Source organism: Mytilus galloprovincialis, chromosome 11 (assembly GCF_965363235.1).
Source record: "Mytilus galloprovincialis chromosome 11, xbMytGall1.hap1.1, whole genome shotgun sequence".
NCBI classification, from domain to species: Eukaryota; Metazoa; Mollusca; class Bivalvia; order Mytilida; family Mytilidae; genus Mytilus; species Mytilus galloprovincialis.
Window position 1 is genome coordinate 42,517,240 of NC_134848.1, and position 144,179 is coordinate 42,661,418.

General features: G+C 32.1%; 1 protein-coding gene and 1 long non-coding RNA gene across 10 annotated transcripts; both read right to left on the minus strand.

Moving 5' to 3' along the window:
• Positions 1 to 5,618: 5,618 nt before the first annotated feature.
• On the minus strand, positions 5,619 to 92,247 carry LOC143052197 (neogenin-like). 9 transcript variants are annotated; one of them, XM_076225166.1, is made up of 27 exons: positions 92,022 to 92,246; positions 72,318 to 72,635; positions 69,611 to 69,803; positions 52,939 to 53,075; positions 51,216 to 51,500; positions 46,089 to 46,254; positions 45,121 to 45,263; positions 44,292 to 44,567; positions 40,690 to 40,876; positions 29,542 to 29,687; positions 28,241 to 28,398; positions 26,417 to 26,596; positions 25,887 to 26,142; positions 25,094 to 25,291; positions 23,853 to 23,948; positions 22,716 to 23,033; positions 22,104 to 22,409; positions 21,710 to 21,805; positions 17,262 to 17,451; positions 16,651 to 16,868; positions 15,756 to 15,872; positions 14,656 to 14,808; positions 12,184 to 12,210; positions 11,563 to 11,646; positions 9,995 to 10,216; positions 8,184 to 8,335; positions 5,619 to 7,514 (listed from the first exon to the last, which is right to left on the minus strand). In XM_076225166.1, exons 2-27 carry the CDS (start codon positions 72,391 to 72,393, stop codon positions 7,413 to 7,415), a joined length of 4,482 nt encoding a protein of 1,493 aa, XP_076081281.1. In that variant the 5' UTR covers positions 72,394 to 72,635; positions 92,022 to 92,246; the 3' UTR covers positions 5,619 to 7,412. The 9 variants fall into 9 exon arrangements, with proteins under 9 accessions (XP_076081281.1, XP_076081279.1, XP_076081278.1 ...); XM_076225164.1 differs by having other exon boundaries at positions 5,619 to 7,511; positions 40,690 to 40,930; XM_076225163.1 differs by having other exon boundaries at positions 40,690 to 40,930.
• Positions 92,248 to 105,169: 12,922 nt separating this feature from the next.
• LOC143052201 (uncharacterized) lies at positions 105,170 to 108,898 on the minus strand. The gene is made up of 3 exons (XR_012971030.1): positions 107,791 to 108,898; positions 106,915 to 107,054; positions 105,170 to 105,815 (listed from the first exon to the last, which is right to left on the minus strand). It is a non-coding gene; the product is annotated as an uncharacterized LOC143052201 (long non-coding RNA).
• Positions 108,899 to 144,179: the final 35,281 nt, after the last annotated feature.

A 144,179-nucleotide genomic window follows, 5' to 3' on the forward strand; every position in this document is an offset into this window, starting at 1 on the left:
CATGACCTGACATTGACCTCAAATTGAAGGTCTTGAATTACTGATCATCTTTGCAGTTTATAGTAGATTGATATCTGTTACCTTTAAAAAGATATACACAAAATACTATACTTTTAAGAATCATCTCGTTGTAACTTTTGAACAGACGGTCGGACATTTTTGGGCTTATTATATAAAATGTAGAGCTCGTCGAGAGGAACATTTTATATGCTGTATGTATGCAGCAAAGTCTTATCGTTTTCCTAATATGTAAGCTTGAAATTGCAGCGTAATTTTTTTTTGCACTCAGTGACCTTTGACCTTGACTGCATATTAAAGGTCACATGAATTAAAGATTATTGGTGAAGGTCCTAAGTCTCTATGACTTCTGGTTCTCGAAATACAATTTTTCTAAAATTATGTTTAATTTTTCAAGGGGAATAACTCCTTATAAGGCTTAATAACAAAATGATTGTACATGTTCATTAACATTGCCATCTGTTCCTGTACATGTTGCCGTTTTCAAATCGATTGTATCTCTTATACTTTTTGAGAAAAATGCAAAGGAAAGAAATTGTTTCAAGGGGATATAACTCTCATAGGGGACTATGGAATCCTATTCAGCCTCACATGGTAATACATCATGATGAGATCTACATTTTGTCCAATTAAGGTCATGATATCTTTAAAACCAACGAGGGGGGGCCATGTTGAAAAAAATCAATAAAAGGGAGATAACTCCTAAAGGGGATGATGAAATCCTTAACAGGGTCATTTGGTAATACATCTTGGTGAGGTCTAGCGATGGTCCATATTTGGTCTTAATAACTTCAACAGAAACAAGAGGCGAGCATGTCAAAAAAATGTTGGAAGAAAAAAAAGAAAAAAAAGAAAAAGAACTAGTATCTCAATTGTTTGTAAAACAATTGAAAGGTCTTTCCTGTAAAAGTGATGTTTTCGTATTGTACTTTGTACGACCTTTCGTTTGATATACCACAAGCATACCTTCTGAAACTTTTCGCTTTTTACACTTAATGACCTCATCCGCCTACATTTTTGAGATCGGAATTATGATATATGGAACAGAGTAGATGAAATTTCATTTGATATGCGACAACACCATGTTCTAGAAAGTTTGATTTTTGCACTTAATTACCCTATCCAACTATTTTTTGGAGGTCGGGAATTTGAAATTTCAAATGTACACATCATGACCTTTCATTTGATATACAACAACCCTACCTTAAAAGAAACATTTATTTTTTGCACTCAATGACCCCCTCCAACCCATTTTTGGGAGACGTCAATTTGAAATTTGAAATGTACGCTTTATGTTCTTTCATTTGATATGCGACAACCTTACCATCTGAGAAATTTGAATGTTTGCACTAAATGACCCCTCCCGTCCCCCTGGGATGAAAAGGGGGTTTAAAATTTTCATTTTTAAGTAGAGTTTATTAAGACCTTCAATTTGATATATCAGATGACCCCATTTGACAAAGTGCCAATAATGATGCAATATCAACTATATAAATAGAAATTATGAAACTTACAAAGTCAATGCAAAACTTGAAAATTTCAAATTGATTTTTTTGGTGTTTTTTTCCATGGAATGTTTTTGGTATTTGGTCAAACATATAACTTTGTCAACCTCTTCAATTTCTAAAACATTTTTAGTGGTAAGCTCTTGATGATTCAGAAATACATGCCTCCGCTCGCAAAACTTCAAACTGCATTATCTCTAAAACGACAATAGATATCTCAAATCTGTTAAATGATAAATGATCTACAGTTGAAGGACAACATTATAGAAAAAGAATTGGGACAATTTCAAAGTTCACCAAGATCACAATTAATCATCAAATATATGATGCAATACCAAACTTAAGAACCGGAAGTCGTAGAGACATGGGACTACCACCATTCAACTCAGGACCACTTGACCTTTCAAATATCACAAGGTCAAGGTCATAGTATAATGTGAAGGTCAAGGTGAAATTTCATCATGACCTGACAATGACCTCAAATTGAAGGTCTTGAATTACTGATCATCTTTGCAGTTTATAGTAGGTTGATATCTGTTACCTTTAAAACGATATACACACAATACTATACTTTTAAGAATCATGCGGTCGTAACTTTTGAACAGACAGTCGGACACTTTTGAGCTCAGTGTATAAAATGTAGAGCTTGTCGAGAGGAACATTTTATACACTGTAAGTATGCAGCAAACTCTTATCATTTTCTTAATATGCAAGCTTGAAATTGCAGCGTAATTTTTTTTTGCACTTGGTGACCTTTGACCTTGAGTGCAAATTAAGGTCACATGAACTTAAGATTATTGGTGTAGGTCCCAAGTCTTAACGACTTCGGGTTCTCGAGATACAATTTTTCTAAAATTATGTACAATTTTTCAAGGGGGATAACTCCTTATAAGGGTTAATAACAAAATAATTGTACATGTTCATTAACATTGCCATCTGTTCCTGTACATGTTGGCGTTTTCAAATCGATTCTATCTCTTATACTTTTTGAGAAAAATGCAAAGAAAAGAAATTGTTTCAAGGGGATATAACTCTCATAAGGGACGATGAAATCCTATTCAGCCTCACATGGTAATACATCATGATGAGATCTACATTATGTCCAATTAAGGTCATGATATCTTTAAAACTAACGAGGGGGGGCCATGTTGAAAAAAATCAATAAATGGGAGATAACTCCTAAAGGGGATGATGAAATCCTTAACAGGGTCATTTGGTAATACATCTTGGTGAGGTCTATCGATGGTCCATATTTGGTTATACTAACTTCAACAGAAACAAGAGGCGGGCATGTCAAACAAATGTTGGAAGAAAAAAAAGAAAAAGAAAAAACGGAAGAAAAACAATAAGGTCTTTCCTTTGTAGAGGAAAGACCTTAAAAAAAACATTAGAAAAACAATAAGGTCTTTCCCATGTAGGGGAAAGACCTTAATCACAGTAAATGACTATTACACAACATTCATGCAAGCTCCATCTTTCAGACTAAACATCTGAGAGTTCACATCCATTACCAAAATAGATATTGAAAATAATGATCAATTCAATAACTCATTATAAATGTTTATAAAAAAAGTACTTTGATAAAAATGGATAAAGAAAGAAAATAAAATTGCCATTACAGATATGTGCTTCTAAAATCTGTATGCCCCTAAAAATATAAGTTCACAACCTATCTATAAAGCAGCGATGTAAAATTAAGCTTATCACAAAACTATATACCTGTATTTTATAAGACACCTAATTGATATATTAAGGGGAGATAATTTTGATAGTTTAGCTGAAATATTCTACATATAATTTATTATTTTTCTACATAAAATTTAATGAAACTTACAATTTTTTTTAAAATGAATTTAATCTTATTTTTTTCAAGAAGAGTTACAATGTTGTAAAAGTTTAACAATCAGTCCTAAAGCCTAAATGACAATAAAATAATTCTACATTAATGACATTTCTTTTTCAAAATAAACATGTCCTATAAAATGTCTTTATAAGTAAACAAATAAAATTCACATTTGAAAAATAAATTTTATGTTTTTTTCTGATTTTGACATTATTAAATTTTTATTCAAACTGATAAGTTTGTTTGTCCCTTTCACAGTTTTAATTTTATTTTCCCTTAAAGTTGACTAAATCTTTTAGTCAGGCTGAATTTATTCAACATAATGATAAAAGCAAATGGCCATGACCTTATAACACAAAGATTGTAGTACATGACCAGGTAGATGTCTGATAAATGAATTATGGCACACTATTTAAAATTCTGTTATTAATGACAAAAAACTAATGGGTTTAGGTGATGCTGAACAAATGATTGATTGATTGATTGTTGGTTATTTAACACTATACATATTAAACCTGAAAAACAACATAGCACTGTTGTTCAACTTATCTTAACAAGGTTAGAATTTAACCTCAGGTTAAATGCTTTACATTAGTAATAATATTTTAAACCAGTTAAACTAGTTGAACAACTGATTTTTAATTGATAGATGAAACAAAATTTGAAGAAACAAATTTCAATGTTTGTAAATTATTGATACACCTATATCATAGTCGATAAAAATGAAGTTCATTTAACAATGCCAGCCATGAAAAAAACTTCAAATTACATGTTACAAATTTTGGTAAAGCTACTATTAGAATTTCACGTCAATATTTTATTCAGAATAGTGAAATGAATTTTGTGTTTGACGAATCTTTCAAAAAATATTTCCTTGAAATACATTGGTGATAATTTTGATGCAGTACAATATTACATATGCTTTTCACTGATGTTATAAAATGATATCAAAAACTTAAACAAGAAAGACAAATAAAACCGAAACACTATCCCCGACACAAATTTAATAAATCTACAAAAATAAAAAATAAAATAATCTCACTTTAAGTTCAGATCTATGTTTCATTAAACTTTAAGTGCAGATCTATGTATTAATAAACCAATATCTTTTTTTTCCAATGATGATCTCATAATATATCATTTGAAAAGGGAAGTAACGATTAATTGGGCAAACTGGTTGCTGATGCAATCCAATAAAGAAGCATTTTATATTCCACAATACTTTCAAAGATGTGGTGATGTTTTATGAACCAAACATATTTTTTCATCATTGTAAGCCATTTTAGCATTAATTCATGACATTAAAACTGTTGTTTTTTAACAGGTTACAAAAATTGAAAATATTACATAACACATGTTTTGGAAACCAGTTTGTTTACAGTAGTAAATCGCCTCCCTTTTAAAATATAATGAAAGAATCAACTTGGGTCATCTTAGAATTGCCTTTACTAAGTGTAGCCGAACGAGAGAGGGCTTAACAGCCAGTCAAGGCCATTAAAACCACCTAGATACTAAGTGTAAGCCTTATCTACACTGCATAGAAGATTTTGACATACAATACATTAAGACTAAGTATTCATATTATATCTCAATTTAAGGAGGTAGACCTAGGTTAAGGGAAATAACTCTTAAAATCATCAGTACGTTTGTGTCAACCATTTTTAAAAATATATTCTAAGCTTCTAAGTTACATAGATTATTTTCAATCTGTTTCAGGTAAATGCTTACAATACATTGATGAACTTGACTTTTACAAACGCTTAACTGATTTAAAGAGTTATCTCCCTGAACCAAGGTCTACCCCCTTAATAAGTACAATCTCCTTAAGTCAGCACACAACACAAAGAATGCTGCCTCTACTAATTAATAATTATAATAATAGCCACAACAAAATAATTCTAAGATTTATTCCTTTAAAATTGGGTAGATAATTTCTTTTCATAGACAATATTTTTTTTTTATTTTGAACTGTATTCATTAGATGTGACTGTTCAAGAAATATTTGTATTCAACATTTTTTTCTTTTCATATCAAATAATTTTAAAGATTTACCAAAAATTAACTTAATTGGTTTTTTAGCATTAACATTGCATGTAAGTGGAGATAGAGTACCATTCAAATTGTAAAAGCATGTGCTACTATCAAATTTTGATCCTTTTAATAGCTTTCGAATCTAGCTTCCCTTTAGAATGGCATATTATTCAATAATTTTTTTTTTATTCAACAATATATTGCTCCAATAATAAATTTAAAAAAAAAAGTCATAGAATTATTTTGGTGTAAAATTATTATCAATCAAAATAAAATTTACATCAAAGTAAAAAAAAATATTAATAAATATATCTATGACAAATTTTAACACTACTGACATCTTACAAAGCACAACATTCAAATATGAATTAAAATTATTCATTTTTAATAACACTACTCTAATTGTGAATGACATCTAAATATGACATTTCAATAACAGGGACCATCTCAATATGAAAATACTTATGCATTTTGAGACGGTCCCTATCTAATGCACACCCTTCACACACATATTGACCTATACATACATTTTCAATCATTCTTGTACATTACACTTTTTATGAAATCTTTCCACACTTACAATTTTTGATTGGATTTTACATATGAATTGAGAACTATATGTATTTCACTGTACAAAAATCGTAAAAATATTCAAAGTTTGTTCAAGGTATTGTTCTCGAATTTACCACAAACTATTTACTTCAAGGCAAGAGAAATAATTTGTTTGAATAATTGACAGGAATTTAAGTGAAAATGTTTAAAAAAAAAAAGGGTAAATAAACCTGTCATGAAAAATAAACTGTAATTAAACTGCTAAAAAATTCAACAACCATAAATTAAAACATGACTGCATTTTGAGGTACATGTAATATACATTTATCCATTTCAGAAAGACATCATTTATGAAAAAGTGAATATTTTAAGTACCATGTCCTTGTAATGCTTCTAGGAAATCTTTGAACGTTAAGTATGATAGGTAAGTATTCTAGTTTTTGTAGATTTTTAAATTATATATTGCAACTAAACATTAATCTAAAACTATTCAAAACTATAAAGTTCTAATTAGAATTGTAAATTCACTCATGTCTATAAAACTGTCAAATAACAAAAATAATTTTCATAAAATAATACAGTCAAAAAACATGATTTACATAGTAACGAAACTAGCAATGCACTTTCTGCTATGTTGAGTTATTCACTTTGCAGAATTTAGCTTGTTCGATCCATAGAATTTTGTTCGACTTCTTGTGTAGATGAAAAATGAAACATAGCAAGAAATTGCTCTTAAACTAGCAATTTCTGTGTATGTTTAAGATTTTCACTGTTCAGAATTTGCTTGTTCAGCTTCTTGCATTGATGGAGATTGATTTGATGATTTAAATAATTGATTTGTGGGTGTTTATGATGATAGTATGCTTACGTCTCTAGCACCTAAACAGCTTTGGCTTAATAATATGATCCTTGACAAGCGTCGCTCATTTATGTAAGAATTTACTCTAGTTCTCATCGCATCAATTTAGAATTCCATTTTAACAAGCCAATTGCCAGGCTAAAATGTAGAGTCCTTGACAATTGTTACTTTTGTACGAATATACTCTATTTCTTGTCATACCAATTTAGAATTCAACTTCAAGGAGCCATTTGCCTGGCTTCATTGTAGAGTCATTGGCAATTGTAACTCGTGCATGAATCTACTCTATGTCTTGTCATATCAAATTAGAGTTCAAATTCAACAAGCTGTTTTGCTTGATTTCATAGTAATGTCTCCTATGTACTAATTAACTTGATTTCCTGGTCACGGCAACCAAGAATTCAATAATCAACAAAACGCTTTTCCACATTTTTCAAATACCAGTAAATTGTTACTGTCATTACAAAACTGGAATTTTTCTTTCAAACAGCTATAGATGAAATTGTTCAAATTCTCACTGGCCGTCAGATAATTCAGATGGTTCATGAAAATGTATGCATAAACGATGTGTTATCACAAATCTCTATGACTAATTCTCTCTCTGTTAGCACTGGAAGTCTTGTTGTGTAATAGCATTTAAGTCTTTCATTAAACAATCTAAGTTCTCCATTTCTGCTGTTAATTCTTCAGTACTGGCTGACTTCTGCTGTGGAGAAAGCAGAAAATAAACGTTACAATATGCCTATGGTAAATGTACAAGCAGGTAATTTTCGAGGCCTTTAATAGCTGACTATATGTATGTCGTATGTGCTTTGAAAAAGCCATACAGTGACCTATAGCTGTTAATATTTGTGTCATTTGGTCTCTTGTTGAGAGTTGTCCCATTGGCTATCATACCACATCACCTTTTTATATTTAGTATTGTTCTTAATAACTTATTCCAAGTCTTGTTTAAAAGACTTTGTATCATCTGATAAATGTTGTTACACTAGCATACCATTTTCACTGAAATTTTGGTGAGTGTCTTTTTTTTTATGGTCCTTGGTGGCCTTGGGCTGTTTTCTGCACTTTGGTCAATTGTCTCTTTGACATATTCACCCTCTCCATTCTCAATTTTATGTTATATACAGTACTAAAGATTTTTTTCTAAGCTTAAATAACTGCTAATAGACCTCTTAAGTACTTTCTCATAAAAGATCAATAATGTGTCAATCAGCAAAAAATACAAAGAAAAGATACATTTATATATATGTGGCCTCTGGGATCACAATTATTGTCCAAAGTTTGGAAAAAACACTATCAAGACTCACTCCTTTAACAATGCTTTGCACTAAAATGTACCCCAACCCCCAATAAACAAGTTCCATGCACTCACCTGAAGTTCTCCCTCTGGTTCTTTCCCTGCTTTCAGTATTATATCAGGAGCTTTAGGTGGTGGTGGTGTGCTGATGACAGTCATTGTCCTAGGCTTGATTGGTACACTAGATATAGGTGTAGTCTTCTTATATGGAGACTGCTGAGGTTTCACTGTAAAAATACAAATACAAGAATTAAATTGACTTGAATTCAGAATTAACATTCTTTTCTGCAAATTAAACTCTTTCATTTCACATGTATTCACTGCAATATTCATGTTTTTCTTAATTCATATTTTAGAGTTGGTTGTGTTGGCTTGTCTTCCTTCATAGCAGGAAATTTTGTACATTATATTTTCTCAATTATCTGAAAATGGTCAACAACATAAATACTACTAAAAGATAACAGACTTGTAAAATCTACTGTATAAATGTATTAAGACAGGTGCTAAATAAGTATAGATGTTTATCAGCAAAATTCTGTACATCCTTTTAGAGTTTTTAAAAAATCACAATAATAAAACCACATTTTTTCCATTGTTCAACAGTTGCATTAATAAATCAGTCTTCACAGGCTTGTAAAATTGCTTTTGGGCCTCAACCACCTGTAAACATGACCTCTACAGTCTTTAGGCAAACAGAATCTAACTGAAAGTTTCCAAACGTTCAGCTTTGGGCCAGTAGATTTTAAAGTTGATCATGTAGACTGAAAAATGTATGCATTTTTTTTTTGGAATTTACAGTATGGAAATTTTTCTGTGAACCAACATTGTTCTTGATCTATTGCTTACAAATAAACAGGTGCTAATTTGAACATTCTCAGGTTTACATCCTTCTGCACCTGATATAAATCATTTAATGACTTTATAGTCCTTGTTCTTAGGTTTAAATCTACAATTTTATGATACCCCTACAAAGAGTTAAACTATAATCCTCCTACAAAAACTATATCCTACTGTGGATTCATTTATTTTTGTTGGAACCTACTTTCGTGGATTTGCCAAAGTGTGCATACAACCTGATAGAAATTTGTATTTCATTTTTAAGATTTAAATTCATGGTTCACTTGAACCCAAAAAATTAATGAAAATTGATATTCAACAAATTATAATGAATCCACAGTACGGTACATTGTTATTCTTTGTTAAAGTATCACTATTACATGTATCTACAAAGGAACATAAACTAAAACTAAAGGAAAAAGCCAGAAGCAAACTAAAAATGAAATAGAATGAAATATCTATGAGTCTATAAATAACTGGAGTTTAAGGTGTGTTTGTTTTGGTATAATAAAATGGTGTTTTGGGTGTGTTTGGTTTATAAGTTAAAAGAAAACAGACAAAAATTTGATAAAATAAATTTGATATAAATTAAAATTTGATTTATAAGAAACTTTTCATTTTAAAGTAGCAATTCTTCATTTAATCCTCTACTATATTAAGTTATATTAGGTTGATCTAAATGAAATAACTCCAATATGCTAATAAAGGGAAATAATTCTATCCTAAATATTATCATAAAAATTAATTAGCATATAGGACAATTCTAATGTTAGGAAATTACAAGAAACAACACATGTACTGCATGTTCATTTTGGGTTACTCAAAAAAGAAAAGCTGCAAGTTTGTTTTCAAACATTCTTCCAAATGCATATATTTCTGCCTGTTTTCATTACAGTTTAATTTATTCTTGCCTGTTTTCAACACAGTTGAATTTATTTTTGACTGTTTTCAACACAGTTGAATTTATTTTTGTCTGTTTTCAACACAGTTAATTAATTTCAAACATTCCATCACCACCTAAAGGTTATCATCTATAGGTAGATACATACCAATTTGATGTTTGGGGGTCAGGCCACCATGTTTATGTCCAAGAGGGGGTGGGGTTGGCACACTGAAACTTCTCATAGGATGCATGTTTCTGGGTAGACTTTTGTGATGGACCTCACAATGTCGAGGAAGACTTTTATGGCCATCGTTTATCCGTTTATCTGGAGTAACGATGGCCGTGGGTTGAGAACGTCCGGTAATGGACAGGGCTTCTGTGGAACGAGCTGAAAACATGGATTTCAGTTTTATAGACTTTTTTGAGGATGTTTTTTTTTCATTTTTCTTTGACAAATTCTTGTTGATCATATAAAGAATATTTTATTTAAATACTGGTACAGTACTCATTTCAATGCTTTTTAGCTTCCTGGATTCCTGAAGACATGTAACTCTACATGGACTGACTAGTCTTAGCTCATAATCCTATAAGATGCAAGCTTGCTTGAAAAGCTTCAAATGCTAGTTTTAAAAATTTTGGCATGGCCTGAAGGTGTTCAAACTACAAGGTCTGGAAGACAATCTAACATATTAATTTTTTACATTTAGTTACTGGTATATTAATTAACTGCATATCTGTTAAAAATTCAGAGATAGAAACTGTGAGCTAGTGCAAACTTATGATACCCCCTATAAGTTTAAAAACAAGAGGTTTATGAGCAAAAGTGAAAATATCCCGCAGCAGGACAGGGTATAGCATGCTCATTGAGAATGGGGTAAAAAAAGACAAAAATTCCTTAACATTATTTAAATTTTAATTGAATTAAGATTGGACAATTGTTACAAATCTGAAAATTGTACCACACTTTCTTACCCGCCATGTAAATTTTCTCAAAACCTTATAGGATCAACAAGAATTTGTGAAGTCTTTCAAATGATTGTGGATGAACAAATCAGTGTATGATTTAGATGCAATATGAATCTAAATGAAGAAAACCCAATAACTGTCATATTTGAAGGAACAAGTTTACAATTTTCTGTGTAAAGAAAACTTTGATATATATACCGGTTATACAATATGTTTAATTCTTAAAACATTTTCTAAAGTTTTGTTTTTACTCATAATAATGCAGCCCAATACAATAAGTACAAGTCATGCAAAATTGTCCAAATTAGCATAGATTGTTCATGAAATATTTTTTTTTGTGAATTTTTACATACTAAATGATACATTTTTTCCAAAATCTAAAGAATTGTTCAGCTTTAACTCTTTTCAAATATGACAGCAAACATGCATAACAACCATGCAATAAAAATGCAACATTTAAAATGAAATTAGGACCTCATTTGACTCAATTCAGTAAAAAATAAAAATATGATCTTAAATGATATAATGTGCTAAAAGCATTAACTAAACTTGGCAAAATGCAAAAAGAAATAATCAAGCTTTAATAATAAGCTTAAAATATGCATTGCAAAACAAAAACATTAAATATTTCATAGTCTTATGCGAGCATTTAGCAAACTTATTCACACAAATATTCAAACATTTTTATATTTTATAAAATTTTCAGCAAATACAAAGTTTTAAATATTTGAACTGGTAACTGTTGCATAATATTTTCAAAATACATGCCATAGCCAACTCTAGCAGGGTAGCAGTCTTCCATCATGTCGTTAGCACTGCTGAAATCATCTTCGTCCAAGGTACACAATTTATCTGTCAAAATACACAACATTGATACATGCAAAAACATGCTAGGAGGTAAAGGTCAAACAAAGGTCAAGAACGTGCAGGTATTGCAAAGCATACTTTAACTAGAATAATTCTAGCAAATTTATATTGTTATCGATTATATATTCACTGAATTTCTAAAGTATGCTTAACATATCTAATTAACGAACACTTAAATAACAATATTTACGAAAAAACTTTCACAAAAAATCTAAACATTTAAAGGAAAATTACAGAAATAAAGAAGTGCATTAAGGTCATACAAAATAATTATCTGGTTGTAAAATAAGTCTGATAGTGAGGGGGGACCTTTATTCTCAAGATTGGATTACTTATTTGAGACATTGTAAAACAACTTTTTTCAGAACTGGTAACACCATATTTTTTTTTAAAGGCTGTACATATAAAATGTTCTCAACATGCAGAAACAAGGAGCTGTTTGTATTTTCTGATACCCTATCATACCTCCACCATTGCCCTCCCCTTATATCTCATCCTACTATTTACTGAAATATAACTTACAATGATAATCTGTGGTCAGAAGGGGCACTGTTGAAAAATAAACAAAAAGACTTCGTTAAAACTAGTCTACAGATCAACAACATACACTAAACACAGTTGTGCTATAAATAACAGTTTTAATAATTATCAAAACTTGTAGAAAGTATACAGATTAAAAAGTTTGCTGTTTTGCTAAGTTAACTCTTAATGCAATGATTCAAGGATCTGAAAACACTCCACTCTACTTTCAGTTTAAAAATCTTTGGTGATCCTCTGTTTTTATGGTGACAAGACACACCATCATTAATTTGAAGGTGTAAATTTAATTAACTTAAGGATGTACTTTGCTAAGGTTTTAAAATTCGTGTCAAATGTTCGGACTCCTTGGTGTTTTTCCATACAATTCAAGGTAAAATATTTTGCCCCATAACACCCATTTATTTTTTCATATGAGACTGAATAGCTCATGAAATGTCATTTTCCAAAAATTTAGAAGATTCTTGATTTTCTTTCCATGTTTCAAGACCAAAATAATACCAATGCAAATATAAGGTAAAAGTCAGTCAGCCTTTTCCCGCATATTTAAATCTCAAATATCTCAAAAAGGAGGTCCATGACCTATCAATATGTTTAGCTTATCTTTATCCTTAATTGATGCTCTACCAGCTTATAGTATCGATTGTAATTTCTTAATTTTTAAAATTTTATCTAACCTCACCTTAGTACATCCTTAATTAAGTACAAAATGTAATATCTACAAGAACAGAGAGCAAGATGGAGTGTTTTCCGATCCTTGTAAGCAAAGCATGGAAACATGTTCACTATTTTAATCATGCTGAGTTCACACGTAATTCGAATTCATTTCACATTAACTAATTAGAATTAGTTTAATTCGCATTCGAAACATTTTACGTCCTAACGTCAATTCTAATTCGAATTACAATGCGCGTCAAATTCGCTTTACTGTCCAAACGACGTTAACTTTTACTTCGTATTGACAAAAGCATACTTCTAATGCGAATTAGATAATGCAATTAGCCAATTCCAATTCAATTCGAATTAAAAAAGAGGAGTGTGTGAACGCAAATAGCGAATTCGATTCGCATTTGATTTGAATTCAATTTGAATTAAACGTACGTGTGAACAAGGCATAAGACTGCTATGAATTTTGTTATTAGATTTGAAAAATAATTGAACCAGACAGTCTAATAGGTATCAGTGGCGGATCCAGCCATTTTAAAAAGGGGGGTTCCCAACCCAGAGTAAAGGGGGGGTTCCAACTATATGCACCCGTTCATTCAAATGCATTGATCGTCCAAAAAAAGGGAGGGGTTCCAACCCCCCCCCCCCCCGTAACCCCCCCTGGATCCGCCACTGGGTATAAATGACACTTATACTGAAAGAAATGAAAAACACAATGTGTATTGTTTTTATGGTTCATTTAACAAACAAGCAAACTTGAATTCACTGTACTTTATACACAATCAGTGTTAACCTGTAAAAACTACACACATTCAAACTTCAATAAATGCAAATTTTATGTATTTTTCAAACATTACAACAATAATGCATCAAGTCTTACAAACAGTGACTTCTATGGTGTTAACACTGCTACACAGCACATTGTAAAGTTGTGTAAAAACAAAACTGAAGCACATTCTGATTGGTTGCAATTTTTTCGTTCATGATAACATGCTCTAATAAATTCCACACGTGTAAGCATTATATTCATTCATCTGCAAATTACATGCAAATGAGATGAAATGAGTAGGACATCAACACTTAAGGTTTAAATGTATGTAATATGATGCTAAAATGATAAAATAAATTAAAATGATATCATTAATTATATTTGTATCTTCACAACCTTTTCATTTAAAAGATGGTGTGTTACACTTACCTGATTACCTCCCTTCGTTCGGTTTCCAAAGCCACAATTATATTTATACTTAGGTTATATTTAATAAAGGGAATTATTGCATAGTAATATAATATTTCCTACAGAAGGTAACCAAAATTTAGCGTGCAATAAATTCTAATATTGCACTAGTGCAATAATTCTTCAAAATTCATGATGTCATCAACAACAAAATCTTAGTTTAAACCAATATTATATTGCTATACAATACAAGGGTTATTGCATGAATATTGGGGAATATTGTCCCTTGTAGAACATATATCGCAAGCTCGTGCAATATAAAATTCTACTCGGGACAATATTTCCCAATATACATGCAATAACCCTATATTATCACTTCAGTTCCCACCTGTACTGCATGTTTGCATGCATTACATCTTATAAAGAAGATCATGGCTTTATGGCACATGCATTATTATTACAAATTGCTCATAAGTGCACCAAGTCTTACATCAGAACTAGGCAATTGTTTAGTCATACCAGATCAGGTTAAATCAATTGAGCATTACTTACATTTAAGCAGAAGCATGGTTTAGTTGTTTTTTACAACCATATTACCGACTTTTTGTACTTACTTGAAGAGGGCTGTGGCATATCCCCAGCATTCACTCTTGGTGTACTACTGTACTGCATATTGTATTGAGTCCTAGGGAACCCTGGTCTGGGATGACCTTGAGACTGGTTGTCCTGAGACATACCATTTGGGAGGGCTGTTACCATAGCAACTGCTGAAAACATTATTTAAATTGTTTTTGAAATCTATGATCTATAAATAATCTAAATACAGTGAACCCTGTCTTTACTGAACCTATTTTAGGGACTGAAGATTTTGTTAAGTTTTGGCAGATGTTAGGTTTATCAGCTTCACAACACATACAATTTAATATGACTGGGCTTAAGAACATGTTTGGTTTACCAAGGTCTTTGGTTTACGCAGATTTCATTCAGCAAGGTTTCACTAATAAAGCATCCAATATATGTGATAATTTATTTATTGTTCAAAAGTCACTAAGTGTCATATTACAGAACTTGAAATTCCTACATTTTAAAAATTTATTGTCAAACTTATATTCAATTTCTAGACCTTTCTTTAACTTAGATACTTAAACCATAGATAACTAATAAAACAAGGTCTGTGTTGGGGAATATAAAAGATACCTTTTATAATATAGACATACTCTAATCCTGCAATATGCATGTTATATTTTAACTGGACGGTAGGCAGTCTTTACTGATATTCTATAGTGTTTCTTTCTTTATTGTAATGTTACAACTCTACTTCAGAGTATGATGAAGGTTGGCACCTGTTTAAATGTTGTTTGAACCTGTCCTTATTCAGGAACCTGTCGTTCAGTGGTCATTGTTTGTTGATGTGGTTCATAAGTTTTTCTTGTTTCTCTTTTTTCATATAGATTAGACCCTTGGTTTTCCTGTTTTAAATGGTTTTAAACAGTTATTTTTTTGAAGCCCTTTATAACTTGCTGATGGTGTGAGCCAAAGCTCCATGCTAGAGAGCCTCCTTAAACCTACAGTGGTTCTCTTTTTTACTAATTGTGACTTGGATGGAGAGTTGTCTCATTGACACTCATACTACATCTTCTTACATTTATTTAATCAAATAACAGCAGTGTCACATTTCATGCCCACTTTCCTTTTATGAATATTGAATACTAACGTTCCCTCTGTGGACCTTGGGTGTCCACTGATATAGAAAGTTTGGATGGTTTGGATCTCATCATTCCTTGTGAACGACGAGGGAAACTGTCTTCACCACAGTAATATACATCGGAATCTGAAAAAATAATAAAAATTGGTGATCTCCCTTTTCGTTGTAAACATAGCAGATTTGATGAGACTGTCATACAAGTGAGAGGTTTAGCGTTATAAATCAAGGTTCAATCCTCGATTTTCTACATTTTAAAATGCCTGTACCTAGTCAAGATTATATGACAGTTGTTTTCTATTCGTTTAATGTGTTTTGTCATTTGATTTTGCTATTTTATAAGGGACTTTACGATTGAATTTTCCTCAGAGTTCAGTATTTTTTGTGATTTTACTTTTTATACAATATTCAGTGTTCAATATGATTTAACATACAATAAACAGGTATTAATTATGGTTATTTAATTAATACCCAATTCATTATGACATCATGCCATTGGTAACTTTGTTAGAGATAGAATGTGAATACAAATTGTACATTTAAAAAACAGAAACACATGGATGAAACAAAAACCCTTTCTGATTGCTTGTGAAATTCAATATTTATACACTCTTGGAAGTGGGTTTTAGATTTTAACATGCTTTCTACAGCTCCTTTTGGAAAGAATTTTTTATATTGCTGTGTATAGCTATCATAGCGAGACAACTATAAATGTTTCCAAACAGTAAACATGCTTCCTAAAACTTCTTTATAGATGGATTATTTGTTCATATTCCTAATATTTGAAGATAAGTATTGAATATTTTCAGAGTATAAACTTATCTACTTTATTCTACCATTTACATCTTAAAATAGAAATTATAACCTTCACATCTGCTTAATAATCTAACAATTGCATATAACATACTAGATTTATCAATATCAGGTCTGTATGGTGGCAGATTATCGTCAATGGATTTAGAATCCTGAGAATTCCGTCTCAGTGTACTCATCGTCAACATGGAGTCACTACGGTCAGGTTTGTTCAAGCTCTTTAATTCCATTGGATCATGGTGTATCCATAGGTCTGGAGGTTTTAAATCTTTCTGTCCTGGTTTTTTACTGGGAGACTGGGTTCCTTGTGGCCTTTAATGAAATAACATTATATATTAAATAATAGTAAGTGTAATTAATCTAGATGTTGTGGCTCTAAATATTTTCCTATTTTCATGAAAGGCTAGGTTTCTTGTTGGACTTTATAAAATCAAGTTAGGTTAACAAATCAAAATTGTAATACAAGGAAAGTGTATGCAAAATTAATAGAATATGATATTTCCTAGTATGCAGTTAACAGCGTTGACATAATAGTAAAAAGGCTAATGGCCTAAAAATTTTGCAAAAGTTTTCTTCAGTAGTCCACTTTAATGCTAAAATATTTATGCTTCATTGCAGAGTGGTACTGAAAAATGCAGGCAAGCCAATAAATGTAATTTCACTGGACTACAATAGCCATCTAGTACAAAATTGTTGAACACTTACGGTCTTTTCCCTCTTTCCCCATAATCCCTCCTCCTACAGAAAACAATGGCCACCACAATGATCACAACACAGAACACAGCTCCAACCACTGAAGCTATAATTATGATGATAATGTTTGTGGACAGTCCCCCTACTTTATCCTTCCCTTCATCTGCTTTATTTGGTTCTTGGCCTTCTGGTTGTACAGGAGCTGTAAATTAAAATATACACTGATAGGTAATGGTAGTTTTTTTTTTTTAATTTAGACTGTTATTGCTACAAATGTTTAAAATAAAGACTTAATGCAAGAAATTCTTAAAATTTAGACTGTTAATGCAAAAAATGTTTAAAAACAAGAAGTAATGTAACAGGATGCTGTTACGAAGTCTCCCAAACAAAGCTCCGATAACTCCCCATTCATATGGTCCCATGTTCATTTGATTTGATTTTTTGTCCCATACAAGAATATATATGGCTTACGAGTAGGGATCTCCACCATTTACAAGTTTTCAAACAGGAGGGGGTGGTGGTGACCCCAAGGGACTTTACCTACATTTCATTTGATTTGTTTTATTGTCCCCTACAAGAAAATATATGGTTTAGGGGTGGGGATCTGGACCGTTTACAAGATAATAGTACATACTCAAATTGAACGGGGTGGGGGTGACCCCCAGGAACTTCCATCTAATTTGATGTGATTCGTTTTATTGTCCCATACAAGAATATATATGGTTTAGGGGTGGGGATCTGGACCGTTTTCAAACAAGAGGGGTTGGGGTGACCCCCTAGGGACTTCCCTTTTATTTCATTTGATTTGTTTTATTGTCCCCTACAAGAATATATATGGTTTAGGGGTGGGGATCTGGACCGTTTACAAGTTTTCAAACAAGAGGGGGTGGGGTGACCCCCTAGGGACTTCCCATTTATTTCATTTGATTTGTTTTATTGTCCCCTACAAGAATATATATGGTTTAGGGGTGGGGATCTGGACTGTTTACAGGATAATAGGACATTCTCAAATTGAACGGGGTGGGGGTGACCCCCAGGAACTTCCATCTAATTACATGTGATTTGTTTCATTGTCCCATACAAGAATATATATGGTTTAGGGGTGGGGATCTGGACCGTTTACAAGTTTTCAAACAAGAGGGGGTGGGGTGACCCCCTAGGGACTTCTCTTTTATTTCATTTGATTTGTTTTATTGTCCCCTACAAGAATATATATGGTTTAGGGGTGGGGATCTGGACCGTTTACAAGTTTTCCAACAAGAGGGGGTGGGGTGACCCCCTAGGGACTTCCCTTTTATTTCATTTGATTTGTTTTATTGTCCCCTACAAGAATATATATGGTTTAGGGGTGGGGATCTGGACCGTTTACAAGATAATAGCACATTCTCAAATTGAAGGGGGTGGGGATGACCCCCAGGGCATCCCCCTATATTTCATGTGATTTATTTTATTGTCATATAATCATTTCTGAAGACTGCATGTATCTATCACTTGTAGTTTTCAAGTTATATTCATTTAAAAAATTTTGAAAATAAAATCCCATAGGTTTCTATAGTAAAACCCTCCCTGCTTTCTACCCCCCAAAACACCCCTTAATAGACCCCAATGCACAAACGAAAGATTGATGGCTCACCTAGACATATTAGTCTACCATTTTATGAAATCCTAAGTCAATCTGACAAGCGGTTTTGGAGAAACGCTGCGGACAAGTTCATTTTTTAAAGCGGCGGAAGAAGAAGAGGAAGAGGAAGAATAATAAAAACTAGAATTGCCATTGCAAGCAATAGCGGATGTCACCCTTCCCCTTATTGCCACTAAGCGGCAGCCATTTCAAACTTGTTTAACAGTAAATGCACAAATATGCATGGCTATTCATCTTTTTGTAAATTTTCAGTATATTCAGAGCATTTTAAAGTATTTCACATTTATACCGTTTCCATGGCAACGGCAGCCATTTTGAAAATTTCAAAGTCAAAAGTCTCATCTTAACTTGTCAGTTACCAATAATATCAAATTTCATTAAGTTAAAACCATTTTGAGAATTTTTGATATTTTTGCAGTTTCCACGGCAACCGTGACCATTTTGGAAATTCCAACTTCAAAAGTCATATCTAGACTAGACAGTTAACAATCATATCAAGTTTCATCAATTTTGAAGCATTCTGAAATTTTTGCTCCTGTATCCATGGTAACATAGTAGTTCCAATGATTATCAAAATTATTCAAAACCTGTATATAGTGGACAACTATATTGCATAAAAATTTGATGATTTTAAGTTCAAGCATACCAAAGTTATTCACCAAACCCGGAAGTTTTTGGAGCATATTGACCTTTTTGCATTGTTTCCATGGAAACGGCAGACATTTTGGAAATTCCAACGTCAAATTCCACATCTACCAAAGTTGCTCATCGTTATGCTAAAGTTTCAAAAAAATTGGAGCATTTCCATATTTTTGAAATTTTTGGTGTAGTTTCCATGGCAACATAGCAGTTCCAAAATGTGCCAAAATCATCCAAAACCAGTATATAGTGGGCACCTACATTGAATTAAAATCTAAAGATTTTAAGCTTAAGCATTCTCAAATAATTCAAGGAACTCCTAAATTATATTTTTTCACCATTTTTCCGTTTCCATGGTGATGGCAGCCATTTTTTAGTTCCAAAGTTGCACAGACTCTGGGGAGTCAGGGTTCCTTGTTATAGTGCAACATCATTCGGATTGGTACTTTTGGTTCTGAGAAAGCGGGCGGACAAATTAGGTGGAAGTATAATAATAATAATACAGAAAAAGAAACAGAGGAAAAGCAAAATGTCACCCGACATTGTCGATCGGGTGACATAATAACTAGATTTGTAATTGCTAGCAATAACGGATGGCACCCTTCCCCTCATTGCCAGGTGAGCGGCAGCCATTTTGAAAATTCCAAAGTCGAAGAATGCATTTACAGATGTCTAGTAACAGTTTTGCAAAGTTTCATTAAGTTTGAAGCATTTTGATATTTTTGCTGTTTCCATGGTTACGGCGGCCATTTTGAAAATTCCAACTTCAAAATGCAACTCCGCACATGTCAGTCACTATTCCTGTTAAGTTTCATCCAGTTTGCAGCACTTTATTTTTTTTTGGAAATTTTGAACATTTGTGCTGCAACCATGGTTACAGTAGATAATTCCAAAATTCTAAAAGCGTACATCTCATTGCCACATGTCATGTTATATATCAATACAGTTTCATTTACTTTGGTGCAATACTCTCTGAGAAAATGCTCATTTTATGCATTTTTCCATAGGGTCAATGCAAAACTTGGCCCCAGTTTCCATGACAACGGCGGCCATTTTGAACTATCCAAATATTGTCTTGACATCTTGGCATACTGGAGAACATTTTCATAAAGTTTCATCCAGTTGGATCTTATAACGAAAGAGTTAGAATTTTTGATATTTTAGCTGTTTCCATGGTAACGGCAGCCATTTTGAAAATTCCAAAGTCAAACTGGAAATCAGCACATGCCAGTCAACATTCCTGTGGAGTTTCTTCCAGTTTGGAACACTTTGTTTTTTTTTCGCATTTATGCTGTTTCCATGGAAACGGCGGCCATCTTTTACCATTCCATACCAAGGTGCACAACTTTACATGGGGGTCCTCCTTATAGTAAAGTTCCATCAACATTGGTCCATTGGATTCCGAGAAACACGACGGACAAAATGTGTGGAAGAAGAAAAAGAAAAATAAGAAAAAAAAGAAACGTAGAATAACAATATGTCACCCCAACTCCGTTGAGGGTGCCATAATAAGAACTGACCAAAAACAATAAGTCTCCAAACTTTGTTTGGGAGACTTAATTAAGAATGCTACTGCTAGAAATGTTTAAAATTAAGACCCTTCCGGAGCACCTGAGATCACCCCTGGTTTTTGGTGGGGTTAGTGTTGCTTATTCTTTAGTTTTCTATGTTGTGTCATGTGTAATATTGTTTGTTTGTTGTCTTTTTCATTTTTAGCCATGGCGTTGTCAGTTTATTTTGGATTTATGAGTTCAACTGTCCCTCTGGTATTTCCCGTTCCTCTTTTAAAGCTAGAAATGGTTTTTTTTAAATTGACAATGTATATATCACAAAAATGATTCAAAAAGCTTGGCATTGGTGCTGACATCCTTTTTTCCATTTATTTTTTATTGCCTCCTAGATAATTTCTTCCCCTTTTTAAAATTTCCGGGACAAGCTGTATAAATCTCTTCTCTAAATAAAAATGTCAAGTGTAAAAGATAACTGCAATGACCTTTCGACCTTTTCTGACAAGAGTTCTCACTGTCTCAAATTAATTGACGTATGCTATAATATGCATTCAGAGATCTGCTACAACCAGCACAGTAATTTAAGAATAGGATTCACTTTTAGTTTAGAGGAAGAGATCTTTCAAGTCCAAAAACATTATTACATACACTAACTAGTATTGTCAACTTACGAAAATAATCTTTTGGTGGAAAATTGTCTGTATTGAATTGATTTTCAAAATCTGGTGGGTATTCTGGGTTAATCTTTCCACCTCCTGTACCATCAGCTGAAAACATAGAGAATACACCATGTTTAATTTACCATTGCAAATATAAGAACTTGAAGTTGTACTTTTTATAGATGTTTTGTGAGAAGTGAAATTGAAAGTATGCCATTGTAAAGGGTTAGCATTGGCCTTATAATTTTAATATTTTCTAAAACATGTCAAAATACTATGAATTTTATATAATAATAGTTGTGACATTGCTCTAGGTTCCTTGTAAAAACAAGTTCAATTTCTTCATTTAATCAATATTTTTTACTCCTGTCTTTGTGAGTTGAGCTAAGAATAAATAGTTACTTACATTTGGGTGTTTTATAAATAACAGTAGGTGAAATCGGTCCATATCCTTTACTATTTCGAGTTTGCATTTTGAAATAATATGTTGTGTCAGGGGTAAGACCTTTGATTGTTGTGGTCAACCGTTCACCTGGCAGTACACCTTCCACGACCCAGTCTACATCCTCCAAGTTAGGATCAGTAGTGTAGAATATCAGATATCCTGTAATCTGACCGTTAGGGGTGATGGGAGGTTGCCAGTTTAGTCTAACAGCCTTTGGGTTTTTTTCTATGCTGATTGTTGTCAAGTCCCGAGGAGCTGATCCTGGCCCTATAAATAGAATACAAAATTAGTTTACAAAGTTAGAGAATGCTTGTATAAAAATGTTTATGAAAAGGAAACATTAATTTTTGAAAAGGTAAATGTAAAGGTGGATTTGCATGGTACTATTATTTCATCATTTTTTATAGTACAAGCCTTGATCAATTGAATGAATGAATTTTTGGCTTAAATTCTTTTGTCCTTTTTAGGACTAATTTTCTGTAGTCTTATATTCTCTTTTTTAAAACCTCATTCAGACCGTCATTACACTGCAGTTGCTTCAGAAATATAAATCATTCAAAAACATTTGCGTACCAGCTTCCTCTGTTGTGTTGAGCACACTCATACTCCAGGTACTCTGTCTTCGACCTTTGATGACCTTGACACTGAACTCGTACTTTGTGTATGGCTTTAGATTATCAATGTGACAGTTCAGTCCTGTTGAGTTGACATCTCTATTACGACGCCCTGATCCTTGTAAAGGAGTGTATCTAACAGTATAGAATCTGTTATCTGTGTTCCGCTGACTACTTCCAAGTGACGTGTCTGTCCATGTTAGCAGCACGGTTGAGGATGACAACACAATGGTCTTTAATCCAACAGGTGGCATCATGGGCGTCAAATGCTCAACAACTACAACAGAGAATGGAAATGTTTACTTAATAATCATTAAATTTTCATAATAGTCTGACAAAAATGGACATTACAGACATTCCCAAGAAATTTTGATAATTTACAAGAAAACATATCTTATGGCAAAAAAAAAAGAGTGATTAGTGTATGATGTCAAAACATGAAATTTATCAAATAGATGTAAGTTCTATGGTAAAAGTATTAGTATTTAGATGCCGTTTTTTGTTTTGAGTCAGATTGGAGCTAGAATAACAGTGACTCTAACTTATCTCAATTGCCTAGATTGACATTATCTCGTTATTGATTTTGAAAGATTTTTCAAACAACCAAAAGTTTTTTGAAACTACTGTCAGACTGCTTAGGTACTGTATACTTCTGGTTGTAAATAATATCAAATTCATTAACACATAGGTTCCTGGTTCGATTCCCGTCTGGGATGAAAATTTCAGGAACTGAATTTTCGGCTCTCCCTTGACACCATTTGCGAGTATGGTCACGAGGAAACGATGATAGTCCGTCGGAAGGGGACAATAAATGGCTGACCCGTGTTAAGAGAGAGCCATATCTCTTGCACGTTAAAGACACCCTTGTAGATTTCGAAAAAGAGCAGGCTAATGCCGCTACAAGGCAGCACTCGCACCCGCAAAGTGGAAAGGGATTAATATAAGTTGCAAAACTTGTTTCCCAATCCACTATAAATAAACATGTTTAAACTAAATCAATATTAGAAAACATTTTTTGTTATGCTTTCTTGTGCACTTGCTTTATGAACATTAATTTAACAGCTAATCGTAAAAAATAAATAAAACAAGTTTATACCTTCTGCTTCGCTAGTTTTCGCTGTCTGATATTTTGGTGGACCATCTCCTTTCTTGTTATAAGCTCTTACAGTAATGACATACTCAGCATTTGGTTCTAAAAATAGAATACAAACTTAATTAGAAACACATTTTCCAATTCATTTTCTAATTATCTTTTTTCTTTCTACAGGGCAGGTAATTAGTCTTCCCTTCATTATATCACATTTTTCAAATTTTTCATTAAAACGTTATTTGCTTAAAAACCTGATCCCTGTTTGTTAATTATATTGAAAAAATAATGTACAGTGACAACTGATAATACATCAAGCTTTTGATAAGGATAAATTCATGGCTTTTAAAAAATTAAATATTACTTTATATGCACTTAATACAGTTAAATCAGAAATTATTGCATGCATTTTTGAAATGTGTTTTTTTTTAGAATGGAGAAAATGTGTGATTAATTATCATGATTTAAGGAAAAAAGGCATACTGATATATGTATCAGATATCAGAATTCAAGTTCGTATTAAAAATGTATTCCAATACCTATCTAGTTGTTCTATTCACATTAAAAAAAATCTCCAATTATTTCTGAATTGACAGTACCATTAAATATGTAGTGCAAAATAAGTGGAAATAAACCACGAAAAAAAACTATAAATTTTAGAAAGAAATTCTGGTTAACCAATACAAGTTTTTTCATTGGTCTAAAAAAATTCCAAAGTTACTGCTGTCAATATATATCATAAAATTAAATAGAAGTTTGTTGGGTATATATATATCTAAAATCTATTTAGCATAATAATGCTTATGTTTGATAGATAACGAGAGGGTTTGGTACCAGAAAACATGTAAGATCCTGCTATGTGTCTGTCCAAAGTCTAGCGTCAAGTCTGTGATTCAACGGAATGCCTCTGTTGCTGTGTATCATATTTGGTTTTTTGGTTATCATTTTGTACAAAAATTAGGCCATTAGTTTTCTAGTCTTACTTGTTTAACATTTGTCCTTTTGTAGCCTATTAAAGCTTATTATGAGGCAATGGTTTCGCTCATTTTTGAAGTCAGTACTTAAGACACCTATAAATTTGTTAGTTCGAAGTCATTTGGTCTCTGGTGGAAACTGACTGTGCAAGGGCTGTATAGCCAGCCAAGGTCATTAAAAACTTCAATTGTCATCTGGTGGATAGTCGAGCAATTGGAAATCATACCACATCTTTTTATTTTCATATTTAAGTATTAATGACAGTAAAATGTTACCTAGACTTTCTATAGTGAAGACGTTAACATCTGGCCCCAAGACTTCCATGTAAACATCAGCTATTCCTTTACCATACCCCAGTGTGTATCCCCTAACCATGATCTTAGATTCTGGCTCTGGGGCCGTCCAAGATACTCTGATTGATGTGGCATAAGATGTCACTCGTAACTTCCTTGGGGTTGTTGGGACCACAGATTCTGTAAAAAATATGAAATATGTGGAAATGTTTTCAATAAAATTTAGATCACAAAAGTATTGACAAATTTAGCCCAATATGAAATTTAATAGTAAACACATCATGTATCTGAAAGATTTTTGTGCCAAATAACTTTTGGTTTAGGTAAATATTTTGAAATAATTGATAACTTGTTCAGCATCACAATTTAGATATTAGGACATTGTAAATAAGCATGTATGTTGAAAATGAAAGAAAAGAAACAGTGTTTGTATATACCAGAGACAATGATTCAATGACATAAAATGCTTACAGAGGTCAAAATAATGGTCATCAATAAACAAATAACGATTTTTTTAAACAATGATTTTTAGAGTTGATTTTCACTTATCAAAAACAAAAAAAGTAGCTGTAATTTAAATGTAAATTATTTTAAGCAGACATCTGATAAAAAACTGAATAAACCAATCCAAATCTTACTAATAAAAATGCTAAGAACTGTGTGTGAAGCTCTACTGGCCATAGTCAAGAGAGGAAATGTATTGAGCAAGGACTAATCATTGGCAAATCGCCTCGATGGCAAGCGGTAATTGTTTTTAATAGTACAAATATCTCACCATCTAAATCATCCCTGAAGGTGGTAGCCCTCAGCTTATTAGTATAGGGTCCTGTACCATTGACATTGATAGGAGCTATTTTAACCTGGTACTGGGTGTTCTTCTCAAGATTGACTAGAGCATACAGACGTCGATTCCCATCAGTGGTAACAGTCCTACTTCTCATGTCAGTCTTTTTCTTGAATCTGATCTTATAACCAGTGATGAGACCGTTTCTTGTTTCTTCTGGAGGTGGTTCCCATCTCAATATTAAACTCTGAAAACAAAACAGATTTATTTTAGTGATTAAGTGAATAAAAGTTATATATCTCTCAATTTAAACTTTTAAGATGTGGTAATTTTAAATCATATTTTATCAATACATTTCTACCAGGTACTTTCATTGAATTTAAATTTCTGTCATATTCACTCTTTTTTCTGCTTTTATCATAAGTTAATTATTATAATTTTATTCTTTATCATCACAAGCTATAAGGTTGGTGCACCTTAATAGGCTTTACATACAAGTAGAACAATAAGTATAAGCTTACCGTGGCACTAGCTGCCTCTAGTGTGACGTTCTGTGGGATGTCACTGGGACGGTCAGATAATGTTCTGGCCTCTATCTCATCCGACCGTCCACCTTCACCGTTCTCATTAAAAGCTACTACACTGATGCTGTACTCTTTAAATGTCTTCAGACCTTGCAGCATGTGATTGGTTTTTATGATCTGCAAAGAAAATATAAATACTGTAAACGTTTGATCAATATAAAGAGTAAATCTTGATGATGGTCTTCATATGTGTATTCTTTAACTTTTAAGGGGGTAGACCTTGGTTCAGGGAGATAACTCTTTAAATCAGTTAAGCGTTTGTAAAAGTCAAGTTCATCCATGTATTTTAAGCATTTACCTGAAACAGATTGAAAATAATCTATGTAACCTAGAAGCTTAGAATATATTCTTAAAAAATGGTTGACATAAACGTACTGATGATTTTAAGAGTTATTTCCCTTAACCTAGGTCAATTTTTCTCTATTCTGTTTTTTAAGGATCATAATCCTGGTACTGTTAATTCAGTATTATTTGTTTTTACTTTCAATGTGAAAGTGCAAATATCACATTTATAAGAACTTGCATCTTAAGTATTTGTATTAGAATATAATTATATCTGTGCAGCATTTCACTTGTTCAATAAAAGGGGCTAATTGAAATATATGTATAAAAAAAAAGATAGAACTTGTTATGCCTAATTCTTTTTACTGATACATGTATAACCAAATTCCTCCACAAAACAAAATATTTCAATATGTACACCAAGGAGTTGATAAAATCTTAAGGTGGTACCCAACACTTTCACTAAAATTAATTTGGCTTGTTTAAATTTCATAAAATTTTGACAAAGTATTTACTTTGTCCCTTTGACAAAAATATAAAAATTTCAAATAATTTGAAACCAACTGTTTTGTCAGAAAAATTACATTGGTTATATAGCAATTTGACAAACACCAATTTTGATCATTGAGAAGCTTAATATTCCTGTTACAACACAACGTAATTAAAACGTTTAGGTGATTTTACAGAGTTATCTCCCTGTAGTGTTAGGTACCACCTTAAGATCAATAGAACGAAATAGATGCGTCATTAAATTTTAATGGATAATAGCTTAGTACAACTGACTTGTACATGTTACAAACACTTGAAGTAAAAATAAATAAAAGTTGCATAATGTGTCACTGTTACAGTAGAAAATAATACTCATGGGATTTCACAGTATAGTACGTTACAAACATAATAGTATTAATAGTGCTAATTTTACTGCAACAGATGTGCATCTAAACAATTAATGTCTCTTCAGTGAAACTTGAGGTGAAAAATATTTGTAAAACAAAAGTGCTGATAGTTTTTAAAACCAAAAAGATTAAAACATCATCAAGGTATCGAATGGGTATTCATTGTACAGGGAATTGTAAAAACAATCATTATATTTTTAAGTACATTTGGGGAAATATTTCCTGAAAGGCATCGGATCATGAAAATTAAAATAAGTTCTAAAAGTCAAAGCCTATATACTCTTACTAAAATGCTCTGTTTTTAAGGTTATAAGCAAATAATTGTGTATAATTTCATAACATTTGGTTTAGGCAAACTTAAATCAAAGAATGGAAAAGGAAATTCAGCAATTTTTCATTTGTAAAGGGGCATAACTCTAGAATGGGTAAAGTGAGGCCATATAAATTAATTGAGGCAAACTAGGGTTAGAGAATAGAAACCAACTTTGGAATGTACAGACAGAAGTATAGAAGGACAACAGTAAAACTTAATGCCCCTCTGTTATGGAAGGGGCATTAAAATACAAGAATTTAAGAAACCTACCTCAATTCTATGTTCTTGTGCATCTCCTTTCATATAATACATCAGTTTATATTTGGTTATTTTCCCTTTGGGTTGAACTGGTTCATCCCACGACACACGAATGGACTCTGGACTCTTTGCTTCAGCTCGTACATTAGTTGGAGGTGTAGGCACATCAACTGAAACAATGCAATATTGATTGTTATTTTGGACTTCAGAAAGATAATTTTCGAACTTTCTGTCATATTACAGCAGTTTATTTTGCACTGTAGCTCCCATAGAGTTCTATTGATATAAAAAATAAAAGAGTGTTTACGATCTCTGCTAGTACATCATAATAACGAATTTCCATAGTTAAATGTGAAAATAATATAAATTCTTTGCCCCAGAAGAGATCACCTAGTTATATGTGACACTTGCGGAAATTTTTGTCCCCAATGCTCTTCAACGTCATACTTATTTTACTTTCTAACTATATTTTTTTTTAATGTCATTGAAATTTTTGGTCTGCAATGCTCTTTAACTTTGTATTTTACTTGGCCTTTAAACTTTTAATATTTGAGAGTGACTGCACGATAAGTCTTTATTAGACAAACACATGCGTCTGCCACTCTTGTGTACAAAATGATAGGCCTGGTTTCTTTGATGAGTTCTGAAGTAGTGCGTAGTTTTGTAATGAATAGGATTTTCAGATATGTCTATAGAGACTGAAGAACTACTATATATACAGCCATTTATTATCACAATCTGCTTTTAAATCATATACATATCATGCTTTTATTATTAATGAATACACAGTAGTGTCTTAAAAACTATAATAGAATTTGAAATTCTGCTGCAGACTCTCAGGAGGAAGATCATTTGTTCTTATCAGATGATGAACTCTACATTTTTATCATGAAATCAAACTGTCTTACAATTAAATGGAAACGGCGGTGAAAGGTTATTTTTGTGCCACACGATCAAAATTCATAATTCAATTGGTATTGTATTCAAAGATCATTATTTACTGTATTTCATGAAAAATTGTAAAATGCAACATGTAAGCTATATTTTTCATTGGGAAATCCCAATTTTATTTTCAATTTGTCCATGAACATACCACCCCACTACCGAAACCCCCATTATGACCATCATAACAGACTTGTGTCAAATTACAGTCTCTTTCTAACCCCATTACTGCGTGTAGCCTATGACAGTTCAGTCTACAATTAATCTTGTGAAAAAAAAAAACAAAAAAAAAAACAATCTTGTATATCAGACAAGAGTTCTTTAAACATTTAAAGACACAAGACATTATGAACTCATTTCTATAAACTTACTGTCTCTTTCAGTTGTAATAGAAAGTCTAGCAAAACTGGGACTGGGTCCATTGTTGTTATAGGTCCTGATCCTAAACTCGTAATTGGTATCTGGTTTGAGATGTTGGATGTTAGCTTCATTCAGTGTGGTATTTAACACTCTCTCTCTAAAATGACAAAGAATACAACTTTCAACTTTGTACGTTATTTGGCAAGTATTTTAACTTTTTAAAAATCAACCAATACTGCAGTCATATGAGTCTTTTATAGACAAAACGTAAATCTTAAGCCAGGCCATAAAAAAGAATAGGTTTGTTTGCCCAAATCCTACCTACCCAGAAAAAAGCTGCCTACTCAAATTCTTTTATTGTCCTGAATTGAAGAAGTCTTTTTTTAATCAGATAGGCATGAAGACTAATTAACATCTGATGAAAAAAAAAAAGAAAAAAAAAATGCCTACCTACCTACCCACTGTCTTAACCTTGGGTAGGGTTTGGGCAAACCAAAATATTTTTAAGTGTGGCCCCATTGTGTCAAACATATGCAATTGACATGTGCTATGGGGTTTTACACTTTTCACACAAATCATCAACTTTTCATCAGTATTTTTATAAGCAATATATCTAGTTTTAAGTTTTTGCATAGGTTTTGAGATAGATAAAAGAACCATGATACTGAAAGTAAAGAACCCTCTAACAACCGCTTTAAATTAATTCCAATGCCTATAAACTATAAATAAAATGTACTTTACAGATTTAACAATGGAAGCATGGTAGGCTGATAGCTGGAATAAGTTACATTTCAACACATACAGATCCCCATACATAAATTTTAATCTAAACAATTTCTCCGAAATTTATGAACTTTTGTAATTCTAGAATCTCTCACCTGGCATATATGCCATATAAAACCCTAACTGTTACTACTTCAAACTTCTAACACTGGGTTAATTACAATTTTCCCCAATAAATTATGTTTTTGATTTACAAAGGTCATTAAAGGTCAGGTTTTATTGTACAAGATATGTATCTTTCAATTTTTTCTCCTAATCTCCTGCCACTTGATACAATGCTTCAATATTCCCCTGCCATGAATTTTATTGCAAATAAATGTAATGTTTTCTTAAACAGTAGATGAAAATGAAAGATACTGCTAATAAAACCACTAAAACCAGCATGAAACACAAAAAATAAAGAATATAAACAATGAAAAAATCTCTAATCTCTCAACACTTTCAAACTTTAAATTGCATCTTAATCTGAAATCCTCTTGATAGTTAAACAACAAAGTCCCACTTGTAAAACGTAGAAGTGACTTATCAACACTGATTTGTATCAGTATATTTATGATGACACAGTGCTTAGTAAAAAGTGGTAGAAATGTTTAATGTTTGGCAATTTATACAATGTACTAATTTGTACAAGTGGGTATGTTAAAGGACAATATCTTAGCAAAAGTGTAACCTCCAAGATGCACTTATGTTTGAAGTGTCTTCTAAGTTTTTTAAGGGAGAGTGACAGCAATAATAGTGATGACCTACTTCAAAATACTGTAAATTCAGAAATTATTAACACGTTTTTATCAATGCAAAAAAAAATAATAGCAACAGCATCAGGTTTAAAATAATAAAATCTGGTATATCCGGGGGTTGGAACCCCCCTTTTTTTGGGCCGATCAATGCATTTGAAACGGAGCATATAGTTGGAACCCCCCCTTTAGTCTGTGTTGGGAACCCCCACCTCCTCTTTTTAAAATGGCTGGATCCGCCACTGACGCCATTTGATGTGGAAATTTCTTGCTGTGTTGGAGAACCATAATTAGTGTTAATTTTCATGGATTTTCATTTGCGGTTTGGCAAAAGTCTGTATGAAGGCCCCAAATTTGTTTTACTTCATTGAACATTGAGACCTATGGTTGCCCTATACTGACAAAAATAATGAAATATGAAGATAGATGGATGGATAGTTTGGTTTGTAAGACTATGAATTAAGATGTCTACTTTGGGTAAATTGTTATGCTGTGTTGCTATTTGTTAACTATAACCTTATACTCTCCTTTCATTAAAATTCATGCATTCTAAAAACATCTACAGATTTTTTTACAGAAATAATCTTTTAAACATGTAAAGCCATTTCTAAAGTATTACCCCTTCACATAACTAACTAAAAATTCCCATTAGTGACTTACAGACTTAGTTTACTGTAAATTGAAAAAAAAAAACAATTTTGTTTCAAGAAAAAAAAATCAAAGCAGCCAGACTGAAAAATTAGTGACTTACAGAATAATTTTACTTTAAATTGAAAATCAAAGTTTTTTTTAGAAAAAAAAATTAAAGCAGCCAGACTGAAAAATGGTACAGAAAAGATTAAAATTTTCATAAATAGCTCTTCCTAATCAATTATAAACCTACTCGCACAAGAAAATATCTTTTAAGCCATATCATAGATTTTTATTAGATTTTAAGACAAACTAATTCATCCCACATCAGACAGACAATATATTAAGACTGGAGATAATCGTTAAAATTTCTAAAATAAATGATCAGTCTTTTGACATGCTGATAATAATAGTCAAACTGCTAAAAATTAATACATGTTCCTTCCAAATTCTAGTCAGTGAAATATACACCATTTTTCACCTTTCAAATTCTAATCGGTAAAATATATATCCTTTGATTAGATACATGTCTCCTGCTAAATTCAAGTTAGGGAAATATTCATCATTTCATAAGATACAGGTTACTTTCAAATTCTACTCAAGGGAAATATACTTCATCATTTAATAAGATGCATGCTACTTTCACATTCTACTCAGTGAAATATACATTATACGATAAGATACATGTTACTTTTAGATTCTAGAACCTGAAACTGAAAGATATATTATTTAATTGTCACTAAAAGAGTGTTAATTGATATGCACATATATATCTGTAAAGATGATTCCTATCAAATATTATGAAAAGATCTTTCCAAATTGTAGTCAGTGATATATTTATCATTTGACAAGATACACGTTACTTTCACATTCTACTCAGTGAAATATACATCATTTAGATTAGATACACACTTAAACTTTTAGATTCTAGTACCTGCAAGATACATTATTTAATTAAAACTACAAGAATGTTTATAGATATATACATATTTATCTCTTTGTAAAGATGATTCCTGTCAAATTTTATGAAAAGATCTTTCAAAATTGTAGTCAGTGAAATATTTATCATTTCATAAGATGCATGTTACTTTCAAAATTCTAGTCAATAAAATATTTATCATTAGATTAGATACATGTTACTTTTAAATTCTTGTACCCCAAAGATACATTATTTAATTATCACTAAAAGAATGTTTATAGATATGTATATTGATGAAATTTAATAAGATACATGCAAGGTGAAATATACATCATTTAATTCTAGTAACTGAAAGATAAATTATTTCATTCTTTCAGATTCTACTCAGTGAAATATTCATTATTTGATTAGATATATGTTACATTCAGATTCTAGAACTTGAAAGATACATTATTTACTAAAAGAATGTTAATACATATGCTGCATTATAAGATGCACAAATCTATCTCTTTGTAAAGATGATTTCTGTCATATTTTAAGAAAAGTTCTTTCCAAATTGTAGTCAGTAAAATATTTATCATTTTATAAGATACATGCTACTTTCAGATTCTGCACGGTGAAATATACATCATTCTATAAGAAACATGTTACTTTCAGATTCTAGTATCTAAAAGATACATTATTTAATTATCACAAAAAGAATGTTAATAGATATGTATATCCAGACTTAACTAATCGATCAGATTGGTAATCGAACACTAATCAATCATATTCGATCAGTACTCGATTGATGACTTGAAGTCATCGATCAGTAATCGATCAAACTCTCTCAGGAGTTTGATCGATTAGTGATCGATTAGATTACTGATCGATTTAAGACCGATTACTGATGGATTAGTGATTGATTAATGACAGATTAGTGATTGTATTGTTATTGAGAAAACAATGCTATTCCAGAAATAAGCCACCCTCTTATGGAAGACATCAGTTGTGAAATAAAAATTCCATGGAAATATTTTCACCATTGCCAAAATTTTCTGGAATTCCAGGATTTACTCAGCAATACATGTTTATACAATATGCAGTCGTAACCAAGAGAAGCGTATCTAAAGGCTTAGTCTTAACATATTACAGATTAAAAACTACATTTTTGTAGGTTTACCCGTGTATTTTAGTCCTAATAGCTATGACGTCTTGAAAGGCTATTGTACTTTTTTCTTTTACGCCTTTCATTGACGGAAGGCGTCAAAGTAAAGTTTAAAATAGCCTTCCAATTATTATAATTATTTGGACTACTGTTTATATAATTATATATGACGTACAACATTATTTTCATGAGATTTTGGATCCAGCACGTACCCAACCCTTCCCATATCATATTTTTACTTATCAAAAATGTATATCTGTCATAAAAGCATATAAATGTTTTTGTATGAAAATAAGATAAACCTAAAGTATACATGTATTTAACAGATGAAAGATACATTGCCATTTCTTCTAAGCACATCAGAATTTCTCTTCAGGATTTATTTGTAGTAATGTAATGTTTCATTATTATATATTGTTAATGTTAATTAGGTGAAAATGTCAAAATAATAGATCAAAAGCACAAACAGCAAATAAATAGCTGGTAAGATTGCATGGGAAAATTGATTTAGAGATAATTGATTTGACCACACTATTGGAAACATTAACAAACATCAAAAGATTCTGACATCTAATTAGTCTCAGACACTTGTGAAATAAACAGGCAAGTAGAAAACTTCACCTCCATCTAAATTTCAAGATTTTATCATGAAATATGTAATTATTATAGAGCTTGAAATAGTGACCACGGTGACCAGCTCATCCCTACCACTCAATTTATTCAACAACACTACCTGCTAAAGTTTACTCAGGAATGCAATAATCATTCCATAAAATTTCTAGACCTTGAAATCCTCAAAGACGAACCCATGAAAATACTGGTGTTTAAGATATGAAATGCTATCAAAAAAATACAGAAAAATTCCAACATCTTCATAAAAACCCAAACCAACCCATTTGGAACTTTAAATCCTATATTAAAGGCAAAGGTATTCATTAACATAGAAACACAAACCAGAAAGAAAACTCTTTATTGAAAGACTATTTTATTAACTGAAATTGGTAAAACAAATTTTATCAAATTCCATGACAAAAAAGATAAACATGATTAAGAAAAAGGAAAAGTTTAAAATAGATGTTATGTATCATTCATTACATATTATCATCCTCAAGCAGAAGAACTTCAAAAATTATTCAGGAAATACTGGCATCTTATTAAAACAGATTCTTCAATAGGTGCTACATTGTGTATCATATCCCATTAAAACCTATCCATAGGATTCAAAAGAAATAGAACATTGGTGAATTAATGAAATGACCTATAAAATAGTTTGTATGAAGGTCACAATTCCTTCAAAATATTTCACTGTGCAGAACTAATTAATGACCATCATCATGTAAACCTCACATGTTTATACAAACTGATATTCTTATAAGAAAAAATTCTACCAGGAAACACTGAATTCAACATTTATTGAAATAGGTTAAAATAGTTAGAAAATCAAACAAGAGTGCACACGCTGAAATGTCTCGCCTTCTTTACTAATCATTGATATTATGTTGATACTCCTAAATATACAGCTTTATTACGACTGTCACATAAACTTAACATGAACCATGAAAATGGTCAAGGTCAGTTGAACCATATACTAGGCAGACATGTACAGCTAACAATGCTTCCATACACCAAATATAGTTGACCTATTGCTTACAGTTTAAGAAAATAGACCAAAAAACAAAAACTTAACACTGATCAATGAACCGTGAAAACCAGGTCAAGGTCAAATAAAACCTGCACGACTGACATATAGATCATAAAATATTTCCAGACACCAAATATAGTTGACCTATGACATATAGTATTAGATAAAAAGACCAAAACTCAAAAACTTAACTTTGACCACTGAACCATGAAAATGAGGTCAAGGTCAGATGACATCTGCCCGCTAGACATGTACACCTTACAATCATTCCATACAACAAATATAGTAAACCTATTGCATAAAGTATGAGAAAAACAGACCAAAACACAAAAACTTAACTATAACCACTGAACCATGAAAATGAGGTCAAGGTCAGATGACATCTGCCCGCTAGACATGTACACCTTACAATCATTCCATACAACAAATATAGTAAACCTATTGCATAAAGTATGAGAAAAACAGACCAAAACACAAAAACTTAACTATAACCACTGAACCATGAAAATGAGGTCAAGGTCAAATGACACCTGCCAGTTGGACATGTACACCTTACAGTCCTTCCATACACCGAATATACTAGACCTATTGCTTACAGTATCTGAGATATGGACTTGACCACCAAAACTTAACCTTGTTCACTGATCCATGAAATGAGGTCGAGGTCAACTGAAAACTGTCTGATGGGCATGAGGACCTTGCAAGGTACGCACATACTAAATATAGTTATCCTTTTACTTACAGTAAGAGAGAATTTAACATTACAAAAAATCTGAACTTTTTTTTCAAGTGGTCACTGAACCATGAAAATGAGGTCAAGGACAATGGACATGTGACTGACGGAAACTTCGTAACATGAGGCATCTATATACAAAATATGAAGCATCCAGGTCTTCCACCTTCTAAAATATATAGCATTTAAGAAGTGAGCTAACACCGCCGCCGCCGCCGCCGCCGCCGCCGTAGCCGCCGCCGCCGGATCACTATCCCTATGTCGAGCTTTCTGCAACAAAAGTTGCAGGCTCGACAAAAACCAAAAAATCTAAATTCAAATTAACAAATTTTACAAAATTATGAAAAAATCAAATTAAAACAGTAATAAAAAAGAATGACAAACAGAAGGAGTGGTCTCTGCTGAAAGTTTCTCTTTAATCAACATATTTCCAGAAAAACTCTAAACATTGCTACACAGTATCAATGAAAGGCCAGAACAATGATTTGTAGTTGCACTATGCAACTACAAATCATAGGTGGATATAACGGCCTTATTTATTTAAAAACAAATATGTAACACATAATAAAAAAAAGAGAATCACTGAATTACAGGCACCTGACTTGTGACAGGCACACTCAGCAGGCACATACTCAATTATTTTTAAAAACATCTTTAATTTCTTATTCATGTTCATTTTACTTATCTTTAGTAATATATGCTTTCATGTGAAAATAAAACACTAACCCCAAATACTCTACTATTGCCTTGTATTAGGACTATTCAAAAATTTTAGAAAAAAGGGGGGGTCTTCTGTATGTAAATTCAAAAGTCAATAGACAGTTTTCCACTGACTGATAACAATCTATTTATTTTTATCAGTATTTTGCAATCCATAGAAGAGTCATAGTCCACAGCTGGTCATTTCTGGTCAGTCTTTTACAATATTGGGGTCATAAGACAATATCCTGCTGTGAAGACAAACAAGTGTGTTTGAATAAATGATGTATCAATTATGTGTTAATTGGTAAATTTTCTGGCTATTTAGTTGTGACCTAAAATCTGGCATTAGTTAATAATGTTATAGGACAAACCCTAAATTTCATCATAAAGTTAAGGATATATCAAGTTGCACAATTTATTTGTGTTGATTAAAACTTATATATGAAAAATACAGATTTTAATATATATTAACTTGGTTGAAATTTTCATCTTCTTAATAAAATCACAAGTGTCTGAAGCTAATATTATATGTCAAAATTAATTTTGATGTGTTAGCAAAGGTCATTAGCTTAAAAGGCATCAAATATTTATCAAACCATGGAAGTATATATATATATACTACTATATTCAAGTCAAAAATGTTGTTGTTAAAATCTATTTTTTCACTCTTTTGGTCTTTTGGAAAATGTAGTTTGTGCTGTATTTAGACCCCTCTACAACCAAATTTGTTACTTGCACACATATAAAAATTAGAGTTTTTATATCAATAATTATGACATCTTGGATGTCAATGAAAGGCGTAAAAGAAAAAAATACAATAGCCTTTCAAGACGTCATAGTTATAGTACTAATATACACAGGTAAACCTACAAAAATGTAGTTTTTAATCAGGAATATGTTAAGACTAAGCCTTTAGATACGCGTCTCTTGGTTACGACTGCATATTGTATAAACATGTATTGCTGAGTAAATACTGGATTTTTTTGCATATGAAGACAGAAACATTCAAGACTAAAAAAATAAACACTGATGTCTTCCATAGGTATTAGTTCTAACCTTTACACTCAAATTTCCAGACATATTGACATTGTGAAAAAAAATACGATAGTATCTTCTGAGCAGTAAAATGATTTTAAATTCTAGAATTCCAGAAAATTTTGGCAATGGTGAAAATATTTCCATGGAACTTTTATTTCACAAATGATGTCTCTCATAAGGCTTATTTCTGGAATAGCATTGTTTTCTCAATAACAATACAATCACTAATCTGTCATTAATCAATCACTAATCCATCAGTAATCGGTCTTAAATCGATCAGTAATCTAATCGATCACTAATCGATCAAACTCCTGAGAGAGTTTGATCGATTACTGATCGATGACTTCAAGTCATCAATCGAGTACTGATCGAATATGATTGATTAGTGTTCGATTACCGATCTGATCGATTAGTTAAGTCTGGGTATATTGATGAAATATTTATCATTTTATAAGATACATGCTACTTTCAGATTCTGCAAGGTGAAATATGCATCATTTAGACATTACTTTTAGATTCTAGTAACTGACAGATAAATCATTTTATTCTTTCAGATTCTACTCAGTGAAATATTCATTATTTGATTAGGTACATGTTACTTTCAGAGATACATTATTTAATTATCACTAAAAGAATGTTAATAGATATACTGCATTATATGCACATATATATCTCTTTGTAAAGATGATTCCTGTCAAATTTTATGACATGTGATGTTTGGTAATTTACTTCCTTATCAAAAGAAATAAATCAACTAGGAAGTTATATTAAGATTTCTGACAACTGCTTTTTTTCCCCCAATTCCATTTATTTTTCTGAAATGCACTTTGCAGCAGATTTTAATTTATTTACAGAAAACAAAGATAAGAATTTAACAGTACATAAAAACTTATTCATTTTGGTGCATTAAGGTGGTACCTAACACTACAGGGAGATAACTCTGTAAAGTCAGCTAAACGTTTTAATTACGTTGTGTTGTAAAAGGAGTATTAAGCTTCTCAATGATCAAAATTGGTGTTTTTCAAATTGCTATATAACCAGTGTAATTTTTCTGACAAAACGGTTGGTTCAAATTTTTAAAAATTTTTATATGTTTGTTAAAGTGTCAAAGTAAATTGACAAAATTTTATGAAAATTAAACGAGACAAATTAATTTTAGTGAAAATGTTGGGTACCACCTTAAATTTGTGTTTTGATTTTTTTGTCTAATGTGTGGTGTTTTGTATCTATCTTCTGCAAGTGTTTTTGTCTTACTGTTTTTGTACTCCCCTTTTTCTTAATTAATTTTCCACAGGTAAGATAGCTACTAAATAGTTAAATGTAAGCTTGGGAGTTTATTGTTTTCAATGAAAGAGAAATATAGACTTTTAATTTGAGTAAAAGAAGAATGCTAACATGGGTCACTCTTAAACCATGTAAGTGACACCACACAAATTCATATTTGATCTGTGGTTGATGGTAATATAAATTCTACAGTTCCATATTTAGTTGAGGAAAACTAAAGTAAAAGTGGTGAAACAACAAATTTGTCATTTTTTATTTCATAAAGAGACATAACTAGAGAATGGTAAAATTTACGCGATCCATATTCAAACTTCATCCCTCAGCAGTGGGGGCATAAAAATCAAAATACACCATAATCTAACATGTCTATTAAAAAAAATTAAAGTTTTGACAGGAGATATACTATACTTATCAATGAAGGTTTCCATTTCTTACAACTATGAATAAAAACAAATATATTTGACATGAGCTATTTTCTTTTCTGCGTTTTTCTGTTTGTCTTTATCACATTTCAACATTTGAACATAAAACACAGGTGTCACAAGTTTCAAATTTGAGTTTTATTTATTTTTGAATACTTTCTTTCAATAGTGATGGACAGTGATGGACAGTGACTGACACTAAAGACAACACAGATTCTCTAAAATTAAACCAGCTAATTATCTCTGACAAGTTAAAGTATTGACCTTGTCAGAGAGATCTACATGTTTTGGAAGTATAATTTTCATGGCAAAATTTCTACAAAACAGTTTAACAAAATTTTGAAAATCTAATATTCTGCAGACATCCATATCAATTTTTTTACATAATTTTTGTAAGTATAAGTTTCATGGTAACGTTTGCGAATATTGTATTCCCTTTTGTATTTTATAATTTGTTATCTGCTAAAACATTTTACAGCTTTTTGAAAAGAAAAAAAGAAAAAAATATTTCCAGACAATCAAACTTTTAAGAAAACCTCTCGAGATTCAGTCACTTTACACTTTAATAGCCTTATTTATTTGATTTTGTTAAAAGCTGCCTTTTAAAAATGTTAGACAGAACTTATGTTGTTGTTGTACAATAGGACAAAATTGATTCCAAGATTTCTCCATTTCTTATCCTTTGTAAACTGACTCTAGTGTAAAGAATTCTATCTAATTTTTCTAAATGCAATTGTTAGTCTCACAAATAAGACATTGTCTAGGATTTCACATGTTTCAATATTTGATAGTATTTTCTTGCCATTTGAGTGCACATGGCAACTCATTCTCTTTCTTGCTACTGGTAGATATGTAAATCATCAATTAGTCCTTTCTATGTGGATTCATTTATTTTTGTGGATACCAATATTTCGTAGACTCGAGTAAAATCGTTGTTTTGTGGATATTTGATTTTTGTTTTGCCAAAGTTTGCATACAAGCCTATAGATGATGTGTAATTCATTAAAAAAAAATTATTTGTGGTTAACTCCCACTCACTCATGAAATCCACAAAAATTGGTATCCCACAAATAATGATGAATCTTCATATGTATTTTTCTCTTATAAACAATAACTGTTTCTCACCTCTCAGAATCTTTGTCCTTCCAGAAGACAGAGTATACTAAACTCCCTTCATTTAATGGACCAGTCTTCTCTAGACCACTCTTGTCTGGGTCGTTCCATTTCAGTGTGACGAAATCCTTTGAGACGATGACAGCTTGGAGGTCTTTTGGTTCACTTGGTAGGTTGATCTCGTTACCAATGTTGCCACCTAGATAAGTCGGTAGTCTGTAGTTTCGGGTTGTTGTTGGAGGAAGGGGTACATCTAAAGGGAGGGGTGAAAAGAAGAAGGAGAAACAACATAAGCAAAACAAAAAATAAAACAACATGCAATAACAGATGCCCAGTGCTCAAACCTTTTTAATTCTTCTTGATTTTTCTATAAAGTGCTAAAATTGTTATACTAAGTTATTTAACCATGTTTTCCACTAACTTTGAGGTACAATCTCAGTTTAAGAAACGTGATCTGTGAACATTTGGTATACATTTGAACAGCAATGTTTATTGAAAATATAGGACACAGTTGCCCTTCCTTTGCTAATAGTTAACAAAATTGTGTAGCATTTAAATTATGCTGCCCAACCAGGTCGAAACAATACAGTAATACTGTCAAAATATTCTCAAACGTCTCTCTTTATTTTACCAATTCAACAAAATTAGCTAAATTTTCTGAAATTTCCTATGCAAAACAAACTCATCATAGATGCCAGGACTAAATTTTGTATAAACACCAGATGCGCGTTTTGTCTACACAAGACTCATCAGTGACGCTCGAATCCAAAAAAGTTAAAAGGGCCAATATTTTCTTAACTTTGCTAGTTTGAGCACTGGATAATTAGATGGAAAATTCAAACACATTCAATTAATGCTTTTTATAAAATCTAAAGAAAATAACCCAAGATAATAAATAGTAAACCACACCATAAAATAAATCAATATACATGTACATCAAGAGTTTATAAGAAACATAATTATATACCTATACATGTCATAGGGGTACTTAATTAGTACATTAGTACTATATTTTGAAAAACAGTATCAAAATGAATGTGAAAACTGTTGAATACTGTAAATTTAGAAATTATTAAGACATTTTTAATATTGCGCAAAAAATGCAACAAGGTTACATAATCCCAATAATTTAAACTCGCATTTTGGATATTTTCATATGAATTAAACAGGATTTTTCTCTATATCACTAAAAATAAAATTGCAATTTTAATATTATATTACAAAATCGCAATAATAAATGCATGCAATAATTCTGAATTTACAGTAAATTTTAGAAAACAGTATCAAAATGAATGAGAAAACTGTTGAATATATATATATACAAGAGATAACCAACGGAGCTGGTATGCTATAAATACTTAAGAAACATGTGAGTTATAACAATAAATCTAAAGTGACCTGTTCAATCATATTCCATCCAAAGATTTATAACTTTTTATAGTTCTGCTTAAAAATAACATTGGGCTTCGACTTACTAATAAACAAATTCTTTAAACACTTGAATATGTAAACAAAAGAAGGTTATAAAACATCTTATTTAAACATTAAATGTAAGCAAAGTGGATAAATCTGAATTACACAAGATTAAAAGAATTTAAGGTTTATTTTCTCTCCTACTAGATCTACACAAATCATTAACTAACAGCTCTCTAGAATGATTGAAGCATTTTCCATAATAAAAACTGTGAAGAATTTTACAACAAATGGAAGTTTTTAACGACCTTGACTGGCTATACAGCCCTTGCATGGCAGAATTTTACCAACTGAACATACTTTTTTTTATATGTGTTCCTTGTTAAAAATAACACAGACCTTTAATTTATTTACCAAAATTTAGTCCAAAATCTTATGTTGTTTGGATTGATTTATGATAATTTTTAATGTTAGGCCCAAAGCCTATTATAAAGAGAGCTGATATTTATTAAGTGGATTAACCTTTGAAATCTGTATTCTATTTTTTTTTTTAATTGTAAGAGATATAAAATATTCCAGTAACATAGATACCTAAATCTTTTTTCTGGAATTATCATTTTTTTTTTTAAATAAGTATTAAAGATGGACTGTGCATGTTGCCAAAAACATCAAGATACTAAAAATAAACCTGATGTAACAAAATACACAACATGCAAAGGATAAAAGGGTAGTACTAAAACAATAAATACAACAATATGTATCTTTTAAGGTGGTACCTAACACTACAGGGAGATAACTCTGTAAAATCAGCTAAACGTTTTAATTACATTGTGTAGTTAAGGGAATATTAAGCTTCTCAATGATCAAAATAAGTGTTTGTCAAACTGCTATATAACCAGTGTAATTTTTCTGATAAAACGGTTGGTTCAAATTTTTAATTTTTTTTATATTTTTGTCAAAGGGTCAAAGTGAGTACTTTGTCAAAATTTCAAGAAAATTAAACGAGCCAAATTAGTTTTAGTTAAAGTGTTGGGTACCACCTTAAGTAATAACAATAAGTTTTAATTCTATCAAGAGCTGTCTGAAAAGGTCAAATGGCATTTCTCTGATGCAGTATTTATCACATCTGATGAAGTATTCAGCTAAAATAAAATTAACGGTACCAATTTTCTTGCACCAGATGTGCATTTCGACAATACATGTCTCTTCAGTGATGCTCGTGGCCAAAATATTTGAAATCCAAAGCTTATATAAAAGATGAATATGAACTTATGCTAGAGCCTACTTGAGCTTGCAGTGAAATGTCAGTGTTCAATGTATAAGGCCAAACAAAAAAGTATAAGATGAAGAGCAGCAATTAAATCCCTGTTTCTTTGCCAGAGATTTATGAATAACCCTCTACATTCTTTAAATCCATTTTCAGGATTAAAATCTAATCTTTTTTTAATAAATAAAACTTAATGTTAATCTTAGTTCAAGCAGTCTGCACCAAAAACTACTAGTCCGAAGACCAATATTCTGACATTTTTCTTATTGGTCCAAACAAAATTTTGCAAAAACTTAATAGTCGGAATGAAATTTTACTAGTCTGGGGCATCCGACTAGTGGCTAACCGTGCAGACTGCTTGATTCAAGATATTTGAATAAAGTTGTACATCTTAGTAATTTCTTTCAAGAACTAACAATTTTTTTAAAAAGCTCTTGATAAAATTCAAAACAGAATTAACCAATTGTATGATGGATAGCATTCCCATCAAGGTTAATGTTTTAATAAATTTAAAACTTCAAACTATCTGTATCATTAAATCAAAGGTAACATGATAACACAATAAAATATTACAAATCATTAAAGACATTATCCTCAATGATTTAAATAAGCCTTGTCAGTTTCAAGGCATATTTTAACACAAAGAGTAAAACTTAATATTACTTTGGTTTTTTTTTTTAAATGATACATTTACTTGGTTCATTTAAAAAATTATCTATTTTTATCATTTTCTTGGAAAATATGTTACATTTAAAAAAAAAATTCTTATTGCAGTTGAATTTACCATATATCATTGTATATTAAATAAACAGAGATTATCATTGTATATTAAATAAACAGAGATTTTTTTATTTTACACAATTAAAAGAACCTTTTTCATAGGGAGATAACTCACAAATTAAATGCCCTCATATACAAAGGGGAGATTACTCACTCTGATTGACAACCATTAATTGTACACTGGCCTGTACATTTCCAACTGAGTTATTCCCAAAACACTGATACATCCCTGCATCACTCTCCATCAAGCCAAGTATCCGTAGATGTTTCTTTTCAATGATGTGGAAATAATCGGACGGTTTTAACAACTGTCCATCTTTCATCCAAACGACTTCTGGTTGGGGACTCCCAATGATGTCACATTTAAATTCAATGTCAGAATTCTTGTGTGCAATCCGGTTCAAAGGTTGTTGATGGAATTTTGGGGGTACTGTAAAAAAAAAAAATTCCTTTTGTTACTTTATCATAATTCAAGTTAAAGGAAATAATGTTGAGGCAAAAATATAAAAAATAATTGTGTTCAGTATTTTTCCAAGTATTTTTTTTTAATATATACCAGCAACCTTTCCTTTTTCCATAATTTTTTGGAGCAAGTGTTTTTTATTAAAAGTCTTAAGATTGATAAGTTTTAACTATTAAATATTTAATATTTGATAGTAGATTCTTAATTTCCCCCTCCCTAAACAAACTGGAATCACCCTTTGAAGAACAGATAACAGACAAAAGATTCAAACCTCCCTATTTTCATGACTTTTAACAGCATGTAAATGTAAATCTAATCTAAATGACTGTTCTTTGCTTAACATCAAGTGGCAGCATTTCAAACATATTCAGGAAGACAATAATATTCGAACAGGCACCAATAGCTGCAATTGTGAAGTGCATTCCTTGGGTCCAATGTATGTTTTAATGTAACACCTAATGTTGTTTTTCAAATCATTTTTGTTTTAAAATATGACAGAATTGCATATCTGTACACCTACCAAGCACAATAAGACTGGCATCTGAATCAGCTGAGTCCAGGAGATTTTCAGCTCTACATGTGTATGTACCAGAATCAGCCTCATTAGCACTGTAGATCTTGAGACTTCCTCTACCTACAATCTCTAATCTACCCTGAGCTTGTCTGAAAGTAAACAGAAAATGTGAAAATAAAAATATAAACACAAACTCAAATTAAAATGCAAGGAATAATTTCCTATCCTGAATTAAGATATAATTTGTACTTTGATTCAGGTTTAAAAATTACTAAATGGTAAAAAGTAAGTTAAAATATCAGTTAACTTTAAAAATACTTTAGATTTTTTTACGTTTTCAGATATATCTCTACACCTAGAAGCCAAAGTTGTCAACGTTTTTTTTTCGAGGGGTAGCAATCTGGTTTATCACCCTCTGAGCTAGGGTTTATTTAATTTATTATAATATATGTTCTGTTATTACTGTCTATCAAATTTCAAATTCAAAGTTATAAACTATATAATGTTCTCAACATAAGGCCAATTAAAATTAATTGGTAGATTTTCATCCCCGTCCGCCCCGATTTTTGTTATTTTGAAAATTTTTCGATTTCTGGATTTGTTCATCTCCGTCTCGGTAACCGTCAAAAATTGTGTTTCCTTTCAAACTTCCTGTTCCAAATTTGGAAATAAAAATTAAAAAATAAAATCCTCCCACCCGCCCTATTTTTTTCAAAAATTTGGATGAAAATCTACTAATTAATTTTAGTTGGCCTAAGAATCATCAGTATTTAGTAAAGCACACAATTCATCAAAGGTCTCAGTGAAGGGTGCTACAAGTAATTTATCTCCCTCTTATCAACCAATCACAATCTGGCATTTTCCCATGAAGAAAAAAAAATAATTTATGGCAAAACCATATATAGTAAGCTATAAATGTCACCCCAAAACTGTTCTATTCAAGAAGACTAACTTGAGTTCTATGACAAACTTACTTGAAGTCTATGGCATTGCCGTCTTTAAGCCATGTTATTGATGGTTCTTTCTGTTGTGTGTCTCGGCCATTAGCACCACAAAACAATGTTACAGTTGACCCAGCCTCAGCATGTGTGTCCTCAGGCGTGTATACGAAACTGGGTGGTAATCCATTCAGTATCACCTCTATAATAAAATAACAAAGATATTAATATATAGTAATACTAGATTAAATTAGGGTTGTTTAGCATAATATATTAGGGGTACCGTAGATTAATATTCTGGGAAATGACTTACAGTGTATTCATTTATTTTTGTGTGTACCAATTTGTTGTGGATTACAGAAAACTTGCATGCACATGGATATCTAACGGTGATATTGTTGGCTTTTTTCAAAACTACCTCTACCCTTTTTTATTGGGTAAAAATATGCCTCATTTTTATCAAATTGGGAAATTTATAATATACCATGAATTTGGCTGGAACTTTAATTTTCAAACCCCCTTTCAAGAGGTAAATCATCATTTGAAATATGACCCCTTATTGTCAGTGATGATACATAAATAGACCCTCAAATCTGCACATATAGTCATTTTAGGCATGAAAAATGTTTAAATGAGTGTTTTTCAGTTTGTATTCATGCACAATTACTACCATGACTATTGAGACTGCACTATTTGGGAAAAAAGTTGTCTTTTTGGGAATAATTTTAAGCCATTTTTTTCAAATTGGGATTCTTCTCCAGGGGAAAAAGGTTATTCTCCGGTAATTTAAGGCAAACAATATCACTGTTTAATTTCATGGTTTCGGTGAAGTCTGCATACAAGTATATAGAAAATTTGTTACTCATTGAACATTTACTTTCATAGTTCCCTGTACCCACGAAAATTGGTATTCACAAGAGTTCATGAAATCTTTTTTCCCCTGGTGGTCCTTAAAGAAAATCTGCTGGTCCTCACTATTAATCTGTTGAAAAATACTAAAATTGTGTCAGTCCTATGCAAAATTTTGGTGGTGAAATCCTGAGGACTGACACTTTTCGCGAACTCTGTTAATTCAGCAAATATTAATGAATCCACAGTACTCGGTTTTATCATCTACCAATGTTTAGTTGATAATGTTTTTATATCTCATCTACCAATGTTTAGTTGATAATGTTTTTATATCTAATTTTTTTTTATTTCATCAACCGAGAAGAGGAACTTTTTTTTTTATTTTATGCATCTCAATTCGTTCTGATGAAAAATTATTGACACAGCTTTGACAACACCCATTGTTGTAGACAATGAAATAATTAACCTTTAATGGTGAACAATTGCAAACACAAGATTCAAAAGGATACAACAAAAGTATTCAAACATTTTCTGGCCTTTTAACAGAGAGAATAAAATCTTTGATGTGCAAAATTTACTTATATTTGAAGCCAGCAAACAAAAGCCAAGTTGTGAAATTCTATAGTTCTGTAAAAGAATTACATAACTTCACAGAAGAGCCAGAAAACATCAATCATTTAATTTCTGTGTAGAAATTTCAAACTATTCTCGCTTTTCTTTGACAAACAGAGAAATGTGTCTGTTCAATGCATTACGATCAATACTAAAGAAAATTAAGAAGAATTATTCAAATTTACCTACATTTGCCACCTACATCAAAAGACATGTTTAATGTCGTTTCAATTTACATGTCACTGTGACATGACTTGTCGGCCATAAATAAAATATGAAATAGAATTTAACTATTAGATTGTCTGAACCAGAACGATTATTTTTGTTTTACACTGTTGTTATTCAAACAAATGGGATGTTTTTTAACTTTAACATTTCCAAATGGAGTATAGCCCATGTATCGAAGACAGACTTTTGACAAGTGACAAGATTGAGATCTTTTATAAGGCCAACATTTTATTTATAAATGTCTGGTGGCCTATTATATCTTACATCAACTTCAATTGAACTCTGGTGGAAAGTTGTCTAATTGGCAAATCATAACATATCATCTTTTTTTTATTGGGACCATATGTTATTGCTATTTTTTGGGGGAATAAAAGGAGATATATATAGAAAAAATGTCAAGACACCAACTGCACAACAAACGAAACTTACTTAATTATAGGGGAGGAGGATTTTAAAGGAAATGTACTGGCCCGATAAACAGCTAAAAATAAATTACATTGTACATTATGTACCTTGCCAAAAACAAATTGAAAATGGATGTTATGCACAACAGGATTAGCAATACTTGAAATAAGGTTAAAATGAATATTCCCTCACAAAAACAATCCTCATGTCTTGGCTCACAAACTTTTTGGCCTTAGAAGGATGCTTAAAAAAAAACCCAGTGTTAACATGAAAAGCAATATCACAAATCTAAGGAAGAGATGCATGTATTAACTTTATAATTTATACATTATGTCATATATATATATATTCATGATATTGTGACATGTTCAGCATGACGTAACATAATTATTGTTGTTATCTTAAATCGGTCTGACCGGGTCAACCAATAAACATAAAATCACACTTGCTTGTTAGGAACAAAGTCAGTCTTGTCAATTGTTGTCTGACACAAGTAGTCATTGGCTAATGATATACTGGTGCAAGACAAAAACAAATTTCAACAAAAAATAACAAGTTTTTTGGGAAACCACAAAAAAGTTCATTAAACCCATAAAATAAAATCTGTTATTTACCAGACAGATATTTCTTTATTATAACCAAATTTACAGAGTGTTTATAATAATCAGTGCTTACAATATTTTCTACAGATTACAAATTCCAAATTTCAGATGTTGACTCCATATCAGATTTGGTGTTACAGCATGAACTTCATACATGGTTTAAAGTTTTTTTTCATGATTTTTTCTATTTTCTTAGATTGTGTTTTAATTGGCCATGTTCTGTTGTTTTCATTCCCACTGGCACTGTGTAAAGAATTTAGAAATTGTGACATTTGGTATGAATCCCCGTCTTTAATAACAGTGACGACCTTTAGTTGACCTACAAATGCATTTTTCTTGTTCATGTTTTTCGGTTTACTGTCTAAAACTCAAAACATTGAACAAATCTCTTTCTTAACGAGGAAGTAATTTGCTAACAATTTCCAAACGCTTTCCCTCCCACACTGACTGATCACTCAAAACTAATTATCTAAAAGTGGGGAGGATGTAGTAAAAATTATTCACATTTGGTCTGAAACTCTGTTTTAAATAGTTATGACCTTATGTTGACCTACAAATGTATTTTTTTTGTTCACATTTTCAGCCTCCCGTCTAAAAAACTATTCCTCCTAAATCTCACATTTTCACATTTTTGCACTTTCTGTCCTAAACCTTGAAACTTAACTCAAAACATTGAACAAATCTTATTCTTAACGAGGAAGTAATTTGTTAACGATTTCCAAACACTTTCCCTCCCACACTGACTGATCACTCAAAACTAATTATCTAAAAGTGGGGAGGATGTAGTAAAAATTATTCTACAATTTACTTAATGAGTTTATAATGCCGCTTTAGTTTGATATTTATCCGGTACATATATCCCCTTTTATCCACTGTGCATGTTTCATTAAACTCAATTCATTCTGCATGTTACATTCTTTAAATGATTAAAATATCAAAATAGGTACTTGATGCACCAACTACCATGTTAGAGCGAAAATGCACTGCACGAATAAAGCGATTTTGAGACCTGACAAAACATGTTTAACACCTCCGAAATTTATGTACCAGTCCCAAGTCAAGAGTCTGTGGCCTTTGTTAGTTTTGTATGTTTTTCTAATTCTGGTTTATTTATATGTTTAGAAGTTTTAGTAGTGTGACATCCATTGTCGCTGAACTAGTACACATTTTGTTTAAAGGGAAGCTGAAGCTGGCCTCTTGTTTAGGATTTACTGACTGTGTTGAAGACCCATAGGTGGGGCCTAAATTAAAATATTGTTTGTTTGCCCTTTTCCGACCCTATGTTTTGAAACAGGGTAGGTAGGTAGGTAAAATATTTTATTTTTTTCCCCAAAAAAATAACTTGGCTCGGTATATTATTTGTCATGGGTAGGCAGGTAGGTAAAATATTTTATTTTATAGATACAAAATCTGCATAATGTCATTTTTTTTTCCGTTTTGTTTTTGCAAATAAGTTTTCCGCTGGGACTATTAGTTTTGAAAAAAAATATATAAGAGATAACTTTGTACTGGTAAGATAATATCCGGGCAGACATATATTACTAGTAGAAAAAGTCCCTAGAGTGTTACAAATTTCGTGTGTGCCTTTTTTTCCAATAAAAATGCTATAAGACTTAAAACTCAATTGTCACGTATTTTGCATCACATTTATAAATGATCTGTATGGAAAACTTGGCGATTTTACTGCCAGATATTCTCCACTTTACAGGGTTTTGTCACTTTTGGTTCATGTCAGATATAAATAATTTAGCAGCATCGTTAACATAATCATTCTGATATATGCGGATCACAAAAGGCCATCCCTACATAGAATACAAAGTCCGTTTACAAATTAGTTTGTACACACGTTAATACTTTTGTATCAAACGAACTTTTTTGTAAATGAACCCTGCTCTTTAAGTTTAAAGGTACAGAGTAACGTACTTCATATCATGATTTCAGAAAGCGTTCAACATCGATTTCAAACAAATGCTTTGAAACTTCAAATGCAAGTGTTCATGTCAAACGCTCAGGTGATACCAAACGGACTGGACCTTATACGTAAAGATAAAACCCGAGGATTCCGGTAAAAAAGTTTTGAGCGGGAAATACAAATTAGATTTTTGGTAGGAACGAAAAAATAAAATAAAATAAAATCTTGCTGGTAAATACAAATAAAAGATTTTCAGGCGGAACGAATTGATAGGGTTGGTCGGTAAAGGGCAAACAAACAATATTTTAATTTAAGCCTGGCCTCAATGTTTTTTGCACTTTCATCGAGTTGTTGTCAACTTGTCACTGACACATTCTCATTTCTAGGTTTCAATTTGATGAAAGTTTGCAAGAGGAGCTTTCTTTTAGCTGTTTAAGTGTTGGGTTGCTGTCTCAGCCATTATTATTTTATACCCTACATATTGCTTTTTATGTTCTTGTTATTTAAGTGTTATGTACATGCCAGAATTCAAATTAATGAAATTCAACTACTAACCAACATTGGCATTTTGTTCTAACTTTGCCATTCGACTGCTCATCTTTTTATCTACATTCTCAGCCAGACAATGGTAGGAACCAAAGTCATTAAACTGTACAGGGTATATTTCCAACACCCCGTCCAGATGGACTCGGACATTTTTCTTCTCTTGCAGCGGTATTCTGTCTTTGTACCATGAGATGTTTGGTTTTGGCACGCCATCAATGACACAACCAAACATGGCCGCATCGTAAAGGTATACTGATAAATCTTGTGGTTCTGTACGAAATGTTTTTGATAAATCTGAAAGTAAAGTGAAATTTTTATGAATAAAGTGTAAATACTAATGCACCATAACATCTGCTAGATACAGAAAATGCTTTATAATTCTGAGTTTAGTATGACATCCATTATCACTGAACTAGTAACATATTTGTTAAGGGGCACGATGAAGGACTCCTCTGGGTGTGGAAGTTTCTCGTTGCATTGAAGACCCATTGGTGGCCTTCAACTGTTGCTGCTCTATGGTCGGGTAGTTTTCTCTTAGACACATTCCCCATTTCCATTCTCAATTTTATTTTCTATTCATTTGTAATAGTTACATGACAATTAAGCAAGAAATTAAAGAAAATTTTCTATAGTGACTTTGTATCAATGTTGAAGACCACATGGTGACCTATATTTGTTAACTTCTATGTCATTTGGTCTCTGGTGTAGAGTTGTCTCATTGGTAATCATACCACATCTTCATTTTAATATTTGATCTTTGCCCTTGTACAAAACACAAATGAACAAAACAAAATATTTAGTTTTTATCACTAATGTGTAATACATATTTACATACTATAAATTAATCAGCTATAGCTAAATTATTCAAAAAATTTACAGACGTTAATAATTAAACTCATAAAGTATGGTTTTCTCATTAATGTCAATTTTGCATTTATTTTAATTACAGCCTTGCATGAGAAACAAGTTGTTGTTTTGTTTCCCACAATGCATCTGGATTTCTTTCATGTCAGCTTCAAAAAGCTTATCTTCTCTTTTCATTTCATAAGAGTACATTAAAACGTTTAAAGTCAAGATTATTCTATTTGATCTCAATTATATTTGAAGAATGGTTACATTCACAGCACATAGTACAAACAAACCTTTGAATTTTATGATTCAATCATAGTTCTCATTTGAAATCTTCATTTTAGTAACATCCTGAAGACATTTAGCCTCCATTTTTGTAGCCTCAAGGCCTACTCATTTTTCTTAGAGACATTTTTGTTAAGACTCTATTGGCCTGTAGTTGAAATTCCAACATGATCGATTCAAATTTTACAAGTTTGGGATAGTTTAAACATATTTAATTATAGTGGATTGGGAAACAAGTTTTGCAACTTATATTAATCCCTTTCCCCTTTGCGGGTGCGAGTGCTGCCTGTAGGGGCATAAGCCTGCTCTTTTTCGAAATCTACAAGGGTGTCTTTAACATGCAAGAGATATGGCTCTCTCTTAACACGGGTCAGCCATTTATCGTCCCCTTCCGACGGACTATCATCGTTTCCTCAAGACCATTCTCGCAAATGGTGTCAAGTTTGGAATGATGGGCCTGTATCAAAGCATGGTGACTGCTTGTAATACAATTGAGATATATGCTTTTCTTTAACCCACCATTTATCATTCATCATCATTATCATCTAATAATAAATCTGATATCTGAAAAAAAAAGAAGAGAATATTTGATACTTACGAGCTATATGAAGATAGGCTTTTCTGCTAACAAGCGTTCCAAGCTCAGGCACTGTGGCTTGACACTGATAAAACCCCATATCTGTCCCCCCTGAATGAACTGGTGAAATAAGTAATGAGCCATTCTTTTGTATTAACCTGAAAATAGAATAGAACTTCAGTTATTCAACATGCAAACATTTGTATGTGTAAGTAAAACATTCTCTTAGACCATCTGAAATTTCAAGGAACAAGCAAAAATAGGTTAAACATGTTCCACCAAACTTGGTGCATGAATCTTCTTGTAATGTTTTATTTACTTTGCAAACTACTTCTCTCATGGATTATTTAACTTATGGTCAGAAACTTCAGAAGAAATTGAAGTAAAAAAAACAACATCAAAATAATAATCGGTAACAGAAGAGGCAGATGTCTATAGACATCGGGTCATCACTACTTATTTCGTCAAGACTTCAGTTAAATACTGTAAACCAACTTATTTCCGTGGATACTTTATTTCGCGTTTTACCCTTTCTAGATCACTTCGCAGGTATTTGATTTTGCGATTTTCTGATTTACTTGATGAAGTTTAATAAGGAATAATTGAAGTTTTACATATTTGCGACGATTTAAATTCGCGTTTTTTTTTCTACTCGCGAAAGTTGCGAAAAATAAATCGCTCGCGAAAATAAGTTGGTTTACAGTAATTCTTTTAAAAAAGCAAACTGGATTTATGTTAAAAATATATAAGTATATTATGGGTTCCAGTAAAAAATTACAATATTTCACTCTGTTTTGTTTGTTGCTACACTTAATTACTAGAATTGCATGATAGCAACTTTTATGTATAACACTTTTGAACTCAGAAAGTTATGAGTCATTATAAATATAACCATTATGACTGGACAATAATGATTTATAAATTAACCATATTTTATAATTCAGAGATAAATCGTTCTGATAAAAATAGGTTACAAGAGGAAAACACAATTCCCAAAATACTAATCCTTTTAATCTTAAACCAGATATCTGCATTTATATCAGATTGACAAAAATACAATTATTTTTTATCAAATACCAATAATTTCTATTGAAAATGTGCAATATAAAAACAGCTAGTACTTTTATATGGGAAAATGGTTGAAATTCCCCCAAAATGACCCTCCATCCAATATGTCAGTGGTTACTGAGATGGTCAAGCTTTTTATAGTGCAACATAAAAAACAGAATATTAATGTCCAGCGGATGATTTGAAATCAATATATCCATATACAGGAAGTTTATGGAGAGAATAAATAATTTCATCTCCCCAACAATGACAACAATCCAGGAAACTGTTTCCTGAAGTAAAAATATTTCCAGACAATTTATATATCTAAGTGTTTCATTTTTCACATGATATGGCCTATAAAATTATATTTATCACTGAAAAATCTCATAAATAATTTAATTCAAACACGTTTCATTGGTTTTATGAAAGTGTTCATTAAATTGCAAAAATAAAAATAACCAGATGCTCCGCAGGGCGTAGCTTTATACGACCGCAGAGGTTGAACCCTGAACGGTTAGGGCAAGTATGGACACAACATTCAAGCTGGATTCAGCTCTAAATTTGGATTGTGATTAAATAGTTGACACAGCATAGGTTTCTGACACAGAATGAATGTGTTCTAATGAACTTAAAATTTTTGTTTCTCTTAGAGCAATTCACTATGCTGTTGAATATCAATCCTCTCAAAAAAATGTTTGAAGAAATTTTCTTTTTTATTTATGAAATTTCAAATGAGAAAAATTGAACCCAATTTTTTTAATCACATCCCCTTTTCCCTTATTCCAAAACTAATCTCAATTAAAATTTCTAATGGAGTTTGCAACAATAACTACTCATTTAAATACATCATAAAATATTAAGATGTAAAAAAACTGCTTGTTATCACTGAATGGTAAAGATTATTTTAATTTATAAGTTGGTAGTAAAAAGTGAATATACATTGTATATTGTATATAACAAAGATTTAAGTTGATTCTGGACAAAGAAAGATAACTCCAATTAAAAAAAAATCTTGCTATTGCACAATATTTTGCAATTAGATATTTCTTGCTTACTATTCTGGACAAAGAAAGATAACTCTAATTAAAAAAAAATTTGATATTTCACAATATTGTGCAATTAGATATTTCTTGCCATTGCGCAATACTGTGCAATTGAAAAGACTTGCTATTGCACAATACTTAATATAATAATTTTAGATCCTGATTTGGACCAACTTGAAAACTGGGCCCATAATAAAAATTCTAAGTACATTTTTGGATTCAGCATATCAAAGAACTTCAAGATTTCAATTTTTGTTAAAATCAGACTAAGTTTAATTTTGGACCCTTTGGACTTTAGTGTAGACCAATTTGAAAACAGGACCAAAAATAAAGAATCTACATACACAGTTAGATTTGGTATATCAAAGAACCCCCATTTATTCAATTTTTGATGAAATCAAACAAAGTTTAATTTTGGACCCCGATTTGGACCAACTTGAAAACTGGGCCAATAATCAAGAATCTAAGTACATTTTTAGATTCAGCATATCAAAGAACCTAACTGATTCATTTTTTGTCAAAATCAAACTAAGTTTAATTTTGGACCCTTTGGACCTTAATGTAGACCAATTTGAAAACGGGACCAAAAGTTAAGAATCTACATACACAGTCATGACAGTTAGATTCAGCATATCAAAGAACCCCAATTATTCAATTTTGATGAAATCAAACAAAAGTTTAATTTTGGACCCTTTGGGCCCCTTATTATGTTGGGACCAAAACTCCCAAAATCAAACCCAACCTTTCTTTTATGGTCATAAACCTTGTGTTTAAATTTCATAGATTTCTATTTACTTATACTAACGTTATGGTGCGAAAACCAAGAAAAATGCTTATTTGGGTCCCTTTTTGGCCCCTAATTCCTAAACTGTTGGGACCTAAACTCCCAAAATCAATACCAACCTTCCTTTTGTAGTCATTAACATTGTGTTTAAATTTCATTGATTTCTATTTACTTAAACTAATGTTATTGTGCGAAAACCAAGAATAATGCTTATTTGGGCCCCTTTTTGGCCCCTAATTCCTAAACTGTTGAGACCAAAACTCCCAAAATCAATCCCAACCGTTCTTTTGTGGTCATAAACCTTGTGTCAAAATTTCATAGATTTCTATTAACTTAAACTAAAGTTATAGTGCGAAAACCAAGAAAATGCTTATTTGGGCCCTTTTTGGCCCCTAATTCCTAAAATGTTGAGACCAAAACTCCCAAAATCAATACCAACCTTCCTTTTGTGGTCATAAACCTTGTGTTAAAATTTCATAGATTTCCATTCACTTTTACTAAAGTTAGAGTGCGAAAACTAAAAGTATTCGGACGACGGACGACGACGACGCCAACGTGATAGCAATATACGACGAAAATTTTTTCAAAATTTGCGGTCGTATAAAAATGATTTCTTTTTTATTCAGAATTAAATCTTTAGCCAGTACAAACATAATAAAATTAACTTTTTTTATAGTAAAATACTAAAATAAAACATGTTATATTTTTTGACCTACTATTCTTCAAAGCATGTCGAAAATATTTATAATTATGTTCAGTCAACATCCATTATAAAGTCAAAAAACTTTGTTAGGTCGAGTCATCATATAATATTCTTTCAAAGAATTTTATGAATGTTTATAATTAGGTCAAGTCATCATATGATATTTGAAGTTCAAAAGTATTCCAGAATCTTCAAGTCAAGCATTGATGCTTTGAAAACGACATATCCAATCCCGTTATGTAGACATTCCCAGTATAAAACTTCTGTAACTGAAGCAAAGTTCACTCATTTGAATCTTTGAACCAAACATTAGCGGCTTCCTCTCTCTGGGGAGAACACACTGCACTCTATGCGCTTTTAATAAAGTTACCTTAAGTTTTTTAACATCAATAAGAAATGTTCCAGTTCAGATGTACTTGTAGATATGATCAGATTTACTGATAATATTTAATCTATTTTAAAACTGGTAGAAAAATTAATTATAACTTCATAAATATTTAATAATCTGATGCTTTTTATTCTGCCGCTATCAAAATCATAGGGTTATTACTTTTTAAGCAAGCTAGATTACTACAAAACTTTAGGAATTTTGGACTACATGTATACACTGTGGGTCTCATTGGGGTCTAAGCATGACACGGGATTGCCGATTTTTTTGTAACCGTGACATGTAAAAGAGAATAGCGGGAAACGAGAAATCACAAAAAAATGAGAATTGCTTACGTACATAGTGTAAGAGGGATACGGGAATCTGACAAAACAATAAGCAGGATCCAGGATCAGAACCCCCCAATGAGACCCCCTACACTGTATAGCATTTGTTGGCAAGGAAAACAATTTTGATTTTCAAACCAATTTCATTCTGACAGAGCTCATTCTACTTTTTCACTTTTTAACAAATTCACTGTTATTTCAAACAAATTCTGACAACCCTATATTAAAACAGTATAATCTAGTATATAAAAAAAGCAAAAAATACAAAATTAAAGATTTACTTTCAAATTTTTTTAAAACATGTTCAACCTCTCAAATAATAAGTTGAATCAAGCATTCTTAATATGGCGGAACAGCTTGAGTTCATAAATACAACAGCTCAACAACATTATCAGATACTATCAATCCTCAGTCAATATGTCCTCCGTCAATATTGCATGTCTAACAGTAATATAGCTACGGTAATCATATCATCAAATTGCATTTTTTCTGTAATTTTTACATCGATGATGCAGGTCTGCTGTCATTGAAAGCCTGTTATTACACAAGATGAAAGATACGATAAAAAAATGTTAGGTTCAACAATTAATTTCGATTATTTTTGCCATATTTTTGACAAGGGAGAGGCATGTCAGCTGTCATCTTTAGCATGTTTAACCACAAGATTGTAGATACTGAAGTTTGAATGGCAGGAACAATTAATTCCATGCAATTAGAGAAAATCTGAGAAATCGTAAACTCCTGAATGAATATAATTATATCTTTTGAAACCTCCCCCTTTTTTATCATGTTTTTGACAGGGTAGGATTAATTTGTGGCTTAAATGGATCTTGTAACAAGTTTTATGTCTAAGTGAAAACATATAGGTATAAATATATCTAAGAGACTGTAAATAACCAAAAGCTGTTCATCATGTTCATTGAATGTCTATTTAAGGTCTTTCCCCTACATGGGAAAGACCTTATTGTTTTTCTAATGTTTTTTTTTCTTCCAACATTTTTTTGACATGCCCTCCCCCCGGTTCTATTGAAGTCATCAAGACCAAATATTGACCATCGATAGATCTCATTATGACGTATTACCAGATGAGGCTGTGTAGGATTTCATCATCCTCTTTGAGAGTTATATCCCCTTGAAGCACTTTTTTTATTTGCATTTTTCTTAAAAAGTATTAGAGATAGAATAGAATTGAAAATGGCAGCATGTACAGGAACAGATGGCAATGTTAATAAACATAAAAAAATTGTAGGTTATTTTCCCTGATAAGAAGTTATTTCCCTTGCAAAATTATACATTTTTGGAAAAATTATATTTCGAGAACCGGAATTCGTAGAGACTTGGGACCTTCACCAATATTCTTTAATTCATGTGACCTTTAATTTGCACCACGGTCAAAGGTCACCGAGTGCAAAAAGAAATTACGCTGCAATTTCAAGCTTGCTTATTAAGAAAACTATAAGAGTTTGCTGCACTCATACTGTGTATAAAATGTTCCTCTCGACGAGCTCTACATTTTATACATTAAGCTAAACAATGTCCGACTGTCTGTTCAAAAGTTACAACAACACAATTCTTAAAACTATAGTTACAAGTGTATATCTTTTGAAAGGTAACAGATATCAACCTACTATAAACTGCAAAGATGATCAGTAATGTAAGACCTTCAATTTGAGGTCAATATCAGGTCATGATGAAATTTCACCTTGACCTTCACAGTATACAATGACCTTGACCTTGTGATAGTTGAAAGGTTAAGTGATCCTGAGTTGAATGGTGCTAGTCCCATGTCTCTACGACTTCCCGTTCTTAAGTTTGGTATTGCATCATATATTTGATGATTAATTGTGACCTTGGTGAACTTTGAAATTGTCCCAATTCTTTTTCTATAATGTTGTCCGTCAACTGTAGATCATTTATTATTTAACAGATTTGAGATATCTATTGTCGTTTTAGAGATAATGCAGTTTGAAATTTTGCGAGCGGCGGCATGTATTTCTGAATCAACAACAGCTTACCACCTAAAATGTTTAAGAAATTGAAGAGGTTAACATAGTTATATGTTTGACCAAATACCAAAAACATTCCATGGAAAAAAACACCAAAAATTCAATTTGAAATTTTCAAGTTTTGCATTGACTTTGTAAGTTTCATAACTTCTATTTATATAATTGATATTGCATCATTTTTTGCACTTTGTCAAATGGGGTCATATGATATATCAAATTGAAGGTCTTAATGAGCTCTACTCAAAAATAAAAAATTCAAACCCCTTTTTCATCCCAGTGGGCAGGGTGGGGTCATTTAGTGCAAAACTTCAAACTTCTCAAAATTGTTAGGTTGTCGCATATCAAATGAAAGTCCATAAAGCATACACTTCGAAATATCAAATTAACGTCCTCAAAAAATGGGTTGGATGGGGTCATTGAGTGCAAAAAAAAAAAATTCTTTGAAGGTAAGGTTGTTGTATATCAAATGAAAGGTCATATTGTGTACATTTCAAATATCAAATTCCTGTCCTCCAAAAATGAGTTGGATGGGGTTATAAGTTACAAAAACCAAACTTTCTAGAACATGGCGTTGTCGCATATCAAATGAAAGATCACCAAGTCTTAAATGGTACATATATCATACTTCCGATCTCGAAAATGTAGGCCGATGGGGTCATTAATTGTAAAAAGCGAAAAGTTTCAGAAGGTATGCTTGTCGTATATCAAACGAAAGGTCGTACAAAGTACATTACGAAAACATCACTTTTACAGGAAAGACCTTTCAATTGTTTTACAAACAATTGAGATACTAGTTTATAATTGGAATTCAATTTTTTTCAATTTATTTTAATTCAGATTATCATCAATTTCTACAAGCAGTGAGTTCTGGTACATTGTACTTAATATTGTGGCATAATTAAGGAACCTGTACATGTACATGTAGTATAGATGATTATCTAGTGCAAGTTTAAAATTTGCAGAGACCCGCATCAACTGGAACACTGAAAACCCCACCCTGTCTGTGTTATTCTACAGGTATTAAGTTATACATGACTAGCGTATTCTCATGGCGGCCCATGACTAGTGGAACTCATGACTGCCCACCAAATTATATCAATTTCAAACAGAACCCTCTAATCTAGATGTCATTACTAAAATAGAATATATATTGGCGATTTTAAATTATAATGCAGAGACCTGCATCAACTGGAACACTGAACAACCGACCCTGTGTCTGTTTTATTCCCCAGGTATAAAGTTCTAGAAAAGCTTAGCTCATAAAGATTCACAAACTAAATTTTTTTCTAGATGTTATTTCTAAAATAAATATATTTGCAAGTTTAAATTTTGCATCAATTGGTGCTCTCAGAACACTGCACCTATATTCATTAAGTTAAACTCATCAATGTCCCAAAACTAAATTGTATTAACCATTCAACAGAATCAGCACTTGCAGAGACCGGCTCTTATTGAAACACTCACATTCAGTCAAAACACCACCCCTTCATGATTCTCCAGGAATTAGTTCTAGACTAGTCTAAGTTCAAATCATTGATGGCCCGCAAAACTATTACCTTTTCAAGCATACTCTTACACCCTTATCAAAAGATATTTATAAGACAATCAAAACACCACGCCTACGATTTCTTTTTGTATTTAGTTCTAGACTAGTCAAAGCTTAACTCCTCGAAGGCCCCACCAAACTATTACATGTACCTTTCTAACAAACTCTGACACCCTTATCAAAGGATATTAAGACAATCAAAACACCACGCCTATGTTTTCTACAGCCAGTACAGGTTTTTAGTTCTAGACTAGTCTAAGCTTAGCTCATCACAGGCCCGACAAACTATTACCTTTTCAAACATACTCTGACTGTTTGACACCCTTATCAAAAGATATTTATAAGACAATCAAAACACCACGCCTACGATTTCTTCTGGTATTTAGTTCTAGACTAGTCTAAGCTTAACTCATCGAAGGCCCGCCAAACTATTACTTTTTCAAAGACAATTTGACACCCTCATCAAAAGATATTAAGACAATAAAAACACCATGCCTACGTTTTCTACTGGTATAATAGTTCTAGAGCTTAACTCATCAAAGGCCCGCCAAACTATTACTTTTTTCAAACACACTTTGACACCCTATTCAAAAGGTATTAAGATGAGAAGCCACCACACCTACATTTTCTACAGGTATTTAGTTCTAGACTAGTTTAAGCTTAACTCATGGAAAGGCCCATCAAACTTTTGCCGCCAAACTATTACCTTTTGAAACACACTCTGACACCCTTATCAAAGGATATAAAGACAAGAGACCACTCTATTAAACCATTAAATGAGACAGACATCCATTGAATAAAGATCACAAACATCTATGTTTTTACAAGATTAAACAGTGCACTGTAGACAGATGTCAATTTTGTCTGGAGTAGATAATTTCAATTACAAAAATACATTGGCTTTTGCAAAAATCATCAAGTTATCTTGTCAAGTGCAATTTTGTCAATGAAAGGATCTCAATAAATAGAAAGGATGTTTTAGATGTATAAACTTATTGGATAGTACAAAACTAGAAAGAGAGTTAATTTGACCGAATATCAACTATTTTACAAATTTACAAATAATTGTATGTTGAATATCAAGCTTTTATCATAAGTTACCGGTAGTAAACCAAATTCAATAAATTTCAGTCAATAGAACAATACTAGACAATTCACTTTTTTCGAGAGAATTTGATTTACAAAAAATCTTATTTATTACACAATTTACAAATCTATTTATGTTGAATATTTGAAGCTATCAATAATAGGACCTGACCGAATTTTAAAAATTCAGTTATTAGAACAAGACTACTGGGTATTCATTATCATTCAAGAGTTAAATTGAACAGTTATTTAACTTTGTCACAAATTGACACGTCTTTTTATGATGAACATCAGACTTTTAGTTAGCAGACCAAAAACAATATATTTTTCTACAATTGTGCACATCTTGTCGAACATGCAATACACAGTACACAATTCAATATGAATAATCCAGAAAACCTCAGACAATTTCTCACAATCTTTTTCTGCATCATAAAACAGACCAGAATTTATCAGGATCTATTGACATCCATATCCAATACTTCAGAACAGTTATACTATGAGTTAAAATGATGACCTTAAGGACCTTTCCTCACATTTTATTGCCATTATCATGCATGATGGGATATGTCATCAGGAAGCTATTATGATACTGATGATTTATGGGTAAAATAATCCCATGGGTAACCTCATTATTATTGTCATAACATCACATTAGGAAAGTGCTTTCTATTGAGAAAGAAAATGCAAACAGGGGTCATTCAAATCCAGTTAACCAAAAACAGAGGCCTCAGCAAACTTGACTGTATTTCTTAATTTGTGTACATGTTTAATTTTGGTGGCAGACATTTGGCTAGAAAAACGTTTCTTACATGAACAAAGCAAAGATATAACTGTCCATTATGAAATGAGGTATAAATCTGGATATTAGCTCTCTTCTCTACAAGTTAAAATAGAAACAACTGTCAATGTAACCAAATGACAAAGATGTGAACCCCTTCAATAATGGTTACAACTTGGCCTTCAACAATGAGCATTATGCATACCACATTTTAAGCTATAAAAGTCCAGAGATAACAAAACATGAAATAATTCAAAAGAGAAAACATTAATATGTTCTAATTTATACTACATAAACAACAAAAAACAATTCATCGACAGTAGCTCCCTCTGTTAACTATTTTAACTTTCTACAGGGCAGCAAAAGATCATTTATAATCCATCTCACCAAATGAGGTCAACAACTGGCCTTCAACAATAAGAGAAATGCCATACCATAAAGTAAGGCAAAGGACTAAGATTAATATATTTGAAACAATTCAAAGAGAAAACTTCAAATGAATACTACAACAAAAACAATGCATTGGCATGTGAGCTCCCCTTTTTAAATATTTTACTCTCTGTATGAAGGACAGTTTTCCCCCTTCTAATAAATGCATCTTCCTTCTTAACTCTTTTAAAATTCAATTACCACCCAAGATAAAGTTTATGATAAGCTCTCTGAATTTTAAACACATAAATTATAATCAAATGGTAATTACCTTTATCAGTACAAAAAATGTATAATGATTTATTTATTACACAACTTATATTCAATTAAAGATTTGATAAACAAACTTTGTAGGGGTTCTAAGGTTAGAGATTAGTATTTATTGCAAACAACAATGTTTGGTAATTCATTACCTTAATAACTGGGAAAAAAGTGGTTATCCCCACCTCTTTAACCTTAATTGAGTGTTTTGATGAAGAATAGAAGGTTCATTGCTGAATGGTGATATTTGTTGAATACTGTAAATTCAAAAATTATTACAAAGTTCTCTATTTATTGTTGCAAAATTGAGGCTGGTGATAAAATTAAGAATGGAAAAGAGGGAATGTGTCAACATGACCAAAGAACAGAAAACAGCACAAGATCACCTGAATGGGTCTACAACACAGTGAGAAAATACTGCACCCTATGTCAGAGGCAGGCTTCAATTATGTTTAGTTAAAATGAAAACCAGCACTTTTTATTTAATATAATGTGGCACTCCCACCACACTAAAAGAAGACAATAATGTATTCAGTTTATTCCAAAATTTGTTGGGCTAACAGAGCTGCACAAGCAACAGATGACAAACAGACAAACACACAAGAAGACTACATAAACATACATCCATATACTGGTACATGTATACCGTATATCATTGTCTGCATTGAACACAATCAAAGTGAAATATTAAAATCTTCCCTACACCTACATGTAACTTAGTTTAATAATTCATAGACAAATGCACTAATTACGGTAATTTAGAATAATATCAATGTTTGCTCATATGTGAATTTATTTTTAGAATTATGGATAATCATTTTGTGATGAAAAAACTTTAAAATTATGTCAAAGACATGGGATTTCTATTGGCTGTTACACCAATAACAGTAATTTGAGATAATTTCAAATTTTCTCTCCCATGTGAATGTATTTTTAGAATTACGGATGATCATTTTGTGATGAAAAAACTTTAAAATTATGTCATAGACAAGGGATTTCTATCTTCTTCTCAACTCTTACTATTTGTTATTTCAATTAAAATTAGCATGGAGATGAAACTGTGAATAGTGAAAAATGTACACAAAAGACTGTTATTTCAAACAAATTTCCATACAGTCCACAAATAAAAGACCCTTGAGGCTTTTTTCAAGGCTTTTTTCAATTATTACAACTGAAAATGTAATATATCTTATGTATGAAACTTATCAGAAAATGGATTTTACATGTATTGAATCTAATAATTGGCCATTAACGACATCCATTTTAGCTTTTATCTGAAAAATATTGGATAAAAAAATTGACTGTCAATTTAAATAACTAGAGCATTCAGCATAAAAGATTACAAATAATTTTCATGTTCTGATTAAATGTTTAAACATCAAATTAATTTCTTGTAAGTGAATAGATTTTGAAGTTTTAAATCCCTGTGTAAATCTCGAATTTATTCAAAGTTTGTGTGGATGTCATTCAAGTTGACCTTCAGGGTTGACATCTTGTCACAACCATAAATAAAGATTACATTTCACGTTTATCCACATGTCATAATATGTACAAGCAAACGGACAAATATCTAAGAACAATTCTGCTTTTGTCTATTTCTAAAACTACTAAATCTTTCAAAAATAATTTGGGCATTTTTATTCTACATCCATAACATTCAATTGTTGCTTTGCTTACATTAGTGTTTCTGCTGAAGATAAATCTTATCAGGTACTCTGATGCACCAATTCTTTATACCTTGGAAGGCTTATTTAGTATTATATCAAATAAGGAAATGTATGTATGATAGCCAATAAGACTACAGTCAACTATCCACCAGAGTTCTAAGGATTGAGATGTTAGCCACATAATTAAGTTGCATTACAACCTTCAACAATGGGCAAAACACATACTGCATAGCATTAGCTACAAAAGCTAAGGCCCAAACATGACAACTTTTAAACAATCATCAACCTGATTTATGAAAAAAACACCAAATGAAAAAAAAATATGAAGTGCACTTATAAAGATTTCTGCCAAGGCAAATTAGTTTTCCAAGCGTTACTCTTGTTATTTTTCATGTTCACCATTCCACAATATATCCATTGTATGCAAAAGAGGCATTAAGAAATAAACAATCAATCAACTTAGTTGTCTGCAGCTGAATGACAAATCAGAGAACAATATTACACAAACAATCCATAGAACAGATGCACAGCATGGTTATGTCTTTTGCACATTTCAATAAATCTAAACAAACTGAACAGATTAAAGACTCATTTGTCTCTAAATTACTGCATAAAGATGCTTTATTGTGCAACAAAACTCATACATAGTGTTCACACTTGAAGATGTCTTTAATTTGGCAAGACAGGGGCCTAAACAGGGGAGATCTCTTACTGACTTATAAAACTCAATAAAATGTTTTGTGTAGATCTGGGATTCTGTCTCATTGACAATATCTAATACCTCTTTTCACTCCTCCTTGACAAAAATTTCTTGGAAAAAGTCATAAAAATGGAATAAAGAATTAAAGATATTGTAATATAGCTTCTTCCTCTGAGTCTCACATCTGTCACAGATTAATGAGTTCTAAAGAAATGTTATATCGCCTTTGTCAAAAAGACCAAAAATTACAAAGACTATCAAACAGACTGCCACTATTACCAAATTTATACTGGCACTTCTATAAAAATAAAAGACAAATCTATTACATAAACCATGTTGCCTGTAAAACCAATTATTTAAACTTGACGAATGTATTAAAGAGAGACCTTTGCCATCTGTTAAACTAAAACACATCATGGACGAATGACGATTTTTTACACGTCACTGGATTCCACGATTTTTTTCTCTTCAGACAAAGAAAGAAATTAATTTCTTATTTTTGATTCCCTTTTGAATCTACCGATAAGAATTGATTTTTTAATCCAGTTTGATTTACATTGTAAAGTGGCTAGGCTTTTGTAGCAATATTTATTAATATTAGAGTATGTTCTTGAATTACTTTCCAATATACCGTTATTAAAATCAGATTTAAGATTACTTTGTTAAATTCCTTTTAACAATCGTCAGATAAATTCTAAATAACATTGTTAAAATATTATAAAACAATAGCTCAATGCTATTATATCTGGAGGCAAAGCTGTGAAATTATACAATCTTATTTAAAAAGTTAAATCAACTAAAAGTAAAAATCCTCTGTGTTGGAAGAAGTCAATCTTCTTAACACATTCAAATCCCATTTCAAAAGAACCGATACAACACAACGCTGGATGAACGAATTTGAAAGACAGACAAAATTGAAACGACGACAAAAACTCCATTGCTGATCATATCATGCAAGAGCACCAGATTAACTTTGGTAGACAATTAGATAAAATAATTATTCTTTTCTGCATTTTGCATGTTACTCGTCACCTAGTATGACCCGATATCCTCAATGTTGCAAAATAGAGGCCATAATAGGGTAACAATATTAATTTTTATTGTAAAATCTAAAAATACCATCAAATGTTAGTCTAATGTACATGATATATTGTTAAAACTGTTAAATCCTAACTGGTTTTTTTTTAATTTTCTTGTTGTTTTTTTTTATAAATTTCAACTTTTTTACACAAAATTTAACACATTTTCCCCTAACTTGTACCTTAAAGTTATTCACAGCTATAAGCGCCAAGATGTATTCAGGAGACAGACATATTGGCATTTTTAATTATAATAATTACGAAACCATTATAATCATTTTTTTTCTTCTTTTGTCATGTACTAAGATGATTCACTTTTTATCAAGATTGTCAACTAACTCTTTAGTCATGTAAGTGCCTAATACAAAATTTCATTTAGATCATTTCTATGTTTTGCAATTTACCATAATACCTGATATTATTAATATCGATAATGATTTCAAAACAGGAAAAGAGATATTAAGAACGTTACAAAGTCCCTATTCATTTAAACAAAGAATGAAAGCTGACAAAAAGAGAAACAAATATGATTAAATCCAAGTTCTTTATATGAATCATTTAATTTTTTTTCTCTCTGGTAAATAGTCATTTTTATTGGTTTTCAATAAAATAACAAGTCTTAATTGCTGTTTAAAAACAATTTTTATAAATGAATAATTTTTCTCCCTTTTAGTAGGCTTCACATAATTTTTTATCTAAATCTACTTTATTTAATGGCCTATTTTACAAGTTGTATTATTAATTATTCCTTTATAAGTTAATAATATTCAATAAATTTGCAAGCTAAACTTGCTATTCTGAAAACATTTTTTCATAATGATTTTTTCTTCTTCTGGTTTTTAGTAAACTTGACATCTTTTTCAATAATATTATTAATATATTGCTTAATTTTACATGTTCATCATTTACATTTCATTAATTATCTATAATTGAAAATCTTTGAACAATGTATTTCTACAAGGTAAAATTAAATTATAATGCATTTCGTACATTACAACAGAAAAGAAGGAATATAGTTTACAGGCCCGTAGCCAGAAATTTCCAAAGGGGGGTTATTTGGCCTCAAAAACTCGACTTTAACAGTCACAATTCGAACAGAACATTGACTTTAACAGTCACAAATCGAACAGAACGTTGACTTTAACAGTCATTATTTGTTTTCAAGGGGGGTTCGTCCGAACCCCCGAGGCTACGGGTATGGTTTATCACTCAACGTGTGCATCAAACAGTAAAGTGTTGTTCCTTCTCAAGGTCATTTGTAATGCCTTCAACATACATGTAGAGCAAAAACTCACTGCAAATGTGAGATGGCCTCTAGTTTGATTATTTAGTGGTATTATTTATAAAATGTTGTTCTTACTACATGTACAAGCACTGAGAGACTCGACAGCTGCAGCATGCACTTAATGTGTTCCTATAATTTTAAATTCACAATTTTTTTAATTTACCACACTGTTTATTTTTAAATACTTTTTGGCATGTTAATTTTTTTCCTATTTTCTTGGTAAACTAGAAATTTGTTCCATTTCAGATCCTCCTCCTATTAAAATAAGCATTAAAACCAAGAATTTGGAAGGAAACATGTTTAAACACATGTAAGATTCAGAAAATTTTGTTCCTCCAGTCTCAAGAAATCTGATCATGGTTCACATGTACTGCATGGCAACATTAAAATATTTATTACTGAAAAAATTTACATTTTTGCAATAACTCTTTCTTTTGTGAATAATATCCCCATTTTGTAGAAATGATTTCTTGTAATTGCAAACAAAGAAATAATCAATTTGACAAAATAAACAAATACCCATGTAATTACAAAAATCTAAGCTATAAATCTTTCTCTTTTCCATATAAAGTCTATTCTTGGGTAATAATTTATTTAACCATTAGATAACAATCCCGTCCATTTCTCTATGAACTAAGATTGTTGTAGGGTTCTCTTTAATCAATTCTAACTTCTGTCACAAAAATACTTTTCAACTAAGGCAAGAAAATTTTGTCATTCAAATTAATCAGTTTAATGATAAAATTGCATGCTAACAAATGCCCATATTGTCAACAAATATTAATGCAATTCATTAAAATTGTTCAATTCTGTTAACTAATTAAAGCTATGCTGAATATTAATCATTTCTAACAAAAAATGTATAAAACCAATTTAATTATCCATCTATCAAGATATAAAAGAAGGATATTTTTTTTTTCTATTGCCAGAAAAATATTGAATAATATTGATAGTAAAATTTCAATTTACATGTAGCTTATCAAATTTTGCATTTCGATGTCATTTTCATTTTAATGTTTAAGGAATAAGGAAGGACGACTGATCTTGGGGGATATATCTGTCTTCTAAGAGACAGAACAAAGTAAATTTTCAAAACCGATTAATCAAAAGACATCTTATATAAACATGATAAAATGTCTTTCTTGGCCAAACGTGTCCATTGCAACTCCATAAAATGAAGAATGAATAAGAGACCAATTATTATAATACTTTAGAACAGTAGGCAGGTCCTGCTGCACAATTTACTGACGCATGTTCCATAAGTCAAATAACATTATGATGTCATAAACAAGTCAATCTGTGGATATCTGTCACAAACAAAATCCCTAACAGTCAAATTTCAACCAAATCAGAATGGTGCTTTTTTTTAAAGTCTGTAAATTTCAGAGGTCTTCAACTTTAACACCTCTTGGTTCAATATCTGTCATGTACATGTATAGGTCATTATTTTTTCTTTTTGGTTCTTTAAACCACCTGTCTCTGAAGAACATTTATGATCTAAAGATTTTTAGGCAAAACAATATGTTTTTAAAATTATTCATTTTGGAAGTGGTACAAACCTTCTATTATCATCTTGTAAATTTAATTTTTGGCCATCTTTAATCCACTCTATTGTAGGAGTTATCTCCCCATTAGCAGTTAAGTCCCCTACAAAGACAGCACAATCAAACTGTGCTGATTGGTCCCTGATAGCTATCACATTCGTTGGTTCCACAGAGAAATAAAAATCGGTAAATTTTGGCACATCAACAGCTGAAAAAATTAAAATACAATGTTAACATAATTATAATCATAATATAATATTTTAAAAGAAGTGTAATGGCCTGTCCTCTTTAAAGACACCAATGGATGTTGGTAAAGTTTGCTAACCCTGTAAGGTAAGAGGTGAAATCCAACTTTAATCCCGCCACATTAGTGGTTGTCGTTTGTTTATGTGCTACATATTTGTTTTTCGTTCATTTTTTTACATAAATAAGGCCGTTAGTTTTCTCGTTTGAATTGTTTTACATTGTCTTATCGGGGCCTATTATAGCCGACTCTGCGGTATGGGCTTTGCTCATTGTTGAAGGCTGTACGGTGACCTATAGTTGTAAATGTCTGTGTCATTTTGGTCTTTTGTGGATAGTTGTCTCATTGGCAATCATACATACCACATCTTCTATTTAATAATAGCTGTATTGGTTGAATTTGAGTGCACGTGTAACGTTAGGACTAATGTTTGTTTTTTGAAGACAGAGCTGTAAACTCTGATTTAATTGCCTATCTTCAGTAAATACATTTATGTGTTGTTGTCAGATTTGCAAGTTGTTTTGACTTTATAATGGATGTACTTTAAATATCATTTTTTCAAGGCATATAGCCATCAGACACAAATAATGAAATATTAGCATCAATTACATGACTTTGTCAGTTAAATCTATTTCAAAGATGTACTTTATGGCAACATATGGAATGTCCTAAACAAGTTGTTTTGATTTTACATGGATGAAATTGTAAAATTATTTTTCAAGGCAAAAAGCCATCAGAAACAAATATTTGTCAGCCAGTAAAATCTATTTCAAAGATGTACTTTATGGCAACATATATATGGAATGTCGTAAACAAGTAATGTTTTTATTTTACATGGATGAATTTTTAAAACTATTTTTCAAGGCAAATAGCCATCAGAAACAAATATTAGCATCAATCTTAGCATCTCATAAACTCCTCAGTCGAATCTATTTCTCTGGAACATTAGACAAGAAAACATATGGAATCTGTCATGCCTCTGTGAAAAAACAAATTTCATCAGCAATGTTTTGATTGCTCATAATCGTGTAAGTTTCTGATTAACCAGGATAGTCAGTTTCCACAAGGGGGGAAATATACGTAGCTCAAAAAGTTTAAAATCCTTAGGGAGAGATTTGTCTATGTAAATACAGTTTTTCCCAATTACCAGTGAATTCACGATCAGATATGTCAAGCCAAAGATCTGATTTTTCGATATAAACATACAAAAAGATGTTTTATCAACAAGATGAGTTCTATAATGTTGATTCAGGGTTTTAATAGCAGGCTAAAAATTTATGTAATGTTCATACTTATCTAATTCTAGTCTTAATTTTTGTTTAAGAATTTCGCACTTGTCTCTTGTCTTAAAAAAATACAAATAAGCAGTTATTTCAGTGTTGTGGTTTTCGGTTTATCTAACTTATAGAAGAGAAAAATTACAGAAGCATTTTATTATTTCAATGAGCTTAATAAGGGATTTTGTTATCTGTCCCAATTTCCAATATTTAGTTATTTAGTATTTATGTAGATATATATATTATATTTGTTTAAATATACTTTTTCACTTTTTTGGTCTTTTGGAAAATGTTGTTTGTGCTGTATTTAGACCCTTCTACAACGAAATTTGTTTGACATTGCATACATGTAAAAATTGCGGTTTTTATCCAATGCAATCATAGGTTTGAACGTAGTTTTCAATTTAGACTTGTGTACATAAATTTTTACTCTGATTTGCTAAGGGAAACAATGAATATCAAATTTCTGAACTGTCCTTGAATTTAAGTGTGTAAATGTCATTTGTTTTATGAATCACAGGGGCAATAAAATATAATTTAACAATGACTGAACATTTACAAATACATTATATAAGTAAAAGTTTATAAATTGATCTATGATAAACTTGTGCCACTTTGTTTTATCATTCTAAGCAGTGGCAGATCCAGCCATTTAAAAAAGTTCCCAACCCAGAGTAAAGCGGGGTTCCAACTATATGCTCCCAATGCATTGATCTGCCAAAAAAAGTGGGGTTCCAAACCCCCACCCCCTGGATCCGCCACTGCTATGTAGGAAAACAGGAACCTGTAATTCAGTGGTTGTTGTTTAATGTTTATGTGTTACATATTTGTCTTTTGTTCATTTTTTTATATAAATAAGGCTGTTAGTTTTCTAGTTTGAATTGTTCTACACTGTCATTTCAGAGCCTTTTATAGCTGACTATGCGGTATGGGCTTTGCTCATTGTTGAAGGCCATACAGTGACCCATAATAGTTGTTTTAAATTTCTGTGTCATTTTGGTCTCTTGTGGAGAGTTGTCTCATTGGCAATCATTCCACATCTTCTTTTTTATATGGATAATTTTTTTTGTCGATTGTCTGTCTAATAATATCTTTTTTTTTTATAACCATTGAGTATGGGTACCGAACATTCAAACTGGTTTCTTTCTTTCACAATAAAAACATTAAGAAGTATTCACATTTAAGTCATACCAATACCTACCATACAATTGCTGTAAAACATCCAAAATCACAAAAAGTGAAAACGTCACATAAAATGTTTCTCTCATTTTGAGCATCACAGAAAAATAAACATAAATCCAAAATTATTCCCTTTATGGAGTTGTCTACCCTTTCTGTCACAAATAAATTATCTCCCTTTGTCAATTTGAATAAAAACACTTATTAACTATATATATAATTCTACATGGTTACTTGTATCCTTTTTATCCAATCTTATATTTCACATGGTAAACTTTGAAATCCATATTGAATGGTTTTGTTGGTTGACTGTGTTAATTACATGCTTTTGATGTTCTTGCTGAAAAAGAAAATGTAAAACATTTCAGAAATCTGTTACAAATCATGTCAATATAATAAAGATATATATACTTTTAAAACTGTCTACAGTTGAGTCTGGATGCTTCACATTGCTTGTTTACTATTTCTAAATTTTGTTTTTGTTTTCACATTCCATTTTCAAAACAATTAACACATGCAGCTACTTAACACATACAGCATAGTTAAACATGTGTCAAAATATTTCCAAAGACTTGCACTGGCCAAAAATATTTCAGATATCAAGACAAGTGAGAGCCTAATCCAATTTAGTTTCACCATTTAATGATAATTTTAATAAACCCCTTGGTAAAACTGCAGCCATCACTCAAACTGTTTTACTTTGAACACTGTATAATTAACTAACAATTTTATCTATGTTTTTTTTTGCAGAATTCAAGGTTCCTCAGACAATATATCAAGTGTACATTCCTTTCCAATATAATCAAATTACAAGATATTAGCCACTTTATACTTAAACTGTTGTAGGAAGTACATTCCTTAAAAATATAATCAAATTACAAGATATTAGCCACTTTATACTTCAACTATTATAGGAGGTACAGACTAATTATGATGATCTTACTTCATTTTTGTGAGCAAATATAGCTAGATTTTGTTACTAAAATTTCCAATACCATTCAAAGTTTATGCTTACATAACGGGCTAAGGTTACCATGTTCATACATTATTTGCAACTTGTAACATCCTTAATTGATTAGATAAATGTTAGTTAAATGAGAGGGAAATTCCCTGTAAGTTTAGACATTCAATCACACAATCGGAAAATGTCACTTCTAATAAAATAGATGTTTTGTACAAAACTACATGTTTTATTCTGTTAGTCTTAATTATATAACAATCAATTCTTCAGCTTAATATCTATCCACAACAGATTATAAAATATCGCTGTCCTTGCTAGATTTATGTTTACTTGAAAATAAACTGGAATCTGTAGAACTTTTCAATGTTTGCTATGGTACTGCCAACCTTGGCAGTCAAACTGAGTTCAATTTAAAACAACAATAGAATCTAAGCCACAACAAATGGCATGTTTACACCTGTAATTCATCATACATGCAATTAAGAACATGAACATCTTGAAAAAATAAGCTTAAGTCATTTTGATTAATATTAACTTCATCCATCATCTAGGGAACATAATTCTACTCATTAAAATTTCATCAATATCTCATAAAGGGGAGATAATTGGTAGGTTGTCTCCCCTTTCTCTTGTATGAAGTTCAAGATCAGTGAACTGCAGAACATCCATTTATCATATCTACCCTCTGCATCAATATACTGTTACAGTGAATGGTGGTCTATTCATTTTCTATACAGACTTGGTGAAATAATGAGAAAATAAATGCAGAGATTTTTTATCCTTCATTGATTGAGTTCAAGATTGCTGACCTGTTCGATGTCCTCATTTATCATATATGCCAGAAAAGATACAACATAAGAATATCAGTTCTATACATATTAACAGACTTTTCTTTGTCCATCACTATTGTAATTCTGTCTTATTTTGATTTTTAAATTCTACAATTGGAAAATTTCATAAAGATACTGGGCTAACATGCTTTGTCAGATCTAAATATCCAATCATAGATTTTTAATGAAATTTTTCAATTTAGAGTATCTCGATTCTGCAAAAAAAACCAGCCTAAGTTCCAGGCCATTCATTAGGAGGCGGTACCCGGTACTTTTACTCTCCTATGCTATTGACAAGTACCGACTAAATGTAGGAATTTTTATACAAGATATTCATGGAATAAATTTAAAAGTACCACCTAGACACATGGAAAGTACCAGTCAACATGAAAGATAATGAAACCCCTGGCCTAACATGATCAGATGTGTGAAATAAATCTTATAATAGATTTCAATGGTATTTTGAAACATAGCATATCTGCAACTGTTATTATAAAACGCATATTCTGTTGCACTTAACAGTACATTAAACTTTTTACTAACTGCTGCTATTTCATTTAATAAATGAAAGCAAAATTTGAATTTCATAATTATATAGTAAGTGTACCTACACAACAAAATTTCACTTAGCCAAACATCTGAAGCCAATTAGACCTTGCAAAGATTGCAAAATATTCAGCACCCCCTGGGATAATTACATTTTTCTTGTTTAGTGCCTTTTCTTCCACTTCTAATCTTTTCTTTGAAGATTAGGATGTCACGCTGACACTATAGTATTCACTAATTACATACCTAGCAAAAATTTTGATAACTTTTCAGCAACTAATTTATACACCTCAACACAAACATATGGACATTATTGATGGTTTGTAGCTGACCTTCAACATAATGGCTCTAGAATGTTAGCCAGGAATTAGACAAATCCTTACCAACTAAACAACTACTGTACTAAACTGAAAAATTCAGACAACTTGCAAGTGCAATGGTCAAGATCAGGAAAAATTGAATGCATATATATAAATTTTTCCATCTGAGATTACTTTACCAGTAGATTAAAACCACAAGATTTTATTTTATTTTGGCCTTATCAATAAAAATCAAAGTACTGAATTATTGAACATCAGATGATCATGGTCATCCGCTGTAAAAAAAAAAATCCTAGCCTTATGCGTAACGTACTACAGTAGAATAAGGGTAAAAAAATAAAAAAATGTTTAGTCTAGAAATTACCTGACCTTACCTGCCTATATTGCAAGAATTAACATCTTATATCAAGGTTCAGACCAACCTGCAATTGCTTTTCTCCATGTAACCGTAACGAATCAATATTCTACATTAATTCCGAAACTGTCTGAGAATTTGGAAAATCGTCAAACTTTCTCCTACTTTAGAATGACATACAACCTAATTACCACCTGAAAACACCTGAGATTGTGATATATACCTGTTAATTACGTTCTCTCCTCCAAGCCCCATCAGCCATGTAATTGCAGGCTTATTTACTTTTATTAGCAGTTAACAAGTTTTCTTACAATTTTACAACAGGACTTTACCTAAATGAATTCAAACTTTACAGATTTATCTGTGTTTGAATGGGTTCTTTACAAATTAACTATCAGACAATCCATTAACAATAAACTCTATAGAAGAGGGTAGGAATGGGGGATCCTTTATTTCTGTTTTTCTTTAATTTTCTCACTCATTATTCTTTATCTCTAACAATAATGGCCATTCTGCAAATACTTGACCACTGTGTTCTGGATATCGTTCTTTTTCTGTAATCAGTATATTTTTATCCAGTTTTGAATTTTTATTCTTTATATTTTGGCACCCCATTGTTCTCTATTAAATTTTGTTTTGCCCGTTATTCTCTATTCTGTAAACCCCCATACACATCCTCCTCTATAGAACAGTGTTTAATTGTACTTTTTGTTATCTCAAAAACTTGTAAAATGCTTTCCGTTGGGTTTTAGTTATGATTGCTTTCCTAAGTAAAAATCCAGATAATATACAAATTTTATAACTTTTGAATCGTGGAAAATTACAGATTATTATAGTTTTGCTTAAAAGGAGCTAAAAAAAAATGCATTCTAGAGGTCACCATATGACCTTAATGACTGTTGATCATGAAACAGTAACTTGAGTCAAGTTCAGAAACTTTCCAATAATTCAACCCTCAAGAAAACCCAACATTTAAGAATATTTATTACTCTTTGTGTAAAAAGACCCAACCTTCCTTTTCTCAAGAAAGAACTCCCTATATAATCTAAGGTGTAGTTTTCATACACTTTTCCCCAATTTGAATCCTGAACTTTTCTTCTCAATTCATAAGATATTGAATGAAAGTCAAACTGTTAACATTTTTCATAAAACAGTACAATAATTTGTCATGGGAATTGGATAATTGTTGCAGTCGTTGTCCATAATACCTAACCTTAAAAAAAATAATAAAATCTCTACTCTTCAAATAATTGATGCATTTGTCTTTAATGTACATTAAACATAATTTTAAAAAGTGGATCAATTATAGACATCAAAGGAACTTAAGTAACATTTTTCAAAAACATCTGATATATGTCTACAAATATAATAATTCATTTTAATTTATGTTTTTTTTTTATTATTTTCTTACCTTAAGGACATGTATTTATATCAGATTTATCCAATAAATATTTTAAAACTACATGATACAAATATCAAAGTCACAAATGTTCTATCCTCAATAACCTATTTCCAATATAAATGTATATATGTAAACTCACTGCAATTCATTTTTAAATGATTCAACAATTACTCAAAATTTTATCTCACATGTTTCATTTTTACAAAATCTCCATAAATTAAGTATCAAACTAATTCTCACTTTATATTTTCTGTATGTAATCCTCCAGTTACAAAGATAAGACTGACATGTACATAGATAAAGTTTAAAACCACAGAAAGGATAATTAAATCCCAAGATGATAAGTGTCATAAATTTATGAAATTGACATCACAATAACAATAACATGTGCTTGTTTTTAATTATTTAAATTTATTTTGCCCTGTCAGTCCTCCTTTTAATTAGCTGTATATATATATAGCCCTCTAATCAACAGCTGTACCATGTTAAATTTAATAATCACTTTATGATATATCTTTCTTCAGGTTTCAGGGCATACTGTAAAATATGGATCAAACAATTATGGCCTTTTTACCAATTGAACAAATTTTAAGTAACTGTCTTTTGAAGGTAGATTCAATAATAATTGCAATTATTAGAATAATTATAAATTAATTTAAATAACATATTATTTGAAATAAGAAGTACCTTGAGGGTGTTCTCATGATGCTTTTCTTTAAGACAAATAATTTCAATATTGCCTAATAACGATAACTATAACGGTACCAATTTTTCTGCACCAGATTAGAATTTCGACAATACATGTCTCTTCAGTGATGCTCGTGGCCAAAATATTTAAAATCCAAAGCTTATATAAAAGATGAAGAGCTATAATCCAAAAGTTCCAAAAAGTAGAGCCAAATCCGTGAAAGGAATCAGAGAGATACATTCCTTAATTTATAATAATTTCTAACATTTTGTAACAGCAAATTTTAATGAAACAAAAAAGCCGTATTTTCATACCAGTACTGGAGTACTGGCTACTGGGCTGGTGATACCCTCGGGGACTAACAGTCCACCAGCAGAGGCATCGACCTAGTAAATTGACAGACTCCGACATCTGCATCATTTTTCAAATGAATAAATGCTATTAGACCCGTTCTTTTATTCTATTAATTTGGTCAGAATTTTCATCTTCAGTTGTTTTATTTTTTTACCATGTAAAATGTACATATCAATTTGGTTAATAATTACATGTAATTAATATTAAGCAGATTTCTGAAGAAAAAAATAGTACTTTGTATAAATGCTTCGCTTGAATTGGTATAAGTCAAATAAAATCCAACCAGAAATTACCTCACAATAATTTTGTGAAAAAAAAACATAGTTTTATATGAAATATATACATGATACATAGCACAAAAATTGCAGGTGACCTTGAATGCTTATTGCATAACACTATTAACACATGTTGCAAGTCGGTTAAGATATGTATTTCACCTCCCTTAAAATTAAGAATAGAAATGGGGAATTAAATGTAAAAGAGACAACTACCGTCCCAACACAGCAAACAACAGTCAAAGGCCACCAATGGTTCTTCAACGCACCGAGAAAATTCTCCTCCCCGAGATGGACCTCAGCTTGCCCCTACTGGCCATAGGCTTTAAATATTCAATTATAAATTTTTAATTTTCAACATGCAAGCTGCAGGGAATAAGACAATGATAGTAAATTATGATATTCTAGTAAACAAACAAATAATAAAACTTCAATGAAAACCTAACCCATGGCCAATAAAACATGTTTCCCTGACCAATAAAACATGTTGCCCTGACCAATAAAGATGAAGGGATAAAGGGATAAATTACCTGGTCAATAAGATTGTAGATGATAAAAGGATATACAGTACCATGGTCAATAGATTTCTAAGATAATTGATAAATAAACCATAAGATTGAAATCAACACACACTGACACTAAACAATGACTACTTAGTCATCACAAGATTAGTCCAGAATCAACAATACCACAAGTCTGCATGAATAATGAATTATTAAGTGACTCTTATTTAATCCCACAAGATGTCACAATGACCACTTCTAATAATAGAAATATATGCACATCTAATTAAATTCTTTCTAAATAACCAAAATAAATAGGATATGCATTTTATCATATACTGCATGGATTCTTTTATTTTCATGGGTACCAATTTTCATGGATTGATTAACATGGATAATTTTTATTTGATGTCCTGGTTTTGCTAAAAGTCTGCATAATTTTCTACACAAAACTTATAATTTGTTGTACACTGAAATTCATAGTTCCCAGGTAACCAAGAATCCATGGAAATTCAGATCCAATGAGTACGGTAATAATGAATCCACACTATACATACATTGTGGATTCATTATTTTTCATTGGATACCAAGAACCACCAATTTAAATGTTCAACAGAGTATTTTTTTTTATATAGGCTAATTGCATTCTAGCAAAACCATGATGATGATATCAAATATTGACACAAAAAAAAACTTTTACAAAATCCTTGAAAATTGGTTCCCACGAAAATATATGAATCCACAACAGTAATGGAAATTTCCTTTATTTTTAACCTCATCAATGTCTACTCCCCCTTTCTTGAGTCAAATTCTGGACTCACTCCTGTAAATTTCATATTTTATTCCGAAAATGTTGAACATACATTTGTTTTTTAGTTTTGTAGCAACAGATGATGAGACATAATTTTCAACACTTTTTAATAAATCAGGCTAAACACAATCCCAGAAATCCCTGAGGACTAAAACTATTATCAATCTTATGGCTTCTTTATTTGATATTGCCTAACTTATAATCAGATTAGCTCCTCAGGTCTACATAATCATAGAAAAACAAAAATGATTAGCTCTATATCTAGATTTCATTCTTATAACAATATTATTACTCAGATTGTCGATAAGCTGATGTTTGATAAACTGGCTCTTGCTTATCTCAAATGTAAGCCTTACTTGCTTTTATTAGTTTCTAAGAAAGTTCCCAATCTCAATTACTTATGTAAGATTATTATAGGTATATGCTTTCTTTAAAAGTTTTTTTAAAAAGATTATTACAGCTTTTACATTAATGCTAGCAAGACAAATCTTTGTTTGGCTTGCTTGCTTTGTTTGTATCAGTGATTGCTCAAGCATGGTAATTTAAATAGGCGGGGCTTCAGCTTGTATACATCATACTTAGATTTTATTGGACGTTATGTCTGAGGTTAAGGACACTTAATTTTAAAACATCACATGACAAATACACTTTTTTCTTGTATGAGGCTGAGAAACTGGCCTTCAACATTAATTGACTTAATATTGTTTTTATAACATATCAATCTATTAGTTCAGTCAGTAATTTCCATGTCTGTCCTTCGATTATGCAACTCCAGAAAATATTCTTAAAAAATGGGAAACAATTGTATTGAAAAGAGAAAATCGAGTGCACCTTTTTTATGTTAGGGTGTGTTCGAGATGAATATTTTGTCTTGAAAATGTACAAAACAAGAGTATTTGATACATCATCTCGCTTCAGACTCTATCATTTTATATAGCAAAGCTACAGGTTGACTTTATAACATAAAAAAAATCACAGTACTAAAAGATGAAATATAGGGGTCAAGTGAAATACCTATCCAATGGATCACAAAATCAGAGTAGGTGTGTTCGAATAGCTATTTTACTAAAAGTGCTTGACGACAGTCTTTAAGTTGGATCTCTGAAAAAAAATTGTCTTCCGTTTCTACGATTGTGAAAATGAACAGATAATTTCGACGAAGTAGAATCCTGTCTGTATTGTATATTTACAGGTAAGGAAACTTGTGAGAATATGTGTCATGTGATGTTTTAAAATTTAGTGTCCTTAACGTCCAATAAAATTTAAGTATGATGTATACAAGCTGAAGCCCCGCCTATCTTAATTACCATGCTTGAGCAAACATTGATACAAACAAAGCAAGCAAGCCAAACAAAGATTTGTCTTGCTAGCATTAATGTAAAAGCTGTAAAGGACTTATATTACTTACAAGGAGTCTAAAAAATAATAAAGATTCTAACATTCACAAAGACTTTTATTTGGACTTTATAGTCAATGTACATTTTGTAATGGTTTAAAGCTCATTGACATATGTACTGTATGTTTCAGTCAGATCTGAATTTTATTTGTTCCTATTGATAATTGGGAGTAATGTCAAAAGACAACAACCCTAAGACACAATACATCAAAAACAGAAAACACCACAAAGACCTGTAGAGGTCAACATACATGTGCAGTCTTCAACAATTGACAGGTGTCTGTCACAAGATAGATCCCTGAAGTCTACAGGCCCCTCCACAGGAAGCCTTTGAGGGTGTCCTAACCACCCTGGCTACCCCTGTTAAAATTTCTCATTTTTTTAGAACTAAGTTTTTTACCACAAACATTTGAACAGTGTTTAGTACTAGTGCTGTCCAGGAAAATCTAATAGTAAGGGCTAAAATGTCAAAGATAAATAACAAGATATCCATATATTCATACATCATGTTGAACAGACTACTAGTAAATTACTTGTTCATTCCATAAAAGGTTAAATTCAGGATATATTCTTAATCAAGTACAAATTTCCAGTAAATTTAAGGCACACAATATATTAATCAATCACTCAACTTATTAATTCTCAGATTGAATACCTTTTTAGTTTCTTTACATTTTCTGATGGAATAAATGATAAACCAATGGTTTGTATGGATTATTTACTGCATACCCATAGCCAGGGGGGGTTCGTGGGGTTAGAACGATCCCCCCTTGAAAACAAACAAGCACTGTTAAAGTCTACGTTCTGTTCGAATTGTGACTGTTAAATAATTTGAAGACCAAAAATCATTGCTCAGGTAAATAATTGTGACTTGCAATTGTCAGATAGAAATTTGAAAAGAACAATGTCAAATCTTTGTTAGCAATCATGGACGAAGACACTTTACAAACCATGCTTAGGCTGTATAGACAGTCAAGGTCGTTAAAAACTCTCAGACTCTTTACCATTTTTCTCATCCTAATTACATATATATATATACCCCAAACCAACCCTTACATTTTACATGTCAATATATTGTTCAAGCCTCAGAAGAAATTACACTGTAGTTTTTGGTTTTTGTCTTTTCTTTTTCCATTTGGAGATCCAGAGTTGTCTTCCCCTCATTATTTTGAATTTCCTTCAGTATCTTTCTCCTCTCTCTTTTATTATTTCAATGTCAGGATCTTATGTTTACAATATACAATAAATCATTCAATTCCACCGATAAAAAAATAATAATTCACACAAAATGACATTTACGTGGCATTTCCCATTTTTCTTTTTGAGAAACATAAAAATTCCACTTTTAATTTCTGCCACACTGACAAGATGTTTAAATAATTTCTCCAGTAAGAAGAGAAGATATTTGGAATATTATATTGTACAGCTCTCGAATTGTGACTGGTTTTAATTATTTCTATAGCCATTTGGAAATGTGAAATTGATTTTCATGAAAGGAGAGACAACAGAAGGAACTTTTAAGCAATGAATTTCATTACTATTTTGTTGAGAATACAGAATACAGAATTTTGCCATAAATTTGGAATTAAAAAAATATGGTCAGAGCTAAAATTTTCACACCTTGCTCTTCCATTTGTGTCTAAATGATATAATGTCCACATGTAACTTTATTTTTGAAACCAAAAATAGCATAAACAAAATGCCTATGTGAAGATGTGGTATATATCATGTATATATTGTCCATAATTTGCCATGGGAGTTCTAAATACTTATATAATTAAAAGGTATAACTTTCTCTAAGGTTTACTTAGAAATCAATCCACTGGTTTAAAAGAAATTTTGTAATTAGAAAATAGACAGCTTCTAGATCACTTTTCACTTTCAATTATTCCATCAGAAGGTTACCAATATATATAACCAAGGCAAAAAATGTCAACAAAATGTGTGTACAAAAAAATTTGTACTTGTTTGATTGTGGATTCGTTCAAAGACAAAGATGCTATTTGGAGGGTTTTTATTAAGTGATGGTTTTATCATTATGGTCACTTTCAAATAACAAAAGAATTGGAATTTAATTGAGTACTAAAATTCATTCTTTACATACATACATAAGTACATTACTCACAAAATTTGAGACTGAGAGTTTTAACAAATCTTCAGAGTTCTAACGAATCTACAGAGTGTGTAAAACCTTGACAGATGTCTTTGTTGATGTACAAACGCACCCCCAATCTGTTTAATCATCGAGCAATTCAAAATACAAATTCCAACATGTAAAACTACAAACTCAGTTTAAAATGTCAACACCATAACAGTTACAAATGTATTTAAATCAATGCTAATTTCCGTTGCAAAGTGTAAGCTATAACTTTGGCCCGTTTGATTACTTCAAACATTTATTTCTGCCATCGTCAGATTGAAATGCATGTATACAGTTCAAGATTAGAAAACAATATCTAATTGGTTTGTTATAGACCTGTATGTTGGAAAGTTTATATAAATTACCTCGTAAGAAGGTTGTTTATTTGTATAAAATATATAATACATCCTTAATAAAGATGTCAACGAACCAAATAAAACACAGGTGTTCATGCAGGTAAATTCTCACCTGGAAAATCTTTTGAGAAATTACTTTTTTATCTTATAGATATAAGACATATGGTATGAGTTCAGATGAGATATCTCTCCATCCAAGTCACAAATTGTAAAAGTAAATCATTGTCCTTCAAAGTACTAGCTGTCTTCAACACAGAGCCTTTGCTCACACCAAACAGCTAGCTACAATGTATAAAGAAAGGGCCCCAAAAATGACTAGTGTAAGACCATTCAATTGGGAAAATCAATGAACTAATCTATATAAAAATCGAGAAACGAAAAACACTTGTGAACCACACCAACAAAAGACAACTACTGAAGATCAGATTCCTTATGCCTACATTTTCATGGAAGTTGCATGACCCTTGACAATTTTTCTGCTGTGCCTTTTTTTTTCATGAAAAAATTACATGTCATTCATTGTAAATTAAGCAACATTTACAAGATTTTATAGGCTTGATTTATGTAATTCACCATATAGAAATTTTTTGGAACAAACAAATGTTAGGGGGAACAACAGATTTTGCAGGAGGTAGTTGCACAGTCCATGAGACCTCTTAAATCATGTCAGAGACTAGTAATAAATTGTCTAAAGCATTAGTTGTATTAAGCAGTTGACTTAATAATCATGATAATCATGATAAACTAATTATTCTCCCAAACATGTCTGTTGTTGATCAACACCAATAAGAAATCCTCTAAAAAATTGAAACAGAAAATGAATTCATAACAAATTTTGAAGAAATCCAGCTTTTAAAAGCAATAAATAAAATTCTCACCACTTCAGAGGAGCAGACCAAGTAAATATCACCTACTTGTGGAAGATGAATACCAGCACACTTCTAAGATAAACAAAGCCTGGCGTATTCTAAATGATCCTGGTCTTTGAACTAAGAGTACTTACTGATAATTAGTAAATAAATTTGACTTTTATTACTTTGATGTGTTCCTCCCCATGATAAAGGAAGTAGAACTGATCAGTAAAGGGAGATAAGCTGGGAATGTGTATTCCTTTTGAAAAATAACTTATATAACTCTACTTTTATCTAATTAAGTTGTTTTCCATCACATTCATATCTGTATGAATTTCCTTCCATTCAAATTTACAATGTACTTTCATAATCATGATGTAATTAGTGTACATGATAATTGAGGGAGGGGTAGGGGGTGTCCTGATTCCGAAATCCTTAGAGCTTAAAAACATGGAATCCCAAGGCCAAGGTCCCAAATTTAAAGAAATTTAAACCCGACATCCTGAAATTTGAAAAAAAGAATTCCCAGATCCCGAAAGGATAAATCCTGAAATCCCAAGTTTTATTAAAAAACACCCAATCCCAGAGTTCCGATAAAGGTCCTACCCACCCCCATTATTTGATCTGGATGTCTAAGATTATAATTAACTGCATTTATTTTTATAAACTTAAAAGGTTTAAAAAAGTGTAATTTTGGGTAGAGGTGTGCCATTTGAAGATTATAATTAAGATAATTTAATTTCACTGCATAGCAAAAGTTAATTTTACTTAGAAACAAGAAAATTGTGGTCAAATCCAGTCTTTTAAACTTTTTCATCTCACTGTACATTATACAAAATTTCTTTTCCAATACAAAATTTTATAATAAGTTTAAAACCACAAATCCTATTTCACACGTAAGTATGCAATCTACAGATATTTACTTATCAATCCTTTATTTTGCAGTAAAAGGAATTATCAGCTATAGTGACTCCTACCAAAATTAGTCCAAAACCTTTAGGGTTAAAACTGCACACGTAATCCACAACCACGGCTATTATAACTTGATTATATACTCTCCTGCAGACAAGTTATATTTTATTACAAAGTGTTCTGAAATAATCAATCCAAAACTGTCATTGCCATTCTACGTGTATTGTTTACACAGAATTAATGTAACAATTTCTCCTTTATTGGATTTTGTTTAAACTTGCATTTAATTTTCTATTTTACATGTTTACATTTAATTCCCTATGATCAGGTCATAAAGCCTTTATTAAAGGCCTCCAGTTATTTTTTTATCCATCTGATTCCCTTATGTACATGAACATGTACATGTATTAAATCTGTTGCAAGGTTATGTTAGATCAGTCTTTATTCATATAATGCTTCCATCATGTCCATTTTTCAAGCTATTCGCACAGTCACTCAGGTTCTCTGAATTGCAAATTAAGGTTTTAAGAAATCAGCTCGGCATTAAGGGGCGGATCCAGCCATTTTCGAAAAGGGGGGTTCCAAACTTAAGCATAAAGGGGGAGGTCCAACCATATGTACTTATTCAAATGCATTGATCGTCCAAAAAAAATGGGGGTTCCAACCCTAAGAACCACCCCTTTGGATCAGCCACTGGCTTTTCGTCCTATTAGACAAATTCTTAACTGGACTGGTCATTTACTCTTATGATTTGGACAAAGTTAATAATTTTACTGGTCTTTTAGTCAAGTAATGCATTGTCACTTAACTGGACCAAACATATTTTTTCTGGACAATTTTTGGACCAATGTCAGGCAACCTTGGGAATGACAGTCCTCATGTTTAAGCAAAACCCAAGTTTGAATAAATATATATAATTAAAATATTTTTATACTTTTATACATGAAGACACATAAAAATGTGTTCACACTAATATAAACATTTAGAACAACTTATTATCAATCTGAATGTACTGCTTTTAAAGACAATGGAATTTGAAGAAAAAAATATTAAGACAAAAAAAAATCACCTGCCAAATTGACCCGGTCTAACAATGCATGCCTGACACGGGTTGTACATGTACATCTTTCTGGTCCCATAAGTGAAAAATCATTTTTATAAGGTTGCTTTAATTTTCATAATCCATATTACAACAACTGACTCACAAAAACGCATTACGTTAGTCATTCAATTATGAATTTTTTATAAGACCAACAAATTCGAAATTAAGCCAAAAATGCCTTCAGGCAATAAAATGTGTAATATACAAATTTAATAATCTGTTTACACTTTGTAACATTCTTTTCACTGACTAATTGAACAGATTTACATGTAAATGGTCCAATAAATAAGCTATTTCTTTAATATCGAACTTGTTAGGCTCAACACCTTACTTTAAATATGCAGAACAACATCTTTGTTCCACCTTAGGGAGCTACCATTTGATTTTTATGGGGGGGCTAGGATGAAATTTGAAAAAAATAGGCAGGACAGGAATTTTGAGTAAAAAAAAGGCAGGATGTGACACTTGCAAAAAAAAAAAGTCAGGACGACAATTTAGGTAAAAAAAAGTCAGGATAAACTAAAAAAAAAAATGCAGGACCGATTAGAGTGAAAAATAAAAATGCAGGACAGAGATTACAGCTAAAAAAAAATGCAGGACAAAATTTTTCATCCTAGCCCCCCCCCATAAAAATCAAATGGTAGCTCCCTTAGACTTTGATGAGATATCTTTATAATATATTCCAGTCAGACCTAAAATCATTAAGTCATCTAACATATCACTGCATGTTATTGATACATGTAAATTTGTTAAAGAAATTGACATTCTAATTTGAATGGTGAATGCATGTCAGGATACATCACTCCGATAATTTGCTTCAAGGATTCCTATTTTTGGAATTTTTAATTCAACATTTTCCAAAATCCATTACATATGTTTGATTAAGAAAATAAATTCAAATTTCAAAGATAACAATGTACACAAGAGTCACACAAGTGTGACAATGTGCATTTGAATCAACAGAAAAAAATACCCCATGGCCCAGTGCCTTTTTAATTTTCAAAATTTCAAACTGATATGTGACCAGTGGCAGATGCAGAAATTTTCATAAGTGGGGGCAGGTCCACTGGTTGCCTCAGTGATTCGCTATAAAATCAACCAAATTTTTCTTTTATTGTATATATATATAGGACTATATAAGTGGGCTACAAAATTTAAGCTGTGGGCTACCATTGCCAAAGTCTTAAGTTCTATAACCCTGAGTAATCAGTGGCAGATTAGGAAATTAACATAAGTCGGGGCCTACTGACTGCCTAAGGTCCTGCTTCAGTGATTCCCTATTGTCTACATAATCAACCAAATTTTCCCTAAAAAGGGGGGGACCTGGACCTCAGAAACTTGAACTTTCAACGTCGTATGTATACACTGAGCTATGGTGGATTATATGAACAGGAATTTTAGAAGGCCCTGTAATGTACATTGTAATTTTAGGAGGCCATGTAAATGTACAATGTAATACACACAGACGACAGAGATAAATCATTGTACTCTTTACACTGCCAAATGCAGTCTCTTGTAACCACAAGGCTGTTTGTATAGACAGCAATCTGAAACATTAACAGGTTCACTTCTGTTGTACTACCTGAACTAAGTTGTAAAACATCCCAATAAATATAATTACTCCATGTAAATTACTAAAACAGACAAGGGTAATTGTAATTTGCCCAAAAATCCTAAAAATAGACACAAAATCTGCATCATTGATCTCTATCAATAAGCTGTTTGATTGCATTGTCTTGTATGCTGTTAATTAAAACATTTAAAACATCAAAAAGCTAAATGGTAAAAGATCAAAAGGTACTGTAAGAATTGCAACAAAAGTTGAAAAGAACAACAGAATATTGATCAGACAGAATATCATTTAAAGTCTGAATGGCAACAAGCTATCTAAAAGCTAGAGTTCTGCATCAATAGTAAAAATAAAAGAAATCTTTACAATGTTTCAAACGTTACAGTCCAGCTACATTGTAGCTAGCTATTGTTTCTTCAATTTTCACCTGAAACTGTCTTTGAAAACACCTTTAAACTAAATTAATCATAACTTAACAATTTAATACAAATTAATCAAATTAATATTTATGAATTGCAGATATAATCAAAGTTGCTTCTACCAGGCTTGATAAAACATTCTAGACTGAAATACAAAGAGTACATGCAGACATGTGTATTTGTATTATGGCACCGAACAGTCTTAAACTTTTAGCACCTCATCTATTTGTATTATGGCACCGAACAGTCTTAAATTTCTAGCACCCCATCTATTTCTTCAATCTAATAATAATTAAAGGTCTCTCAAACTATATATTACATCACATTTAATGCCTGGATTGACACAGTGCGATCATTACCATAAACCAATTAGTTTAATTACAGTAATGATAAACACCCTATAGGAGAAACTTGCAGGGAATCACTATAAACCCAATCTAAAGATCAATGAGTTTTATATCCCTTATCATGTAAATATTGACACAAGACAATTGACTTGTATTTCTAAATATTGACATTTCTGCCTGCTTATTATACAATAATTCTGTAATTTATTGGTCTGTGGAAAGATAGACCTTGTTCAAGTGCAATTTATTTGAAAATTGATTGTGGTCCGGTTTTAAACATATTTTACTTCCTGTTGCCAATTTCAGGAATTTTTAAAGCTTCAGATTCACTTGTTCTTTTGCACATGAATTTTACATGTATATAAAGGAGAAACCATTCAACTTAAAGGGGGGTTATGGTTTTTAATCCGAGTCAGAAAATCTTTTAGGGTCAATTTTTCAAAATTAAAGGAGACCTTAAAATTAGTCTACAGACTACATACTTGTACATTGTACAGTCCACCCTTTATAAGGTACTGCCAATTCATAAATTATTGCGAGGTTTTTATTATTGTGAAAAATGTGACAGAGTTGCAAACGCAATAATTTAATCTCGCATTTTGAAATATTTTATATGAATAAAACAGCATTTTTCTCAAAACAGTAAAAGTAAAAATTAAAAACGCATTTTAGTTTAAAATGGCAAAATGACATTAATAAATGCACGCAATAATTTCTGAATTTACAGTATATATGATCATAAAACAATGAAACACCAGTGAACAGCAACATAATGTACATTAACAAATGTTTAGGAAAGCACAAAGTATAAATCAAGGTAAGGTCAGTGGCGGATCCAGGGGGAGGGTTCTGGGGGTTGGAACCCCCCTTTTTTTGGACGATCAATGCATTTGAATGGGGACATATAGTTGGAACCCCCCCTTTTTAAAATGGCCGGATCCTCCCCTGAAAGTAGTATCACTGCCAATGTCAGAGACGACTACTCGCCAGACAGATGATAGCCAAAATACAACATGTGGGTTTCCGAACAATTTTAACAATGGGCAAAGCTTATTCTGCATGTGGTGCATAAAATACAATTCTGATTCACTTAAAAGTCTTTTTTCCCCCGCATTCACAAATGTATTGAATCACAGTAAATGGAAGTAATTAAAATAATTCCCTGTGTTTCTCTCTTGACTTCCTAAAACATGTTACTGTTTAAAGGTTAAAAATTTGTCCTCCCCAACACTGATTACTAAACTTTCGCTGTTTCCTTTTCAATACAACTATCTTACACTTTTAACTACATTTGTACCGCTATGTTTACAATAATCTTTAAGTGAGAAATACAAGATGTACTTCTTATAAAACTCAATCAATTCAAATTTGATTAGTCTCTTAGGCACCATCTGCAAAATCGTCTTTTATGAAAGCTTGATTTTCTATCAATTATTCATATTGCACAAACATGGAATTACGCTATAGAATCTCCTTACTATTAAGGCATGTTAAAATGACATTCTTTCCAATAAGACTTGCCTTGCATTGAAGTACAAAATAATCATGTCTCTTGGGAGGTTAAATACGTTTTTCTTGTATACTAAATTACATTCAACAGATCTAATATAAGAGGCTCTCATTTGGAAGGATTTTGTGTTTATTTTAGAGGCTCAGATTTGAAGTTATTACATACATGTATACAAATACAATATATATACATTGTACATGTATATAAACTAGTAATTTTAATGAGTTATAATTTCATCAAAAATTGAACTTGAGCTGTAACTTGTCATGATAAAAACAATACACCAAATTTCAAATCAACATCTTTAAGCATAAAGAAAGTCCAGAAAACTGATTTGAAAACAGACTGACATACAGACAGAGTGTAAACCTAAAGTCCCCTTCGACTTGTCAGTAGGGGGTTGGGACTAATAACTATCATATCAATGCAATGCCTGATTCACATTTAAATATGCACACACAACTAGACCTTTAAACAGGAAGCAGCATGGTATGGTGCTATTTGAATAGATGTTATATATATACATATTTTAACATGTTCTTTAAAACTCATGCTACATTTGTACATGTACATAACTTATATATATAATTAAAATCAAGAAAATAATGCTTCACATACATTTTTTTTACATGTACTCAGAATTCTTACTAAGACAAGTCCATGAATTCTGGACTCTGGAAGATCTATCTGGCCCTTTTTTTTTTTTTAATGTACATGTACATCAGAATTGAAAAGCACATTTATATTAAAACATTTTTTAAACAAAAGTTTACCAATAACTAAAACTTGATATCATCCTTTCTCTATATACATGTATAGCTATTTTATCATGGTGACTACTCCTAAAATAATAAATTATGTAACACTTAAATTTCATGGTCTCACTGATAAAATTGCCATGGCCAATAATGAAGAGTCGCTGGACTTGCCTTCGAAATTTCTTGCAAACTTCCATTCCCATGATGCTGCTTTAAAACAGTGGGAGAAAATGTTCCCTGGTACATTTTTGTCGTGCATTACATAGTACATGTACTTCAATCTATTTTATGTTAGCAATGACTACTAGATTGATTGGTTGATTGTTAGGTTACTTAACCATGTTAACATACAGTGGCAAATATTTTAAGAGGACTGTAAAAGTTTTGGCATTAGTACATTTACATGTACATGTACAAATGTATAGCATAAAGAAATAAACTAGCCAGATGTGACACCACTGTTGAATGGGACAGGAACATATATGCATCTATTTTCATTTTCATTGTGGTTTACATGTATTGTCATGAGTAGGACCATTTGTCAGTTGGCTTACCTTATAATTATTTCAGCGAGATTTGAACCCTCTTCAAAAGGGCGTTGAGATCTACATGTAGATAATCAAGAGTGGGGTGATTATTTTAAAAGTGGAGTGAGTTGGTTAAAAAGTGGGACCATTTGCCAGTGGGGATTTGTCATGGATTCATCATTTTTCACAAGTGGGGCGATTTGGTGTAGGGCAATTTGTCCTGCTTCCACTTGGGCCTACAAGTACATAAGGGAGACAGGAAGATACCCAGGATGATATGGGGGTATCGAGATAATAACTTGGGCGACCCGATATTTTTTTATCTTTGAAGCCTTACATCCTGGGAAAGCATCAAAGCAAAGCAAAAATTAAAATAGCTTTCCAAGACGTTATAATTATTTGGACTAGGAAAAGGACATGTTACTGTACAATGTATTTATAAATCTGTATTTCCCACGCTTACAAAATGTACATGGACCTCTTTTTTGAAGAGATTTTAGCTGTCACATTTTATCAACTATTAAACATGTACACCTGGATGTCTACTAAAATAAAATGATTTGTTTGCCTTTTAAAGTAGCAATTTACGGTGATTTATAGCACTACCTTACCGTCATCAAGTTTGAAATTAGTTTTTCGAGACTTTCAAACTTCTTTTCCAAATTATAATTAACAGACAACTCCTTATAGTAACTATTATTTTCCATCTGGCAAGTTAAAAATTTTATAATTCTGTTAAATTCACATTTGTATGTCTTCTTTAAGAAATCTTAATATAAAATTTAAAACAAACCTTTGTAATATCTTTCTGAAGTTCGACAACACAATAACAAAAAGTTTAACCTAATCACACAGCGTATCCAAACTTGTAGAGCAAATCCTTTGCTTCTTTTGTAATAAAGTTATGAAATATGAATCTACTACACTATAATACTCCAATTTACGACTCTTAATGAACTAAAAACAGTTAAAATTCCAATGAGAAGCCTTTCTTTACCCGTACGCCATGTTGGTTTCTTTCACAATGCGAACGATTGGGTGAAAGGTGAAGTCTGCCATATAAGGAAGTCATTTGCATATACAGATGTCGCTTTTTCGCGCACTTGTTTAAAAACTCATAATATTAAAACATGAGGATTTGTATAGACTTCATTCATTCATTCATTCATATCTTTATTTCCTCTATTAAGAGATTCAATGAACAATCATATATGTAAACAGCTCAAATTACAAAAGTTTTCAAAACATGATAATAACACAATATAATATGACAATATGTACAATAACAAAATAAAGTTCTGTACTTATTTATATAACTGAAGAAAATTTTGACAAAAATTGCTCTCACTAACGACGGTTCATGCACTGGCACATTAACGAATCGTTGTTCTCCTTAATCTACTATATGCAGCGACACAGTGTGCAACGTGCACATGACAAAGATTATAAAAACTGTCGGTGTCTATATTGTTCGTTGTTATGTGCTTCCCCAACAGAATGCAATATAACTCTTCATCGTCGTATGAATAAAGTTCCACAAATAAATGCAATGGGAATTTTTCAATTATAAACTCCCACCACATATCTCTGATTAAATGAGTTCCGCTACAGCTACAACATGCATGTACATATACATCTAAAAACTGAGTGTTACATAGTTCGCATGTACCTCCAGTGGTATTTGGAATGTCGATTAGCAGTAATATATATAGTATACAAATCCTTGTAATATGCCCTTTATGGGTTCTTGATTAGATTAATAAAATTCTTATCTTAAAATTCATATCTTATCTATACTATTTTCTTTATATGCTTTAATTACTATACAAATCCTTGATTGGCTTGATTTTTTGAAGATTAGAGAAAAAAGGGTAATGTTTACAGAGGAACAGACTCTCATACATGTATGGCAAAACAGTTAATATGCAATCCTGTGATATTTATTTTTTTATTATTTAAAAAAATGCATAATAAGAGTTGATATGAGTTATAATTCTTCGATCTCTTTTTATCTCTGACGGAGACTAATACAATTATGATGTCTTGAATGATCACATGCTTGGATGGTCAAACAAGTTAATGAAAAGACAAAAAAAAAACCTTTTAAAGAAAAAAATATAGCAGAGAATTATGGGTGTAAAACTTGAGGAATAAATCTGGAAATATAAATGAGTTAAGTAAACATTTTTGCGATTTTTGAGAGAATAAAAAAAATGATAACATTTGTCAATGAAATTACGAGATTTTAAAAAGCTTCCAATCTCTTGTACATTTATTGTCTGGGCACTTCTTTTCTTTTGATGGTCCGATAGACACAGCCAGAAGTTTATAGAAAAGGCATATACAAATACCAGAACTCCAAGGCAAATTATAAAAATGTCCATAAAAACTGACAAAATCAAATATTATCAACCAACTTTCTGAAAACTATTACATTTTAGTCTTAGATACTTTACTTATTTAAAATTTGCTACATTGGCTTTCAACTTGTTCTCTCAGATCTGTTCTTTGAGGGTTTTTTTGTTGTTGTTTGTTTTACTTGCGTTGTTACGATTCGATAGTCAATACCTTTTTAACTGATTTTTTTTATGATGTATAGGCCCTGCAAATATATGCACGTTTAACCCCGCTACGTCAAGGCCTGTAATTTAGTGGTAACCGTTTTATCATGGTGTCTCCCCGAGCTAAGCAATCAATTAACCATATATACCAGTATATCTATATATCAGAGTTCCTGTACATTCGAATTATACATTGTATTCTTGTATACAGTATATTGTTTGATTAACCGAATTATTTCTGTATTTGTCATTAACCACTGGGATAGCTTTGCGATATTGGATCACTCTTTTTAGTCTTGACCATGCAGTGGACTAATAAAGTATACCTTTTATAAAATGCCGCAACTACCCATATAGTACATTATTCAATAGCAGTGTTATTGAAGTTTTCCACTTTTGAACCCATGATGCATTTTTGTTGATCAGATAGGTATGTAGACAACTCTTACTCCACTGTTGTCAAACATGGTTCAATTTCCTATATATAACCTTAGTAAAAGTGAACATATATATTCAGTAAATACCAATCATCCAAAAACATCTAAGCTTAGTTGACTGACGGACAAGCTTACATCAGTATCAACAAAGTCCACAAACGAGATAAGATATTATAGCGTTTTACGAAATATCTATACTACTGAAATAACGAGGTTCAATTTGTTAGCTTTATATATAGCATGACGTAAAAAGACGAATTAAAGAATTCAACTGTATATATAACTATATGGTTTAGGACATGGGTACATTAAATCTGTCTTAGACGATGTCGCGGATACCACAAAAAACATTGAAGCCATGTTGGCTGATGGACAAGCTTACATAAGTATCAACAAAGTGCAAAAGGATATCTATGTCCGCGTAATAAGGTTAGTAGATATAAGAAGGCGTGGTTTGAGTGCCAATGAGAATAAGACAGCTCTCCATCCAAGTCACAATTTATAAAAGTGAACCATTATATGTCAAAGTATACGGTCTTCAACACGGAGCCTTGGGTCACACCGAACAGCCCCAACAATGACTTAGTGTAAATAAAGGCAACAGTAGTATATACTGCTGTCCGAAATTCATAAATCGATTGAGAAAAAACCGAATCCGGGTTACAAACTAAAACTGAGGGAAACACATCAAATATAGGAGAACTACGGCACAACAGAAACACAACACTAAAATTTAACACACATAGAAACGAACTTTAATATAACAATGGCCATGCTTGTTCCTGACTTGGTACAGGACATTTTAAGAAAATGGTGGGTTGAACTTGGTTTTGTGGACAGCCAACCCATTAAAATTACAACATTATTACATGACAAGACTACAATAAATAAAAAATTAATCGGAGAACATATAGCACAGAGAAACACACGAATAATGTAGGAGGAGACCATTCAAACGGGAAAACCAACGGCCTAATCTATATAAAAAAATGAGAGAAACATGCATGTACGAACCACGTCAACAATATACAACTACTAAACATGGAATGTATTAGAGAGCAGCGAGAGCAGTTATCATTATAAATGATAATTTTACAATTTGGTTTTATTGAAAAGAATTAGTAATTTCAACACTGCATGCTGGTAGGAACATACGACACGTGAATGGAATTTTGAACTACTAACCTGCTTATTCTTTGTTTGTGTTTTTTTGTTGTTGTCAATAACCTACCACGCCGTCTAGTCTGTGGTTTTGTTAAATTATTTTTTTCTGCTTTGTATCGATTTGATGAGATAAGTCTTTTTAACTGGTTTGTATATAGTTTATTCTTCGTGATTTTGTACTGTTACACCACTGCCCTAAGGTTTAGAGAGGGTTGGCGTTTTCAAACAACAACTACCCATAAGATAAAGTACATCATTGAATAACAGTGTTTTCCAATTTTTAACCTATAGTGCATTTTGTCTGTATCGGATCGAGATGTAGACATGTCGTACATCAGTGTTGTCAAATAAGGTTCGATTTCCTATAACCTTAGTAAAAGTAAACAAATAAAGTAAATACTAATCATCAAAAACATCAGAGCTTAGTTGTCTGATGGACAAGCTTACATAAGTATCAACCTCTGTACAAGGAAGATAAGATATAATAGCTATTTCTGAAATATCTATACTACTATAAAATAACGAGGTCCAATTTGTTAGCCGGCATGACGTAAAACGATGAATCAAAGATTTCAACTTTTATATAATAGTATAGGACATAGCAGGAACATATATATTGACACACAGTTCCCAGGACATAGATGTACACGAAATCAGTCACAGACCATCGATGTCGCGGGTATCACCAAAAAAACATCGCGGCTGTATTAACTGATGGACAAGCTTACATATACAAGTACCAACCAAGTGCAAAAGGAAGATACGATATTATAGTAACTTATTTCCGAAATAAGCTTATTGAAGAAAAATATTTCCTAGAGTTTGATTGTATCAGTAAGATGAGATAGAAAGAGAGCAGTAATCACTGTAAATGTTAATTGATACAATTTAGCATTTTATTAAAAGAACAATTAATTTCAACACTGCATGCAAGTAAAGGAACATGCGACACGTGACATGGAATTTATGACTAACATGCTGCTTATTCTTTGTTTGTATTTTTTGTCAATAATATACCCAAGCCAGGTCTGTATTTTTGTTAGATGTTTTTTTCTGCTTTATATCGATTTGATGAGTTAAGCACTTAATTTTATTGAATTGTATAGTTTGTTCTTATGTTGATCACTGTGCCAGGCGCTTTTAAACATGTTTAAGGATGTACTGAGGTGAAACTTAAAAAATCAAGAAATTAAAATTGATACAGTTTAAAAGAGCACAAGTTAAGGAACAAAATAAGTTAACAATATTGATAGGTCGTGGACCTCCTTTTCTAGATATGTGAGTTTTTTTTAAAAAGTGGGAAAAGGCTGACTCGGTCTCTTACCTTACATATGCATTGGTATTATTTGGGTCTCAAATCGAAAGAACAAAAATTAAGAAATTGCTCAAATTTTGGGAAATGGCCTTTTATGAGCTATTGAGTCTTTTATACAAAGAAAAATGAGTGTTATGGGTCAAAATATTTAACCCTGTATTGATGGGAAAATACCAAGGAGTCCGCACATTTGACACCAATTTCCAAAACCTCACCCAAGTACATCCTTAACCTTGACGCATTCGATGTGCATGTCCAAAGTAAGGAGTCTGTAGTTCAGTAGTTGATGTTGGCTCTTGTCTGCCATATTTGGTTTTCGTAAAATGTTTTGTTTTTTTTTATAAATAAGACCGTTACTTTTCTCGTTTGAATTGTTTTATATTTTTTTTTTATGTCAGGGCCTTTCAAAAACGACTATTTGGTATATGTATTTTACTCATTGTTGAAGGCCGTACGATTGCTTATAATTGCTTACATCCACTTTATTAAACTGTGTTGAATAGTTGTCTCATTGGCAACACTATCAAACAAATGTCGAATTTCATATAAATGTGTAAACCCTCCAAAGAATATGTGTGTTTCTCACTTAGCAGTTACTGTTTCACTATATTGATTAGAATACTTGCAACCCCCTCTGGAAAACACAATACTAAATGCATCACCCATGCACGTATCTATGGATTAGAATACTTGCAAATCCCCCTTGAAAACACAATACACAATGCATCGCCCCATGCACGTATCTATGGATTAGAATACTTGCAAATCCCCCCTGGAAAACACAATACAGTTGCATCACCCAATGCACGTATCTTTATTGCATTCAAATTAAAGCTTAAAGACATCAAGTCTACTAAACATATAGTAAAGATGGTGTGTCTGATTGGTTATATTTCATTAAACAGTTAACGAGATGAATTGTTGACATAGCTAACGTATTATCAAGTAATACTGCGTGTCAAATGAGCCGAATATATTGATAACCTTTTACTCGAACGTGCTAATGCGCGTGCCGTTCTCTCATCATAGCTTTATCTCCAGGCTGATCGACTCCAGTAAGCAGAATAAAAATTAGTTTTGATTTCAATTTCAATCTCAGGATAGCGATAATGATGTGAATCATCGCTATATAAACCTGCTATGGGTATGCAGTTTTAGTTTATTTGATAATTACCGTTGTGAAATGATAATCAACCTATAGTGTTATGAATTTATCTCAACATTATATGAAAATCTGTACTCAAGAAATGTGTACTAAGGGAAGCAGGTGTCATATCCCAAGGGACACTCTAGCAAACTTTATCATAAGACGTGAATTGATTTGACACTAGCATTAACGATCATGATGTTTTAGGGGAAAGCAGGTTCTTTTTTATGAATATGCTCAAATTGTTTGAAAATCAGTTGCATTTAATGTGTTGTCTTTTTGTGTCATATTATTTTTGTCTTGATTAAGAGCTCTTAATATATATATCTCATAAGCGGATCGTCTGGGGGGTGGGGGTGGACTGTCCCCTCTTTTTTTGGGAAAAATTTGTATAATATATAGGGAATCATTGAAGCATGACTAGAGCGGGGCCCCTTAGGTCAGTCAGTGTCCCCTTCTCCACTTATACATAAAGTTGTGGTCACGCTATTGTTAATCTCCACTCGATTCTGTTATATTTCGATGGATTGGATAAATATTGTTCAAGCAAGCAGAATCGCATGTGGCAATGATGACTGAATATTTAGAGTATATCCCGCATAATATATAACGTTAGTCGGCTTAAAAAGGTCCCGACGTGAAAAATGTGAGACAATTCATACGAGAAACTAACTAACAAACGGCCTAATTTATAACAAAACAAAGAGAATCAAAAACGACAGACACGAATAAAAGACAACCATTGAACTGGTGGCCTATGCTCCAACAAGGGGCTAGAGGATTAAGCAAGTAAGCATTGAACTGGTGGCTCCTGACTTGGGACAGGCACATATAGAATGGTTTTATCCAACATTTTATTTCCTTTAAGTGGTCTCACCTGGTTTTTTTTTATAGCATTAGGCGTTTGCTTTTTAAAACATTTTTTGTTTAAATGTACTGACTTTTTAAGTAAACTGTTGAGTGACAATCAAACACGTTTCGTAATGTTAAAACGTTTTTGTTAGTAGCTCGGTGCACGTGGATGACTAGTTTAAAGATATATTTTTATACCAACATATAGATAAAAGATATATTTTAAACATATATATCAAAAGTTTTGACTTTCAATAGCATAGTGTTACCGAGATAAACTGCAAATGTGCCATGTATACGTTCCTGTCATAATTTATCTATACGTAAAGAGCAACAACTCTTGCTTTTCTATACCTGTGAAAACATGAAAATGTAGGAAATGTTCAGGCAACTAGTAGAACAACATGCTACTTTTAAAAGAGGAGATGGTAGGTCATGTTTTAAGTAAGTGGTATTATTCGGACAAGAGTCTTGAGTTTTACTATATGTGTGCATGGTATTGTAATTTGCGTGTGAAGGAGTATGCATTGCACGTTAGGCTAAGATGTAGTAGAGAATTGATCAAAAGTAGCAGTTTCGTAAATGAAAATAAACGACCGACTTAAGACTGACGTCAGAGAAATGGGTTAATACTACTCGGAGAAAAAAAGGAGAACAATTCAAGGGAGTGCAGAATATACAGACTGTAATAACTTCAAATCAATCGAAAATGAAATACTGTAAGTCTAGTTTTAAACGTGGGTATAATAATAGGGTTCTGATGAGGTTTTTAATTTACATATTCCAGAATAAATGATCGAACGTGCAGAGTAAAGGATAAAACAAGTAAAGAATAGAGAATTAATATTAAGAACAGAGAATATAAATGTAAAAATGTAAAAATAAATAATGAAAAATAATGTAAGACCTACATCGAGGTCCTCTAATATATAGGTTGATTTTTAATGTCTATCGAACAAAGACTTATGCGATAAATTTGTAGTCGATTTCGATGTAATTGTAAACAAAAATCAATATTAAAATCACAATGGCTTGAAGTTGCATCGTCCATCAAAACGAGAAAAAAACGTAAGTGCTTAGCTGGTAAATCAAACAGAAACCCGCGCATATATCGACATTTGTTTTGGATAGATGGAAAAACTTGGTTCTGGAACTGATAAGACTAATTGTTACATTACTTATACCAAATATTTGTCTTACTATAAAATCCTTACTTATAAATTTCACATAATGATATAGTGCCGTTTGTTCAAGTTGCAGCTTGAAAGCAGAATTAATTAAATCCGAAAAACTGGTGATTTTTTTCTCGGAACTATTTTAAGTATGAAGCAACTGAAATGTAGTAAAACATTTGATTCTATATTTTATCAGCATTTAAAAAAAAATCAAATAGTCATTATTGTGGAAACTAGGTGAACATACGTCTGGCTTTGGTAAGATGACTTTAATGTTAAGATGATGATAATGAATGATGGATGAGGCTCCCGCAGGGTCAAAAACGACATGCGATCTCCGGGCTTTTTAGAGGCAACTTCCGACCTGAGGGCCTTCTAAAAACGACCTGCGACCTGTAAAATTTGCAAAAAACGACCTCCGACTTCACCCACGCTAAAAACGACCTTGCCAATTTGGGCGCGATGTTTTCCTTTGTGGTCCTTTGTCGCCATTTCGGTTATCTGACAGATCGGCAAAACGGCGCGCGGTTTACTGGTTCTCTGTCTCAGCCTATTTCTTCCGAGTTGTTCCTCAGAGAATTTTGTCGGAAAACTACGTTCTTCCCCAGGCGCGGATCCAGGGGGGGGGGGGGGGGGGGGGGTTCCGGGGGTTGGAACCCCCCCTTTTTTTGGACGATCAATGCATTTGAATGGGGACATCTAATTGGAACCCCCCCCCCCCCCTTTGTCCTGGGTTAGGAACCCCCCTTTTTAAAATGGTTGGATCCGCCCCTGTTCCCACCAGTAGAACTAGATCGGGAAGAACAATGGGCTGGCGTCATGACCGATTCTAATATGACGTGTTTCTTTCGCTTTATGAATAAATTAACCCATGCTCTAAATTCAATAAAATTTGTTTGCACATGCGTATATTGACTACTGCAGAATAATGAAATCGGCATGCATTTAATATATTTCATTAACTCAAAACACTCCCAAACTTCTAAATGGTGCACATGATGTTACTAATTCATTTATTATGGCTGGCATGTGTTGCAAATCCCATTGCCAGTCGATTGCTTGTATATAAACAATCAAAGAGCTGAAAGCTCTGAGGAAAAATGACGCCACTGCCTCTAATATTTGGATATTTTTTATGCAAGTCTTGATTTTCATATACCGTAATAAGTTTAACATTGCAACATGTCTCGTAAGCATATATTGATATTCGTATACATGTATGTGTGTGTGAAGTGAAGATGACAAATGACTGGTGTATATTTTTAATACAAATGAACAGGTCTAGAGTCAAGACTCCCTGAATGATCTACAGTATCCAATGACTACTGGCTGGTTTTTTTTTACAAATAAATAGGTCAAGACTACCTGAATGATCTACAGTATCCAATGACTATACTGGCAAGTTTTTTTGTACAAATAAATAGGTCAAGAATACTGGAATTATCTACAATATCCTATGATTACTAGCTGTTTTTTGTACTAATAAATATGTCAAGACTCAGTGGCGGATCCAAGGGGGGGGGGGTCCGGGGGTGCGCACCCCCCCCTTTATTTTTGCCGATCAATGCATTTGTATCGGGACATGTTTTGCACACCCTGCACCCCCCCTTTGCCCTGGGTTAGCACCCCCCTTTCGAAAATTCCTGCATCCGCCCCTAAGACTATTAAATGATCTACAATATCCAATGACTACTGGCTGTTCTTTTGTACATACTAAATAAAGACTACACAATGTACCTGAATGATCTAAAGTATTATAAGTAAATAAATGTGTAATTTTTTTCTTGCAATTACATTTTTCTAAATCAAGAATACAGACTACTAAAGTATCCTTTCAAACCAAATAATTATGAAGAGCCTGTTGTAACAAGCTCTTATACCCCACTAGTCCTATAACATATGACTTCGCATTCTTATTCAATTTTTAACGTTTTCATACTGATATTTTCATTTTTTTTAAATTTTTAAATGCGAAGTGTGGCACATTGATAGTAAAATAAAATTATCATAACAGTAAATAGAAATAGTAAATAATGCTCGTGAGGTTACATGTTATAGGACTGACTACTCTCATACTTATTAAATAAGTTACTAGTGACATAGTTATTTCTGTTACTTGAAGCAAATTCTATTTCTGTAGATTTACACAATAGCATAATATTGTTATACTTGTTTTATTTCACCTTGAAGATTAGACACATAGGGATACTCCTTTTATTTTTTATTTCATGTCAGTCAGGTCCCTTTATATGAAACTTGAAACCACTTCTCTGCCATATATATATATTGATATTATATAACAACTCTGCCAATGACTCATATAATTTGATATTCATTCTTTAACCATATATCATAGTAAGCTAGTTTTTTTTTAATTTTACACTAATCCACAATCTTTCATGTCAAATTTCTGTCTCCATTTAAGTTCATGCCATTGAACCATCATGGTATTAAACACAAGTCCAAGTAATTATGCTGTTATAGTGGGTCACCATATATTCAACTTGGGTGGCATTCCAGTTATTGAAATTTGTGTCAGATTGGATAATGAACTAGACCTGAAGGAATTGATCTCATAATTCAATATGGAGCCATAGTATGTGACCCGGAAGCAGGACAACAAATAGCCCCACGTTTTCACCAACTCGCCCCACTATTAAAAAAATTGCCCCAAACGGGTTTACCAACTCGCCTCATTTTAAAAAAAAATAGCCTCACTTGTGAAAAGTGAAAATCCCGTTAATTTTTCCCTGGTAAACTCGCCCCACTAATTGAAAAAAGGTAAAATCTACTTCAATATATGATTTTCAGGTCTTCCAACTAGCCCCATTCAGAGACATATATGTGTATATATATGTCTCTGCCCCACTTAAATGAAAACTAATTTACACAGAATACCAAAAAAAAAACCGAAATTTATTAAACCATTATTTTTTTTAAAGTTGAATGATGTTTATTATTAACATTCTTAAAATATAATTGCAAATACATTTTCGCATCATTCATTGAAGAATAACTTTATACTTGTAAGCTTTATAGTTGTATAACAATTGAAAATAAACCTGTTAATTGTATCACAATCATACAATTGAAGGATTTCAATTAACAGCAATTTGATGTTAAAGCACTTCACCAAGGTGTTCATAGGTATTGAAGAGGGGCAGGGACATAGATATAGATTTTTTATAAAGTTGGGCGAGTTTGTGAAAAAGTGGTGCGATTTGTCATAGGTTCATGTGACCCTACCCGGTAACAAAAATAAACATGTCAAGCGGCAAAATTTATCACCAGAGATTAAAGTAAAGAGAGGATGGATAAGTTTCCAAAATGCTTGCCAAACTGGAACTACAACAAGATCTCCAGACAAGGACGAACAAGGCGTTGAAGCCAAAGTCAGTATTTATGTAAAAAGTAGTTATGGGGCTGATTCACGCTATTGAACCAGACGAATTTCTCTAAAAAGCATGTCCAAAGAAAACCATAACTGCCGAGAAATTCAAAGAATACCACGCAAGAATTATTGTGAAAAAGCAAGTAAAGAAATTATAACTCTAATTGTGAGTGTATTGACATTCCACCAAGTTGAAGTAAAACTCCGTACAATTATCAATATTCAAACTTTGTAAGACAATAATCACGTCGAATCAGCTAGACGACACTTTTGTGCACGCATCAAACGTAGAGAGCTTCAAATCTGTTCTCCCGCCCGCCAATAAATCGGCGGCGCTCTCACAAACCGTTGTATTAAAGCCAGCATCGATATCGACAATTTATTCACATGTCATACAGATACAGTCTGTGACAGACTCTACTGTTGTATTGTAAACAAAAAATGAGTCGGATTTCCGGTACACCGATCTGTCGTATAACCAGTAGAAAGTGAACCAACACGGACACATTATATGTTCTTATAAAAAAGCAATTGTTTGTAAAACGAAAAGACTATCAAGTTTTCCCCGATTAATTATATATCTTTAATGTTTTAACAATGTTTAAATTTTACTTCACATAATCAATAAAGGTATACAAATAGATTTATGAGTACCTTAACAACATTGGTTGGTAACACTTCGATCTTTTTGGTAATAAGAAGGACCGGAGGTATGTAAACTGGTTCCCGGTTGATTACTACACAAAAATGATAATGGCCACAGACCACAATTAATTCCTCTATTAGTTCTTTATAACTTTTTGCCACATTAAAAAAAATGTACCTAATCTTTTTGTCAAATTTTTTGTGTGTGTAATGTATAGTACTAGTCCAAAAACATATCCAAAATTCAGAAAGATTGCTCTGATGTAACTTACAAATTTAGCCAATACACATCCATACCCCTATGGACAAGTCAAGAGATGTTCCGAAAACTGTAAATATTACCTTTTTGCACTTGACCTAATCACTCTTTCCATATTAAAATCAGTTAAAATACCTTCAACAAAAAGTTATTTCACCTCTCTTCTTTCATTTCCACCCCAGAAAAACTAACAAATGAATGAAAAAGGCAAAGAAAAAAAATAAAGAAAAAATACACTTTAATTAAAGGGAACTATATTCGTGAACAACGAAAAGTAGGGTCATTAATTGTGGTCTTGGGCCTATTAGACCCTTAAACTTCAATATAATACCCCAAAAAATGGCACGCATTAAGCTTATTCTATATCGAACTAGCATACCAAATATCAAATCAATCCGACAAGAAATATTGCAGTTCTGATAGTTTTAATAACACTACCCTCATGTTGATAATTCTAGGTATTTTCTGGCATGAAACTTTTAAAACATGTAACTACTAGGAAAAGTAAAAGTTTAATAACTTTCTTGTTAAACATGATATCTTAAAAAAGTAAACTGTATATAGTAGCTAAATGGTTACATTTCTAGATTCTGAAAGAAAATTTATCAAAAATTCAGTTTTTTGAATAAAAATTTTTTTTTTTCTTAAATACTTCTAAATTTAGTTAATATACCAAGACTGAACATGAATTAAATTCCATTAAAAATATTTATAAAGAGAATTTACTTTCAAAACTTATCTTAAAAAATTGCTTATCTTATCTGTAATAAGTAAAATATAACATAAACACTCATTAGACAAATTTCACAGGTACTTGGCCTGTTTACCTGAGGTACCAATATTCACATGTAACCTCAGGTCACATTACATGTAAAGAAAATTTCAAACTAGTGTAATTTCTTTATTACTTGAAATATCAGACTGAAATAAACTTTTTAGTGAAGCTTTCCTTGTTGTTTATTTTTATCCATAAAGAATTTTAATTTTATAAAAGATTTCAGTAAGGAAAATTTTTATTTAAAAGATATATAAGATATATGACATTTTGACAACAAAAGTTATTTAAAAAAATTAATAAAAAAAATCCAAATGCTTCTTGTTAAATTGATTACTCAAATATTGTTCAGTAACATATTTTCAAAGATTTTGATCAAACAATCTTAATCTGGACCCCTGATAATAGAATAATTGGCTCAACTGGATACTGCTAAGAAAACACTGTTAATTCAGAGTTGCCTCTGAAGGTGGTCTCTGGAACACCACACCACAGATTGCATCAAAGGAAAAATGTACATCAAAGCAGATGTGGTACACCACTTGATTATAAATATAAGGATGTCCAAAGTTTATGTCATTAGTCCAAGTTGCGATATTACTGATACAGTTTAACTCTTCAAAATGTTCACTAAAGGTTATACCCCATATTCCAAAGGCAGGAAAAGGTCAAAGAAAGACAACTCTTCCAGAAATCCTAGTTGGTTCCAAGCTGGCACAAAGGTTAAAAGTGAAGGCCTGACGTCAAAACAGATGCCGGATTCAGCTGGTGCATGTACTTCCTATGTGCGGCAAACTTTACAATCTCCAGACTGCAAAGAGGCAACTGGTCACATCTGTACTCTTCGACCACAAGCTACTGCTGACCTGGAAAGAGAAGAAAGTAAAATATTACATTCTGGCATGAGGTATATAGACAGTCAACTAACAATTAGCTTGATCAACACTAATATTTATAAGCACCAAGTGGACTCACCATCCTGTCCTCAGTTTATTTCTGACTATCATGAACAGAAAAAGTGGGGAACTTGCTGGCAGTATACCTTGAAATGCATAAATTGTGGTTTTATTGGAGACAGAATGAAGATGTACAAGGAAATAGATAATGGCAAACCAGGACCCAACCCAGGACAACCAAATGTAGCCCTAGCATCCGCTTTGCAGGACTGCCCAATTGGAAATACAACAGTGCAGCAACTACTTGCAGGAATGGACACACCCCCACCATGTAGAAGCAGTATGCAACGCACATCCAGCAAAGTAGCAGCTGAAATGGTCAAGCTGAACAAAACAGACATGGCACAGAAACTGGAACTAGTAAAAGAAGAGAACAGGAGGCGAGGAGTCCCAGAAAATGAAATTAACATAACTGTGGATGCACGATACAACAGCAACACAATAGTTAGTAAAAAGAAGCCTGGTCAGAATGCGACTCAAGTTTTTGCACTGGGAATAGAAACAATTACAGATAGAAAGTTTATTGTAGCTGCTGTTGTACAGAATAAGATGTGTTGGAGAGGGGCTTGGCTTAGAGGGAAAGGCTTTCCAATAGAATGTCCTGGTCATGAAGACTGTACAGCACATTTATACAGAGCTGCTGCCCTGTCAGAGTTCGAGCTGGGAAAAGAGATTGGAAACCAGATAGGACTCCAGAAATGTCTGGTACGGTATGTGACCACAGATGGAGATGGACGTTCAGCTAAAGGTATTGAAGAAGCCCTTACAGCTGTGGAACCAATGTGGAAAGTAGAAAGACTGGCAGACCATGTACATTTGGGACAGTCTCAATTCAGGGCCTCTTTGCGAGCTCAATACAGCCCGGGAATGTTCCATGGTAAAACCAAAGAGGAAAATAAACAACTTAAGACAGTGTTTAGCAAAGATCTAAAGTGCAGATGCTCCATGATATTAAACAAGCTGATGGAGAAATATGACAAAAACATAACTGAAATAAGCAAAGACTTACCAAAAGTGCTCGATGCTACCCTCCGCTGCTATGGTGGTGATTGCACCCAGTGTCATGAATATTCCATTGTCTGTAAAGGTGATGATGCACTCAACTGGTGGAGTCGTTCACAGTACTTGTCTACATACCAGATCACTGCCCTGCAAATGGATAAAACAGATAAATTTTTACTTCAAGAAATCCTGAAAATGAAATTAACTACAGCAGCTCTTGAAAGCATGAAACTTTATGACAATACAAACAAGAATGAAGGAGTTCATAGAGCACTGAGTGTTAATTTGCCCAAGAATGTTATTTACTCCAAAAATATGGAAGGAAGACTTGCTTCAGGAGTACATAGAAACAACAATATGCCGGGAACCTCGACACAAGTTAAATGTACAAATCTAGGAGTAGAACTTTCAGAACGAAGTAAACGTTACCTCAAGAAAATGGACACTGACTTTCAATATAACCAAGATTACGTACTTAGACCAGAAGTTCAAAAAAGGAGATTACAGCAAAATGCAGAAAGGCTTGCAGAGCACAAGACATGGAGAGAAATGAACAAAAAGCATGACTACTACTGCAAAGGTCAACTAGATCCACAGCCTGCCTTACAGTTCCAAGACCATGACAGCTACTGCAAACCAAAGTTACCTACACCTGCTGCAGACTGAGATACCAGAGCCACCAGCAAACAGAATCATAAAAGGTCCTTTTTAGGGCCACCCAAATATCAAAAAAAGAATCTGAGGTTGTTGTACAGTAGTTTCAAAATTTCTTTTCCTTTTTTTTTTCTCTCCCATTTTGATAAAAAGAAAATATAAATTTTGGCCCACCCCAGAAAAAAAAGAAGTAAAATAAAAATAAAGAAGTACCCGATAATCAATTTACCCAAATTATTATTGTCCATTTTCAACTCCACTCTGCATGGAGGGAGGGGATCTGGGTGGCCCAAGCAGGAACTGGTTGAAACGCATGACTGTCGGCTGTTGTTGAAACCATGAGGTTCCAACGACAGATGTTCGACAGTTATGCATTTCGAATTGTGGCACAGGTGCGAAACATCATCAGTTTTATCAATAATAATATTCTGATGATGCACCATGTAGGCAAGCCTGTGCACATGCATTTGTCTCCAACCCCTGGCATCTGGAAATTTACAATTAATAACTCCATATTTGCCATTAGGTGTACATAAACCTGTCCAAATTTGACATTGCCCATTATAGCCAGGTGCAGAGCTTTCTGTTAATTTCTGACTATATTTCAGATAAAATGCATCCATTTTGGAGATGTGATGTTTTGTAAGACAATAGAGTAGTAATATAATATAAAATATAAATAGGGTCCAACATTATTGCCAGAAAGGGCTGAAACTGGGGTCAAAGGGCTATTATTGCATCAAAATGGCCAAAATTGCCTTAAATTGCATAATGTAACCAGTTTAGGGATTGATATGAAATAAAAATACAATAAACCAATAATATTTATCATATGCAGTGACTTTCTGCCAAAAAAGTTGGCCCTTTCTTCATTTTCAAGATTTTGGGTATCTGCCTCTTAGGCCACAGACCACAATTAATTCCTCTATTAGTTCTTTATAACTTTTTGTCTCATTAAAAAAAATGTACCTAATCTTTTTGTCAAATTTTTTGTGTGTGTAATGTATAGTACTAGTCCAAAAACATATCCAAAATTCAGAAAGATTGCTCTGATGTAACTTACAAATTTAGCCAATACACATCCATACCCCTATGGACAAGTCAAGAGATGTTCCGAAAACTGTAAATATTACCTTTTTGCACTTGACCTAATCACTCTTTCCATATTAAAATCAGTTAAAATACCTTCAACAAAAAGTTATTTCACCTCTCTTCTTTCATTTCCACCCCAGAAAAACTAACAAATGAATGAAAAAGGCAAAGAAAAAAAATAAAGAAAAAATACACTTTAATTAAAGGGAACTATATTCGTGAACAACGAAAAGTAGGGTCATTAATTGTGGTCTTGGGCCTAATACAGCAGATTCCAGTTTGTATGTAAAATAGTAAATACGAAACCAAGCGCGGTAGACGGAGAAATGTAATAGAAAGTAAATACGAACCAAGCGCGGTAGGTAGAGAAATGTAATGGAAGTCCAGGTCAATAGTATCGGAACAAAACGCTGAAGCGTCATTTTCCAAAAAAGGGAGGTTCGTGGAAGAGCCTACTCAAACGCCCTACGCTTCTACAAATCGGACATAGAAATAACCTTACGTGTTCTAATCAGAATCGAAATAATTGATGCAGTTATACTTTATTGTAGTTATCACATGGGTAGTCATTATATTCGTGTTATTTTAGCCCTCACTATTAGTCCAGCGGATATCAGAATAATTGATCACTTTATGGTAAAAGCATGAAACTTGGCATAGTGAAATTGGCGGCCATTATGGAATATTTTTTTATTGCTCCATATCTAAAAATATTTTATAAGCATCATAACTAACACTGTGCAAAGTTTCATGCTTTTAACACAAAGTAATCAATTGTCCCAAAATATTGGACTTAGCTGCTGGACTATATCGCTCGGGCTAATATAATCAAGAATATAAGGCCTACTACCCTTGTTAACACTACAATAAAGTATAGCTTGCATCAATCATTTCTTAATTAGTATGGTAGATCTGATAAAATAAAATGCCCAAAGCACATGTCTGTTATTAAACATAAACTGCTGACTGTTGGTCCCACCAGCCATGGTGAGGACAGCCATACTGTTTTGTTCGGCCATTTGTCACACTTTTGTCTTTTTTATTTTACTTCACCATCTGTCTGACCGTCCCATGATGGTATCCAGATGAAAACTTGAGAACGGATCAAATATTTATTTCGTTTGTTCCCAATTGTTTAGCACTATAAAGTACAAGTTATTATAAATTCGAGTTTCATCTTAAATAAACATGCAGTTTTGAAATAATCAATTTTGAACTATTTGTGACCCTTTTTGTATCTATAGTCGGTTAGAAGTCTTCGGTTCTTTGTAGAGCCTGATAAGCTATCCAATTGTCAAGTTATGATCATTTTTGGACCATTTTTGTTTCTTAAAAAAGATTTAAGTTGGTCTAGGTTATTGCTCCAAATACACTATTGGCATTGGTCATCGCTAGCGTCTCTGTGAGTGACCCAAAGAGACAAATGTATATAAGTAAGTTTGATGATCAGTTTTATGTTTAATATCCCGACAACATTGTTACGGTAAATATAGTTTTTCGGTCTGTTCGTCCATCCGTTCGTTCGTCAGTTACACTTTGGTTTACCTTTGTGTTTAAGATGATTTCTTAAAAAGATTCAAGTCGAATCGTGTTTAAATTTTGAACCGTACTCTTTATTTAGAATGAAATTCAAAACAGTGTAGCTGTGGCAATTGATTGACACATTAAAATCATCCATTGACTGGGACAATTTAGGTGAACGTTTGTATGTAACGACCAATGCTCACTATGTACTTTTTAAAGACACTTAAACTATGGGGTCAACAAAGGTTCTCAACACCTAAATAAAGTGATTCGAAAAATTAATCAGAAATAACACGATATTTTGATTTATATCAATTATATAAATCAAAACACAAAGGTTATTCCTGATTAATTTTTCGAATTATTTTATAATTAAAGGCGTCAAGAAACCTTTGGTGACCCCACAATTTAAATGTCTATCGTAGGTATGTCGTGAACAGTGGTCGTTACAGACAAACGTTCACGTAAATTGTCCCAGTCAATGGATGATTTTAATGTGTCAATCAATGGCCACAGCTACACTGTATTGAATTTCATTCTATCATGCTATGGACTAACAACTTTGTAAAAATGGGGAGTGCCATCGAAAACGGAAATAAGCGCCGAGTTGGACACCCGTATCTTCAAGACATTTTCTTGTTGCCAGCAGCCTAGCTATATAGATCGTGTTCAAAGTATCTTAGTAGGTAAATCCAGCTCTACATCCCCGGTAATTTTATAAGAGTACCGGAGAGTTGCTCAATATGAATATAAAGGGTCAAAAGTACATACCAGCATATTACAGACCAATATCTCTGACATGTATTTGCTGCAAGATCATCGAACACATTATTATGAAACATGCTGAGGCAAACAACATCCTTTATCCACAACAACATGGATTTCGAAGTAAACGATCCTGCGAGACTCAACTCTTAGAATGCATTAATGACCTGACAAAGAACCTTGAATTGGGAAAACAGTCTGGCGTACTGATAATAGATTTCTCAAAAGCATTCGACAAGGTATCCCGTAGCCTACTTCTACATAAACTCAATCACTATTGAATCAGGGGAAAGACCCAACAATACATTTTGAAAAAAAAGTCTTATTTGAAAGACACAGCAACTTATAATATGATGACATGTGCCATAGATTCTTATATTGATTACAACTAGATGTCTAAGTGATGATTTCAGCTCAGAATGAAGCCTATCCATTGAACCGTTTTGATACAGATGTGTTTTGAAAAAGAGTTGTGTCGCAACAAAAAAAAAATATTACATACTCAGCAGGGATCTCCATGGCCTGTTTAACAATGGCACCCCGCCATCGTTCAAATGTCTTGCGCCATCGTCAAATGACCCGCGCCATCGTTAAATTGTCTTCCGCCATCGTTCAAAACTTCATCGTTTTTTTGTAGTCCAACGCCATTTTTTTTATCAATTATAATCAAATGCATGTAATTGCATAACCCTAAAGGCTTTTTATGTTATAATCCAATTCCTATGATAGGAATAGAATGATTTTTGCTCATAGTGACTGATTTGCATCTAAACATGTTTTATAACTGTCTATGTTACTTGTAGAAGTTATAATAAATTCTTAATTGTAAACACAAAGCAGGACTTTGATCCAAGAGATATAGTTTGTCCCAAGCAAAAATTCTTGAAAGACAAATTTTTATATAATTTTAGAATTTAGGAAGCTGATTCTCATAAACTGTGCATTTTTATGAGAAATAACCATATTTCTAAGGTTTCAAACGTTTTATAATCATAATGGTTTCATGTAATACTTATTAAATTATTATAACTGTAATAACAAACAATTAATTTTGTTGAACTCCTTACATGAATTTACCACAACAAAAAGTTTTGTACATATTTAATATTTTTAGAAAGTTTCGAAAATTTTGAGTTCATCTTGCGGATGTAACCTTTAAATAAATGAAAGTTGGGAAAATAGGTGATGAAACTAAACTTACTAAATTTACTTGAGGATAAAATCAGACAGACTAAGGAATCAAAACACACTATCAAAGTCAACATCGACTATAACTTTGATGAGCAAAAAATTGAGAAAAACTGTTGAAAGAAGATCCACCTCAAGGACACACTAGACAAATATAACCAAAGACAGAACAAGAAATGTTAAATTTAATTACAAAGAATTAAACCTGAAAACAAAAAACATAGATATAAAAATGGAGAAAAAAACCCAAGAAGGAATGGCAACAGAAGAGAAAAATAAATTTGCACAAGCCCCCCCCCCCCCCCCCCCCCCAAAAAAAAAGGCTACATAACAACTTAGACTTAGAACTAAAGAACTCTTTGAAAATGCTATTTTTTTTCAACAGTTTTCAGACCTAGAAGGGGTTCCTCAACTTTGTTTATACTTCAACATGTTTAAGACTCATCAATTTCTTGTACACATCTGCCATCAGTTCTAATTAACTCTGACAACCACCTTAGTGTAGCTGTGGATATGATGTGCTCAAGTGTTTGAGCACAAGATTGTGGATGGTCAGACAGATAATGTCTTTTTCGTTGACTTCTCTTTCTGATTTCTCTGGTACTGAAAGTGTATCTGTACTTTTGCTACTGGACAATTTTCTGCAGGTTTGCAACTTCTTTAGCTTGTGTCAATTTTCTTTTTTTTGTGTTACCACTTTCTCTGTTTTGTTTATTTTTTTCTCATATTGTTAATTCTGGTCAAAGTCTTTTGAACTAAGTGTCACATTGTTCTTTGTTCTTTCTTTGTTTATATTTGTCTAGATTGTCCTTCAGATAAAGATCTTATTTCATTGTTTTTCTCAATTGTCTACCCCTCAAAGTTGAAGTTGTTTTTGAATTTGTATACTCTTATTTTGTCTGATTTTACGCTAAAGCTTAGTTTCACAACCATCTTTCCCATCTTTCATTCATTGAAAGGTTGGGTCTTAAACTTGAACTCAAATTGTACTAAATGGTTTGTTATGGTAAATCCATGTCAGGAGTGCAACACAATTAATAGTTTGTTATAACAATTATAATAATTTAATAAAACATGAAACCATTCTAAAACTTGTAAATTGAAATATGGTTATTTCCTAATCAAATAACAAAGTTTAAGACAATTAGTTTCCATAATTTGAAAATTATATGAAAATTTAGCATTAAAATATGTTTGCCTTTGACAAAAAACAATTCTTGGATCTAAGTCCTGGTTTGAAATTTACCTTTAAGAGATTATTATAACTCATACATTCAACAGAAATAGTTAGAAAACATGTTTAGATTCAAATAAGTCACTAGGAGCTGAGATAATCTTAAAATGTAAGTCCAAGGAAATGTCAATTTAAAAGTGTTGCACTCCTGACATCAAAGAAATGGTTCTAATGACTACTCTTTGGGTGCAATCTTGTATCTAGTATAGTATCTTTTGATAAAACAGAACCATATATTGACTTTTGTACTTTTTAAGTGTGAGTGTTTAAACTTCAAAGTTGCACTCCTGACACTCATAGGGAGGCCTTATTGTCTGATTGTTTTGTTCATGTATCGTTGTAATATAATGGAAATTTGATGTTTTTATAGTGATTAAGATAATAACTTAATATAGACTGCTGTACCCCCATTTTCGACATTTTACCAATTATTTTTCTTTATTTTGTTCATGCATCGTTGTAATATAATGGAATTTATCGTATTTTTGGTTTTTTCTTGTGTCGTTGTTCTCCTCTTATTTTTGATATGTTTCCCTCAGTTTTAGTTTGTGACCGGCTTTCTTTTTTTTTCAATCAATTGATGAATTTAGAACAGCGGTATACTACTGTTGCCTTTATTTGGTACAATCATTTTCTAATGTAAAAAATGGTTGATTGAAGACACGTAAAGCATCTATGTTAAATCCACTCACAAAGGATTGATTGGTTATCAAAAGTACCAGGATTATAATTTTATACGCCAGACGCCGATTCGTCTACATAAGACTCATCAGTGACGCTCAAATCAAAATAGTTAAAAAGCCAAACAAATACAACGTTGAAGAGCATTGAGGACCCGAAATTCCAAAAAATTGTGCCAAATACGGCTAAGGTAATCTACTCCTGGGGTAAGAAAATCCTTAGTTTTTCGAAAAATTCAAAGTTTTGTAAACAGAAAATTTATAAAAATGACCATATAATTGACATTCATGTCAACACCGAAGTGCTGACTACTGGGCTGGTGATACCCTCGGGGACGAAACGTCCACCAGCAGTGGCATCGACCCAGTGGTGTAAATAGTTATCAAAAGTACCAGGATTATAATTTTATACGCCAGACGCGCGTTTCGTCTACATAAGACTCATCAGTGACGCTCAAATCAAAATAGTTAAAAAGCCAAACAAATACAAAGTTGAAGAGCATTGAGGACCCGAAATTCCAAAAAATTGTGCCAAATACGGCTAAAGTAATCTACTCCTGGGGTAAGAAAATCCTTAGTTTTTCGAAAAATTCAAAGTTTTGTAAACAGAAAATTTATAAAAATGATCATATAATTGACATTCATGTCAACACCGAAGTGCTGACTACTGGGCTGGTGATACCCTCGGGGACGAAACGTCCACCAGCAGTGGCATCGACCCAGTGGTGTAAATAGTTATCAAAAGTACCAGGATTATAATTTTATACGCCAGACGCGCGTTTCGTCTACATAAGACTCATCAGTGACGCTCAAATCAAAATAGTTAAAAAGCCAAACAAATACAAAGTTGAAGAGCATTGAGGACCCGAAATTCCAAAAAATTGTGCCAAATACGGCTAAGGTAATCTACTCCTGGGGTAAGAAAATCCTTAGTTTTTCGAAAAATTCAAAGTTTTGTAAACAGAAAATTTATAAAAATGACCATATAATTGACATTCATGTCAACACCGAAGTGCTGACTACTGGGCTGGTGAAACCCTCGGGGACGAAACGTCCACCAGCAGTGGCATCGACCCAGTGGTGTAAATAGTTATCAAAAGTACCAGGATTATAATTTTATACGCCAGACGCGCGTTTCGTCTACATAAGACTCATCAGTGACGCTCAAATCAAAATAGTTAAAAAGCCAAACAAATACAAAGTTGAAGAGCATTGAGGACCCGAAATTCCAAAAAATTGTGCCAAATACGGCTAAGGTAATCTACTCCTGGGGTAAGAAAATCCTTAGTTTTTCGAAAAATTCAAAGTTTTGTAAACAGAAAATTTATAAAAATGACCATATAATTGACATTCATGTCAACACCGAAGTGCTGACTACTGGGCTGGTGATACCCTCGGGGACGAAACGTCCACCAGCAGTGGCATCGACCCAGTGGTGTAAATAGTTATCAAAAGTACCAGGATTATAATTTTATACGCCAGACGCGCGTTTCGTCTACATAAGACTCATCAGTGACGCTCAAATCAAAATAGTTAAAAAGCCAAACAAATACAAAGTTGAAGAGCATTGAGGACCCGAAATTCCAAAAAATTGTGCCAAATACGGCTAAGGTAATCTACTCCTGGGGTAAGAAAATCCTTAGTTTTTCGAAAAATTCAAAGTTTTGTAAACAGAAAATTTATAAAAATAACCATATAATTGACATTCATGTCAACACCGAAGTGCTGACTACTGGGCTGGTGATACCCTCGGGGACGAAACGTCCACCAGCAGTGGCATCGACCCAGTGGTGTAAATAGTTATCAAAAGTACCAGGATTATAATTTTATACGCCAGACGCGCGTTTCGTCTACATAAGACTCATCAGTGACGCTCAAATCAAAATAGTTAAAAAGCCAAACAAATACAAAGTTGAAGAGCATTGAGGACCCGAAATTCCAAAAAATTGTGCCAAATACGGCTAAGGTAATCTACTCCTGGGGTAAGAAAATCCTTAGTTTTTCGAAAAATTCAAAGTTTTGTAAACAGAAAATTTATAAAAATGACCATATAATTGACATTCATGTCAACACCGAAGTGCTGACTACTGGGCTGGTGAAACCCTCGGGGACGAAACGTCCACCAGCAGTGGCATCGACCCAGTGGTGTAAATAGTTATCAAAAGTACCAGGATTATAATTTTATACGCCAGACGCGCGTTTCGTCTACATAAGACTCATCAGTGACGCTCAAATCAAAATAGTTAAAAAGCCAAACAAATACAAAGTTGAAGAGCATTGAGGACCCGAAATTCCAAAAAATTGTGCCAAATACGGCTAAGGTAATCTACTCCTGGGGTAAGAAAATCCTTAGTTTTTCGAAAAATTCAAAGTTTTGTAAACAGAGCAGAAAGTTGATGAACCAGTTGGAAAATGTTAGATGTTAGATGTCTTAAAATGAGACAGAGGAAGCTGTGTTTCTTAAATTTCTAGTTCTGGGGTTATATTAATGGAATCCAATCAGAAAATTTCGGATATATTCACATTCTGATTTTTAAATGCTCATTTAATTATAGGTATGTTATTAACACGTTATTAAGATGAGAAATATTTTAGTACTGGGACCGAACCCCTACCCTGACAGGCACATGGTTAGGTAAACATCAACTCTGACGTAGATTCGCACGTTTGACGTACATCAGATGATAACCATGCACACATCACAAAGACAGAACACTGATAATTTTGTCGTTCAAAGTATGAACAGAATATAGTCTATAGTTCTTTAAGTCATATCTTCTGCAGAATTTTAATTAGAAATTTCCCTTGTCCATAAGCTTATTGTAAATTTCTTCTAAACAAACGCTACGTCATTATGTGTCAAAGAAACAAAAAGGGTATATATATACAAACTATTAGAAAATATGAATGACATGAATAAAAAAATATCATAGAGCAATAACGCAATTTCGGAATGTAAAAGTTCAGAGTCACGTCATTTGTATCAAAGAAACACAAAAAGTCATAAAGTAAAAACACATAAGCAAAAATGAAAGATTATAAAACAATAACACAATGACGGGATGCACAAAGTACAGAGTCACGTGAAATGGATATTACCAAAAAACAAACTAAACAATAAAAGAGTATTAATAAAGAGAATTAAAAGAATACTATAACACGTTATTAAGATGACAAGCAACATCAGTACGCATAATCTATACTTTAAGACTACCATGTATTATTTGTGAAGTTAATACGGAATATTCATCAACAATGTCTTTGTACCTTCCGAGAATTTGTATTAAAAAAAAAGAACTTGGACAAACCCCTGGTTCATCAACTTTCTGCTCTGACAATTGTGACGTTTTGCAATGTCTGAGTAGGAGCTGCAAGATCTTGAATACCGAATTAGTTGGAAAATGTTAGATGTTAGATGTCTTAAAATGAGACAGAGGAAGCTGTGTTTCTTAAATTTCTAGTTCTGGGGTTATATTAATGGAATCCAATCAGAAAATTTCGGATATATTCACATTCTGATTTTTAAATGCTCATTTAATTATAGGTATATGAATTTTTCGTATTGCAATAATGGGAATGGGGTAAAAAAAACTCAAACTTTGTACCGTTTCAAAGGCACAAATATTAGCATCATATTCATCTAGTACTTCTTATGATTTTTGTCATTCCGAATGTAATTCAGTGCACTATTTCCGTAGACTTAGTAAACTGTTTTGTGACTTAGGTTTGAATTGACATTAACTGAGTTATATCTTCTCATCAAAAGTCTAACATCAATTTAATCTACATCTCCAACGCTGGTTTTGCACTTGTATCCGATGTCAGGATATTGATATTCTAGAAAATAACCAGAATCAAAAATTTTCTTTTGTCTACGGTAGAGGTTTTGATTCAAAAGAATTGATAAGTGAATCGGCGGTGGTTTTTCCTTTGGTTGATGTATATGTGTTTTATTCCAAACATCTAATAATGAACTAACAGTATCAGTTATTCCGCTGACGATTTTAATACCATTGAGCATTGTGTTCATTACACCGTTTGGTTCATTACGAGACAGTAACAATACGATTTCTTTTTCAAACGATTCTCTCTGGGATTTAAGTAGTTCGTCAGTTTGCTTCCGGTATTCCCGTTCACGGGTACACTTATCTTCTTTCCATTTCTTTCTTTCCTCTTCAAGTTGCAGTTCAATTTGATTTTTCAATTCATTTTCATGTTGTTCTTTTACCTTCTGTATATGTTGTAAGGCTTCTTTTTCCTTTTCCTTCAAAATACGCTCTGCCTCACGGAAATATTCATCAGAATAACTCTCTCCACCGTTCCTTGCCACCATTTCATCGATAGCTTGAATAATAGCCCGCGCTTGTTGCTCGGAAGTGTTGCCAGTTAGTGTATTATCAATTGGAATAAATCTACCATCACATGTTTCTCGTATAAACGTTTTAGCATAATCTGGTAAAGTTTCAATATAATTATTGAAACTATCATCAGTATCCCGTTTCCAATCGTCATATCGAGTAAATACTGTTATGATGTATTTTCGTAGACGCTCCCCGAAATGAGCCATAAATGTGTTTATCGTGTTGATTTCTTCTTCTGTACAACGTCCTATCTGAAGAACAAATAAGATTGCATGTGGACCGGGAGTTACCATCGCTATACTACGCACGATTTCTTTCACTATTTTTTCTTCTTCGGTCTGTGTATCATAAAGTCCTGGTGTATCAACTATTGACACTGATCTTCCAAATACTTCATAATCTTTTAATTCACACTTTTTGGTAAGAGATGAACCACCTGGTGCTGCCGTAAAACGCTTTTGTTGAAAAATAGTGTTGGCGGTGCTGCTTTTGCCCGTGCCTGTTTTACCTATCATAATAATTCTCAAATCAATGTCCGTACAGCACGCCATACTAATCTGAAATAGAAAAAAATTAAAAAAGATATGCATTACATGTTTTACAATCACAGTGTATCTTGTAATAAGAGTGCTAGCTGGTATTGTACTACAATGTTCAAAATGATACAATTGTAAAATAAATAGGGAAAAGATAGCTTTCAGTCAATGCTTTGAGAATATCAAAAGAAAAGATAGGGTCACCGTACGTTTTTCTGGCTAAAATACAAAATAGGAAAATTCCATGTACATTCATTTCAGAAAATGCACTGTTTTAGAGTTACCTCCCCTTAACATGCCAAATTAAAAACATTTAAAAACAACCAAAAATAATCTACACTTGTAAAAATATTAATATTTATAAGTTATATTCTAATAAATTGGTTCTTTTAAATGAAAATTCACATTAAATATCTGCATTCCTGCATCAAATATTGCTAACATAATAAAAAATCTGGACCTTATAGGTTCTCTGTTTTTTACAATCCAAGATGGCGGAAGACACCCAAACCACCTTAAATGCAATATGTTTAAAATTTAATTGGTATATCTCTTAATTTAAATGCAATAATTTTTTTATTTGAATGGTATATTTTTCCATTTAAATGCAATATTTTTTATTCAAATGGTATAATTTGTCATTCAAATGCAATATTATTTATTCAATTGGTATATTAGTTTTTTTTTTTTAATTTATATGCACTAATTGCATTATGGGAAATTATTTGACCGTCGTAAGGTCAAATTTGCAACAACGTTTGTGATTGGTCGGTAATTGTTTGGATTTCTCCCCTTTCTTTCTTTCTTAACGTGAGTGACCAAGAATTAAAAAAACGCACCAGAAAAGCGCCCCACTAAATAAATCTGGCGTTCGTGTCAGTCCTGCACTGGCTGTTAAAATCTTCTGGTCTAACTATTATATCTATTTCGATGGTCCAACGTTTGGATCTTCAAAAACTTTCATTGTATATATATATGGATGAAAATGCAAGTATAACGTTTCAAGTTTTAAATAGATCAGACACAGTTGGTTTTCCCGTTTGAATTGTTTTACACTAGTCATTTTATAGGGGGCCCTTTATATCTTGTTGTTCGATGTGAGCAAAGACTCAGTGTTGAAGACCGTACCTTGAACTATAATATGGTTTACATTTACATATTGATGGAGAGTTGTCCCAGTGACACTCAAAACACATCTTCTTATATCTATAAACAACGTAAACCAGACGTTTCTCAGACTGTTTTCCTTTTTAACGAACCCTTTGTCGCGTGTTTTGTACTGATTGATACTTCAAACTGAGGAAACAAAATTTATTTCAGTACTAGTTGTAATTAGATTTGAGCAAACTTCCAGTAATTGCAAATACTTTTATGTCGATGCTTTGTGTCCATTGTCTTAATGTTAGGTTTTTGGTGTGTCTCGTACCGATCTTTTGAGTTAATCTAATTGCAACTAATTAGTGCAGGTTGTTCTTTTATTGGACTGTTACACCACTGTCCCAGCTTCGGGATGGGTTGAGTGCTCACAAACATTTTGTTGTACTGTTACACTACTGTCCCATGTTAGGGGGATTGGAATCCCGCTAACATGTTTAACCCCGCCACTGTATGTATGTATGTATGTATGTATGTGGTTGTCCCAAGTCAGGAGCCTGTAATTCAGTGGTTGCCGTTTGTTGCTGTGTTAAACATATTTGTGTTTCGGCCGTTTTAATGTACATTAATTCGGCCGTTAGTTTTCTCGTTTGATTTATTCACATTTGTGATGTCGGAATTTTTTATAGCTGCCTATGCGGTGTAGGCTTTGCTTATTGCCGAAGGCCATGCGGTGACTTATAGCTGTTGATGTCTGTGTAATTTGGTCTCCTGTGTGAGTTGTATCGTTTGCATTAATACCGCATCTTCGTTTTTATATTAACACTACCATATTCTTTATTTGCCTGTCCCAGGTCAGGAGCCTGTAGTTTAGTGGTTGTCGTTGGTTCATGTCTCGACTCATATTTGATATTTTGTAAATTGTTTTGTTATGTATAGTAAGGCCTGAACAAGCATTACATTTGTCACTGGGCATTAAAAATTAGCAACAAACAATCAGTCAATTTAAACTTGTGTAAAATAAGAGGAAGACCATTTGATATTTTTTTGTGGGGGTGGGAAACAGAAGGATTTCTTATATGAATATGGTTGCCTGGTATAAAGAGCTGAAAAATAGGCATGATTAGCGACAGATTAAAATGAATAATAATGTCATCTCTTCCCTTACCCATCCTTCATCTATAAATTAAAACTGACCACCACGGAATAGCTCAATAGTGTTGAAAGTAGCGTTAAACACCAATCAATTAAAATCCCTTCCCTGGAATATCAAATAATTGCCCCTTAACAGTTATTGTACGTGTAGTTCTTATATTTATCTAGCATATCGTCCTACAGGGATGTCATAATAAGGCAGTCAAACAATAAACACGTTTGTAGCACAGCCCACTTTCTAATATATCTGCATTTAAAAAAAATGGCTTGTTAATTATATATACACATGGAAAGAAGTATTGCAACACCAAATTGAAATTGAAATAAAAAAAAACACTTTTTATTTTTTTTGTGATATAATTTGGTAAAATAGAACTACTTAAACATTATTTAAGAATCACCTGAGTTTAATCAATAAATATCTACTCGGTAAGTTTTTATCTGCACATGCAGCTACTGTACCCGTAAACAGCAAAACAAATGTTTTCATCCTCATTGTTTTCAACACTTTAAATAACTAAGTTTTTAAAGTTATGTGATTGACACCTTGAAATGGGTCCTCGACAACTCTAAACTGCAGCAAGATGGCAGATTATCAACATGAGAGAAGCAGGGATGTCGCTGTAACAACTGCACATATTGTTGGTCATCACCATTCCACTATAAGTCGTTTGAGAATAATGGCACTAAACGATGTTAAAGACCTTCCGAGATAAAGAAGACCCCCTATACCATTTGCTAGGGAAAATCAAGCATAATGAAGGTTGGTCAGAAGGAAACCCATTTTATACAGTACAATCCCAAAAATAGAGTGGTGGGCATACAGTAGCCTTTTAACAAGAACTGTTCGAGATCGACTCATCGCTACTGGTTATCGTGCGATAAGACCATTTCGGAGACCTTTGCTTACGAACAGACACACAGTTTTCCGTATCCAATGTAGTGCAGAGCTCGCTAAAGTTGAAAATTAACATCGTGGAGGAAAATTCATTGTTCCAATGGAATTCGGGTCATCTTCCTTGGACGGATCGTAGCCCAGATTTGAACCATATCGAGCATATATGGGACACTATTGGGCGGAAAGTGCGCGAAAGGACACCCCAGTTCAAACACATCATGAAATAAACAATGCCCTTCATCAGAAATGGTTGCTGCTACCTTAGCAACAAATTAGTCGATTTTTGGCAGGAATCAGAAGACGTTAAAATGCGGTTATCCGTTTGAAAGGAGGCTGCGCACAAAGTACTAAAACGATCAACCATGATGTGAACAGTCATCTGAAGATTAATTTTGAAATGTCTGACATTGTAAAGTTCGACTACAGTAAAAGTTGTAAAATGCATTTTTTTGTACAAAACACACTTCATTTTGTTATTAAAATTGTGGTTTTATAAATCATTGTTTTTCAAACATTTTTTGTTCGTTTCAATGCCAATGTTATCATAAACTATGTTTCAATAATATTATACAAATACCTTATTATATATCATCCAAAAAAAGAGGCTGATTTTTCAAGTTTTGAAAAATCAAGGTGTTGCAATACTTTTTTCCATGTGTATATACATATATGTTATCATCATTAAAATGCTATTGTATTTTATAAGACCTACTTTATGACATGATCTGGGACTAATGGAATATATCTATAAATCCAAGCATACAGTAAATTATTATTATATGAATATGTTTCTTGTTTTAGAAACCACATATGATGCTTTGCAGGAGTCACCGTTTATCAGGACAGGAATTGAATTTACATAGAGAGAATAATGTGCAAAAAATATATAAGGGGCGGGACCAAACCTATAGATTACATAATAAAAAATGATGAAATAAAAAGAATACGTTGATTGTTTTTGGTTGCCTTATGTCCAGTGGAAAATATTTCACGCATATCTAGGACAAATATAACAGGATAAGGAAAAGAGAAAAATTGTAAAAACTAAAAGATATAGAATAATAGAAACGATCTTTGATCTGAACCCCTCCCCCCTCCCCTCACACACACATCAAAACCATTACTACGAATACTTGCATATATACATCTCTATACAAATATATAAATCTGAACCCCCTCCCCCTAGACACAGTGGTTCTGGATCCTCCCCTGACTGTTAAATGTATCTTATTGTATACATTTTGTACGGGTCTAGATAATAGCTAAACGTACAAATCTATAATTTGTTGAATATCTAATTATATTATATACTGTGTCACAAAATTAACTTGTATACCCACCTTTTTCCAAATGCAGTATTGAAAAGTAAATCATTTAAAAGTCCTGAAGTAAAATATGTTTTGAAATATGCCCTGCATACATTTATGCAAAGAGATATAGCAATCTTAGAACTTCTTTGGGGCTTGAAAAAAATCTATTTAAGGAATTCGGAGATGGGAACAGTAAAATGAGCAAGCTATATTTTTTTTTATATCAATGTGTTACACAGTAGACTGTAGGTTTAGGGAGGGGGTTCTTTAGATAGGGTTTACATTGGAGGCGTTTTTGACATGTAAGCAGGCATCTGTTTCTATCCATGAACAGGATGTGTGCCAAATTAATTATTATTACTTGTCACTCGCATTTTTTGCTCGACCTGGCCAGTATTGGCATTAACAGCCAGTGCACGAATTTTCCCTAACGCCAAATTTAGTAAAAGGGGCGATATTCCGACGCGTCGGTTCTTTAATTCTTGGTCACTCATGTTTAGAAAGAAAGTGGAGAAATCCAAACAATTACCGATTAATCACAAACGTTGTTGCAAATTTGACCTTATGACGGTCAAAGAATTCCCCATAATGCAATTATTGCATATAAATAAAAGAAAATTACTATACTGACAAGGATTAAATCTGACTGTTCATGCTTTAGACGTAAAATATTGTTAAAGAAACTACCAATAACAATTAAATCCATAGACCCGCAAAAAAGAGTAATTATTTAAAATGAAATGGCATGAAAAACGGTAATGGACTATGAACGACCAATCACTTTACATGAATATTGTGAGGTATTGTTTCAACGACAATTTCACACGTGAGTATACTTTGCCACAAAATTTACACAGAACGCGTTTGAATATTTTTGTTTGCTTTCAAAAAAGATAAACGAACTCTTTTTAGGGAAAATTAAGCTTAAATGAGTTAATACTTATTCTATTGTGACTAAATAGAATATTCTTCTTGTTGGCTAGAAAATAACAGTTACATACCCCAAATTTGAATAAAGATGTACATGTTATCTGGTTGTGGAAATATAGGGTAAAAAAATACGCAGGGTAAAATATTCCCATTAACTACATGAATAAAAATGTTTTTTTGTACATGATAATGCATATATAGGTGTATAATATTTGAAGATGCAAAAAAAAACAAAAAAAAAACAAAAAAAAAAAACAAAAAAAAAACAAGACTTAATGAAAGATTGAAAGATCGAAGTATTTCTTATAACCATAAGGAGAAAATTTCTACTTGCTGACTTCTGAACAACTTTTAAGCATGCGCTTCACAAAAAAAAAATCCAGAAATATCGCATCAAAATGTTGTTTGTATCAAGTCTGAGAGTACATACATATTTAGTAGTCGTAATTCGTTAAGGAGAAGTTATTTGAGAAAGACAGATCTTGTTAAATTGTCCTTTTTGTATGTAATACGTCGACATCTCGCACCTTGTACCTGCTATTTGTACGTGAGAAGACATGGAAGGTAGGAGTTATTTTTGTTCCGACCTCCCCACCAAATTGCATTGGGACGGTATTTGGTTTAAGTTATTGGATTCCACTTCCTATTTATATACGTGCTTAATGTCATCATTGAGGAAAAGATATTTTCCGGAGGTATTTTCTTCAGCTGAATTTTTGATATTTTTTCGATATTGGTTAATTGCTTCGCTGCATACTGTTGGTCCATGTACATTGATATACATGTATCATTCTTTTGGTAACTTTGAGTTAAAATGATAAGATAGGTATTCAACTAGGTAGCTCAGGGGTCAGATCATCTCTTAATTAGAAGGTCTTAGGTTTGAATCCTAATTTAGTTACACTGAAACAGTAAATACTGTAAATAGAATTTTAACACGTTTGACATGTATTAATCATTTAATATTTTGCCTACTTAAGTATATGTCGTGTGAATAACCAATGTACATGTAGCCAATATAATTATGATTTACACCAGTTTTCACACTATAGCTTGCAACTGATATTTTATAGCAATATATGTAGAAAACCTGACAAATTATACAGTTAATTGATAATCATAGAACATCAAGTAAGGTAAACATTAAATTAATGTAAAGCTATCACTTTAATTTCAGATTTGAACAAAGTATTTAAGATTGTCAGTTTTTATATTGATGCATAAATGAAATATAAAATATTATTAGTTACATAGTGTGCTAGTGATCTAATACGGTATATATGGGGTCAGTAAATTCCATATGGGGTGAGAGCGAAGCTCGAATCCCCATATGGAATTTACTGACCCCATATATACCGTATTACGTCACTAGCACACTATGTAACGAATTTATCTTACCGACTATCTTAACGTGTGAAATTAAGAGTAGTAATTCTCAAAACGAGCAAGTCTTCAATACTGTTAGCACTAAGAAAATACTTCCATTGATCCTACAAAAACAGATGCCAACAATAATGACTTGTAAGGTTTAAATGTGTTTTATGAATTTGTTTCAATCTTAATCATCAATTTCTTCGTCTGTTGGAACTTTTAAGATTTTTTCTCAGTATCGTTTTGTTTTTTATAAAGGGACATAACACCATTACTAACCGTGTATGAAATAAGCCCCGCCCCCTTCTTACCTAATAAGGAATATTAAGGGACGTAACTCCACTACTAACCGTGTATGAGATAAGCCCCGCCTCCCTACTAACCTAATATCAAATATACACGGTTTGCACGCGGACGCTTTTAACCAATCATATTCCTGGAAATGTATAGGAGGTAAGATAAAGTCAAATCCAATGTTCATGAAGGATTTAGGTTTTAGTTATCACTATCACTGTCAGCTTCAATAATACAAGTACGTTTTCGTTTGTTCACTTTGTTCTAGTTGTATCAGAGGGTTGCTGATCAGATGATGTTTCATTGTTAAACGTAAAGTTAAAATTTCCACCATGAAAGGTTTCATTTGTAAAAAGACCACTCATTGCAGGATGCACGTTAGGAAAATTAAAATTCCAATGATAGATCAACCGATTACTGTTACTGTTTCTTATAATTTCTGCTGACTGAGATTATGTGATTGTTTCTACAGGTTTGGTAGTAGTATGTGTTCTACCGTTTGATATTTTTGAATGATTTATTGGATTATTTGTTTTGTCTTTTGTCTTTTTCTGCTGCTTTAAGCTAGTTTTAGAATATGATAAGACACTGTTCACATTTTATGTCCTGAACTCCTGCATCTTTTTGTTTTTGTATAGACCCTTTCTGCACTGTGACCTGTGAGCCTCTTGTGGTTATTAGTTCTGAAAAAAGTAGTCCCGGTAGAACTTATCAAGACTGCCGTCGACACCGTTTTATCAACAAATCGTTTCAAAATGTAAAGTAATTTTAGGAAAAAAGAAATGGTCAATCGTAAAATTGGTACTGCAAACTTGTGTAATTTTGTTTTATTAAAAGAATTTATTTGGTGACTTTTCATCACTACAATACAAGGCAATATATTTGGGCGAATTTGTTGATAAGTCCTGCTATCTTGACTATGTCTCCTCACTTGCACGCGCTAACTGGATACGAGTTTTACGGATATGTTGAGGAAACTGATATAGAGGTATTGAAGGATGATAAAAGCAATTTATTTGCATGTGTTTTATTAAAAAGGAAAATATATATATTGCCTTAAAAATACAAATTAAGATATAAATGTACACATATCGGTCACATTATTTACAGAAAAAGTAAAGCGGAAAATGCTTAATTGATGAAAGCGTGGCATGCAACATCTTCAAAAAGGCTACATGTAAATAAATAAAAACATATCATTTCCATCAATTTCTTTTAAAATGCATACAAAATATATTGTCGAAATGTTAAATTTATCTGAAGATGAAAAAAGAACAAAAAAGAAAACAATATACAAACATCAAATATAAAGCATTTGTTTTGTAAACAATTGTTAGCAGCGGTCTTTTCCCTCTAAACATAATTGATTGATTGATCGATTGATGGATGGGTTGGAGGGTTTGTTGGTTGGTTGGTTGGTGTGTTTGACAAAAACACATTGGACCTAGACTGTAGGCACATGCTAAAAAGCAAAAGATGGTACCTCATCCTCTATAAACACATGTACCAGACATCTGCATGAGTGATTAGTTGGTTTGTTGGTAGGTTGGTTGGTCGATTGATTGATTGATTGAATGCATGGTACTTTCTCTGTGCGACGCAGCTAACTTAAATAACGCCTATATTCTAATAGAACGTGCAGTTTGAAATATCATATCCAGCGTAAAAAATGATAGCTTATTGTACACTAGTTCCAAAAATATCTGGTTTCTATTAATTTTTTGGTAAAATACTTCCGGTTCGAAATATGTCACTTGATACTGATTCAAAAAATATATTGTTCAATATACTTTAACATTAAATAGGTACAAAAAATATCTACTTCCGGTTTACCCAAGGTCACTTCCGGTTGACTTTCCATGGTCAAGTGTCTTGCAACGTAATGCAAAAATACCCATGGCTTAATCATGTATACATATGAGGTAAAAGCAAAGTTCAAAATCTAGAACGTCAATTTAACCTATGACCTTGAGTTCAATTTCAAGGTCATTAACCAAGGGATTCAAATCAAAAGACCATAGGTCTTAATTATATATGGTTAATGAGTGATATCACTATATGCCTAATTTTTGTCGAGCCTGCAACTTTTGTTGCAGAAAGCTCGACATAGGGATAGTGATCCGGCGGCGGCGGCGTTAGCTCACTTCTTAAAAGCTTTATATTTTAGAAGGTGGAAGACCTGGATGCTTCATACTTTGTATAAAGATGCTTCATATTACGAAGTTTCCGTCAGTCACATGTCCAATGTCCTTGACCTCATTTTCATGGTTCAGTGACCACTTGAAAAAAAAGTTCAAAATTTTTGTAGTTATGTTGAATTCTCTCTTATTATAAGTAATAGGATAACTATATTTGATATGTGCGTACCTTGCAAGGTCCTCACCAGGGATGGGGTCGATTACTTTAAAATGTAATCGATTACATTACAATTACTTTGCTAATAAAATGTAATCGATTACATTACAATTACATCCTATTTCATATGTAATCAATTACATTAGATTACTTTTCTTTGAAGTAATCATGATTACTTTATATTACTTATGATTACATTGTATATTGCAATATCAAAGTTTTTTTTATAACTTTATACATGTTATATCCTCACAAAAAAAATACTTTTGGTGATTTTTTAAATGGCCTTAATTTATTCATCTTATTTAAAAGAATTTATAGACAAGTACAGTGTAACATGTGTAATTTGATAAAATAGCTATAGACAAGTGTCCTTTTTCCATGTAAAAGATATTACTTTATTTTATTCTATAAATTTTAACGAACAGCCTAATTAACAAAAAACCTGAAGAAATAAGGAAAAATTAATTATGTATAGTTTTTTTTGTCTGTTCGGACATAATTGACACATCCATTAATGTTTTTATAGGTGTTAATCCCTTCTTCCATTTTTTTTAACGAACAATAGGTGAGCTTGGGTATTAAAATTTTATTGTCTTAATAACAATATCAATAAAGTTAAAAGTGGTTGATTGTCATTATTTGTTTGAAATTTTTTAATACTTGATCTAATTAATAATAACTAGAATTATTGTCAGGTGAAAGCACAAAACAGCGTTGTAACTTAGAAAAGTATTACTCTTTAAATTAAGAAACAGTTTATTGTAATAAAAGGTATTTTGTATTCATGAAACTTCTGACGTCACCTTTTGTTTCTAATATTATGCCATATGTATATACTGTACATGTACTTGTTTATACTGATGAGCCATAAGGCTCAAAATTAATAAAGAATTAAAAACTAGAAAGCACATAATATACACGAATTTATGGAAAACAAAGTTTTTTCAATTTGTCAATCAATGAAATCTGGTTTTAACTTCCATTTTGAATAAAGTGGGCTCAAATACATGTATTTATGTCGACCATCAAAGTCAAATTGGAACTAAATGTTTTCTGCATTTGGATTTCAATGTAGTTATGTAAAAATATGGATAAACTTATATGAAGTTGGAGTTAATATCAGAAGTTTTCAAACAAGTAAAAAAAATGCTTTCAAGGCATATTCTTGTATCATAATTTAAGAGCTCAATCTCACAACAAAATATCGGAGAGGCAATTTCCTTTAGTTAACTGTTAACAAAGTAAAACATTTGGTTATACAAATTTTTTATATATAAAAAAGAAGATGTGAGATGATTGCCAATAAGACAACTGACCACAAGAGACCAAAATGACACAGACATTAACAATATATACTTAGATGATACAATTTATCACATTAAACAAGGTCCCATTGTTGTGAATACTAGTTTAATTTATGATTTTCATTCAAGCTTTACATTTTCTTATCTTCATCTTGTCTATCAAAAACTATTTTCATATATATACAAGATTTGTAATCAGCAAGTAATCATATGAATGTAATCTTAAAGTAATCTAAAAGTAATCATGATTACACATGTTTTTTGCAATGTAATCGATTACATTACGATTACTTGTAATCAGAAATAGCATGATTACTGATTACATAGGATTACACTGCAAAATGTAATCGATTGCAGCTGATTACGATTACTGATTACGATTACCCCATGCCTGGTCCTCATGTCTGTCAGACAGTTTTCACTTGACCTCGACCTCATTTCATGGATCAGTGAACAAGGTTAAGTTTTGGTGGTCAAGTCCATATCTCAGATACTATAAGCAATAGGGCTAGTATATTCGAAGTATGGAAGGACTGTAAGGTGTACATGTCCAACTGGCAGGTGTCATGTGACCTTGACCTCATTTTCATGGTTCAGTGGTCAAAGTTAGGTTTTGAGTTTCGGTCTTTTTATCTAATACTGTATGCCATAGGTCAACTATATTTGGTGTATGGAAATATTTTATGACCTTTATGTCAGTCGCGCAGGTTTTATTTGACCGTGACCTCATTTTCACGGTTCATTGCACAGTGTTAAGTTTTTGTGTTTTGGTCTATTTTTCTTAAACTATAAGTAATGGGTCAACTATATATGTTGTATAGAAGCATTGTTAGCTGTACATGTCTGCCTGGCATGGTTCATCTGACCTAGACCTCATTTTCAATGTTCATTGGTCTTTCTTTAGTTATCTTGGTTAATGTTAAGTTCATGTGACAGTTGTATTAAAGCTTAGCTTTATACTTAGGACTTTCAACATAATATCATTGATTAGTATAGAAGGCCAGACATTTCAGCGTGCGCACTCTTGTTAATATAGGTGGTGAGAAAACTCCAATTTAATGTTTGCGTACCTTTTTCACCAACATTCAGGAGTTACGACATGTGGCAACCTACAATTTAGAGAAAAGATGTTTTCGATATCTTATACGGTTTTTGAATTGAATTGAAAACAAACCAAAAGCAACATTTACAATATGACCTTGACCTCTGTCCTTGCCCTTATTTTCTGAGTTTAAACATATTTATTTATAGTGGATTGGGAAACAAGTTTTGCAACTTATATTAATCCCTTTCCACTTCGCGGGTGTGAGTGCTGCCTTGTACCGGCATTAGCCTGCTCTTTTTCGAAATCTACAAGGGTGTCTTTCACGTGCAAGAGATATGGCTCTCTCTTAGCCATTTATCGTCCCCTTCCGAAGGACTATCATCGTTTCCTCGAGACCATACTCGCAAATGGTGTCAAGGGATCAACAATTTCAAATCAAAGGAAGCTAGGTGTTTATCACCTATGGTTTACAAGATAGAAATGCATATCACTCATATCACATGCATAATGGAAATAACCCTCGTATGGAGTGTTCATATCGCTTCGATCAAAATAAGACAAATCATGTGAAGGATATAACGAGCATTTTTATAAAATAAATTTGTCGCTTTCTTGTGTGGTTACGGAGGCGATGTAGTCACAAGGAAAACGGGGAGATATCTAAGTGGCATATTGAGAAACAAATATTTATTGCAAGAACAAAATTAGGCGGAAGAAATAATAATAATAATATTAAAAAAATAATCAGAACAAATACAATAGGTCTTTCCACAGAATAGTTTAAAGACCTGATAATAATAGTCAAAACAAAAGGTCTTTCGTCAGAATTACCGGAAATACCTAATTAGTCGAGTTTTATAGATGTGTTGTTAATCATGGATCATATGTGATGCAATTAACTAATCTAATAATAGAATATTTGTTCGTTTAGAGGTATTTTAAAATGTATTTCTTATGTTTCAATATTGATTCCAAATTAAATTGATAAATCAGAATATTTCTCTAGTTTTTGTAGTATTTTTACATTTCTTGTTCAGTGCGAGACAAATATTTCTCTTCACGATTTATATATATGTTCTCAGCAAATAACTGGTCGAAATTTAATCTTGACGTCAAATTTTCGTGGCTTCTTCTGAATTTGCCTGTTGTTATTACTCGTATTATTGTATAGCAATATAATATTTCCCACAGAACGTAACCAAAAGTTAGCGTGCAATAAATTCTAATATTGCACTAGTGCAATAAATCTTCAAAATTCATGACGTCATCAACGTTTAGATCTTAGTTTAAACAAATTTTTACTTTCAAATATTATATTGCTATACAATAAAAGGGTTATTGCATGAATATTGGGGAATATTGTCCCTCGTAGAATATATATTGCACTCGCAAGCTCGTGCAATATAAAATTCTACTCGGGACAATATTCCCCAATATTCATGCAATAACCCTATATTATTGCATCTAATAAGTAAAATTGGACGAGTAGTCGAAGTCATTATGCCATACATTTTGAACATAATCTTTTGTTTTAAAGATGAGAATGTGTTTCATGGCCATAAAAGCGCCATGTTCAGCGTTGGCTATGGAATTAGATTTACTTTTAGGAGATTCGAGTTTGGAAAATCAAAAGTCATCAACTTAGTCTAGTATCTGGGAAGCATGCACTTTACGAATAAGAAATAATAATTATTCAGCCTTCCACACCAGGCGAGCTATAGATTCGATAATCTTTAATTTTCTATCAAATGTAATATTATGACGAAAGTCAACAACTTTGAATAAGAAATATTTTGTTAATTTATATTTTGACAAAAATTATCAACATAAATTTATTAAAAAACATTTACCAGGCATGCGCCGGAAAGTAAACATCAGTACGTTGATGGTTTTCTGTAACAAAAGAAGAAGAAGAAGAAGTAATATCCAAAAGTACCGAACAATGTTCCGCACGGGTTGAATTATTTTAATAAAGTCAGAATATTATGAGTTTGTTCTATCTATCTATTGCGTTTTAAAATAAAATAAGTATTCGTTAATTATGACATTAAAGAAGTAAATTTAATTGCTAAAATACTACATTAGAAAATGCCTGTACCAAGTCAGGAGTATGACAGTTGTTATCCATTCGTTTGATGTGTTTGGACTTTTGATTTTGCCTTTTGATTTTTGATTTTCCTTTTTGAATTTTCCACGGAGTTCAGTATTTTTGTGTTTTTACTTTATACTTAACCAAGTTTTTTTTTTTTATCCCAGTCTTATATTTTGATAAATTATCAGTCTAGTCTTCTAGATTTGCTGCATTCCCTAGCATATTTGACAACGAGTCAATTTGAATACAGTGAAATGAGTGTGTATGATGTAATTGTATTGTTAACATTTATGTAAGAAATTGTAAACGTTGTAACAAAAGTTATTGTAGGTGGAAACTTCTTCTTTTGTCCTTAAAACCTATATACGTCTATTTAAGACTTGATGGTAATGAACAGCTTCATATAATGTCTAGACCCCTTATTAAAATTGAACAACATTATATTTTATTTGATGACCATAGGGTTGCAATAGTAATACCAACCAATATCCTGTTGTTCATTTAACATTTATGAAAACAATTATGGAAAATTGCCCAATTACTAAAGAATGTTTCAGGTATCACCAGCCCAGTTAGTAGTCAACATTGGTGTTGACATGAATATCTATAAGGTGGTCATTTTTATAAATTTCCACTTTACAAAACTTTGAATTTTTTTCGAACAACTAAGGATTTTCTTATCCCAGACATAGATAACCTTAGCCGTATTTGGCACAACCTTTTGGAATTTTTGATCCTCAATGCTCTTCATCTTTGTACTTGTTTGGCTTTATAAAATTTTAATATGAGCGTCACTGATGAGTTTTATGTAGACGAAACGCGCGCCTGGTGTACTAATTTATAATCCTGGTATCTTTGATAACTATTAAAAATAAAAAGTAAAAAAAACATTAAAAAATACCGAAGTTCGTGGAAACTTCAAAACGGAAATTCCCTAAACAAATGACAAAATGAAAAGCTGAAACACATCACAAAAATGAATAATAACTGTCATATTTATATCTCGGTACAGGTATTTTCGTATGTAGAATTTGTTTTTGAAATACATTCTTATTCTATGTAATGTTGTATTTCGTTCTTTCTTTGTGTTCTTTTCTTATTTCGCTATGGTGTACTATTTAAAGATTTACACAACAGCAAATGATGATGAAAAGCTATGTTAAATTATTAGTTTAAATATGAGTGCTGCCTATGTTTGATTGCATTGTCAAGTAAAATCTTAAAGCATTCTCGAATTTAAAACGTTTCTTTACTACTACTAAATTAAAAAAAACTCAAGGTATAGGTTTTGTTGCTCGCAGTAACTTTTCTCTTTTCTAGCAAGAACTGTTTAATAACATTTTAAACCAACATATTATAGCAACAATATTCAAAGTACAAACACAATTGTTCAATACATTTAAATGGATTGAAATCAAACTTGATATTGTAATCATACATTATTATGCGACAATAAACTGCAAACATACTGTCGTAGTTACTATTGACACTTTCGATGAAATGACACCAACAAATTTTCTTTATATAATATAACGGAACCCCACCTTTTAAATCGCCAGTATTTCATATGCATATATTACCTATATATATATATATATATATATATATATATATATATATATATATATATATATATACAACTCGTCTAAACATCAACCCAACAATGTTAGATCTGTAAATTTGCTTTCGCAAATTGTTAATTCTTCCCTCGCTGGGATTCGAACCCATGCTACTGTGATATCGTGACACCAAATCGCCTGCACTGCAGCCGTCCCGCTAGACCACACGACCACCTGGGCTCTCAAAAAAAGAGCTTTCGCTGGCCGTGTGTTACCTTTCCTCGTCAGTTTTAATCTAGCGGCGTACTACAGTACATGATATATAAGGCATGAAGATGTTATTGTTACAGATCAGCTAAATTATCTATAGTAAAGGATCCTACAAATTAATGTAATATACAGTCACAGAAAATAATTATATTTATAAGTACGTCTGAGTCAGTGACAACTCTACAACAATTGTATCCATCGGATAGCTATCAATGATGGTGATACATGGCTGTGTACATAATGTATATACAACTCGTCTAAACATCAACCCAACAATGTTAGATCTGTAAATTTGCTTTCGCAAATTTTTAATTCTTCCCTCGCTGGGATTCGAACCCATGCTAGCTCATCTGTAACAATAACATCTTCATGCCTTATATATCATGTACTGTAGTACGCCGCTAGATTAAAACTGACGAGGAAAGGTAACACACGGCCAGCGAAAGCTCTTTTTTTGAGAGCCCAGGTGGTTGTGTGGTCTAGCGGGACGGCTGCAGTGCAGGCGATTTGGTGTCACGATATCACAGTAGCATGGGTTCGAATCCCAGCGAAGGAAGAATTAAAAATTTGCGAAAGCAAATTTACAGATCTAACATTGTTGGGTTGATGTTTAGACGAGTTGTATATACATTATGTACACAGCCATGTATCACCATCATTGATGGCGATCCGATGGATACATCTGTTGTAGAGTTGTCACTGACTCAGACGTACTTATATAAATATATATATATGTATAACCAAAAAAAAAAAAGAACTCGTTATACAACTACTCTCGCTAACCAGTTTTGACCTTATAAATAGTATAACTATAGCACAGAAACAACTCAAAGTCTCAAAGAAAAAAAAATTAATTAAGGTGATTCAAGGTTATACTTCTAAATTTTAAGTAGAAGAAAATTATGCATTTATGAACATTATTTCGATTCAATTTATGTAAACATTTTATCTCATGGTCAGTTTTTATCTAGCGTCATAACACAGTACATACTATATAAAGCATGTTTTAATACATATCAGCTGAATTATCAATTTCATTTAGGATGCAGTCACAGAAATAATTATATTATATGAGTATGTCTGAACCATTTACAACTCCTAGACAGATTTTATTTATATATTTTGTAAAAATTGTGTGACGTTGATAATCATAAGGGCACTAATTGAATTTCGTTTCTTTATGTACTAAACTGCATCAAATTATAATTGCATTCAAATTATATCTCAGTTATAGATGTTGTAATTGAGCCTTTTAATAACGCTTAAAATGCGTTTTGTAACTTACAAAAGTTCAAATAGTTACACAGTATATCTTAGAAAAGTAATACAGCACACTTAATGTTATTTGGTGAATATGTGACTGCCATTGAAATTTACTTTTTATTCACAATGTCTTTGTAAGGTGAACTGAAATCCATTTGGTAGTATTGTCCACTCATTTTAAGTTTGGTAATCGATTCCAAATAGAATAAATATTTGCTCCGATTTCTATTACTTTTCCAACTCCATAAAGAAAACGCAAACCAGCGGCACCCCAATCCACTCCATCCTGTCTTTCAGAAGTTTGTTGTCGGTATCCCTCTATTGCTTTCGATTGTGTCTGAAGCTTTGCCTGCCTTTCTTCTTGTAATTCATTAAATCTTTTTGCCCCTTTTTGTTCAAGTTCTTTCCTGATCTTTACAACACTATCTTCAATTTCGCTTGGATATAAAACCTTAACAGGGCTTCTTGTGTTTTTTTTAAACTTGTCTGATGACAAATATGAAGTGGGGTCATCCAATAACAAGTCGATGTTAACAAGCAAAGAGAACACCTGTTCTTCCGCCTCTTTTCCCTTAAGTGTGTTGTCGAATGGAATATATCGATTGCAACAATAATCTTTTATAAATTCCTTGAATTCGTACGGTAGCGTGTTAATGTAGTTTCCAAAAGGCACGTTATTACCATTTTTACGCTTCCAGTCATCAAAATATGTAAATAAAACGATCGAATGCTTTCGCATTTCACTTCCAATTAGGGACTTGCATCTATCTAAAGCTGCAAATTCCTCCTTAGTTGATCGTCCGCAACGAACAACTAGCAAAATAACATGAGGCCCCGGACTACAAAGTAAAAAACCTTTTTCAATTTCCCTATCTACGTGTTCATCTCCACTAGTATCAATTATTCCTGGTGTGTCTACGATAAGAACTTGATCATTCAAAACAATGCCAGTATGAAATTGACACGTTTTAGTTACTGACGAAGCCTGACACTTTGATGCAAAGACATTGACGTCACCGAATATGTTATTTCCTGTTTTACTTTTCCCGACTCCTGTTTTTCCAAACATAATTATACGTTTCATGTTGTATATATCTACATATATTAAGTTCTGAAAGTGAACACGAAAGGTATGATTAGATTTGTTCAATAGTGTCGTGATTTTTCTATTTCGTATATAGATTAATTCGTGCGTGCCAACACAACGAAATCAATATTAGAATAATACATTTAATATAAAAATGTATGCTATCGACGATTTCATGAGCGTCAGTGATGAGTCTTATGTAGACGAAACGCGCGTCTAGCGTATTAAACTATAACCCTGGTACATTATAACCCACAGTTTGTAAAGAAGAAAGTTTAATGCTCTCGTAGAAATACCCATCTTTAAGGAAATTAAAGTTCTATTATTTGTATTTTTCAGTCTATATTAATTTGAAAGTAAATGCACTACTTTAATCATTGAGGCATTCTGAGATTATCTTGAACGATGAAAATACGAAAAAGTACTTTTTATAATATATATGGAATTTTGTGAAATTAGAAAATTCTGAAAATATAATATTATCTTTTTTTTTCAACAAAAATATATTTGAACGATCCATGCTGCTTTTCATATATGCAATTGAATAATTATTCATTATTCTTTTAAACCATATTACTCTTTTTCTTTTTGTGTATGAAGTCCTTATTGGCAAATCATAACTGAATAAGGGTAACATTTTCCAGTTTGATCAATTTCCTGTTCTCCAATTATAGAATATCTGTTGAACTTTTCGATCATAGAAGCCTATAGTTTTTGGTATAACATATGATCTATTAAAGAAAATTAGAAAAATCTGACAATCCAAAACTGTCCCTTTTCCCAAGACTAGAGTAACACAATTGATGTACCTGTAGCCAATGGTTGTGAATACACTTATCAAAGATACAAGTATTACAATTCTATTTGACAGACGACGCGATTTCCGTTTATAAAAGTCCGATCAGAGACGCTCGAATGAAAAAGATAAGACGCGAACTGAAGTACGAAGTTAAAGAAAACTTTACTCATTAACAACAGATATGGATGATTTTTCCTACATTTATTTTTTATCTTAATATGACCTCCATGTGTATTACTAATTTATTCAATGGAAATCGACATCCTTAGAAAACATGTTTCCATTATATAGAACACTTTTGATCAGATATTCATACATTAACCGTTTGAACAAAACAAATACTCGACAAAAATATCTTTAAACTATTTGTGGTTTGTACTACCCTCTATTTTCATATATGATAATACTTCAAATCACGACAAAAACACAATCAGCTTCGTCTTTTTTTTTGTTCACTTTGTGGTCATCTTTCCCGCTTACCTTTACAATTATGTTAATGCCATTAGAACTAGTAGATGGCAGATGTATTCATAGGAGAAACTAATCTGAACATGTTGGGGCTTCATGTGTTTCCTGCAGTGTTTTGTTTGTTACTTTGATTTGTTTTAGTTAAAATCAATTTATGGGAATTGAACATCGGTAATTTAATGATGCCTAAATAATGCCAACAATAGTATACCGCTGTTCATAAGTCATTAATTGATTGAGATAAAACAAATCCGGGTTGCAAACTAAAACTGAGGTAAACACATCCAATATAAGAGGAAAACAACGAAACAACAGAAACACTGGGATGCAAAAAAAAAACCCCGACAAATCAACATACATAGATAAGATATCAACTGCCATTTTCCTGACCTGGTACAGGACATTTTAAGAAAATAAATGGTGGGTTGATCCTGGTTTTGCAGCAAGCAAAACCTTCTGCTTTTATGGCAATGTTAAATTTTAAGTCGATTTAGCTTAAAATAAAAAAAATCCAATTAAAATGATATGTCTTCACTGTGGTACACAATTTAATTGAAATTTACTTCTTCAATACTAGTATATGTTATTATGTTCGACATGTTGTGTTGTAATATAAGTGACCTCGATCTCCACGACCTGTATTATAAGGTGCATCGCCATTGCTATAGCATAGTTCAATAGCTGCACTATGATTGAAAAATACTGAACTGCGAGAAAATTCAAAACGGGAAGTCATAATTAAATGACAAATTCAAAGGTCAAACACATCAAACGAATAGATAACAACTAGAGAGATATTTCAACTTTATAACTTGTTAATAAATGCTGATAAAAAAATAGATACGAAAAACAATTTGAAATGAATTAAAAGTATAAAATGTCGAATGCGTGATTTCATTGACTTGATTGACGCTATCAGTAACCCCTTTTCAAACGAGTACACAGTTCGACTCTTAATGGTTAATTGAAAAACAAAATCATGCCAAATAACAACAATTAACCATCATAATGAGCCACCTTAACAGTTTTAAAGTAAACACTCGAATATCAACTGCACCTTAATAGTCTGAAGAAATTTCGTATCGCAATCCGAATTAATTTAGTAGTTTCCGATGAAATGTATACATTCGGTTTACATCCTCCATAAACGAAAGATAAAATTAAGAATAGAAATGGGGAATGTGTCAAAGAGACAACAACCCGACCATAGAACAGACAACAGCAGAAGGTCACCAACAGGTCTACAATGCAGTGAAACATTCCCGCAACCGGAGACGTCCTTCAGCTGACCCCTAAAACACACATATATATTCGTTCAGTAATAATGAACGCCATACTAAACTCCAAATTGTACACAAGAATCTAAAATTAAAAATAATACAAGACTAACAAAGACAAGAAGCATCTGACTTTGGACAGGCGCAAAAATGCGGCGGGTTAAACATATTTATGAGATCTGAATTCTCCCCTATACCTCTAGCCAATGAAGAAAAGTAAACACCTAACAATATATACCCACATTAAAATTCAGTTCAAGAGAAGTCCAAGTCTGATGTCAGAAGATGTAACAAAAGAAAATAAACAAAATGAACAATAATACATTTATTAACAACAGACTACTAGCAGTTAACTGACATGCCAGCTCCATACTTCAATTAAACTGATTGAAAGATTATGTCTTCATCATATTAATATCAGGCACAATTCTTCCCGTTAGTGGTTTAGTATCATATCATCATTACATATATGAGAAGATTACACCCGTGTCATGCCAACAACTGTTTTTTTTTAAATAAATGTGTTTAGTTCCGATGCAAAGACCCTTTAAGTGAATCAATATTAACACCAAAATTTGCAATCGTTAATGACCTGACAGCAGTATCGTATAAATATCCCTTCTCTATACGTCTATTTAAAGGTTTTGTTAGCTTCTGAGGTGGATACTGACATTTTTGTGCTTTTATAAAGAATATTTCCATGAAAAATTGGATTTTCAATACCTGAACGTATAATAAGTCTGCATGTTGAGCTATATTTACGAATGATGTCCTTATACCGGTGATAAAATTTAGTAAATGTTTTCACTAGTTTGTGATATCGATTGATTGATTGTTGGTTGCTTAACGTCCAGAAGCAAATATTTCATGCATATTCAGGACGAGAACAGTTCACAATAAATACAATAGGTAGGTTGATACGATAGAGGCCATCTCGGATGATGGTCGAGAAAATTTGGACTACCACTGGAAAATGAGGGTATTTTTGAAAGGGACAGAAATTTTGCCTTGCAACAGGCCACCTACGGACCCCTCAAAAGAGTTGTTGCAAGGGTTTTTAACGTGCAAAGAGCGTGGCACTCTCTTTACACGAGGCATTTGATTTAACGTTCCCCTTCTGACCGGACATGACTGCTAACTTGATACATCCCGCACAGCAAAACGGACGCCCCACTTCGGCAAGCGTTTTACTGCGGGTCGGGAAAAGAGCAAGTGACCATATTTCTATACCCCAGTCACCCTTGGGGGTTTGTGATATCGAAAATCATGGTATAAAATTTCTCTCGTTAAAATCTAAAACATTGTTACATACACGAGCGATTCGTACACGTTGAGATATATAAACACCGTAAGATGGTGACAAGCGAACGTCACCATCTAAAAATGGACTATTAACGATAGGATCTCTCTTATCATAAATTGTAGTATTAAGCTTTCCGTTAGTGATATAGATATCAAGAACGAGGAAAGGGCATGCAGTGGTCAATATTAGTATAAGCTTTATTTAAAGTAAGTTCAACAGGATACATTTTTTAGTATACATACTGAATTCGTCATAATTGAGAGCCAAACTATCATCCAAATATGTAAAAGTATTATTAAATTTGTGTATCAGATGTTGTTTCGATGGGGCTTTGCTGATATTTGTCATAAATTGTAACTCATAGCAATACAAAAACAGGTCCGACATGCTACTAAGAATTTACCTAAAAGAGCTTGAACATATATATTCACATATTCATATACGTTTTTGAGAGTGATTATTTATCTTGTGTCTGACGAAAACTAAACGCCTGCATGGTTATATCGTTCGTTTTGGTTTGGTGAGTGTTCTCTCAAAAAAGTAATTATATATTTCACAAATATATACCACGAAGAAGCTCTGAAGGTATATACTACTCCCATTATGTTTGGGTGTTAAACATCGATGTTTACAGCAATATTTAATGAAAAAATGATGATGGTAGAAAGAAATATGAGCGTCATGTGGGAAATATTACATGATCTCGGACAATGCCTAGTTGTCAATCTGTATTCCAATACAACCATATTGAGTAGCTAGTATTACAGGGTTCATATTTCGTTTTACTTTAAGATGTATGAAAGGTTCTCTCTCTCTCTCTCTCTCTCTCTCTCTCTCTCTCTCTCTCTCTCTATATATATATATATCGTATGTAACAATTATCCAACGTCTATAGGCAATAACTAAACGGGGTACCGTTATGAAGATTTGTTATACAGTTTACACAATCATTAATAAAGAAACACAGCAACACTACGATATAACAAATGGAAAACTTAATTATTTTTAAGTTATAAGTATGCCGCTATGCAGACATCAAGTAAGTCATGTGAATATCAATTAGGAACACGATGTGTGATTTTGTATAACTAAAAATATCAAAGCGAGCAATAACTTTGTCATGCAAACATTTGTTTCCCAATGTGTCTCTCTTTTTATATCCGCTTCTTTGCAATAACTAGTTCCCATTTTCGTCGATCATTCTCTTTATTTTTTCTCTATTCTTTTATATATTGTTTTCAATATGCCACTCTATCTACACTTCTTAATTTTAATACAATGACGAATTCCCGCGTCATCCTTATCCTTATAAAGATATAGGGGACATAAGACAAAAAAAACCCGGACAGACATAGAAGGGATTTTCAGCTTATCTTCAAGTGACTATAAGTGTTGCATTACTGTATATCTGCATCTTTGTCAATCGACAAAAGCTTGTATTTGCATGAAGATTTTTTTTTCACAAAAAGGCTCAATAATCCTAACAAAACATTATCTATTTCTCAAAAATTTCAAAGATCATGTTTATGATTTTTTTTAAACTTACTTATTATCAGACACAAATATGTGGTTCAATAAATGTTACCTGTGCACACCGGGTACATCGATACAGAGACCATGCATGAACCTGTATTGTTTAATTGTGTCATACGAATTTTAGTCGACAGGATGTCACTTGAATACACAGGTACATGTATCGAATATACGTCCTTGAAATACCTAGCTGAATTTGTCACTCTGACATTACATCTAACAATAATTCTGACATACCTTTTGTCAATTCGGGAGGAAGCCAAAATGTATATTTAATAAGATAACGAAATAAAATTTAAAAAGGAAACAAAACCTATACATTTTTCACCGAATATACCAGATAGGGTCACACATTTTACTGTAAAGTGTCTTTACAAATGACCGTTCTGAATTGATTCCGTATATCATTCAAAATTAGTTAAGACAAAAAACCCAAATTTTTTAATAAAGAAATTGAAATGTCCGATATTTCGATATTTATATTTCTAGAACCTGGCAGTGGAAATATTATATTACATTTGTATATCAACATAATATGTCCAAGCTAAAGCTCTTCCTAACATCGCTCCTCGTCAATAGCCGTTGAATAACATAATTAAAAAAAAATGTTATTTATAATAGTCATATAACTTTATTAATTTGAAAAATTACCTTGTCTATATACGGAAATATTCTTGATATAAATCAATTTACTTTAAATAAAAGAGGCATAGTAATGCATCTTTTGTATATCATTGATTGTTACAAGAACACTGCATTAATTTTGTCTTTCTTATAATTGAAACTTTTCTTCCTCATCAAATCTATATATTTGTTTATCAACGAGATCTTATCATATATGGATTTGACAACTATAGCTATCAGCACTGCTAGGTTATTTTGTTATAAAAAGAATATAATTACCAATCTCCCTCGAAAGAAGGTTGTTCAAAATGGTCGTCACTTACCAACTTAAGCTTGCTATATATGAAACTTTTTGCTATTACTTTAAGGCTGCACAACCATGCATTGCATGTCTTTCCTGTATTGTGGGATCGGGAAAACTATGTGCACTGTTGTCACAACCTTGTTTGACAGAACAACCCTACACTTAGCAAGACATTTTAACACTGTATGACGTCTACGGCAATACCCGATTGAATGATGATAACGCACGGTCGGTAATCCCCGAATCTGTTTGTTCTTTGTGGTTTATAGATATCACCAGAAGTCACGTGACATTTTATATCGGACATGCCGACAAGATGGCGATTTCCAAGAACTGATAATTAATTTCAAAAAAATCGATTTTGATCTCTTAACAGACAGAATTAAACTTTTTTATCGATGAACATGTGGTTTATTATGCTTCAAGAACAAAATATCAATTTTTTTATTTTTTTGCGGAGTTTCCCTTAAAAAAGTTTTTTTTTAAGCAGTTATTTATGAAATAAACTACGCAAGCTACATATTTATAAAGATAGTTGAGCTTTGTGTAACAGGGAGTAAAAAAGAAAAGCCACACACACAGCATACCCACCCTCACTTCAGTTTTTTAATGACCGTATTTGTCCTATTAGAATCGAAATAATTCATGGAAGCCAAAGATTGTTTGACATTTACACATGGCCTGGGCCGTGATATTCGATAATTGTATCCCTCGCTAACGCTCAGGATAAAATTCGAATATCACGGCCCAGGCCATGTGTAAATTTCCAACAATCTATGGCTTCCATGAATTATTTCTTAAATGATACATCATTCTATTCACTATTCCTTACATTGAAATATATGAATGAAATGTTTTCGATCACTACATGCGAGTTCTTCCATCGTTATATGACATTC

Excerpts from the sequence above, each read along its gene's own strand:
- LOC143052197 (XM_076225163.1), bottom strand. The coding sequence starts at position 72,393 with ATGCTCAAAATGAGAGAAACATTTTATGTGACGTTTTCACTTTTTGTG. Across the intron at positions 40,931-44,291 it reads ATTAATGGTTGTCAATCAGA|ATGTACCCCTTCCTCCAACA; the intron begins GTGAGTAATCTC and ends CCCTCCCTTTAG. Across the intron at positions 8,336-9,994 it reads GACCCCCAAACATCAAATTG|TGAAACCTCAGCAGTCTCCA; the intron begins GTATGTATCTAC and ends GTATTTTTACAG.